Genomic DNA, 124,551 nt, shown 5'->3' on the forward strand with positions numbered 1-124,551 from the left:
AGTGACTTTGTGGGAGATGTTTTATGAAATGCTTAGAATCTCCACATCCCCTCTCCTGTGTTCTAGAAGCACATAGGTAATAAAGGCTTCCCGCATAGGCTAATTGGAACTTACTGGATAAAAAGGGACTTAATCTCTGCTCCAGGATGACCCTCTGAAGACAGGCTTTTTAAACAGCATCATTTAACCACAATCAGAAGTAGTTTCCTGACTTATACACCAGTGAAATTACTTCGGGAAACAATTTGCTTTATTGATGGAATGGGAAAAAATGCCAAATAGCAATCACAGAATCAGTGAGCAAACATTATTAAGCTTCTGATGGAAAGAACATTATTAAATCTGAATCCTTTCATTAGAATCCAGTATTTTGTTATAAACGGGTTACCATAGAATGTTTTCAAATTAACATGAGCCTCTTACTTGGATGTATCTAGAATTAGCTTTCAATAAATTGAAATCATGACTTTGACTCCTGTAGTTACAATTCTGCATTTCTTTAACAGGATCAGGCTAGTTTTAGTATTTATCTATGAAGCCTATTTGAAATGGACATGGAGTAGCTCATATGAACACAGTGACCACTTTGGCTTTAGAGAAAGTTAGAGAACCATTTGGAGACATTTGAAACCATGAGAATGATTAACTCCAACTTGGCACATAATAACTAGAATTTTAAAAATCTGGCCCAATCCACTCTCTTCCTATAGAAGGTGTATATAGGGGCACCTGGGTGGCTCAGTGGGTTGAGCCTCTGCCTTCAGCTCAGGTCATGATCTCAGGGTCCTGGGATCAAGCCCCACATCGGACTCTCTGCTCAGCAGGGAGCCTACTTCCTTCTCTCTCTCTGCCTGCCTTTCTGCCTGCCAGTGAACTCTGTCTGTCAAATAAATAAATTAATTAAAAAAAATAAAAGGTGTATATACAACTGAACACCAAAAGACCCCCAAACAATCCAATTAAACAGTGGGCAGAGAATGTGAATAGATATTTTTCCAAAGATGACATCCAGACAGCCAACAGACAAGAGAAGATGCTCAAAGATGACATCCAGACAGCCAACAGACAAGAAAAGATGCTCAACATCACCAATCATCAGAGAAATGCAAACCAAAACCACAATGAGATATCATCTCAACTGGTCAGAATAGCTAGCATAAGAAAGATAAGAAATAACAAATGTTGAAGAGGCTGTGGAGAAAAAGGAACCCTCATCCACTGTTGGTGGGAGTGCACACTGGTGCAACCACTGTGGAAAACAGTATGGAAGTTCCTCGAAAAATTAAAAATAGAAATGCCATATGGTCCAGTAATTTCACTACTGGGTATTTACCCAAAGAAAACAAAAACACTAATTTCAAAATATATACACACCTCTATGTTTACTGCAGCATTATTTACAATAGCCAAGATACAGAAGCAACCTAAGTGTCCATTGACAGATGAATGGATAAAGATATGGTGTATATATATATACACAATGGAGTGTTACTTAGCCCTAAATGAACGAATTCTTGCCATTTGTGACAACATGGATTGATCTACAGGGTATGATGCTAAGTGAAATAAGTCAGAGAAAGACAAATACCATATGATTTCACTTCTATGTGTAATCTAAAACAAATGAACAAACAAAAAAATCCCAAACAGACTTAAGTACAGAAAACAAACAGGTGGTTGCCAGATGGGAGCTGGGGTGATGGGTGAAGCAGTTGAAGGGGATTAGGAGGTACAAACTTCTAGTTACAAAATAAATGAGTTACAGGTATTAAAATACAGCATGAAGAATATAGTCAATAATACTGTAACAATGTTCTGTGGTGACAGATGGTGACTACATTTACCATGGTGAGCAATGAGTAATGCACAGAATTTTCAAATCAATAAGTCATATACCCAAAACTGATATTTTATTTTATTTTTTAAAAAGATTTTATTATTTGACAGAGAGAGACACAGCAAGAAAGGGAACACAAGCAGGGAGAGTAGGTGAAGGAGAAGCAGCCTTCCCGCCAAGCAGGGAGCCCAATGTGGGGCTCAATCCCAGGACCCTGGGATCATGACCTGAGCGGAAGGCAGACACTTAACCACTGAGCCACCCAGGCACTGCCCCAAACTAATATTTTTTAAAAAGCATATGTTCTCTCCTTCTTTGAAAAGCCTTCTCTTGCTGTTCTTTAATCTATACATGTCTTAATTCTTTCCAGAAATATTGATTTCTCAATTAGCATGGATTCAAAGTCAAATGCTCATAGTAGCCAGGAAATCATACACTGGGGAGAGGCGGTGAGCAAGTTAAAGCACTGTGGCAAATGACAGTAAGTGTTGGGGGCAATAGGGAGAAGAGACAATTGTAGTGAACGGAGATTCTCTAAAGCTGCCTTTGGCTCTGGGTCATTCCAAGCAGGAATGTGGGCTCAGGTGAATGTCCTGATTTTAATGTCAAATTTTTACCACACTTGTGCAAGTTGAACAAAACACTTCTGTGTTTTCCACAGAAAGATTATTTCTTGCCCTCAAGGATGTTACAATCATTGAATAAAGTGTGATAACAGAGGTAGACATGATTCTGTGGAACAAGATTCTTTATCTATTCTGAACAGGCTCAGAGGGCAGTGGGGGATGGGTGGAGGTAGCTGGTAAAAGAATGCTTCTGGAGGATGATCAGCCTTATCTTGAACGATGATTGGGGGTGGCCGGACGTGAAAGCAGGCATAGAGACACTCTAGGTAGAGGACAGAATAGAAGCCACGCAGTTGTGTGAACCAGAGCAGGGAAAAAGCTGCTGAGGCTCTTTATGCCTGGGGTAGGGGTGAGGTGGTGAGAGAAGGAAGCTGTGGGTGAAATTTATGGAATTTGAGCTGAGCTGAAAGATTTAAAATATTTCCATTCTAGGTCATTTATTTTTTATTTAAGGTCAAAACAATGATTCTTTAATTTTGGAATTTCATGGACCAGTAAATCAGGACATGTATTTAAAAAAATTAATACTGAAGTTAAACTTGATTTATCATAATTATGGTGTAACACATCTCTATAGTTTTATCAAGTTTTAAATTGACATAAACTTCACATTTGATTAAAATCATAAACATTATTAAGATCTGTGTAAAACTGTCACCTCAATAAAGATAATGAATATCTTCCACAGAAGTGTCCTCATGTGCCTTTGTAATTACTCCTTCTCACTCCGCACTACCCCACCCTTGTTCACAGGCAACCATTGATCCGTCTCCTATTAATATAGATTAGTTTGTGCTTAATAGAGTATTATATAAATGGAACCATATATGTACCCTTTATTGTCTGGCTTCTAGCATTATTTTGAGATTTGTCCATGATGTCGAAGCATCAAATAGTTCCCAAATCAAGAATATATGAAAGTTTCAGCCTTTAAAAATTTTATCAGTTCTCATGGATGTAGTGGCGTATTACTGTGGATTTACTTAGCCTTTGACTAATGACTAATGATGTTGAAGAGCTTTTCATGTGCTTATATGCCGTCCATATATCTTTGCTGGGATAGAACCATTTGCGGTCATAGACCCTTTCAAGCCAAAACCACTTTGTAAGAAAAGATTCTTTGGCCACAAACTGATTCTGAATCTAAAAACTATAAGCTTAAGATACAGTTAATGGACAAAACTTCACAGTGGAGCACTATGACTTTTTGGCACTGATATGTTTAAATTATGTGTTGTGATTGATTTCGCACATGCTGTTTTAAAAAAATTGTGTTATTTTTACATGGGTTGTTTCAGACCTTAATTGTCTGGTCTCCTTTTGTTATTGTTGGGTAACCCTTCCCTAAAACCTGGTCCTACCCTTGGAGGCCTGGCACTGCCAGTAGGAGGCAGGACGGTGCCACTTTCTGTCTAGAGAAAGGTGAGCCACTCACCACAATGGCAGGAGGCAACAGGACACATGGCCAGCTCATGCTGTCACTGCCCCTGCCGGGAACCTCTATTAGAATTCTGTCCTTCTCCTGGCCAGGTAAAAATAACCAGACCCTCTGAGAACCTATAGTTGTTGGGGAAATCTGCTTCCCTATTCTACCACTATTCTTTCCTCTCAATGCATGAAACAGGCTTAAGATCCATTTCTTCCTTTCTACCTATGGATTCTTCCCCTTCCTATAATTGAGCCTTGGGAGGCCAGAAGCCAAATGAAAGCTTGCCTATCATTTTATACATACTCTGTAAATTGTATCTCTGTATGGTCATTTGACACACCGTCTGGAGAAAATGAACATGCTGTATTTTAAAATTAGTCTTCCATCAAATCACTGGTCAGTCAACTAATAGCTTTAGTTTTTAAAAATTCTTCTATGAGGGCTTTATTCTAGGTAGTACCTTACTCCTCCCAGCTCTAAACTCTCCATATTTGTAAACATCAATTTACGGAAGCATTAAATGTGTCACTCTTCACAAGGCTTAGCTGTTAGTTCTTTCTTCCTCCTCTCCCTTCCTATGTAACGGAAACAACTGGCACAGAAGTTAAACAATATTAAGAGTGTTGATCGAATTTTTTTAATTTGTCAAGACATGATCTGTAATGTATGTTCTTAGATGTTTAATTTTCTCAGGAAATTTCAGTTGACACTGCCATATTACCACTGTTACATATAGATTGTTATATTACTCATATTTTGAATTACTCACATTTACTATTTCCTGTCTTGCCATGTAAAGAAAATTTGCTGTGAGGAGAGACAGAATACTTAGAAGTCAACTGGATGGCAATAACCATTAGAATTGGTGAACATGTTTTTCTTCTAAAATGGAAAGTAAGAATCACTGTAATTACTGGAAGAGAGCTATCATGTTGGCAGAGATCAACTGTACCATAAATATTCTAATATTTTAAAAACTATTTTTTTATCAAAGTTGTACATGTTTTAAACAATCAAATAGTTCTATAACACTTAACAAAAAAATGCACAGGCCACCACCATTTTCAACCCCACAAAGGCAATAATTTTCCACTTTTTATCTAATTATTTTTTTATCTAATTCTTTTATCTAATTAATAATTTTGTTATTTATCTCCATATCTCAACATAATATGCTTCTGGATTGTGCATGTCTTGATTTTTCATTTTTCATCCTTTATTGACTGTTGAAAATGGAAAACAAGGCACAAGCTCTTTTTCAGTTTTTCATAATACCACACACACTTCCTAAAACTTTAGTTTGTCATAATTCTACCATAATATCACTGTAAATGCTCTTGAAAGATGCATTTTAAAAGGATAAAGTGATTCGTTCTCCTTTTCTGTATATTTTATTTTCACTGGAATTAATAATTGTGCACATTTATTTGCTAACTCTTCTATGTGTTTATTACTTATTTAACTTCCAACTCTCCTTCAGTTATATACATCTCTCAGCATGTCCAAATGTTTTAGATATTCTAGCAATTTTGTCTTACTGAGCTTGTCTCTCTCAGAGCTTTCAGACTTGCTTCAGCCTGGAATGGTTTTATCTTAGACCTCTGGCTCAGGGTCATGGCAATCTCTCCTCTCACCATCCTCCTGGTGACTACTCTCCCCTCCCCTCCCCTCCTGTCATCAATCTCCTTTCCTGGATTCCACATCTTCTTTTTCTCTCTACTCCCTTGGTATGATGTGGCGCATTCTCTTTTAGCTTCTTTCAATTTTTAAAAAAACTTTTAAAGATTTTATTTATTTATTTATTTGACTGGGGCAGGGCGGGGGGGATCATAAGTAGGTAGAGAGGCAGCAGAGAGAGAGGGGGAAGCAAGTTCCCTGCCGAGCAGAGATCCCGATGTAGGGCTCGATCCCAGGACCCTGAGATCATGACCTGAGCCGAAGGCAGAGGCTTAACCCATGGAGTCACCCAGGCGCCCCTCTTTTAGCTTCTTTTAGAAAGCATGGGAGATAACGTGTTCAGCCTGCAATTTATTCTGCCTGAACACTTAATCAGGGTTTAAAATTTCAGTTTGGACATTAACTTTTTAAAAAAATTTGAAAACATGAATTATCTCCAGTCTTCCAGTGTGGCTGTTAAGTCTCTTCTCATTCTTTAAAATCTTCTTTCTTTTTTACTCTTTGAAAGCTGTTATTTTTTCTGCAGTTTTGCCCCACTTTTACATACTGTGCAGAGCACTTAGTGGGTCCTTCTATCAACAAACTCCAAACTCTCTGTTCTTAGAAATTTTCTTCAACTATTTCTGTAACTATTTTCCTCCCTGCCCCCCAACCCCAGTTCAATTTTCTCTTTTTCCTTTTTCTAGAAGTCCAAATATCTGAATGTGCTCTAGTCATCTTATTTTCTTGCTATTTTTCATGTTTCTCTGATGGCCTATTTCCTATAAGATTTTCTTCATCTTATTTTCTAAACTTTCCATTGAATTTTTAAATTTTCTGAAATGATCTATTACATGTTATCCCAGGAATTTTTCTCTCTGAATATTCATGCTTCATGGACATGGTATCTTTCCTTCTTTTATGATATTAATCTTACTTTTCTTCTTTTTAAAATCCTTTCTCCCCTCCATCTTATCTCTATGCCACACTTATTTGTTTCTATTTGTTCATTTTGGCTTCTAACGTTTTGTGACCGGAATATTTCATTTTGCATAATGTCTTCAAGGTTCATCCCTGTTATAGCATGTGTCAGGATTCTTCTGCTTTTTAAAGTAGAATAATATTTCATTGCATGCACATGCCACACTTTGTTTATGCATTCATCTGTCCACGGAACCTAGATTGCTTCCACCTTTCGGCTATTATGAATAATGCTGCTGTGAACGTGAACATGGGTGTACAATATAATCCTTAATGTTGCCTTTGTTCAGACCCTTTCTCAAAGATCTCCAAATTTCTTCCCTTTGGTGTTTCATCGAAATTTTCTTTCTTCTTTGTTCTCTTCTCACAGTTCTCTATAGCCCTTTACTGAACTTACAGGCTCATGGATAGTAAAGCCATGAAGGCTCAGTAGGCAGCAGGGTATAGCTAAGCCTCAGAGGGACTTGTCTTCAGAGTAACTAACCCAGGGTTCTGAGATTAAGGGATCTGGTCCATTTAGATAAATTAATATGGTTTTGGCTATTTTATGGTGATACAGTTTTACATGGCCTATCTTAGAAACTTAACCACAATTTGTATTTAATTTTTTGTATGAATGTACTGAATAAACATTTGGGATATAATTTGTATTGATCTGTATATTATGGCTACAACTTGTAACTAATTTGTAACTTAGTGGTTACTTATAGAAACAAAATATTTTAGAAATAATTTTAGCTATATAGTAACAAAACAATATGGGTGGGCATAGAATTGAATGCTACCTAAAAGACTACATGCAATTCAAATCTATAAACATTTTAAAATAAGTACATTTTAGGCACTGAATGTAATGAGAGTAGCTACCTATTAATACAGGCTTTAAATATTCTGCCATGTTATATTCAATTAAACTATAAGGTGAGCATGATCACGTGAAACCCCTTGCTGGAGAGATCTAGGCTTAAAGCAATTACATAGCCTACCAAATCTCACAGATGGTCTGTATGAGACTATCTCATACACAGATGTCTGTATGGTCCAACTCGCACGTTGGTGCTCTTAGTGCTATGGTACAGAAACAGAATGCACGAAAGAGGCAGGAAAACTCTAGGAGAAAAAGGGAGGGAAGTCTTGGCGTTATAAGATGGACAGGGAACACTCTCATAAAGTTTTTTATTTTAACCTTTGATTACATTAACTAATATTAAAAAAATAACATCTTTCAAAAAGAATCTTAAAATTCTCTATGTGTGTTAGACTCACCACAGTAGAAGTTAGTGGGGTGCATTTTCCAAGGACAACAGAACACCTTTCTGGTCTGTTTCATTTATAATACATCATCCCACAGCTAACAATCATGACAATATGGCTTCTACACAAGAGTAGCATAATATATATGAATATGAAAGACCAATGGAAATCACAAAATATTTAATTCAGGTTTTGCAAAGATCTTTAATCTTTAAAGCATACACCTATTTCTTTCATCATGATATTCTTAAATTCCATGTCCTAAAAACATAGTTTTAACTTCTGCCAAAAAAAAAACCCCTTTCATATTCAATACTCCCAAATAGAACCCATTGTGTGACTGCATGTCTAGATGAGGCATCTCTCTAAAATTCAATAGAATTGTAACTGAGAAAAACTTAAACTGAGATTTCTGTAAAGTTCACCTGAGATCAAGAAGGTCTTAGAAAAGAATCTTTCTAATGGGCTTAATTTCAGGAACTCATTTACCGATTCTCTTGTTACTGGTGCCACTCCCTGAAGAACACAGTGTGAAAATGATCTGAATCCAAGGAAGAAGGGAGAATGCTCTTGGAAAGCTAATGGGTTTTAAAAGCCTCATCATCTTCATCTCTGAGTACCCTGACGGGCAGCATTAAGCATCTGGAAGACGAAAAGTGCTCTATGAGAGCACAATTTTAACATTATTAAGCTTCTCACAGCAAATTGGGGTTTCTTATTCAGAAAAGTGCCAAAGAAAACCTCAACCTTGTTGAGTAGTAATAATGTAGGAATCTGGGACAGCAACCATAATTGCTGTCAGTAATAATTAGTTTCAGGTGTAAAATTTAGTGGTTATCAGTTCCATACAACCCCTGGTGCTCATCACAAGTGCCCTCCTGAATGCCCATCACCTATTTAACCCTTCCACTCCTCCCCCCTCCACCTCTCCTCCGGTAATCATCAATTTGTTCTCTATAGTTAAGAGTCTCTTTCTTAGATTCTTTCTTACTAAAACACTGATTGCCAGAATTCTCTGTGGGAAAGAAGTCATGATAATCAATCTCTATTATTAAAGCCTAAAAGCTTTATGGACTTAACCTTCTACAAAATAGTAAATTGTAAGTAAAATTATAAAGCCAAAAAGTACTTGAATCAGTTGAAATTTGTTATGATACAGGCTTTGGTATGAAATAGTTATTTCTAAGTTTAAATGGATGTGTAGCATAATAAGAAATATATATTTGAGTTTCTGTCCCTGGTCTCTAACATAGAGCTCCCCAAATTCTTATAAATTCCTGAGTGATAGGAATGATAAGAACATCTTTTATTCTAATATTTGGTCTTTGTCCTGATTCCTGACCTAGGCTCTGAAGTCCTCTGGAATTTCCTGGGAGATCAAAATATCTTTTGTTTCAATGGGGCGACTTTTATAGCCTCCTAAGGAGCTATAGGAGAGGAACTAATCACCAGGCAGACCGAGTATTTCAGTAGTACAAAAGTAGACAAAGTGAACAGAAGGACTAAATAAACATGCCAGAAATAAACCTACATGTATCTAGATACCTACACCATGACAAAATGACCTAGAAGTACAACAGACAAAAACAGCTTTTTAATAATGGTGTTGGATTAATAAGATATTCATATGAGAGACAAGTGTACTTTGACTCCCACCTCATACCACATATAAAAATCAATTCTATATAAATTGGAGATCAATTCTGTATAAGTTGTAGACCTCTATGTGACAGATCAAATATCAAAGCTTTGGGAAAGAAATTCAAGATATCATTTCATGACTTGGAGTAGGCAGATTGTTTAAAATAATACACAAAGAGGCAAAAGATTTGTATGAACTGATGAGAAACCAGAGTATTGCCATTTGCAATGACGTGGATGGAACTAGAGAGTATTATGCTAAGCAAAATAATCAGAGAAAGACAATTATAATATGATCTCCCTAATTTGAGGAATTTGAGAAACAAGGCAGAGGATCATAGGGGAAGGGAGAGAAAAATGAAACAAGACAAAACCAAAGAGGAAGACAAACCTTAAGAGACTCTTGGTCTAAGGAAACAAACTGAGGATTGCTGGAGGGGAGGGGGGTGTAAGGGATGGAGTGGTGGGGTAATGGACATTGGGGAGGGTATGTGCTATGATTAGCATCGTGAATTGTGTAAGACTGATGAATCACAGACCTGTACCCTTGAAGCAAACAATACATTATATGTTAATAAAAGAATAATTCACAAAAAAACACTAAGAGATAAAAGATAAAAAAGCACTAAAGATAAAAGGAAAAGTTGGGAAAGTTGACTATGTTAAAATCAAGACTTCTGTATACCAGAAGACACCACTAAAAGAGTCTAAGACCAGTTCACAGAGTGGGAGGAGATATCTTCTTACATACACCTTAAAAAGGACTTTTTTCTAGGACATATTAAGAACTCTTACCAATCAGTAGGAAAAACACGTATGTCCCAAAGATATTGAAAAAATACTTCAACATATACATCACAAAAGTGGATATTCAAATAGCTAGCAAACCTATAATAAAATGTTCAGTTTCATTATTATCAGGGAATGTACATTTAAACCACGTGATATCACAATACTCCTGCCAGAGATTAAAAAATGAAAAAGATGGAAAATATTTGGTGTTGGCAAAGATGTAGATAAGCTGGGTCACTTACCCAACACAAGTATGAGTAGAAATTGGTATAACTGCTTTGCAAAACAGGGGCATCTATGACAACCTAACAGACATACCCTATGACCCAATAATTCTACATATACACTCAATAAAAAAACCAGGAACATACATTTGCCAAAGGACATGAAAGAGAATTTTCACAGTGGCACTATTTTTAACAGCAAAATTCTGAACATTTTAAATGCCAAATAGAATGGATCAGTAAATAGTGATATATTCACACACTAGAATGTATGCAACAATGAAAATGAATGATTTACGGCCACATGAAACAATTTCAAAATATCTCAACCTAATATTGAGTGAGAAACCAAGCCATGAAAGAGTGTTTAATTTACATAAATTACATAATCAGACAAAGATAATGATGTGAGAAGCCAATATGGTGGTTAAAGTAGAATCACTACTAAAAGGGGCACAAGTGGGGTCGTCTGAGGTCCTGGTAATATTTTGCTTCTCTACCTGGGTGCCAGTTACACAACTTCAATCTGTGCAATATTCCCTGAACATTATGTATACACACACAAACCCACACACATTTAAACTCTATGTTTAAAATGTCCCTCTTTCAAAGAAAAAAAAATGCCCCTCTTTCGTATGGATCTCTATGCTAGAGTTTCCTAGTTTTCTTAATGTTTTTTTACATTCTATTTTTGGAATGATGCATATGAATATATTTGACACAACTGATTTTTAAAAATTAACATTTGAATGTAAAATTGTAAGAAGGTTCATAAGAATTCAAGTGGCAGAAAATGGAAATTTAGTTTTCTGTAGCAAATTATAGCTTTGTGGATTCAAGTGTCACAGTAATACACTGCCATGTTTATCACTGTGGTTTGGATATTTATACAAAGGAATTACAATGCTTCTTGAGTACAGGATGTTTAAAGCAATGATACACTTTTATGATGGTAGAAGGAATTTATATTATCATGACCTAATTTTACTCAACATATCTTGATGTTAGGAGCCTGAGTCACCACTGACTCAGCCCTTGAAATACAATGGTGCTTTCCTAGTAATTTTTTAATTAATTGAAAAATTAATTTTTCTATTAATAAACTTTTATGGTGAAAAAGCAGAGGAGTACACTGGCAAAGCTATCAATACTGATTTTTCCCTCACTGTAATTGGCTTTAGCAATAGAACATACAACAGCAATAGAACATGGAGAAAACTCCTGCCAGTTTATTTTGTTCCTTTTTTTTTTTTAAGATTTTATTTATTTCTTTGAGAGAGAGAACACGAGTGGGGAGGGAGCTCAGAGAGAGAGAGAAGCAGACTTCCCACTGAGCAGGGAGTCTCATGTGGGGCCTCCATCCCAGGATCCTGGGATACCAGGATCATGACCTGAGCCAAAGGCAGACCCTTAACCAACTGAGCCACCCAGGTGCCCCTAGTTTATTTTGTTCTTGAAAATATGGATAATGGGGCACCTGGGTGGCTCAGTTGGTTAAGCATCCGTTTTTGGCTTAGGTCATGATCCCAGAGTCCTGGAATCGAGCCCCGCATGGGGCTTTCTGCTCCGTGAGGAGCCTGCTTCTCTCCCTCTATCTTCCTCTCTGCCTACTTGTGCTGTCAAATAAATAAATAAAATCTTTAAAATAAAAAAAAGAAAATATGGGTAATAAGTCCTCCTTCCTACAATAAAAAAGCCAAAATTTGGGGGGGCTAATCTCTGCTTGGTTTTGATTGGTTTCTTCTTCTTTGAGCATCCAAGAGACATCTCCCAAATTTGTGCCATATTTAATAAAGGGAAAAGAGTAATGGTAAAGACTTTTTGTTGTTGCTGTTTTGTTCTCAGAAACAGCAATTTTTTCTAGTAATTTTTCCGTGTCACCATTGGCATTTCAATAAGAACTTTGTATAATTAAATGCATTTGAAGGAATGTTTTTAAATGCAAGTAAAAGAAAGTCTTTATTGTTTTATTAATAAAACATGCAAAGAAATGGGTTTCCAGGATTGGTTCTGTAGCTCCATGATTGTGCTGTAGATGTAGAATCTGTTCGTTTTTCCTGTGTCACCATTATCTGCCCTCTTTCACTCAGGTGGTTTGCCTCATGCCACAAAATGGCTGCTGCAGACCAAGGCATTAAATCCTCACATGACAATGTCCAAAGCTGAAGGGAGGTAAGTAGGAAGAAAAGGGCTTTTCATCCTATGGTTCTCTCCTTTAATCAAGGAGAAAAATTATTCTCAAAAGCCCACTGCTCCCTAGCCAACCTTCTTATGTCTCAAGTTCAAGAAGGATTACCGTAATCAGTTTAGACCTATTATGGCTCAGTCCCTGAAACTCACTGAGCAAAACTCAGTATTTTCAAAGAAAAAAGCACAATGGACATCAAGTAGGCAAGGAACAACATCCATTCTGGGCTGTTTGCCATACACCTTTGTGAACATAAGTCTTCACCTGAGTTTTCCAACATCTCATTCTCTTATGAGATGCCAAATGTAGGCTTTATATCCCAAATATAGGTCATTAGAAATCAGTATCAAAAGCAAGAAATAAAATAATTTATTTCTTAATATTTTTACTGCACAAACATAATAGCTATATATATTTTAACAATAGGCTCATAAGTCAGGTCACACTGGAAGGCAAACTTGCTCTAGCTAAATGAGTAAATTGGCATGAAGATAATATTTGAACAGATACTTCAATCCTACAATAACACCACCAAGAGCCAGTAGAAAGAAATGCTAGTAGATGAATGCAAGTTCATCCCCATCACGCAAAAATAATTACAAGCATAGGAACCTCTGATATTTCACCATTTTACACCATATCACCAAGTTATTTCCATGAAATCAAAATAAAAGAACACTGGGAAATGCACCCAAGAACCCCAAAAGATATCACAAAGCCCGCTGGAGGAAAAATCAACAAATGAAGATAGAGATTATATAGTGGTTACTATTCCAGAACAAACACACCTGAATTTATCTTCTCCCCAAATATTTATTTCACTTGTTAAGATAGTTTTCCTAATGTTTAAAATTTTTCATATGCCTAAACACCCTTGTGGATAGGCAACCGCACTGTAAAACTATGATGCGGCAACTTTACAGACAGTCAGGCAACGTTTGGCAATATAAACACATGATGTAAAAGAAGATGAACATCTGTGCAGAAGGAAAATCAGCTGTTCAAATGGCATCAAAGTCTGTGGTGTGCAGTGCACCCTTTGTATCTCTGGTTGGCCAACTGGGCCAGCATCTTGCGGGAACATGCTCTATGAGGAGAACAGATTTTCACTGTTTGAACAGATGGATGGAATTGCATCAGATTATTTCCCTGAATGGGACTAGAATCCTTATTAAAGGATGCTCACTCAAGAGAAAAAAAATATTACTCTGGAAGTGCAGAGTGCAGGAGAGAAAAGCGGAAGGAAGACAGCACTGGGAAGCAACAGGAGGATGATAAGAAAAGACAGAGGATGATCTCCTTCTTGTGGAGATGCTTGGATGGTTTTAGGGGCTCCTCCTGAGCCCAAGCTATGACTTTGTACCACATTCTTTCCTCTAACCCCGTGGCACCACTTACAGAGGCAATGCATCACACCCACATGGTGGGGTGCAGGTAGCATTCCCCAGCACATTAGTCTTGGCTCTCCTCTCTCTTTATTCTAGATACGGCCCCAGAAGTTTTTGGTTTCAGTTGCATAGTCTTTCTTCTTTCCCCACCTGTTTTTGTCCTGCTCAGTTGCCCTGGGAGGTGATTCTTGTCAGCTCCTTTAAGGCTTGGCAATGGGTGTGGACAAAAGACCCCAGCAGAACATTGAAGGACGGCAGGAGAGAGAAGTCAAGTTGTTCTTTCCTGCTTCCTCCCTCTTTCAATGCTATCTCTCTGACGGTGGCCTTGTTCCTGCTAGCAGGTCCTCCTCTAGCACTCTGGGTCCCACTGGGCTCTGGAAATCCTAGTTCTTCTTCTCCTGCTGCCTTAGCAGCCTATCATGCTTCCCAGAGCATTCTTGCCAACTACTGGAAGCCTCAACAGCCATTGTTGGTTCTCTCCATCCTAACCCACCTCTATAAGAAAGTCTTTTATTTCTCTACATTTGAATCATCTGGGGTAATTCTGCTTCCATTTAGGACCTTGAACACACAGCTGCTGTCTCCTAAAATTGGGAAATCGCCTCTTGAAAAATCAGACTTGACAATACCAAGCCGATATTTTCACATTAAACCAATGATTTAGACAGAAAAAACAAACAAACAAACAAAAACCAATTTGACCTTTTAAATCAGTGCTTCCCAGGCTTTAGTGTGCCTGAGTATCATTTGGGAATCTTGTGAAAATGAGTATCTGGGTGTAGTAGCTCTGGGTTGGGCCTGGGATTCTGCATTTCTAACAAGATTTCAGGTAATGTCAATGTTGACAGTCAGTCCATGAACCACATTTTTGAGTTGCAGGGCTTTAGACAGGATGTAGTTACCCACGTTTGCCACTCTGATTAATGTCACTTTCACAGTACTTTTATTTCCTCCACCAATCCTCACTCATTTATGATACTAGTCTGGCTTATCTATTCATTTTGGTTAATTTTCTTACACTGAGGATCTCAATTGTCCTCCAGTTCGGACGTCTCCCTTGATCTTCCAATGAGTGATTCCACTCACCACCCAGAAATGGAGTATCCCCAGGAAAAAAAAAAAAAATCCCCTTTCCTCTACCCACATTCAACTGCTTAGAATTTGTGCTGTCTCTTTCTCCCATAAATCTTATCCATCCACTAGGATCTCTATTTGAACTTTTACTGCCCCCCAACCAGACTCTTATTATTATCTGCCTCATAGGACCTCTTAGCTTGTCCCCCTGGTCTTTAGGTTTTGTGCCTTCAGACAGCATCAGACTGATTTTTCTTTTCTTTTCTTTTTTAAGATTTTATTTATTTATTTATTTGACAGACAGAGATCACAAGTAGGCAGAGAGGCAGGCAGGAGGGGTGGGGGGAGCTGGCTCCCCGCTGAGCAGAGAGCCCAATGTGGGGCTAGATCCCAGGACCCTGGGCTCATGACCTGAGCTGAAGGCAGAGGCTTAACCCACTGAGCCACGCAGGTGCCCCCAGACTGATTTTTCTAAAAAGCAAACTGAATGTTGTCTCACTTTTTTTTTTCCTTTGGTGTTTCATACAATCTATAGCATAAGAAAGCCCTTAGCAATCTTGTTTCCACCTTCTGATGCAGCCCCCCACCTATTAATTTTATGTTCTGAGAACATTGAAAAACTTACAGGAGACTTCTAGTCCCTCAAGCTTTGTCCATGCTGTTTCTTCTCCCTGAAATGCCTTTGCCACCACTTTTTGACTCTTGCAACACACCTATGGACTTTTGCTCCCAGGAGAAGGCCTTCAGGCCAGAAACCATGTCTCGTCTCCTTTTCCTTTCCCTTTCCTTCCTTCCTTTCTTTTTTTTTTTTTTTAAAGATTTTATTTATTTATTTGACAGGTAGAGATCACAAGTAGGCAGAGAGGCAGGCAGAGAGAGGAGGAGGAAGCAGGCTCCCTGCTGAGCAGAGAGCCCGATGCGGGACTCGATCCCAGGACCCTGAGACCGTGACCTGAGCCGAAGGCAGAGGCTTTAACCCACTGAGCCACCCAGGCGCCCTCCCTTTCCTTTCTTTCTTATGTCCAGCATCTAGTCCAGAGTGTCTTCAGTAAATGTTAATAAATGTATCATTTAAAATGGTAGATTCATGTTTGACAATGCATTATAATATTCTATTTCAATTTATACACTAAGATTTATTTTAAATGTTGTTAGATAAAAAACAAAATTGTTATTTCTCTTGATGTTCTCAACAGTAGGGAAGCAATTTTTAAAGAATGAGGCTCATAATCTTCACCCTGGCTCTCAGAGATTAGTTATCTTCCTTGGATCTGTGCTTGGAATCTCTTGATGATGGTGACAGATGATTGGTCCAATGTAGACCCTAATCTGTATTAATTTTGTATCTTACTCAGGAAGTAAGCAATGGTAACTTGTTTCTTTTTCTTTAACCACAACACAGGAAATTTATATCTGGAAGGATTTCCTCTTGGGCAGGCAATCTGCCTGGAAATACTTATTGAGCACAGTCAGGATAAATCAGACTATTAGGTCTCAGTGTTTACAGATAAAAATAACTTACATTTGTAGAGCAATAGAGGGAGTATTTGAGACTTGCTGATACATAGAGATCATTTAATGTTAGAAATGACAACCAAAGATGCTACAGAATCCCTATCCATGGCAGTTCTTAAAAGTTCCTTAAGTCAATACATTGACTTAGGAAAGTCACTGCACCATTCCATTCCATGCCCTACTTGCCTTATTTGTAAAATGGACAAAATAGAAGACCTAATTCATGAGTTGTCATGAGAATTCATTGAGGTAATAAATGTGAAGCACTTAAATGAGATAATAAGTATAAACCTGGCTCATGGTGTTCATTAATAAATGTTATTATCAATTTAGTAAACAGTGCCCAGTAATTACTGTAAGTATCTTGGTGACTTTGGAATAAAGAAGCAGAAAGCATTATTTCCCTTTTATTACAACGGTTCAATTAAAAACTTACTCTATAGTCATTGCCCCAAAGGCTCATCTTATTCCCAAGAACCTCAACAAAGCACCTTTGACTTTAGAAAAGTCCAAGATTAAATGTTTTTCCACCTGAAAGTTTCATAAATGCTGTGTCTTATATTGTGTTCCTAATGTATTCTCCTATCACTGATCATAAGCATAATAAATAAGCATTTTGTAATGGTGCTCATAAAACCCAGATGATTATGCTGCACTTTATAGTTTAATCAACATTTTCTCATGCACTGTCTAATTTGCTTGTAACAACCCCAGGGAGGCTTGTTGTACTATTTTCATTTTGTGCATTAAAGATGAGAAAATCAGAGAAATTAGAAGACCAACCTAAGGTCATGAAATTACCAGATGGCAAGTTGGGACTCAAACATTGGTCCTTTTACCTCAAATTCCATGTCATTGCACAAACTTGTGTCTCTTGGCCTGGAGAAGACCGGTTTAGCAGACCATTTGCGGAATCTTCTGTGAGTAGATGGTACTTTGGGCATGGGTTTGCTGATCTCCTACTGGGATGACAGACCAACATTTGTAGTGGTCCTCTATATTATTCCATAGCTGTTTTACATTCTACTATGGAATTATTGCATTTATTCATCCCTGGAGAGTGAGAAAAATAAAACTAAACATAACCAAATGTAAAAGGTAGTTTTTGTTTGTTTTTGTAAGAACTCATCATATTATAAGTTTAAAATAAATGCAGGTCATTCACCACTTAAGTTTTTGAGCTTCTCATAGAATATATAGAGGAAAAATTTGCTCCATTTCAGTCTTTAAGAGTATGCAATTATATAAACAAATGTATTTTATAGGCAATTTCCATGTCACTTTTATTTCTTTGAGATTTTGTTATTCCAGATAATGCAGTATTGCATTTTCTGTTTTTTTTTTTTAAAGATTTTATTTATTTATTTGACAGACAGAGATCACAATTAGGTAGAGAGGCAGGCAGAGAGAGAGAGGGGAAAGCAGGTTCTCTGCAGAGCAGAGAGCCCAATGTGGGGCTCGATCCCGGGACCCTAAGATCATGATCTGAGCCGAAGGCAGAGGCTTTACCCACTGAGCCACCCAGGTGCCCCTGCATTTTCAGTTTTGAGAGATTTTCCATTCTACCAATTCCAGTTTTGCTAATTTTTACATGCTATTTTTTATCCTTCAGAGATCTGGAATTACATTGAAATGTCTGTTATTAAAATGTTTATCTTTTATAATAATAACTAAAGCATATCATTGGGTATAAGGACTTGAAAAAAATAATTTTTGATTCTTCATACCTTAAAATTTTGTTGTCATAAATTCCAGAAGTCATCATTCTTGCTAATAGCATGATCTTATATCATTTTTATACTGAACTTTAAAAAACATTATTGTAAATTACAATACTCAGCATGATGTTTTAGTAATAATAATCATATGCATTATCCTCATCAAATTTCCCAACAATTTAGGCAGAGATGAAAGTCTTCCATATGGAGACATGCCAGCATTGGAACTCCAGTAATTCTGTATAGAAATCATCTTTTTTATATTCAAAACATAATCATTAATTTTAAAATTTGCCCAGTATCATTGTGATAAACATCATAGCCCCTTCCTATCTATAACTGAATCACTGAAACACTAAACTAAGCTGTACTATTATTTATCATAACAAATACGATATTATTTCCAATGCTGTTTAAGTGTTTAGTATTAACCAATAAATTTAAATGCTCAAACTGCTGTTAGCAAGGTCACCAGTGAGACTCTAGTTTCCACATTGAAAAACTACCTTTTGGTTCTCATTTTTTAACCAACTGAAGGTTTTACAATATTAAATATTTCTAACATTTTGAAATCTCTCATCTCATGGCCTTCTGGATGGCAGGATGTTTTTATTCCCTTTTCTCTGAACACATCTCACTTTTTCCTTCCTCTCCTCTCCATCTCAAGGAAACCAGAAACCCTGCAGCCATTCTACATTCAACTTTCACTCATCTCACCTTCAGATTGTCCTCCAATGTCTGGAACGTCTATGTCCTAGACATCTAATAAATCCTGCCCCTCTTTGTTTCCATTGTCATGATTCAGGACTGGACTTCTTCCTTCTCAACTTTATGGCCACTATGCCTTCCTTATTGATTTTAGTGACTCTACTCTTATCCTGCTTACTTCATTCCCACAATATTGTTAGAGAGACATACGAAAAACGAGTTTTATACCCTACAAAGTTGACAACCATATTACAAAACTGATCCATGTCCCTTCATGCTCTGTTTTCCTCCTATTCTTTCACAGGAACCCACGTTCTTTAAACGCCTTAATTTTACCATCTTCTCTCACTCCTATGATTTGCACATGGCTCCTCCTTCTACACGATGACCTTGCTCACATACCTCTTCCTTCACCACTCCAGTTTAGCTCCTACTCATCAAATCAGATGGGCTTTGCTTCCTTTGCAGAGCCATCTTTGAACAACCTCCCACACAAGCTGCAGTCCCAGAGCACGTGCAGAAGGGACTATCAAGAAACACACTCCCCCTCTTCCTCCTCGGCACCACCTTTCCCAGCCTCCTTTGCTGTTATTATGGTCATGTCACCACAAAGGACCTAGCCCAAAACGATGCCCCTGGAGCCGCTCCATGCTTTTTTGTCTTTTGTGGCTGGATACAAATAAACAAGGCAACGTGGGAAGCCCTGAGAGGAAGATGGCAGAGTCACTATATGGGCATATCCTTGGTTTCTGAACCATCACTTGAACAAAAGTTTCTGGCTGATTAGGAATACTTATTTTGGACTCTGTATGATTAAAGTACCAACTTTTATTACCACAATTAGTTTATGCTAATACACTCTGTACACTCTAGCGAAAACGTCTACTTTCTTGTCTAATCAAGCCAGCAGCTCTCTGGGAGATCCCAGTACACTACCTATTATAGTGACTACTCAATCAGTGTTTCTAAATAATAATTAAATGAGTGAATAAAAAATGTTTTAGGGAAAGAAAACAGAGAATACATCAGACGGGACACCTTTTATTTTTTTTTAGATTTTATTTATTTATTATTTGTCAGAAAGAGAGAGTGCGCAAGCACAAGCAGGGGGAATGGCAGGCAGAGGGAGAAACAGGTTACCCACCGAGCAAGGAGCCCGATGAGGGACTTGAGTCCAGGACACAGGGATCATGACTGGGGACAAAGACAGATGCTTAACTGACTGAGCCACCCAGGCATCCCCAGATCTTTAATCAAGTTGTCATAGTTGATGTGCAAGGTTAAGTTAATTTTTAAATATTACAGCTTTCATAAGGTAACTTGATAGTTAACCACTTTAGCAATACATTTTTCTTTAAATCATATCCATGATAGACACAGATATATGTTTATGGCATGAGGCATCTATCATATTTTATTTTAGATAATTCTCCTTGGGTAGGCCAGTTTTATCCCCAATATACTGATATGTAGCAGATTTTAACAAGTGATAATACTATGACCCTTTATTTACTTTTCTTAGTTATCTTTTATTCAGTAGGAAGATGGTAATTAGTTCTCCAAAAGAGCCAGATAATTCTCCTAAGCCTACCATTGTTAATTATTTTGATTTTTGGTACTGCATTATAAAGCGGTCATGGCAGGTGAGATAAACCTGCAAGCAATAATTATATTAGGTGATTTTTTTTCAGTTGCCAATAATCAAATTTTAAAGCTAGCATTATGCAATCTTAGTGTTTACCCATCTTTTATGTAAGGTAGTCTAATAAAAAGGCATAATATTGACTCTTAGAATGAACCACTCCTTGTATAATCATATGGAACTATAAAAGTAGATGTAACATATTGACTCTGTCAGGAAAAGAACAGTTCTCTACTTGGACATTTATACTTGTGTAACATCACAAATAGGATGTCAATTTTTATGAATGAAGGTAAGCGTAATTTTTATTACCTTGTAACTTTCATTTTTTTTTAAAGATTTTATTTATTTATTTGACAGAGATCACAAGTAGGCAGAGAGGCAGGCAGAGAGAGAGGGAGGGAGAAGCAGGCTTCCCGATGAGCAGAGAGCCCGATGTGGGGCTCGATCCTAGGACACTGAGATCATGACCTGAGCTGAAGGCAGAGGCTTAACCCACTGAGCCACCCAGGCACCCCAGTAACTTTCATATTTTTAAAGGATAATGCATAGATTTAGATGTTAGAAAAGTTTTCTCATATAAGAAATTAGTGTAATTTTAATACTAATTATATATCTGAAATGCCATTTTGGGTTTCAACTGAAAGGAATGCAGGCTCTCATTTCACATTTGATGTTATTTAGTTTTAGTCTGACCTCCTTACCATAATGCATTGGATAAAATAAAAACTTTATTTTACAACTAATTCAATTCAAATTGTTTAAGCTATTGTTGTCCAGAATTCACTACGAAGCTTAGGAACTGGGATCCTGAAAAGTTTTTCTCTTCACAGACTGAGATAAGTTAATATATCCTTGAAACAGTAAACAATATCTCTAAATACTAAAGACAGATTTTGAACTACAGATAGACATTATTAGTATGAACTACTTAGGACAAATTTGATAAAGTGTTTTCATATTTTAAATACTTTAAAATGTTTTAAAATTTAAATAATTTAAAATATCCTTGGACTAAAAGCGTTCCATATGTAATAGATTTGTTAAGGTAAATAACAGAGATGCTAAAGAGAAAAGAGCTTTCTTTTGTATTCTCACTGCCCCAGACTAAAATGATCTATGTATAAATTAGTTTAGTGCATATCAAGTAAAGTTGTACCCTACATGCCTTTTATAATCAGTAGGAAGTTTCAATTATACTTTTAAATCCTATAAAGGAATTCTACTATTATGAGAAATCTGCCATTATCTCTCATTCACTGGCAGATATCATGGCAACATTTAAAATTTTGTCTGTTGCTTCTGGTTAAATAGTTAGAGATAAAAATTTACAATGTCAAGATTAATCCCATCATAAAATTTTGCCTATCACTTTAGGTTAAACAGAATAAAAATTCACAACATAAAGACTAATTCTATCATCTGATTAAGTTATGTAATAAAAGTTTATAAGAATACAAATCAATTTATTATACCTAGTTTTATTCTAAACTTCAAAATATGATTTGCTATGACATAATTAACTTTTAGCAAGGTTTTCCTTGTCTAGAAAGAAGGCCAACTTAATTAGCTTTCTAAATATCTCACATTTTAAATAATCTTATCAGATTTACATTTTTATTAATTGTTCTAATAATTTCTCTAGACTGTGGATGCTAAGGGCCCTGGGAATGGTGCTGGTTTGGATAATCTATGTACAGCAATTAGTCTTCTGGGTAGTAAACAGAGTAGAATTTCCTTCAGGTTTCTTTGTAACAAAGTACACTGAGTTTCTCTGACTCCCTGGCAGAAAAGAGCATTTCGTAAGTGTCCACAGTAGCATGTGTGTATGTGTATGTGTAATTTATCTCACTATTTATCAAGATGAAGCAGAATTTTCCATGTGAGACTCAACGGTCACAAGACGAATGACACATCCTGTGAATAGGAGAATCTCATGAACATTAGTTTCCTCCCTTCCTCTCTGACCCAATCCTTTTCTCATGTAATTTAAATGTTCAAGACATGCTATATGACAAATTTCTCTTTTCCATACAATTTGGCATGAACAAGGTAGAATTTTTGAAAGTTACATAAAAAATAAGAAAAAGCAATTAAATTAAGATAGTTAATGTGATAGTTATGTGTCTGAGTACACATATATATTTTTCTTTCCATCTGAAAACCTATGAAATGTCGAAAAATTTTAATAAAGAGTAAATACAAACAAAGGTAGGAAAACAAAAAAAGCAAGCAATGCCACCTACCATCTAGAAATGTTAAAGAATTCTGGAAAGATGGAAGGTGAGCAGGATCACATCTATAGAGAGATAAATAAAGGAAAACACAAGCATAGGCAAAAGTATACTGTGATGGAAAAAATGACAGGGAGCCAGGAGCCAAAGGATAAAAGAGGTAGTCTTTAATCATTCCTCAGAACAGTTGTTAATGGATGAGAAATGGTCAGAGTAAGGCTAGTCAATACTTCTCTCTTCTCTAATTTGTAGTAAGCAGTAGACAGCAATGGTGTTTGCCCATAGCCTAAAGTGGAGTGTGGGCAATGGGGGCCTGGAAGCAGAGCATTGTTCCAGAGAGGACAGGAACTGCTGAACTCAGAAGGGAACCTGATGCACACTGCATGGTCTCCCAACAGCCTATCTGGCCTCTCCCACACAATCCCCAGAGACTGAGCTTGAACAGTAAAGGCAAGTGCATAGAGATACCAAACACAGAAATGAACTAACAGCAATTATTCAATATTTGATGGAAATGACCACTACTGTAAAGAGGAAAGGAAATCAGGACTTTAAAATAACCATGTGAGAATATACTACATTTACAGACACTCAAGCAGAGATTTTGAAATAAAAATTTTTTCATGAAATTTAAAAAAAAAATACTTGAATGATAAACATTACTGGAGAGCAAAACAGTGAATTGGAAGATCAAGTTGAAGAATTTTCCCATGACACAGTGTAAAAAGAAAAATAAGTTATACATATATGCATATGCATACACACACACACACACACACGTATGGGTATGCATTCTTATGTATAAATGAGTGACAAGAAGCTTAAGATGCAAGGAAAGATGGATCAGGAAATGTTAATATGTAACCAGAAAAATCAAACAGAGAGAAGGTATATAAACATCTACACAACCAGCTGGAAACAGACGCTTAGCATCAATTCCTCCTTCTTCTGCCAGTGTACTCCAAGTGATCTCAGGGTGATAGAAATGATCGTTCCCCCATTCTCAGTCCATGCAATTCAGGCAAAGTTGACATCAAGTCTGACATTGACAAAGGGCATGCAACTCAGATCTGAATAATCAGATCACTCTTTTTCTGGCTGTGGCGATTAAGATATTGAATTTATAACCCAATTAGAGCCAGTGGTACATCATGAAATGTTGTAGAGCTGGTAGAAAATTCAGTGGTCACACCCATAGATGTAAACTTGAATGATTTCAGCCAGGTGCTGCTGTAGGTGAAGCTTCAAAGAAGTGGAGAAGTTTCTTTCTTTCTTTCTTTTTTTTAGGATTTTATTTATTTTTTTGGACAGAGAGAGAGCACAAGTAGGGGGAGCAGCAAATGGAGGGAGAGGGAGAAGCAGGCTCCCTGCTGAGCAGGGAGCCCAATGTGGGGCTCAATCCCAGGATTCTGGGATCATGACCTGAGCTGAAGGCAGCCACTTAATGTACTGAGCCACCCAGGTGCCCCGAAGTGGAGAAATTTCTTGCTCTTGATGGAAAAAAACAGAAACCGTTTTTTGTTTGTTTGTTTTTTTAAGATTTTATTGATTTATTCGAGAGGGAGAGGGACAGAGGGAAAAGGAGAAGCAGAATTCCCACTAAAGAGGAAGCCTGACTTAGAGCTTGATCCCAGGACCCCAGGATCATGACCTGAGCCAAAGGCAGACATATAACTGACTAAGTCACACACGTGCCCCAACAAACAGCTTCGATGACATGGAGTCCTGGATCCATCTGGATCCTAAGCTAGTTCTGCCACAGACCTTTTTAGTTTTGGAGCCAATTATTAATTCTAGTTTGGGTTAAGCCAGTTCTGGTTGTGTTTTTCTATTATTTGCCATGAAAAGATGCCTAACTTATGTAGAAATAAATAACAACACTAAACAAAATAGAAGAAAATTTCCCAGAGCCCTAGAAAGATAATCACTAGATTAGAAGTGACCACAGAGTACAGAACAAGACAAACAACAGAAAATCCCCACTGAGTTACAGGATGGTGAAATTTCAGAACACCAAGAATATAATAAAAGTCCTAAAGTTTTCAGAGAAATAAATGAAATAAGAACCAAGAAATGAATGAGAAATAGCTTGACATCAGACACTTCAACTGCAAATATTGGATGGTAAAAGGGAACAAGAAAGTCTTATAATTTCTGAGGGAAAATGACTTTGAAAGAGTTTTGTACCTATTAAACCACTATCTACTAGGAAGGCAAAATAAGGAGAGTTTTGTACATGTAAGGACCGAGGCATCTTACCACCAACATACTTTTCTTGGCAGAATTATTTATATATAGAATCTAAAAAAATTAATATGAATTCAAGAAAAAGAATTATAAATATTGTGAGAAACAATGCAATTTACGATTGTCTAAATATTTTATAAAGTTTAATTTCTTAAAAATCAGAAATTAAAATACTGGATATATTAATATGGATGGAAGAGAAACTCAGGGAGGAGAGAAATGCAAGCATGGTAAGCTTATTATATTGTAAATGGGGAAGATACAGACAATCACTAACTTTTGAGGTCATACAGTCAATCATTAACTTTTGAGGTCAGCAAAAATCTTAACTCATTTAAGTAACAACAAAATGATATGATATTTTGATGACTTCTCATCAGAAACAATGGAAGACAGAATAACAGTTGAGTTGCTCAAAAAAACAAACAAAAAAAACTAACCTGTTAAGCAGAAGTTCTCCATCCAGCAGAAGTATGCCTTAACATATTTTTCAAGCAGAACTGCCTTACAAAAAATTCCAAAGAAAGTCCTCCAGATTGAAAAGAGAGGACACCAGAAAGTAACTCAAATCTATAGGAAGAAATGAGTAGCAGATATGGTAAATACAACACTGTATTTTAGAGTGCATAACGTTAAGAAAATAAAATTTTAAAAACTTACAAATAAATGAGAATTGTTTTCTAAAAAAATTGTTGGACACAAAAGAAAGCAGTAAAGAAAGAACAGATGGCAGAAAATGATATGAGACATAGAAAACAAATATCAAAATAGAAGTATCATAGCAACAATTACATTAAATGTCAATGACTAAACATTAATTAAAAAGCAGAGACTATCAAGCTGGATAAAAGAACAACATCTAACTGTATGCTATTTACAGGAAACACACTTTAAAAATACAAATAGGTTAAAAGGATGGGAAAAGATTTACCAATGAAACAATAAATATAGGATATCTGGAATAGCTATCTCAGACAAAATTGACTTTAACTGGAAATATTACTAAAGACAAAAAAATCTCATAATGATAAAGAAAAATGCAATAGAAAACCAACAATTACAAATATGCATACATCTAAGAACAGAGAATCCCCAAAATGAAGTAAATCTTGAACAGAATGAAGAGACTAGACAATTTAAACAGTTATAATTGAAATGTTAATACTCCTCGCTCAGTAGTTGATAGAAGAATAGACAGAAAGTCACTAAGAATACAGAAGGCTTGAACAGCACTATTAACCAACTGGACCTAATAACATATTAAGAAACTTTACCAAACCACAGGATAATACACTTTCTTTTCAAGTAACAATCTCCAGGATAGACCACATGCCAGCCATAAAAACATGTTTCAACAAGTCTACATTTGAATGTAGACAGACTAAAATCATACAAAATATGTTCCCTGACCACAACCAGACTGGATTAGAATTCAACAACTGAAAGAAATTTGGGGAAACCCCACATATATATAGAAATTAAACATTACACTTCTAAAAAACAACTTGTGAATAAAAAAAGAAGCCATAAATGAAAACAACAACAAATCAGAGTTTATGGGATGCCACTAACACAATGTTTAGAAAGTATCTTATAGCTTTAAATGCTTACACTAGAAGGATGAAAGATCTAAAATCAATAACCTAAGGTTACATATCAAGGAAGTAGAGAAAGAAGAACAAATCAAACCCAAAGTAATTAGAAAGAAAGAAAAATCAAAGAAGAAAAACAAACAAACAAACAAACAATGAAACCTAAAGTAGATTTTAGAGAAAAACCAATAACATTAAAAACTGGATCCTTGCAAAGATCAAGAAATTTGATAAGCAGTAGTTTATAATAACTAATAAGCTAAAAAAGTGAGATGATACAAATTATCAAAATCAGGAATGAAAGAGCAGGCGTACTGCAGATCCTATGAGAATTAAAAGGATTAAAGGGAATTTTATTAATAAACTTACACCAAAAATAGATGACTTAGATGAACAGATATATTTCTTGAAAGACACAAATTACCAAAATTTACTCAAGCAAATTATAAATTCAGAAAAGACCTATAAAAGAAAAGGAAATTGGTAATTAAAAATATTTCCAGAAAGAAAACAAAAAGCTCAGACAACCCAATTCACCAGGTTGCACTGGTGACTTGTATAAGAAATTTTAGAAAGAAATAATACCAATATTATATGTACTACTTCAGGAAAGAGAAGGGAACATTTCTCAGCTCTATCAGTGAGGCCACTATTACACTGACACCAAAGCCATACAGAGACATTACACAAAAGAAAAGCCACAGACCAATATTCTTCATAAATATAAACACCAAAATCCTTAATATTAGCAAATTGGGGGCACCTGGGTGGCTCAGTGGGTTAAAGTCTCTGCCTTCGACTCAGGTCATGATCTCAGGGTCCTGGGATCAAGCCCCACATTGGGCTCTCTGCTCGGCGGGGAGCCTGCTTCCCCCTCTCTCTGTCTGCCTTTCTGCCTACTTGTGACTCCTCTCTCTGTCGAATAAATAAATAAAATCTTTAAAAAAAAATTAGCAAATTGAATTCAGCAACATATAAAACTCAATATTAGAAAATCAATTAATGTAAAATAATAGAATAAATGAGAAGAAGCACACGATCACCTCAATAGTTGTAGAGAAAGCATCAGATAAAATTAATGCCTCCTCATGATTAAGAACTCTTAACAAAGTCATCATTGAAGTTATGTCCCTTAACATGATAATAGGTAATTATGAAAATTCTAATATGAACATCATACTCCAAAAGACTGAGAAAGAGGCAAGATGTCAGCTCTCTGGACGTTTGTTCAACAATGTCCTGGAGCTTCTAACCAGTGCATTATGGAGGGGAAAAAAAAAAGAAGTTAAAGATGTAGAGTTGGGAAAGAAAGAAGCAAACTGTCCTTATAGCGAAAGACACAATCTTATTAGTTTATAAGAAATCCAGGAAAAAAACTTTTAAAGTTAATGAGCAAAATTAACAAGGTTGTAGAACACACAAGAAATATAAAAATTCAATTTTTATTTTTATACCTTAACAACAGATAGTCAGAAAGTGAAATTAAGAAAATAATCCTGTTCAAAATATCTTAAAACTAATAAAATTCTTAGGAATACATTTAACAACAACAACAAAGTGTATGATCTGTCCATGGAAAATTGTAAAACGCTGCTTAGAAATCAAGAAGTATCTATATGATGGAGAAAATGCCACATTTCTGGATTAGGAGACTTGATATTGTTAAGATGGCACATCTGCCAAATTGATCTATAGACTAAATGCCAATTCATCAAATCCCAGCAAGCTTTTCCATGGAAATTGACAAACTGATTCTAAAATTTATAGTGCAAAGAACTTAGAAGAGCCAAACCAATTTGGAAAAAGGAGAACAAGTTTGGAGGATTTACACTTACTGTTTTCAAAATTTGCCGTCAAGTACAAAATCAAGAATGTGGTATTGACTTACTTAGGCACAGACTTATCAATCAATGGAATAGAGTATGAAGTCTAGGAACAAACCTATATATTTATGGTCATTTGATTTTTGACTATGGTCCCAAGGCAATTCTATGAAGAAAGCACAGCTCTACTTAACAAATGGTAACAACTGAATATCCATATGCAATAAAAATGAACTTATACCTCTACCTCATACCCTATACAAAAATTAACTCAAAATGAATGTAAAAGAATAATAAGTCTTTTTAATGTGAACATAAGCAAAAATTGCTATACACGACACTCAAAGCACAATCCATAAAAACTAATAAATTAGATATTTTTCAAAATTAAAATTTTACCTTTCAAAGGACACCATTAAGGGGCATAAGGGTGGCTCAGTCGTTAAGCATCTGCCTTGGGCTCGGGTCATGATCCCAGGGTCCTAGGATCGAGCCCCACATGGGGTTTCTTGCTCAGCAGGAAGCCTGTTTCTCCCTCTTCCACTCCTCCTGCTTGTGTTCTCTCTGTCAAATGAATAAATAAAATCTTAAAAAAAAAAAAAAAACGACAAAAGACACCATTAAGAAAATAAAAAGAGATGCCAGACTCTGCAAAAATATTTGTGAAACATTTATCTGATACAAGACTTGTATCCAGAATAAAGAACTCCTACAACCTAATATTAAGAAGACAACTCAACTTAAAAAAAGCAAAATAATTTAATAAGCATTTTGTTAAGACGTATGAATGACTAAGAAATGAAAAACGTGGACAATATCATTAGCCATTAGGGAAATGCCAATTAAAACCATAATGAGATACCACTATATACACAACAGAATGATTATAATCAAAACGATTGCTGACACCAAGTTTTGTGAGGATACGGAGAAACTGGAAGCCTCATACAGTGCTGGTGCGCATATAAAATGACCCAGAAACTTTGGAAAATGGTTCAGCAGTTTCAGCAAAGCCATGCACATACTTATCATATAACCAGACAGTTCACTGCTAGGTATGTAACCAAGAGAAATGAAAACAGGTGTCCATGGAAAGACTTGTATGAAAAATTTCATAGCAGCATTACTTTTAATAAACTAAAATTAGAAATAATCCAAATGCCCATCAACTGGTAAACAGGGATAACTTTAATATTATCCTTCTAGGGAATTCTAAGGAATTCCATTTCATGGGTAGAACAGATGACAACCTGCAAAATCTATTGATAGCTTTAGGGGGAGGGGAGCTTCCATAGTCCCCAAATACCATCATGCCACATTACCTGCCCTTACGTTCAGCCCAGCGTAGCCCCTAGGACAAGAAGCCCGCAAACCTCTATTTATATAGCACAGGATCTACGACAGGTCCTGGAGCCATGAGGGTCTTGTGACACATACTGGAGATTGCCATGTGATTAGGACAACCCAGGGCCTTGAAGGAGCGCACAGATTGTCCAAACAAGAAGCTAATAAAGTTTTGGCTTGTGCAAAGTATAGTCACTTTTTGAAAGAAGTTTTTTCCTTTCTAATCTTGTAGCCTAAACATAACTGCTACAGTTTCAAAGGCTCCACTGCATGAAAAGAGAGAAGCAGTCTGGTCAACGGAGAGGAAAACACCTTCTGCTCCACAATTTACACACATGCTGTCGATGAATAGATGCAAGGCAGGCCCGTGAAGATAAGCCTTTCACAAACAAAGTTGAGGGTAAACAAGCCGACAGCAGTCAATGTGATTTACCTTTACCCTAACAGTCATTTTTTTAAGCCATTCTGAAACCCCAGATCTTGAGATTAGTATTGCCATCCACAGGAAATGGGACCTGAGTTTCAAAGGGACCTGATCTAGTTACTCAAATCGGTGCTAGGGTTTAATCTCTCTCCCTATTCTTCTGGAAAGAGAAGTGTTCATAAAAATCTTATTTCCGACTCAAAGAGTCTAAAACGAAATGGGCACCCAAACTCAGAAGCGTTGGGGGAGGCGGGGGAGGGAATCCTAAAAGAGAAAAATCTTCCCAACGGACTCGGTTATCCTCTCATTCTCCACCACCATCCTCCGCCATCCTCCACCCCCACCCCCGCGCCCCGGTCCAGGGTGTGGGCGGTTCTTACTGTTTTTGTTATAAAAGATTTCAGGTTCCTTGGATCCACCCAGACCTGACACCTTGACTCTAAGTGTGCGCAGCCGGGACAGGCAAGTCGCGCGTGCTCCGGGCGCGAAGCGGCGAGCGGAGGGACAGTCTCGGCGCGGCCACGAGGTCTGTGTCCCTGCCTCCTCCCCGTGCCCCTCTTGTTTCCTGCGCTGCAAGCAGCCCGGGACGCGGAAGCCCTTCCAGAAGTTCTCTCCGCCTGGGGGAGAGCGAGGCGCCGGCAGCTCTCTGCGCTCCCTCGCCGCCGGTGCCCGCGCACGTGGGGAGCAGCTGGCGCAGGTGGCGCCGGGGTGCGGTCGATGAGGCGCAGCCTGAGGAAGATGCTGAGCCCCGGGAAGCAGGAGGAGCCCCAGGGCGCTGTCTACCAGGGTGTGGAGAACGACATGGACGACTCCAAGGACTCGCTTAAGGTACCCCGGGCGATGGGCGGTAGGGACGGGTCCGGAGCCGGGCGGGCGCGGCAGTGCTTAACTCTGCGCTCCAGCGTTCGGGGTTTCCCAGCCGGCAACCCCGCGACGGGAGGACCCTGAGCACTGGGGACCTTCTCAGAATGGGGGCGAGGGGCGAGGGGCCTCGTTTGCGAGGCTCCCCAGGAGCGTCTGCTGTGTCCAGTTTGCCTGCCGCTTTGCTCAACTTGCCCTTACCTCGGCGCGGGTACCTGCAGTCTGGGGAGACTTACCCCAAAGTTCGGGGACTGGCGGGCTCCTCCGGGGAGTGGGGGCGTCAGGATGTGGAAGAAGAGGCCCCTTGACGTGGGATGGGTGGTCTTCTCGAGGCGCTCAGGACTAGGATGGGCTGTGTCGCTTGCACTGTTCCCGGGACACCCTGGCGTCCGTCCCGAGAGGCAGCACAAGCTGCAGACGGCCGGGTCGGGGGACCGAGGCTGTTGAAGGCTCAGCAAATCCGCCCCTGGCTTTCCTCACGTTGTCAGCAGGAGGAAGGGTCTTTTTTTTTTTTTAACATTAAAATTACCAGTCTTTCTGACCCCACCCCCTACGTCAAATCCATTTCCTGAATTGGAACTGTATTAACAGTGCCTCCAATATTTTCCAGAGCGTGGGGGAGGAGGAGTTTGGACAAATACACACACGTGACTTACGGAATTATATTCTAGAGTACTTTAAAATTCACCTGGAGATGTACCTCACTCTTTTTGGCAGTTTTATAGTATTCCCTTATGTGAATGTATCATGATTTACTTCACTAGCTCAGCATGAGTGGACTCTCAGGTTGTGTTTGTTTTTGTTGTGTTTTGCTATCACACATGTGCTTATGTAGTGAGTGTGGATACAGCTGATTCTGTTAGTGTATTAGTGAATATGCATGCATGTCAAAGTCTTAGCAGAACCAAGAGGTATGTGCAGCTTTAATTTTGATAGAAATCACCAGATTGACCTCTAAATAGGTTGCACAGATTGTTACTGAGTCAAGCGTGTGTAGTAAATCACATAAACTGACAAACCAGCCTTCCCCTATTTGCACATCCAGATTAAACACTGACTTTTTTTTTCCCTTCCTCCTCCTTAATATAAACATATTAACTAGGGTCTTTTGGCTTAATCCAAAGGATTGAGGTCATGAGTTCCAGCGCTAGGATAGTGTTTTTGGAATTAATATTACGGACTGGAAGAAAATTGTACATTTCATAAATCTCAGAAATACTTCACTTACCAACGTGGTTTTGTTTTCAAGAGATATTTGCCAAAGGATTTCTGAAGCACAGAGTCTTAAACTTCATATTTTTGTTTGTCTTCATGTAGTTTTATTGCCTAAGTCAAGTAGAGCCATTTATGTGATTTAAGGCTTTTAGAAGCTACAATAGAGCTTGTAGTTTGAAGGGTTTATGTATTTTATTACCTAAAGTAATTACAGATCATTCTGTAGGAATGTCAGCGGTGAGACTAATTACAAATCGGTACCTATAATACTGTAGAGAGTTCTGACTCTAAAGATTTTCTGATTAAAAAGATGTGGTGTGTAGTATTTTCTCCAGTGTCTCCACACCATCTCAGGAATACTAACAAAATCAAAGGATGGAAGAAACCTTACAAGATGAGAAATGTGGACAAAGGACCATCTTATTGAGGCCTTTTTCCATGACACTCTAAGCATTTGACCCTTCATTTGTCAAAATCTTTCACCTGCTTCCCTCTTTTTTACCCCATTACTGCTTGTATTTCATTAAAGCAACCTAAAACAAATGTATTTGATACCTCTGTTTTAAAGTGCTTAGAATTAGCTTCTTTAAAAGTGAATATGTTCTGTATCTAGTCTTGTAGTTTGGAATCCAAAAGAATTTGAAGTAACCCTGTGACAAAAAACAAAACAATAAAACTATATTGAGTGAATATAAAATAATTTTGTCTAAATGACATTCCTGGATTACTTTCAGAACTTTAAGAAGTCTCTTCAAAACCCGACTTAACATATGATGTACTAAATCCAGATTGTTTAGCACATCTGATGAGCTTGTATAAAGTACTTAGATGCTCTTTTGTCATTTTGAATTCAGCAGTACCTTATGAGCATCTGAGCCTAGTACTTGTCCTCAAGAGTATGATTAGACCTGTAGACTGTTCTCTCTGGCCCTGCAGGGTGGGCAGTGTAATCCCTTTATAATCACTGGGAGAACATCAAATTCAAGTACTAAAATACTTCTAAATGTAATTAGACACTTTCTTTGGTAGAGTGAGACATTGAGAAACAGCTTATTTCTGAAAGAACCTCATTTTTAATTTTATTACTGAATCTGTTTAAGTTTGGAAGTGGTTGCATGCTCATTGTTCTATCATTCGTTCACCAAAATTATGGGTTGTAACAGAGTTTTGTAATTGGAAAGTGATACATGTGTATTTAAAAGACTGTCATAGAAAAATGATTTCTTTGATACTATTCTGTGATAACGGAGCAAAAACCAAAGTTCAAACTTTTAAGGGATTTTGTATTATTTCCTTCAACCTGGCATTTGTTGAATGAATCCTTTTAGTTGTTGAGTAAATCCTAATATGCTCCACGTTTATTAACTATATTAAAATACATTAAGTAGTTTAACAATTTTATCTCAATGTGTGTCAAACGTGACCAGTCACAGCCAAAGGTAGAATTAAAGCAAGTATCTGGATTATTTGTTTGGAGGGTGTTGTTGCATTTTCAGGAAGTAGTTATTTTATGGTGGTTTCTATGAAAAGCTACTGTCTTGTAAAATGTTTCATTTTCATTTCATTTGATGAAATATTTGGTAAGAAATACCTTCGGAAAAAAGTCAGATTATTATTTGGTCACATATTTGCAAAGCTGGGAGGAACATTGAGAAATAATTTTAGCCTATATATTAGTATAGCATTGGAATGAGGTTCCATTGATTTTTAAAAAGGTAGTCTGGGGAAATTCTGGGGTGTATATGGGTCCATATGACCCCACCTGCTGCTCTGTAAGAGCTCTGGATCTGCCTTATTTTTCTCCTTCCTTCACTCTCTCTTTCTGGAAAACCTATTTACATATATAAACTATTGTGCAAAATAAGTATCCAAATGTGTAGTGCACATTTGGCCCAAACTCTGCAATTTGGCTTTGGTTTTGGCAATCAAATATCAAAATACCTAATTCAGTGCCATTTCTGGTATCTTCTGACTGGTGTGTTATCAGTGATACCATCATATCTAAACACTATAAAAATGTTAGCAATAGAATAAGGCATGTTGTTCATATTTGTTAATACCTAAACACTTTCAAATATAAGGAATTCTAGAAGCAACTTAGACTAACACTTGTCAGTCAGTTGAAGTGTAATTAGTAAACATGATTATATTTAATTATTTTGAAAATTCTTTTTTTTTTCTTTTTAAAGATTTTATTCATTTGAGAAGGTGAGAGAGAGCACAAGAGTTGGGTGAGCAGGGAGTACAATGTGGGACTCGATCCCTGGACCCTGGAATCATGACCTGAGCCAAAGGCAGATGCTTAATTGACTGAGCCACCCAGGTGCCCCAAATTTGAAAATTCTTAATTTTTTGTATAAAACTGATAGTAAGAATTTTCAAGTAGAGAACTAGAATATGGAACTAGACTGTCAGTTGATATAGATATTATAAAAGGATACATTACTTAATTTTTGAAAAAACAACATACTTTTGATCTAAAGTATTCATGAAAATTTAAATAATGCAGGGTAAGATAATAGAAGCAAGTTCATCACATTAAGGTTTTTATAAAATTTTGTTTGCTATAATAACATTAATAACATCAAATGAAATTATTTTTAAAGATTTACTTAATTTTTAGTAAGTTTATTCTGTTTAGGTCATGAGATTTTCTAGAAAAAGTTATGCTTGGGAATTTTTCATATCTTGTGAGAATGAATCAAAAGCGGAATATCAACATTGTCTCCACAAAATTTCACAAGGAAGAGTTACAGTGTCATTTATGATAAATTATCCTCAGTCCAGTCATAAATAAAGAATATAAAAAGCAAGAGGAAGAAAAAAGAGTATTAGAGAAAAATAAGGCATTCAAAAAAAGCTCTCACTTTTCCCCTGACATCAGTGGAAATGAGCATGTGTTTGGAGTTACACTTTCACAGGCCAGTGACAACAGCCAACTGTGCCAAAAACTTACTGAACTTGCTCTCCAAGATCTTTTCTTATGGTTCAAAATATTTCAGTCTACCACACACCTCATTCTTTTTTCTTTTTTTATAACTATTAGCCAAATCTCTTTTTTAAATTAACATATAATGTATTATTTGTTTCAGGGGTACAGGTCTGTGAAACATCAGTCTTACATAATTCACAGCGCTCACCATAGCACAGACCCTCCCCGATGTCCATAACCCAGCCACCCCATCCCTCCCATCCCCCTCCCCTCCAGCAACCCTCAGTTTGTTTCCTGAGATTAAGAATCTCTTATGGTTTGTTTCCCTCTCTGGTTTCATCTTTTTTCGTTTTTCCCTCCCTTCCCCTATGATCCTCTGTCTTGTTTCTCAAATTCCTCATATCAGTGAGATCATATGATAGTTGTCTTTCTCTGATTGACTTATTTCGCTTAGCTTAATAACCTCAAGTTCCATCCACATGGCAAATGGCAAGATTTTGAGGTTTTTTTGGATGGAGATCTCTATCTATATCTATATATATATCTATATCTCACATCTTCTTTATCCATTCATCTGTTGATGGACATCTAGGTTCTTTCCATAGTTTGGCTATTGTGGACATTGCTTCTAAACATTGGCATGCACGTGTCCCTTTGGATCACTACATTTGTATCTTTAGGGTAAATACCCAGAAGTGCGATTGCTGGGTCATAGGGTAGCTCTATTTTCAACTTTTTGAGGAACCTCCATACTGTTTTCCAGAGAGGCTGTGCCAGCTTGCATTCCCACCAACAGTGTAGGAGGGTTCCCCTTTCTCTGCATCCTCGCCAGCATGTGTCATTTCCTGACTTGTTAACTTTAGCCATTCTGACCGGCGTGAGGTGGTATCTCACTGTGGTTTTGATTTGTATTTCCCTGATGCCGAGTGGTGTTGAGCACTTTTTCATGTGTCTTTTGGCTGTTTGGATGTCTTCTTTGCAGAAATGTCTGTTCATGTCTTCTGCCCATTTCTTGACTGGATTATTTGTTCTTTGGGTGTTGGGTTTGATAAGTTCTTTATAGATTTTGGATACTAGCCCTTTGCCTGATATGTCGTTTGCAAATATCTTCTCCCATTCTGTCAGTTGTCTTTTGGTTTTGTTGACTGTTTCCTTTGCTGTGCAAAAGCTTTTGATCTTGATGAAGTCCCAATAGTTCATTTTTGCCCTTGCTTCCCTTACCTTTGGCGATGTTCCTAGGAAGAAGTTGCTGTGGCTGTCGAAGAGGTTGCTGCCTGTGTTCTCCTCAAGGATTTTGATGGATTCCTTCTCACATTGAGGTCTTTCATCCATTTTGAGTCTATTTTCATGTGTGGTGTAAGGAAATGGTCTAGTTTCATTCTTCTGCATGTGGCTGTCCAATTTTCCCAACACCATTTGTTGAAGAGACTGTCTTTTTTCCATTGGACATTCTTTTCTGCTTTGTCAAAGATTAGTTGACCATAGAATTGAGACTCTATTTCTGGGCTTCCTATACTGTTCCATTGATCTGTGTGTCTGTTTTTGTGCCAGTACCATACTGCTTGATGATGACAGCTTTGTAATAGAGCTTGAAGTCTGGAATTGTGATGCCGCCAACTTTGGTTTTCTTTTTTATCATTCCTCTGGCTATTCGGGGTCTTTTCTGGTTCCGTATAAATTTTAGGACTATTTGTTCCATTTCTTTGAAAAAAAAAATGGATGGGATTTTGATAGGGATTGCATTAAATGTGTAGATTGTTCTAGGTAGCATAGACATTTTCACAGTATTTGCACTTCCAATCCAGGAGCATATAACATTTTTCCATTTCTTTGTGTCTTCCTCAGTTTCTTTCATGAGTACTTTATAGTTTTCTGAGTACAGATTCTTTGCATCTTTGGTTAGGTTTATTCCTAGGTATCTTATGGTTTTGGGTGCAATTGTAAATGGGATCGACTCCTTAATTTCTCTTTATTCTGTCTTGTTATTGGTGTATAGAAATGCAACTGATTTCTGAGCATTGATTTTATATCCTGACACTTTACTGAATTCCTGTATGAGTTCTAGCAAATTTGGAGTGGAGTCTTTTGGGTTTTCCACATAAGGTAACATATCATCTGCAAAGAGTGAGAGTTTGACTTCTTCTTTGCCAATTTGGATGTCTTTTATTTCTTTTTGTTGTCTGATTCCTGAGGCTAGGACTTCTAGTACTATGTTGAATAACAGTGGTGATAGTGGGCATCCCTGCCGTGTTCCTGATCTTAATGGAAAAGCTTTCAGTTTTTCCCCATTGAGAATGATATTGGCTGTCACACAGCTCATTCTATAATGATGGTTTTTACCTCAGTTTCAGTTTCTTTTGTATGTTGGTTTTTCCATCATTCACCAATCAGCCAAAATACATATTCCATGCATCTCCTGTTCAAGTTCTGACTTTGCCATTTACTGAGTCCCTTTGGGCAAATTGTGTAACCTCTCCGTGTCCTTGTGTGTAGCCCTCAGTAAGTCCACAATATAGCTAGAATTTCCAATGTGCAGAGAACAATGAGGTTGAGCTGACTTGGCTTGGTGCAGGATCCCACTGGTCAAAAGAGGAGGAATAATGTAATCCTAGGGCGTGAGTTGATAGCTATCTAGACTACTAACCGAGTTAAGTTACATAACACTGTTTTGGTATAATTCTAGCTCTGCTATGTAAGGAAACGTTGGATGGGAACTGTCAGCAGGAAGGTAAAAGATGGGACAATAATTTAGATTCCTGGACTTAATCCTTGTATCATGAAAATCTTTTTATTTAACCAAAATCCCACATGCTGTGATATAAGTGCATTTTCATCTGAAAAAATTTCTCTATGTTTTTGGGCACCTGGGTGGCTCAGTTGGCTAAACTCCTGCCTTTGGGTCAGGTCATGATCTCAGGGTCCTGGGATCAAGTGCCACATAGGCTCCCTGCTCAGTGGGGGGTTTGTTTCTCTCTCTCCCTCTGCCCCTCACCCCCTGCTCATTCTCTCTTTCTCAAAGAAATTCTTAAAAATTTTTCTCTATATTTTCACTATACTTGCTATTTTTTAGATCACATCCCTTATAATTACTTCAATAGAAGTTTTCTCAAGGCCTTTATTTCTACAGCATATACAAGTTTATGATCAGAAAAGCAGATCATTTATTTAATGCACTTATTAATGTTCAAGCATTTACTTGTAGCTTCTATATGTCTGTATTCATTTTGTGTTCTTCAGAAAATATTTACTTTATCATAAGCATGATGAGTAGTTTTGGGTGATAGTAACCTTTTAACAAACAGCTTGTAGTGAGGTGCCTGGGCAGCTCAGTTGTTTAAGCATCTGACTCTTGATTTTGGCTCAGGTCCTGATCTCAGGATTGCGAGACTGAGCCCTGCATGGGCTCCACCTTCAGCAGATTCTCTCCCTCCTTCTCCCCCTGTCCCTCCCCCCTCAAGAAATTAACTTGTATTAATAAGTTTTATGTATTCTTGTTGGCGGTAACAATTTTTTATATACTTCCAGGTGGTTTTTGAAGGAAGTACATGTAGACTTAAAAACCTTATGAAGAAACGAAAGAAATTAAGCAAATATGATGATATGAACGCATCCCCTTTGCACCATGCTGCAGCAGAAGGTCAAGTGGAGCTGATGGAGATGATCATCAATGACTCCTCTTTTGAAGGTCACAGGATGTTACAATGAATGCTGTATAAGTCCATCATCCCATTAGATTCATTGGGAAGAGTTGTGTGAAGTAATTCTGAAGGGCAGATGAGTTCCAGATTATAAAGGGCCTGAATATCTCACTCAGGAATGTGGTTTTTCCCTTCGAGCTAGTTTCCATTGAAATACTGCAAAGGGTGGTGCAGGGATCTGGGACATTGCACAACATGCAGAGATTTTCTTTATACACATTTGATGTTCTTTACTATTTTCATTGAGGTCATTCTGCACTTTAATCACATGTCCTTGAATAAAATCAAGGTTCTAAGAAGATGGAACATCCTCTCCTATCCAGCCTCCTGCACACACAGCCTTATTTGATAAACTCAACTGTAGTCACATAAGGAAGGGGGATGCCACAGATTTAAGCCATGAGATACTGTGGTAAGACCTTTATTATTTAAGATGATTCCATCAGTATTGTGGAAGATGGATTGGAGGAGGAAGCCCAAATGAAAAGCTATTTTAGTAGCAAAGAGAAGATGAGAGTCCATGAGGGTTTTGAGATTGCAATAGGGAGAAAGGGAGAGAATCAAGAGCTATTTTGCATGTAGAATGGACAAGGCTTGATAAAAGATTGAGTGTGAGGAGTAAGTGGCAAGCAGTTGAACCAACTTTGAGTTTCCTAATTTAGGAGATTAGGCTAATAGTAAAGCTATCCAGAAAAGAAGGCATATAAAAGGAACAGAAGAAAAGTGAGAGTGAGGTGTGAAGAGTAATGAATTTGGTTTGGTCATATTAACTCTGAAAGGTCCAGAGGACATCTACTTGGAAATATCCAGTAGACTAGAACTCTAGAAGGAAGGGAGCTGCCCCCACAGGGCCATTGTTCATAGAAAGTATCAGAGGCTATGGAAGTGCATGGAAATCCTTTAGGAGATTGTGAAATTGACAGCAAAGGTAGCTTAAGGGTAGAGCACCGACATTAAGGACCCGATGGCAGAGGAAAAATCAGCAAGAGGATCGTGAAAAGGGTGGTAGATAAGAGATGGATGGTACAGAAGCCCAGGGAAGAGTTCTCAGACAGATGTGTAATAAGAGTAACTGCACCCAAGAACTCAAGTAGGAAGAAGATCACAATAACCCTTGTGTAAAAGGGTCTCAATGAGCTTTATAAAAATGGTTTCTGAAAACTGATAGAGATAAAACTCAAATTCGTTCGTTAGTTAGTGAATGGGAATTTCTCATTGTAGGTCCCTGTTTAAGTTTGGTGCTGAATGAAAATCTTGAAAGGAGTGATTTGATCAGACAGATTGGTCCAAAGATGTGTATGAGTATGAGAGAGTGGAAGTATGTGTGTGTGTGTGGGTGTGTTGCTGAGATGGATGGTATTGGATGAATGAGAGGAGAGAGGAAAGATAAATTTTTAAAAGGAGAAACATGGGCATTGTGGCTGCAGCGTGGTTGCACATGGTCCCAAATCATTTTCATGATTGAATACTTTCCCACCTCCTCAGACATAATAATATCCTGCCACTAATTAAAAAGGCTGATAAAGCAGACAGACATGTCTATTTTAGAATAGATATAAGATACTGGTGTATAAAAGGTCATACTCTTATGCTGAGCTCACAGGGTAAGTAGTACAATATGTTGCATTGTAGAAATAAGCGGAAACCACATGTGGCGTTAGGGGCACAAGCTCTAGTTCTAGCTTTATGGTTTATTAGTGGTGTGTCTTTTTTCTCATTAACATTTTTTTGAACCATTGCTATGGGCCATTCTACTAAGATTTTTGAAGACATGATTTAATATTATTCCCCCTGAAACGTGAAGTATATATATATTTTAAACTTTGTCTTTCCTCCTTCTCCCCCACCCCTTCCTACCAAATTTGACTATAATAACACTGAGGTTCAAAGAGTAAGGCAGTTTACAGAACTCCATACTGGTTGTGTAACATTGGCAAGATTTTGAACCTCTGGCCTCATCTTTCTTTATCTTTCTGAAAAAAAATGGCCATGGTTCCTTGTGGGGTGTTAGAGGGTTGAATGCAGTAATGGTTGTATGGAACTTTGTTGTATGGAACTTTGTTTCTGACATATAATTACTACTTTTATATAAACTCAATATTTTATAACTATCCTCAAATTCATACTTAAGATAAAAACATATAGCAACAGGAGAATCTGTTTCTTGAGGATGCTATAGATGGACATCTAACTCATTTGACAATGCTGGTGCTGTACTTCAGCATATCCCTGCTAGGTGTCCATCAGATGTTTCCTGAGAACTGAAGCTATATTGTATTGTTTTTATAAAGAAGGTAAAGCCTGTGTCAGCAGCACTTGGCTTTGAAGTCAATATGCACGCAATAGGTGTTGAATATAGTCCAAGCAAAATCTAACTGTTATTTCGGTGTATTTTTCTAGTGCTGAACGTCGTGGATGATTATGGAAATACCCCTCTGCACTGGGCTGCAGAAAAAAACCAGGTTGAAAGTGTGAAGTTTCTTCTTAGCAAAGGAGCTAACCCAAACCTCCGGAACAGTAGCATGATGGCTCCCCTTCACATAGCTGTGCAGAGCTTGCACAACGAGGTGATGAAGGTAAGGCTGCTGCCCACACCCCATCATAGCATGAGCCAGGACCCCAGTCTGGCAGTCTCTGCCTGAGCCAGAGTGATCAACATAGCCAACCAGGATGAAGGAAATATGGTGATTATAACATTGGTTTTGCTTTTGACCAATTGATGATGATCTTGTCTTTATCGAAGGGTCCTTATGTATCAGCATTTAAAAAAAAAGTTTTATATGTTTCAACTTTTTAATCCTCATTCAAAGAAACAGAACTGTGTACCAAGACTATTATCATCCCTATATCAGAGCTGAGGGAACTGAGGCACAGAGAGAATGATATAATTTGCCTAATGTCATATAACAGGTTGAAAGCAAAAATTAGGAATTTGTTCTCATCTTTGTGAGTTAATGCTTTGCTATTTTTTACCTGACTGATTAAATGATAAAAAGGAAGACAGTGATGAATGCCTCAGGAAGACAGAAAACATAATTGCGACTTTTTGTTACAGCAGACAACATGCCTTAGTGGATGGCATGACTTGGCAGAAGACATAATGACACTTTTGGGGGGGATTTCTTACTTTTTCCAAGACCTCAGAGTGAGTGAGTTTTGTCAAATAAAGGAAATGCTGGGAAATGCCAAAAGGGTAAGGTTTAGTCCAAGGCTTTTAAACTGCATTGCAGAGTCTCACAGGCACACTAGAAGATACCCATGGTTACTGACTTAAAGAGCAATGAAATTTACAAAGAGATCATGTTTTGCATATTCATTTCTCAGAGAGGCAATTTGGAACTTATAATAAGTTTTTCTGAGGTAATTATATTGCAAATAATGACTTGGATATTAGGCTAAGCCACATATCTTAATTGGTTCTAGTTGCTGTAACAAAATACCATGGACTGTGGGCCTAAGCAGAAACATTTCTTTTTCACAGTTCTGGAGCCTGGGAATTCCAAGATCAAGGCACTAGCCAGTTTGTTGTCTGGTGGGGGCCTGCTTAAGGCTTGTCTTTCACAGATGGCTGTCCTCTCACTGTGTCCTTATAAAGCAGAAGGGGTGAGAGAGCTTACGGGGTTTCTTTTATAAGGGCCCAACTGTCATTCTTAATCACCTTTTGAAGGCCCCACCTCCCAATACTATCACATTGGGGATTAAGTTTCTACATAAATATCAGGTCCATCCCACCATCCCAAAACCTACTTTGTGTATAAATCACCCCCCAAATCCCAGGGGTGTTCTTAAGCTCCATGCTCCCTGTAGCCCAGACACCTTCCTCTCGGCCCACTGGGTCCTTGGTTCCTTGAAGCTGGGCATAGAGGGTGTGAGAGGAGCCTGCTCTCTGCTTTCCCACTGTAATGTGTGTATAGCTCTATCACAATACTTAGCACGTGGTATTGTAATCAAAGTTCATGTGCTCCAGGAAACAATTTGAGGGTTTTAGAAGGGAGGGGGTGGGATGGGGTAGCCAGCTGATGGGTATTAAGGAGGGCATGTGTTGGGGTGAGCACTGGGTGTTATCTGCAACTAATGAATCATTGAACACTACATCAAAAACTGATGTACTATATGCTGGATAACTGAACATAATAAAAAAATGAAAAATATTAAAATCAAAAGACTTATTTAAAAAGAAAAGTTCATGTGGTTTCTCTGGCTCTGGCTGGTTAACCTTGAAGAAGGGACTGTGTGAGGCTAATCTAAATATCTCCAGTCCTCATCAGGATGGCTCTTGAATAAATAAATGAATGAATGAGTAAATGGGCATTTTTGCCTGAAGGAGAAGGGATGAGTTTAAGTTTCAGCCCCTAGGAAGATGGTTCAGGACAGCCCTTTGATGAGGTTACTGAAAAGACCTTTGGCAGGGGACTATTTGTTTTTAAATGTCTGCATTGTTTGTGAGCCAAATGCTTTTTCTATGCCTTCTGCGTTGGACCTCCTAGTAACTGTGGGGCCCTCTCTCCACCTAAGGAGGCCACATATTTCCTCAAGGAACTCTTGTGTTTCCTCTGAAGACTCTTTTCAGAAACAAACGCCCATTGACTTAATTAACCTTGACTGTGAAAGTGTGATTTGGGAATTCAAAGTCAGGTAACAGTGGAAGGGCTATCTTTAATTAGGAATCAGAAACCTTAAGACTGGCAAATACAGAAAGATACCACATAGAAATAGAAAACAAAGTTTAGAAATAAGCCCTTAGCTGATTTATAAACTAGATGGGGGGGGGTGGGTATAACAAAGAATTTCCTGGTGACACAAGAACAAGAAAAAAAAAAAAAAGAAAAAAGCAGAACTGAAATTAATTGTCTCTCCTTTGCTTGATCTTACCAGCCATAACTTCATCTAAAAATATTTCCAAACCCCTCTACTTCACCGGAGATGATGTAAGTGGAAGGAGGAGGAATTTGGGGGTATTTCTCTGTGTGTTTGCAAGCTCCTTTAGGGCTGCCTCTCCCAGTTACACCCATGGGTCCAGCCTGTACCCCACCGGCCTTTGCTGAATGTGGAATTCTTCTCCATTGTCTGTTTGGCCAGCCTCCCCCAAACCTTCTACCCCTGCCTATATGCTTGTAAAGTGAAAAACTTCTATGTCCCCTCAAGTTCTTGTGCAGCTATCAGCTGTGTTTCCTGGGACACCGTGGCCTAGAGGTTAGTGGGTGGCCTTGTTTCTCAATGGCCTCTCAGCTTTAGTACTTAGGGCTCACCCCTTCCGCAGCCAGTGGTTTGACGCTCCCGTGAAGCTTCCTGGATTTCTACCAAAGGGACCTCTGGAGGCCACACTCACAAACTTCCAGACTTGCCTGCTTATGTGTGAATCTGAAGTGGGCACCGTTCAGTTGCTCTCTCTGGGATCTCTACCACATACAATTTTACACAGCTTTATGACAAATTGTGCTTATAGTAGTAAGCAGTAACACTCTCATAAGTGCTGTAAATCTGTGATCTCTGATTCTAAGAGAGCAAAGAAAAAAATCTCTTACAGACTCAGTCGGAATCCAGAGTTTGCTGAGAACAGAATGTGAAAGTGCCTGACGTTCAGAATGAACTTGTGCTCTCACTTTCTTTCATCCATCAATAATCTCCTATGTGTTCTTACATACTAAAATTTCCATTTAATTTTGTTTTATGACCAGAGCTAATTAGTAAGCCTAATTCATTTGCTGACCTATCTGGGCATTTTTTTTTCTTTCATTTCATTTTGTTTCTTTTCAGCGTTCCAGCATTCTTGTTTATGCACCACACCCAGTGTTCCATGCAATATGTTTCCTCCATAATACCCACCACCAGGCTCACCCAACCCCCCCACCCCCCTCCCCTCCAAAACCCTCAGTTTGTTTCTCAAGAGTCCACAGTCTCTCATGGTTTGTCTCCCCTATCAGGGCATATTCTATTAACAAGGGGCTCTGTGTAGTTTTTTTTTAAGTCAAAGTTTTCAGGAAACAGCTTTTTAAATAAATTCTTAAGGAATTTAATTGTAAGTACATATTATAGTTTTATCATAGTTTTGCTCTAAGAGAAAAGGCCTCTAGTAAGCCAATTCAAAGATTCTTTCTTGGGGGACACATTTATAGGAGCTAATTATTAGATTTGATATAAAATAAAGACTGGTTAGATTCTTTTTTTTAATGTAAAGATTTTATTTATTTATTTGACAGAGAGAGAGAGAGACAGCGAGAGAGGGAACACAAGCAGAGGGTGAGTGGGAGAGGGAGAAGCAGGCTTCCCGCTGAACAGGGAGCCTGATATGGGGCTTGATCCCAGGACTCTGGGACCATGACCTGAGCTAAAGGCAGACACTTAATGACTGAGCCACTCAGGTGCCCCAGATCTATAGATTCTTGGCCCATAATCAGCTGGAAGCCACCAGCTGAGAGGATGTCATGGGCATGCTATGAAGGCACATACAGGAGTTGTTTCTTTTCACAATGTCAGCTTTATTCAGTCATAAAGCCAAGTTAATCACAATTATAAAGCAGGTTCAGGATCCCAAACTCCATGACAGTTCGCCATGTGATTAAACTTGGTTTCGTACACGGCACACAGAGCAGGACAGAAGACAAGCCACACAACAAACAAGATAACAGAGGGCGCAGGACATGAAGGAACCAAACTCGAAGTCAGTCTGTGGGTGCCCAGCTGAGATAGGTCTGGTCAGGGTCCGCTCTCGGCCCTCACTACTTCAGATCAATCAGACAGAGCCTTCGGAGGAGGCAGCTGCTTGTTTTAATCGGTCAGACACAGAGGGGTCACATCTGAAGAGTCTGACAGTTTGCTGCCCAAATCTTCTCCTTTCTAAAAGGATTGAATCGGTCCTGGGTCCCTGCAGACCTCCGCTGGTTGCTTGTTATCAGTTTTGGGGTGTCAGCTAGCTGATGTTGGTCCTGGCGAGATCTCCTAACTGCAGTACCTTAACTGCTTGCGTCACTGCTTGACAGGAGAGACTGCATTGTGTTCTCTACAAGGGAACAGTTCTTCAGTTAAATTCCATCAGAAAAACTGCTTAACCATTTTATCAGGAACGGTAAGTTATTACATCCCAGAAAAAGTTTCTATTCCAGACTAAGTCTGAATTAATTGAGTTAAGCCAGACCAGGCTTACATGAACTCTCTTTTCCCTGCTGAAGAGAATGGAGTGTTTTTTTGTTTTGTTTTGTTTTGTTTTTTTAAAGATTGTATTTGTTTATTTGACAGAGAGACAGATCACAAGTAGGCAGAGAGGCAGGCAGAGAGAGAGGAGGAAGCAGGCTCCCCGCGGAGCAGAGAGACCGATGTGGGGCTCGATCCCAGGACCCTGAGATCATGACCTGAGCCAAAGGCAGAGGCTTTGACGCACTGAGCCACCCAGGCGCCCCGAGAATGGAGTTTTTAACTGATGTTTCCTAGCATACTTAGAATAGAGGTACAAGAAAAATGACTGGAGGGTAGAAAGCAGCCCTTCCCCATCCACCCCTTCTCCCTCTCTCCTTTCCCACCTTCCTTCTTTGTCTCTCCCTTCTTCCCCTCCCTTCTTCCTCCACACTCACGCATTCTGCATGGCTCCACAAATTTATTTTCTTGAAGCTGTTAATTTGTGAATTAACATAGTTCATTTAATACAAGTGAGAAGTATTAAGTGAGCTGTTGATTAGTATCTGTATTTCTTAATTCTTGTTTCATAACTCCATATTGCCTTAATTGATGTGATATAGAAACCTCCCCCTCTCCCTTCCCTTATTCCTTGAGAGAGAACATGCATGGGCACATGAAGGGTGGGGAAGGGCAGAGGGAGAGAGAGAATTTTTTTTTTTTTTTAAGATTTCACTTATTTATTTGACAGACAGAGAACACAAGTAGGCAGAGAGGCAGGCAGAGAGAGAGGAGGAAGCAGACTCCCTGCTGAGCAGAGAGCCCGATGTGGGGCTTGATCCCAGGACCCTGGGATCTTGACCTGAGCTGAAGGCAGAGGCTTTAACCCACTGAGCCACCCAGGCGCCCTGGAAGAGAGAGAATCTTAAGTAGGCTCCATGCCCACTGTGAAGCCTGACACAGTGCTTGATCTCATGACCCTGAGATCATGACCTGAACCAAAATCAAGAGTTGATCGCTTAACCAACTGAGCCACCCAGGTGCCCCCAAATCACCATTATTTAATCTTTTTGAGAAATGTATATAGTACATACTAAGTAGATGTTTATGCCTGATTCCATGGGAGAGGGATGAAAAAAGATGAGTAAAGACATGGTCCGTAACATCCAGGAGCTTATAATCTAATGGAAGTCAAATATTCTCTTTGGCAACTTGAAAGCTGACTGTTTGACCATTATCCCTCTCTTGTGTAGGTCTTGACTGAGCACAGCAGTACAGATATTAATTTGGAAGGAGAAAATGGAAACACAGCTGTGATAATTGCATGTTCCAAAGACAACAGTGAAGCACTGCAAATCTTGGTTTGTGTTTTAACCATTTTCCCCCATTTTCTTTCCTTTCTTTAGGGTAACATGAATTGTTGTTATTTATAGCAGATTCGTTGTTATTTATAGAAGATCTTCTCAGCAAAATATAAAATGTGGAAAATGTCAGGAAAAATAGTTCTGTGTGTTTCTGTATTTGTGCACACTCCTTAAATCAATCTGAGATTGTTTACAGAAGACTAACAAGAAAACATTGGAGAAAATGTGAGGAGAACCAAGTGACAAGAAAGTATAGACAGCAAAAATGGAGATGAAGCTGCTGGTCAGGCTAGACTGCAAGATACAAAGTGTAGTAGATTGGATGTTAGTAAACGTGGACCATAGTTTTGACTCTGAGCTTCTGAATAGTCTGAAGAGAGATAAGCGTAGTCAACTGCAAACTTCCTGTTGGGCTCATGAAATAAAAGCCAAGAGACACGGACCTTCACGTTCCTAGGATTAGAAGTTGCCGCCATGGATTCTCAGAAAGGGAGCCCTGTCTGACATAATGACTGAGGTCCTTGGCCACAGCCCTAAAAGTAGGGCCAGTCCTCTCTCTGGTGGGATTTCCTGGGGTGGTCCACTGAAACTCTGGAGATGCCCATCTGAAATGACTGACTCCTACCCTACCCTACCCTACATAGTGTCCCTTCTGAGTGTGGTATTAGAATTCCAGAAAAAACTTTCTTTCAACTATCGCTTAATGACTTGTATGCTATTCAGACGAGGGTATATATATTTGCCACTTGATTTTTTTTTTCCTCTTCACTATCCCAGAGAGTAAGAAAATAAAAATAATTTTAGAACATCTTCCTGAATATTTAAATTTACAAATAGGTTCTAACTCCTTAATTAGATGTTTTGGAGAAAAAATACATATTCCTATAAACTGTCATGATTGGACCAAAAAGAGGACAAAAAGTAAATGAATTAACACTTAAACCAAGAATTTAGAAAGAGAGCCTCAAATAAAACAAAAGAAAATTGTAATAAAGGAACAGCAAATTTGAAAACAAATATTAATGATTTTTGGAATTATTTGATAAGTTGATTTGTTTCTTTGAAAAAGATGATAAAATAGAGCTGGTATGGGGCAAGTCTAAATAAAAGAGAAAAAGATGAATTGCAAATCATGGAGGACTTTATCTGGATACGATAGGAAATTTTAAGATGACAAAAGTTCAGTATGAATAATCCTATTAGGAATAATCCTAAAAAATTGGAAATTTATTTTTAAATGTGTAAATAGTTAAAAGTAATTGAAATTTAGTAATTAACCAAAAGTTAATTCTAATTTATATAGGGAACTATAAAAAATATTAAAAATGCACTATTAAGCTCTGTAGTCAGCTAATTTTACAAGCTTTTATAGATTTTATAAGTTCTTTCAAACTTGTAAGGAAAAGGTTTTCATTTCAGGTAACTATTTTATAGCACAAGAAAAGAGTGAAAATATCCAGATTAATATTAAGAAGCAAATGTAACAATTCTAAAATTTGCCAGTTTTCCTCAAAAGAAAAATTTAGACCAATTTTACATATAAACATATAGATGCAAAAATCTTAAAAATACTAGCAAAATTGATTGAAATCATTAAAAGAGTAACATACAGTACCACATTGGCTTTATCCAGGGAATGTACAAGTAGTTTAGTATCTGATTATAACACATCAGTTGATGTGAATGGACTAAGCATATGATTATATCCATTTCTTTATCTTTAAATGGATAAAAATTTATCTTTAAGGTATTCTTACAAATCTGTAAGGAAAAGGCTACAGAAAGTTGGCCAGGAACACATGAAGTTTAATTAGTTTCTCTAATAAAGAGAAACCTATTGAAATAATGAGATTGATTTTTTTAATCTCTTAAATTGGATAAAACAAACTTGTTGATTTGATATTCAGGGTTAGAGAAATTTTGATGAATCAAAGAATTTCACTCACTGTGGGTGTGAATACTTTTTGATTCACTAATTTCAATTCTTGGAATACATTCCAAGGAGATAATTAAACCTATTACTGATATTAATGCTAGTGGTACATATATCAGAGGGAGAAAACTTGAAAAAAAGCAGAAGTTCAGTAATAGGGATTTATTGTATAAAGTTTTGTGTATCCAAAAATGCAATATGTACTTAAAAAATCATATTTTTAAAGAATGTAGAACTTTTTGAACAAATTGATCACACAGTGCACACAAAATTACTTTTGAAAAGAAATAAGACAAAAACAGTTGTTTCCTAAAATGTAAACCAACACTGTTCCTCAGAAGTGAGAGTGTAAGTAGTATTTGCTTCTTCACAGCTTCCTGCTTATATAAAAAATGATATTTGAAAATAATGGACTCAGAGATCAAGGTAATATTCTTTTAGTAGAGAATTTCTACTAATGAAAATACCTGATTTTCATTCTTTTAGTAGAGAATTTCCATTAATGAAATACCTGATTTTCATAGTTTAACAAGAGTGCTGGTCTTACCATTTATTAATTTTATATAAATGAGAGAAAAGGAATTTGGAAAATATCACTTTATTTATGTATTGAACATAGGTATAGGAGAAGTCATGGTAATATTTTAAAACACTTTATTAATTTCATTGAAAAATGTGTTGACTTTAGTTGGAGTATCAAGATTGATATTTTTATGTCTACATTGTTACTTCATCTTTGGAAAATACAAAGTGTCTCTAGTTCACAATCCTAGCCTCCTTCCACTGTTACCTTCTTCCCTAGATTTCCTATCCTATGAAGCTTTTCTATATAGTGTTACCTAGGCATAGAATAATGAAACCTAAGAGTGGCAGTTAATTCTTGTTTATCCTTGTGATTTGGGGTTTCACTTGGATCAGTTGACTTTTTTTTTCTCCTTTCTTTTCTTCCAGTTAAATAAAGGAGCTAAGCCATGTAAATCAAATAAATGGGGATGTTTCCCTATTCACCAGGCTGCATTCTCAGGTGCCAAAAAATGCATGGAAATAATATTAAAGTTTGGTGAGTAGAAGTTTTCATACATTATGTACTATAAAGAAGCCTGTTGTACTCGATGCTATTAATTTGAAAAATATTTAATAGAGTTTACATAGAGACTTTTATATGTCTAAATATCCTTTTTAAAAAAAATTCCTTGTATTTATAATGTTTGTTCTCTTGAATTCTATTTTCCTCTGAAGGTGAAGAACATGGATATAGTAGACAGTCTCACATTAACTTTGTGAATAATGGGAAATCCAGCCCCCTGCACATGGCTGTTCAAAGTGGTGACTTGGAGATGATTAAAATGTGCTTGGACAATGGTGCACAGTTGGAACTGATGGAAGTAATTGTTCATGTTCTACATGCTGCTTTTATTTAGGGTTGTCGTAAATTAGTCTCCAAAATGCTTTATTGCTCTTTTACAGTTAACTTAGGTTGCAGCAGGCATCCTTTTTTTGCTGTTCAGGTAGAAGCAGAACAAGAGGATATCACATTTCAACCTAGGCAAAAAATTCTGAGAGCTACCCATAACACTTTCAAACACAAATACGGGCGGATAATGATACTGATAATGATAGTAGATGTACTGTCAGAGCTGTCAAAAACCCTCAGATTTTAAGGAAGCAGAATTGTTCACTGTGAATCTTATATTAATGCTTGGTTTTGTTGATCTAGGAAGAAACAACTCACAGCTGAATTTAGGTTATATCCTTAAATTTGGACTTAAATATTGGTTCTGATATTAAAACTCTTTGCAGAATGGGAAGTGCACACCCCTTCATTTTGCTGCCACCCAGGGAGCCACTGAGATTGTTAAGCTGATGCTGTCCTCTTATTCCGGTAGCAGCGATATCGTCAACGCAGTTGATGGAAATCATGAGACACTCCTTCACAGGCAAGTTTCCTGCCTATCATTGGATGTACACATTTTTAGTCTGCATGTGTTAAAGTGTACCCTCCAAGAAAAAGTTAGCACTCATAGTAGCGGAAATTCTATCGTTTAAAAGAAAAGAATGGAGTTAGAGATCCTATGTTTCAAACAGAATCTCTATGTTCCTCTGGAATTAGAGTGTTAAATAGATTTTCTAAGAATGAAGTCTCCAGTGGCATGTTCTGGATCGTTTCTTAGGCCAGTGGGTATAGGCTCAAGATTAATCTTTTATATGCTCCGGAGATCAACATACATGCTTTTCTAAGCCTTTTCTTATTTGTTTCAATTCCTTATCTGTCTTTTCCTTATTTTTAGTGGAGATACTGGAGCAGATACATCTGGATGTTCCACTGTTCCCAACCCTTTCCACTCACCCTCATAATTATGAATATTTTCAAAACAGTTTTTAGGAGATGGTGGCCAAGCTCCAAATAAGATGAGAGTTTAACAGAAATACACATCAGAGAAAAAAAGCATCTGAAACTGTAGGCTTGCTTGATGCAAAGGCAGAAAGCAGGCAGTATGGACTCAGAAGGGAAAACAAGGAGTAAATACTTCCTGTGTGAGTGAAAGAAGTAGCTGAGATGAGCCTTCCCTCTCTCTGTTCCTGACTCTCTCTCTCTCTCTCTCTCTCACACACACAAATTGGCATTTGTGAATAAAAGGTTGGTGATATGAAAATGGCTATTAAATCAGAACAAAAACAGTTGACTAACCTCCAGACTGGAGATTCTCGAACACCCGTGTATTAGTATCAGGGCAGTAGTTTATAAACTCCCAGCTTCTTTGGGATGGTCTCAGGAACTTTTTAAAATGCTATAAACTATTTCCAGGTTTAAGCCAATTTAGAAACCCAGTGATCAGGATGTAAATAAAATGTGTCCATTTGGATCACAGCTTCAACGTACAAGTATGCATAAGAAGGAATTATTTTAGAAAAATAAATCATTCACCTGACGTGTAAGTGTCCTCAGCCTGGTGACTACTCTAGCTGGACATACTCAAGGTGGATTGGCTGTAGATTTCTTGCATCCATTCAGTCCAATTCTGATTAACCCAATACTGATCTATAATCCTGGAATGTCCTTTTAATAGCCAGCAACATTTGGAATTTATGTTGAGCTTCAAAGGGAAGTTTGCTTTTTGGGCTAGAATTCTTTTAGTTACCATAGTGCAAAGACCCCAGTTCATTGTTTTGACTGAAACAGTGAACTTTGGAGGAAGGGGAATAGGGTGCCAGCCCCACCTGGCTGCGTAATATTTGGCAGGTCATTAACCTCCCCCAGTCTCAATGTTAAGATCTACTGAGAATCTGCATTTTTAATGGACCTCTCCCAGGTGGTGCCAGCGCTGGTCTGCAGTCCACACTTTGAGTAGCAAAACTCTAGACTGGGGAGTTAGAAGAACTAGTCAAATGGGGCCTTAATGTTGTTACTCATTTCCTACAGTTGCTAAACATATTTAATGTAATTTAAATGTAATACAACCTCTTGTGAATTTGGGATAAAAATTGACAAGCCAGTTCTAAAATTTATATACAAAGGCTAAATAGCTGAGATAATCTTAAATAGGAACAAAGAAAGAAGATTTGCAGTAGGAAACAAAATTTTCAGTCATTAGTATCAATATTTATTACGGAGATGCTGTAATGTAGATTGAAAGTTTTTACTTGCTTTATTAATATTATCCTTATGACTGGTTGTGAGATAATACCAAAGTGACTTCAATGTTCCCCACAGTTTGTTTTTGGCTTCATAAAACCTTAGGAATGTAATGCTGCCTTTTAACTTTTGGCAAAGAGGGCATTTTGAACACTGCCAGTGAATTTTAGGTACACCTTGCATGCAACTGTTTTTATTCCCCATGATCATGGTGATAACAACCAGTTCCTCTGTCTTTTGTTTTCAGCTCTTAGGACAGCTGTTACTACTCACTTCACATCTTCATTTTACAAGGAGAAAATCATTTTACTAAATCATTTTACTAAAAAAAAATCATTTTACTAAATCATTTAGTAAAAAATCATTTTACTAAAAGATGAGGAGGGAAATCTTGTGATGTATTTGAACTTTCTCTGTTCTTTGACTTTGAAAATATTATCCTCATCACAGTCAGTTATACATTTTGGAAGGTTATTGATTGCCTAGAATTTCATTATGTTGTTGAATGATCATTTTAATTGGCTTTTTAAGTGCAGTTTAGTAGCTTTATTTTCTATATCAGTAGTCCCTTAATATGTGTGTCACTCTCTTTGCAGAGCCTCACTATTTGATCACCATGAACTGGCAGGCTACTTAATTTCAGTGGTAACTATTCCATGGACAGTTTTTTATTTTATTACTATTTCCAGTTGAACAATCATATAATTAAATAATACAAATGTTCAAATAAGCCAAATTTTAATTTGTTGCTTCTCAGCAAAAAAAGTTTACAAAAAGATGACTGACACATTTACAAATAGGCTATATTGTGTATGAATACATTCCTGGCCAGATATCATTGCCATGCAGTTGGTCAGAAGTACCAAAGTGTACTTTTGATACCTGGATCCATGTTTTTTTTTGTTTTTTTAATTTCTTTTCAGTGTAACAGTATTCATTGTTTTTGCACCACACCCAGTGCTCCATGCAATCCGTGCCCTCCCTAATACCCACCACCTGGTTCCCCCAACCTCCCCCCCGCCCCCGCCGCCCCTTCAAAACCCTCAGGTTGTTTTTCAGAGTCCATAGTCTCTCATGGTTCACCTCCCCTTCCAATTTCCCTCAACTCCCTTCTCCACTCCATCTCCCCATGTTTTTAGTGTTGGGGGTTGGTGAGTACATGACAAGGACAGTTCTGTGAACCAGTCCTAAAAGAGGGTTAGGCTTCGAAACTCTGATGACTCTCCCATGCACAAGCTCCCAGGGGAAGCAGGATAGGTAGCACGAGTCGCCTCCACCATTCACTGCAAACTTCTACCCCAGCTGCCTCGGTGCCATCTTTCAAACAAGGGAAAACTGAGAAATTAAAAATACTGTCCAAAGTCTGTTACAAGTGAAAGCACACAGTCTTTTTCATTCTAAGAAGGGTACTTACTCAGTTGGCTTTTGAGTTAAATTTTAACAATTCGTTTACACAAACGAATATATGATGTATTTATTTAAGCCCCACTGTATCAGCAAAAGTGTAATTCTATTCGTAGCATTTGTTGTGGGTTTGTTGTGAATAGCAACTATTGAAATTGTGATATTTACATAGAGGAATCCTGGAAAGATTCATTATATGCCATAGTTTTGTCATGCATGGTTTCCTACAAATGCAGCCATGTCACCTGGCAACCTCACTAACCAACATGAGATTTTCAAAGGGGCTGCTGGTGCTATCATTCGTCTGTACCTGCTGGGTCCCCCCCCAAACAGGGAACTGTCCACAGCTGGAGTTTAAGTTATTTTTATTATCCTGTCCAAAAGATAGAATTCTTTCCATGAACTTTTTAAAGCCCTGTTTCTGGTCATGTAAAGTATTATAATTAATACATCATGGTAAATACTGACTTAGTCATTTAAAATATCTGTGACTTTTAAATATAAATTTTCTCAAATATTTGGCTAAAATTTCACTGTCGGGTCTGAATTATTTCAGTTCAGTTGTTTCAGTTCGTCTACTTCAGATGAAATGGATTTTTTTAAAAAGTGAACGACTTCTTATGAATGTTTTAAAAATCACATATGCAATAAATTTGGAAGATTTTTGTATCATGGGTATTTAAAAGTATTTTCTTACATTGACAACTAAACTGTTGCTATAGGTCGGAGGATTTTAGGAGGATTTTATTTTTATGATTTAGTTACATTTTTACTAACATTAACATTGATGTTACATACAGTAACCTTGATCTGTTGCCAGATGTCAATCAAAAGGTTAACATGTGAGGATAATTTTCGTTGTTGAAACTGTAAAAGAATGTCTTGATTTCTGGTGTTACAACATAAGAATTAGAGGGAAATTCTAAGTAGTTCTGTAGTTAGTCATGTACTTGAGTGCTAGCCCTATAATGGTTACTCTATTTTAATGAATTAACATCACTTACTGATTGCAGTGTAAGCTAATTTGTTCATAAACTCTTTGTTGAATAACTTGTTTTATTTTAGGGAGCAGATATTAATAGTACCGATTCAGAAGGACGTTCTCCACTTATATTAGCAACTGCCTCTGCATCTTGGAATATTGTAAATTTGCTACTCTCTAAAGGTACTATGAGGGGCCAAGCCAAGCTTTTAGAACTACTACTCAATTTGATATTAAACATCTTTGGTCATTTATTGTGCACCATGCTTTGGGCCAGGTGCTGTGAATACAAAGATAAGTAGAATACTTTCCCTGTCTAGAAGAATTTTCAGTCCAGTAAAGGTGTGATATTTAAAAAGATAATTTCAAAATAACAATAGACAACATTTATAAAGTAAGAATTTTATCGCAGGCATACTGATGAACATTTTAACTACATTCTCTCAATTATTAATCCTGTGGTGTGGGTGCTATGACTGTCCCCATTGTAGGTACTAACCTGATGTGAAGATTACAGAGAGGAGAGCTACTGTCCTTTCTTTTTTCTTGATATCTAATCTCTCCATCTTTATATTTTATGCTTTAAAAGCTAAGCTATCATATATTAATTGACATAACAAATCATCTAGTCTCTATTGCCCTTACACACACACACTCACACGCACAAACACCATGGTAAACCAATTTTAAATACAGTTTTGTTGTCTAAATAAAGTTTCCTGAAAGTTAATGTTTGACAAAGTTTTAAGTAAAAAAAATCTTTTATTTTCTTAAATTGAAAATCTACCATAGGTCATGCTTTAAATAAATAAGTAGAAATTATATTTATATTGTGTTTTTTTAGGTGCCCGTGTAGACATAAAAGATCATCTTGGACGTAATTTTTTGCATTTGACGGTACAGCAGCCTCATGGATTAAAAAATCTGCGACCTGAGTTTATGCAGGTAATATATGTATAAGTGAATTTCCATAAACTGAGTTGGGTTCGATGGAGAATACAATAATTTTGCTTATTATGATTTTTATTATTATGAAGGCTGATTCTGGAATTTAAAAATTATTTTAAAATAAAGATGCCATATTTGAACACATGATGATTATGATAATACATTTCATTGGTATTGAATTTTCTAAGTTACAAATGGTTCCCATATATCCCCATTTATAATGAGTCAGCTTTCCATCATTCTTTTAACCATTATGAATTGCTTATCAGTGGAAAAGCCAGGTGTATGAGTCAATTAGCAGTATTTCATCATCAGTTAAGAAAAATTTATACATATTTGATTTGACAGATTGAAATGTTATCTCCATATTTATATTCACCAGCACATACTTACTGAGTGACTATGAGGTATACCTGAAGTTCATCATATTTTTGTAATAAGTAGATTTTCATATTGTCAAAGTCTTTAACAAAGAATAAAAATACTTTTATTTGAACATTTTAAACAAAAATAAAAATTTATTGATTGGATGAAGTGCTCATTCGGTATTCACTTTTTATTTCATAGTCATATAAAAATAAAGTAAATCTAGTTTCAGCATCTCATCCCTTTTGCCTAACAGAACACATTAGCATTAAGCTCTTAAGTGTTATTTGGGGGAAAAATGTAAAAGGAGGGCTGAAGGGGGTGGCCTTTAGCAAACACATTTAGAAAACACTCAGTTGAACAGTTAAGTACATTTCTTATTCTTAGGATTTTTCAGAGCCCTTAATACAGTAATATACATTTTAGGGAGGCAGAGCATATACCATTATCCATATTTATTTTACTCTAGTACCTTTAAGTTATTATATTTTTGTCCTCAAGGTACACATATTGATCCTTATTGGGAAATACTGTCCTACAGAATAATTTGAAAAATACTATATTAGCATGAAAACAAAACTATATTTAGAATATTTGTTTTTTTCCATAGATGCAGCATATTAAACAGCTGGTAATGGATGAAGATGATGACGGGTGTACCCCTCTACATTATGCGTGTAGACATGGGATTCCTGTCTCTGTAAATAACCTACTTGACTTTAATGTGTCCATTCATTCCAAAAGTAAAGATAAGAAATCACCCCTACATTTTGCAGCCAGGTAAGGGTCAGTTTATATAATATATGAGCATGTTTTCTCTCTGTTTAATATTTGCTTTCAAAACATGAAACCTAATTTTTTCAAGTTATGGGCGAATCAACACCTGTCAGAGGCTTCTGCAAGACATGAGTGACACGAGGCTTTTGAATGAAGGTGACCTTCATGGAATGACACCTCTCCACCTAGCTGCAAAAAATGGGCATGATAAAGTAGTTCAACTTCTTCTGAAAAAAGGTGCATTATTTCTCAGGTAAGGATATGTCATCAAAATATTTATATATTCTTTTTAATTGGCCATATTCTGGCTGTTTTTCTATGTTATTTTTAATTATGATAGCTAACTTTCTCACTAAGTACTTTTATCCATCTTACTTAATCCTCAAAACATATATGACTTCTCAAATATTGAAAGGCACATCAGTATTATTTCTGATTGACAGACAAAGATGTCTTAATTTATGAAGTAGAAGACTTCATTCGAGGTCACAGAATAAGTGGCTTTGTGGAAAGTAGTTCTCAGAAACTTTGAAATACAGTTCTTGATATTTGGCTTCATCGTGCTACCATCCCTTTATGCAGATACATGTGCACACACACCCCATACAGATTCAGACTTTTTCATTCAGTGTGATGGATGATGAACGTGAAAAGCTCCTTTTGCATTGCAACACCAGACACGAAGAATTCCTAAATTTCATTATACTTATAGGAAGTCTAACAAAAGGAGCAAAGACAAAATAATTAAGCATTAAAAAATGTAGTATAACTAAATGACATCTTTGTAAAAACAAAAGTTTTATAGAGGTTTGGTGAGCTATTTTCTAATTTTACCAGCAGGGAGGCAAAGAGCTTATTTAGGCTAAGTTCAAAAGCACGTTTATTATTATTATTTTTTAATCAGAGCACCAGTCATGCAAAGTAGGGTTGCAGCTGCAAAAGGAATGCTCCGCTCAGTTCCCTCCTACCTCCAAGGGGCCACCAGGCAGTGGACATGCAAAGGGGATACCAGATGGATCCAGGCCAGAGATTTGTTGCTTGATGACATCATAATAACTGAAATGGCAATGTGGACTTTGTACCTTAAAATAATTGCTCACCAGCTCTGAAATTAAATTATGTCAGGATCTCATTTTTTTTTCTATCCCTAATTTGGAAAAATGACAGGCCTTCATTGTATTTATATTTTGAACTTCTGCTAGAAACAACAAACATTTTCTAAAGGGATTAAGAAAGCATCTTTGAGAGGACAAGAGAAATGCTCTCTTCAGACCTGAACACTTAGAAGAATAAGGAGTATTAAGCTAAGCATCTTAAGGTGATATTATTATTATGATTATTAGCAATACCTAGTGGCCATGAAGACTAATACTACCATCATGGAATTTTTTTAAAGATTTTATTTTTAAGTAATCTCTACACCCACCATGGGGCTTGAATTCACAACCCCAAAATCAGGAGACATGTGCTCTACTGACTGAGCCAGCCAGGTACCAACCACCCCCATCGTGGAAAATTTTTGATGTGATATTTGATGAAAGAATAAAACAAGATTCAAAATAGTGTATATAAGTACATTACAGCCTTGAAAAAAATATGTACAGCACAGACATGCTAACTCTAGTTTTACCCACCTCCAGATGTTTATGTACTTTTATATGTTAATCTGCTAAATTAAAAAGTGTGTGTGAATCACATTCTAGAAAAGTTATTTAAGACCATTAAGCTTGAAATTAGCTCATTTGTTAGAAATATGTAATATTTAGATGCTAGAACTCAGACAGGCTTTTTTGTTGTTGTTGTTGTTATCTGACTCACCTTTCCAGTGGGTAGCATCCTTTCCCACGATTCACCTGTGAAGTGAAGGCACAGTCTTTTCTTAACTCTTTCACAGTGACCACAATGGCTGGACTGCTTTGCATCATGCTTCCTTAGGCGGGTACACTCAGACCATGAAGGTCATTCTTGACACTAACTTGAAGTGCACAGATCAGCTAGATGAAGAAGGGGTAGGTACTGTGCTCCTCATACCTGCCCAATGTCTTGGCGTAGGAGAAACTTCCAAAATTGCGAGAAAGCCGCCTTCTTAGCCACTCCCTTTATTTCCTTGCTGCATTCGTACTCTTTTTTGGGTTCTTACTCTGCAGGGGGATAAGAATAAGAATGCCAACGGGGTGGATGCGTGTTGAGAACACCTCTTAAGTCTCACGGAGACTCCACAGGCCCATGCAGTTCTATGAAAAAATTTTCACTACTCCCTGGTGAACCAAGAAAAATGAAGTCAGGGATAGGTCTTCATAAAACTAAGTGTATTGGATTTGAAGGACTATCTTTTATTCTGCTATGAAGTTCTCCTTCTTTTTATGGAGTGTATTAAAATAAGTGCACATTCTTTCATGAAATGATAGAGTTTTCACTGCTTTTTAAAATGTCTCTGTGGGGCAAAATTAAAGACTGGCAACCTTCTAGCTATCTCTCATTTTTTTTTTTAAATTTCACAAGCCTGTGAAAACCCCAAATCTGGAAATTATTGCTCTAAGATAATAAATCTCTTAGAAGTATACTGTGGTCACTCCAGTATCCTTACCCTGAAAATTTGTCGTTTATCCTTGTGGAATCATCCCACTGCAAAAAGGGAATATGGAATTCCATATATACACACACATAGCACCCCTTCCCTACCACACACACACACACACACACACACACAATGTTCAAACTATAAACTCATTATGCAAAGCCTGATTCTGAACACTGGCTTTAAATTTTATGTATTTTGGTATTAAATAGTTAATAATTTATTTTAAGCAGTTCAACAATGAAAGCAGAAAAATAGCCAAAGGATGACCAGCCATTGTTACTGGATTTTCTTTGTTCTATTTTTTCTTTTTTTAAGATTTTATTTATTTATTTGACAGAGAGAGCGAGAGAGGGATTATAAGCATGGGGAGTGGGAGAGGGAGAAGGAAGCCTGATGTAGGACTCAATCTCAGGACCCTGGGATCATGACCTGAACTGAAGGCAGAGGCTTAACAACTGAGCCACCCAGGCACCCCAACTGTGTTCTATTTTTTCTGAAAGAACACTGCGCTTCACTTTGCTGCAAGAGAAGGCCATGCCAAAGCCGTTGCACTTCTTCTGAGCTACGATGCTGACATCATCCTGAACAAGCAGCAGGCCTCCTTTTTGCATGTTGCAATTCACAATAAGAGGAAGGAGGTCGTTCTTACGGCCATCAAGAACAAAAGGTATGCTGTCTTCCTATCCCATTGTCATTTAGTGTCCTCTGGGCACATGGGATGATACACAACCTGAGAGGAAACAGGAAAAGAATAAGTTTCAGCTGTTAACATTCCTTAAACAGCAATTGTTTACATAAAATTTTTAATTAACTCTTTGGGTAGCAACACACATGTTACTTAACCTCTCTGGCTTTTGGTTTCCATCTGTAAATTCTGGGAGCATAGATCACCTTCATAACACCCATGTTAAGACGCATGGGGTTCAGGCATGTGTAGTCTTGTCTTTGTCTAGCACACTCTGCCCTGATCTCCATGAATCTGCCCAACACTCTTTTACCAACAGAAATGTCAAAACTGGATGTTGGTGAAAATAATCTCCAGGGCAATTATCATATGGTTTCACTTATTTGTGGAGCATAAGAAATAACACAGAGGACATGGGGAGATGGAGAGGAGAAGGGAGTTGGGGGAAATTGGTGGGAGAGATGAACCATGAGAGACTATGGACTCTGAAAAACAATCTGAGGGTTTTGGAGAGGATGGAGGTGAGAATTTGGGTGAGCCTGGTAGTGGGTATTATGGAGTGCACATTTTGCATGGAACACTGGGTGTGGTACATAAACAATGAATTCTGGAACACTGAAAAGAAATTAAAAATAAATAAATAAAAATGAAAATAATAATCTCCAGGGTATACCCATGCTATTACTAGGGCCATCTACTGGAATTTCCCTTAACACAGGATCTTTTGTGGTTGTGGATTTTTAAACCATACTCTACGGAGTTTTAATGATGAAGTTGGAGGGTCGTTTGTTCTACTTTTCATACATAAACTTTTTGTATAATCACAGGTATGCTCAAGGGCCCAGTATCACCCAGTTACGGACACAGAGATGAACCTTGTCCTATTCAAGACAGATCAAGCCCGTGTTTTGATCTCAAGATCCCCCTGCTGATCACTTCTTTGAAACACTAGTCAGTGCAAATGTGAAACTGGAAGTTTTCTACTGATTATGTAGATATTCTAGATGGATTTTACTGATAATGTTAACAGAAAATTTGGGTACTTTTTAAAAGTAGTCTCTTATGACCTAGATCAGATCTCAGAGGTAAATGTCTCTTCTTTACTTCCTGTTGGGGATTTATTTCCCCTTTGTGATCATAAGTATCTTCTTATTCTGTCCAACTGGATGGTGTTGGAGAAAGAAGCAGGCTATGCAATCTCCTGGCAGAATCCATGCTTATTAATGTACTTGACACATGTTTTGTAGTTTAAAGCAACAGATGATGTGTACATGGATTGAATGTTAACTATCATGCGTCTACTGTGTTGCTATTGTATTTACATGACTATGAATCTCTCTACCCAACATGATGAGGATGATTTCAGGATGAGAAGAAGATAAAAGCTTACCTTCTGTAGAAGGCATTTAGGGAACGAAAACAGTGATTATAACAGCCATTCTGGAATTTGTCCACATTTCTAATTTCCATTAATGAACAAAGATCCTATTAATGGATTGATCTTGATTCACATATTGGTTCCACTGGAACAAATTCAGGTTTCTTCTAAAGATATAATCTTGAATTTCAGCTGGTAGCTTTGCTGTATCAAACAGAAAGATTAAGACTTGTATTTGTGTTGTTATTATCACCACTGTTATTTTTTACAGATGGGAAGAATGCCTTAAGGTTTTTAGTCATTATTCTCCAAGCAATAAATGTCCAGTCTTGGAAATGGTAGAATACCTCCCTGAATGCATGAAAGTAAGCTCTCTAGACAGAACTGCTTCTGGGTAGATGCTTGGCATATAATATAATATAATATAACATAACATAACATAGTATAAGGATTTATTATTGTGATTATTGTTGTAATCACAATATAAATAATATTAATTTTCATTTTTAAAGTAGTTTCTTGTTTCCCATAGGCTATTAATCAGGGAAGTTAGCCAACAAGTATTTAATAAGGACCTACTTAGATTAAAGGATGCTATTAGTTGTTGTGTGGAATCTAGGAAAATATAGTCAGGAGATTTTTTTATTCAAAAAATCCAAACCTAGAACAAAGACTGCTCATGGTGGTTGCTGGCTGAATAAAGTCTCTCACTGGTTTTTCTGGGGGCATGCATGTTAGTGTCTCAAAGCTACAGTAGTTGGTAACATTTAAAAGCAGGCTACTTAAGGATGCAGATATCTGGCTTCCTGTAAAAATCAGAAGGTCTGGTGACTGGGCCTCCTCCACATGAGGAAGGAGCTGCTGGGCTAGTAGCAGCCGCTTCCTTTAGACGGGGCAAACACTGCTCCCACCGCCAACACTTCTCCTTTTGTATACTCTGTCTAATGCCTCCTATTTGTTGCCATGTGTTGTCATTTTGGTGCAATTGCTCTCCTAGTAGTAGAGAGATACTTCTCTGTATTTGCCTCTACCCAAACTGTGAAGACAGACGCCAGCTCAGGGAGAGCCAACATTTCAGAAACAGTGGGAAAGAGCTCTTAAGGCTGGCACAGTTTATTCATTTGCACTACCTGCCTGGCCTCTAAGGACCTCCAAATGTGTGCTTCTCTGCTGGATTAAACATATACCCAGCATGTGACTGGACTCCTACAACAAGGCAAACACTCATGAACTGTTGAGGATGTGAGTGTTTAAGGAACTAGATGGGAGACCTCCTTGGGAAGGTAGAGGTTTGAAGCCTGGGATAGATATAGAATAATCAAAAGAAGAGGAAGGATGTCGAGTGTCATTCATAGGGAAAAATATATTCAAATACTGGAGGAGGCAATGAGACATTGAGACACAGGGGACGTAGGGCCCGGTTCAGAGCCTGATCGTCCTGGGATTTAGTCCTGGCTCTGCCTCTTGCTGTGCTGCTTTAGGCAAGTCATTTCACCTCTCTGAACTTCATTTTTGCTTGCTTGCTTTCTTTTTTTAATTTTTAAAATATTTTATTTATTTATCTGAGAGACAGACAGAGTAGGAGCAGGCAGAGAGGCAAATGGAGAGGGAGAAGCCAACTCCCTATTGAGCAGAGAGCCCGATGATGCAATGACGCAGGAGCCAGGAGTCCTGGATCCTGACCTGAGCTGAAGGCAGTTGCTTAACTGACTGATCCACCCAGGCACCCCTGTTTTCTGCTTTCTTTACCTCTAAAAAAGTGTTGCTGATACTGATCTTGCAACGTGATTTTAAAAATTAGAGTTAAAACATATGAAGTATTCAGAATGGTGCTTGGCGTATATTCTACATCCTACTATTTTTATACTGCTTCTGTGGTGGTTAGTACTACAGCTACTCACACTTACTGTTTTTATTTATTCAGTAAGCATTTGGTATGTGGTAAGTGCTTCAGATGCATTTTTTTCTTTACAATACCTAATAAGAAACTGGAGCCGGTCCAGTCCATAAATTATCATTTCAGGTGCTTAAATTTCATCAAAGGGAAATAAACATTCAGAATTGAAAATAGTCTTGGAATTTCTTACTTAGTAATTCCAGTTGTTGTAATCTGTCCTAATGAATAATCATAGGTACAGACAGATTTATATACAGTAATGTTTTCTGCTACATTATTAATGTAAAAAAAAGAGAAATAGCTACATGTGGAAAACATAGAACTGAAGAAATATTAAAATGTTAAGAATTATCACAATTGTAGATTATGATTAGTTTTCTCTTTTTTACACTACTATATATTTTCTAGTTAGTTTTCTGTAATTTCCTTGTATTTTAGTATTGTGAATTTTTCCTTAAATAGGGAAACTTGAAGGTCTTTCAGTTTAGCCTCAGGTGACACATTTGAATAATTTACATAATCCCTCCCCCATTTATCCATCCCCCCGCCCCCACCTCAGTCTATCTTTATTTTGTCTGTGCTGATGGTTATAAAATTCTCAGTCTCAGATCTGCTTCTTTGGTTTTGCTTTATACAGCACTACTGACAAGCTTTGTCTTCATTATTTTTTTTATGATGCTTTTTATGACCCTTAGTATCACTGCTGGGTCACCAACAGAGATTGAACTTTTTTAAGTCCCTCTGGTGCTTGAGACCAGCCAGGACAGCAGTGCCCTCCCAGTGGGGCCTGGGTCCCTGTTTCTCCCCTGCAGTCACAATTGGGGTTGACCAGATGCCCCATGAGTTTGGGGGGACACACTGGTGGGGTCATCTGGGGCTTTGTGTCCAGACTCTATTCCAGGAGGGCAAACTGGGCAGTATTTTTTTTCCTCAGGATGATGAATTTGGGGCACCAGAAAGGTGCCAACACACAGATTGTGGGGTGACTGAAATTGTTTATGTTAATAGATACCCCATAAAAATATTTGTTCTGGGGCACCTGGGTGGCTCAGTGGGTTAAAGCCTCTGCCTTCAGCTCGGGTCATGATCCCAGGGTCCTGGGATCGAGCCCCGTATCAGGCTCTCTGCTCAGCAGGGAGCTTGCTTCCCCCTCTCTCTCTGCCTACTTGTGATCTCTATCTGATAAATAAATAAAATATTTAAAAAAAAATTTGTTCCTACACACCCTAGAGGTATGGCTCTAACAATCCCTTAAACATTCTCTCCTTTTCTTAAGCACCTAGAGGGCCTTCAGTATTGCTGTGTATAACATTTATTCCCCGCTGTGCTGTCACGCAGCTCTGGATGAATACTTTGTCAGTGTTGCTCAGCAAGTGAGGTACAGAAACCAACCCAGTACTCCATGCTTGAGCAATATGGAAGATGACACTGAGACCAAAGAAAGACCCTAGTGCTTTGTGAGATCACAATTAGAGACAATTGTGAGATCACAATTAGAGACAATAAACTATCACAGCAAGTGAGGTACAGAAACCAACCCAGTACTCCATGCTTGAGCAATATGGAAGATGACACTGAGACCAAAGAAAGACCCTAGTGCTTTGTGAGATCACAATTAGAGACAATTGTGAGATCACAATTAGAGACAATTGTGAGATCACAATTAGAGACAATAAACTATCACTATAAGATGCTGAGCAAAGGAATCCTTTATATATTCTCTAGAAGCCCAGGACATCAAATCTTAGGCGAAACTAATGAAATATTTTTTTACTCAAAATTTTAGTAAATGTAATTTCATTCTTAACCATGTGGTACATTTTCTGAATCATTTGTTGTTTCTGAACCTTGCAATGGTAGTTGAAACACTTTACATTTTAAACTTTGTTCCTTGATGACATGGATTATAGTTTATCTTTGAGGCACCAGAAATGAAGGGAGGGGAAAGGAGTATCTTCAGTATAATTTTAGAAGGGGAATCAAATCCTGTCTCTTATGTAAGTCTTCTGACTAATATCTTAGCCATTTTTTCTTTCTTAAAGGTCCTTTTAGATTGTTGCATAATACCCTCCACAGGAGACAAGTCTTGCAAAGACTACCATGTAAGTTTATTTTATCATGATAATTTAAAGTTTATTCTAATTCTTTAATGAATATTAAAAATGTTACTAGAGTTCCACAATCTCAGAAGTTGGTAATTATCTTCATTTGTCATATTATTGTATCATCTATCTGTGAGAGAATTTTTCCTCCATTTTCTCCCAATATTTTAATTGTTTCTAACAGCATTATTTAGGGTTGTTTCTAGTCTTTATATTTTCTTCAGTAGTACCGCCTGAAGAATGAAGTTCCAAAGATCTAAGTGATTTTTTGAGAATTCATCTTCCATGACTATGGGTTACAGAAGGTTAAGTAACAGGCTTCTAGGATTTTTTTTTTTTTAATGTGTAAAGGATTTTACTTATTTATTTGTGAGAGAGAGAGAGAGAGAACTTGAGAACATGAGTGGGGCAGGGAGGGGCAGAGGGTGAGGAAGTAGCGGACTTCCTGCTGAGCAGGGAGCCCCGCCTCAGGGCTTGATCCCAGGACTCTGAGACCATGACCTGAGTCCAAGGCAGAGGCTTAACCAACTGAACCACCCAGGTGCCCCTAAGATACTTATTTTTTGAATAACTTAATCTACATTTCTTCAGACAAAACGACTCAATTTTATTTGAGCTACTTAATTTTCAGCAGAATGATAGCCTTGCATATTTGATTTGTCAAGACCTATTTTGGAGGTATAAACTAGACTGTTAATTTTTTCAAAATTTTATCTTATACAGATCGAGTATAATTTCACGTATCTTCAGTGTCCATTAGAATTTACCAAGAAAGTAACACCTGCACAGGATGTTACTTATGAGCCTCTTACAACCCTCAATGTAAGTCCCGTGTCTTCATTATCCAGGTAGTTTCTGCATGGGTTCTATAATGTTTTGGTACAATAGTTTCAGGAAGGGGCCTGGAAAGAATTTAACATTAATAGTTTTAGATCTCTGTCCTTCATGTGTCCTAACCCCTTATTTTTTAGGAAAGAAAGTAGTCATTTTCTATAGTTGCTATAGTTTGATCTGCTTTAAAGTTCCACATTCTTGATCACTTTAATCCTAAAGGTCATATTATAAACCTGCCCCAACATACAATCCAATAAACCATGGACAATATAGGCTGACAGTTGGCACTTGCTCCCCGTCTCTGTCCACCTAAATATAAACATATATATTTAAGAGTTTCCTCCATGCAAAACCATGGGAAAATTCAAGGTTGATAACTTACAGTCATAGCTTCCAAGTCAGCTAATTACTGGAGTCCATGGTAAACTCTGACCTTTCAGAACCACTTAGATCATTCTGGAGGAGTGATCCCAATCTGAAAGCAGGCCCAGCATACACGTATAGACCCAAATTGCCCAAGAGACCTAAGACCAAACCAGCTCTTATTCCAAAGAGGACTTTAAAATTTCCAGCAGATGGGACAATAAAAACCATGCCAATATGATCCACTGCAGTCTAAATCAGGGGTCTCAAACTCAACTATAGAAGAAACAGTTTACTAGATGGTTTAAAAGGAGATCAGCTATTAGCATCAACGAATTAGTGCCATGTGGGAAGGGCAGCCCAGCTTATAAACACTGGCAACAAATTAACACTGTGTGTTAGCAAAAGAAAACCTATTTGAGGGTTAGATTTCCAAATGTGGTCTAGGGTCTAGATCTGTGCTGTCTAATAGGTAACCACTGACCACATGTGACTACTTAAAACTAATTAAAATTAAGTAAAGTTAAAAGTTCATTTCGTCATTTGCAGTGGCCACATTTCAAGTGCTCAGTAGACTGTGTGTCTTGGGGCTCTCTATTGAACAGCACAAATATAGGACATTTCCATCATTGCAGTAAGTTCTATGGGACAGCCCTGGTCTAGACCAATTGGGAATTTTCATTCACTTTAAATGAATTAATGTTTCTGCATGAAAGACTTTGGTACAGACCATGGTATCAACCATCACCTAAGTGGTATCTATAAGGCTTAGTGAGTACTTGGAGGAGGGAGGATTCAGAGTCACATGGACTTTATGCCCACAAGGCTGGCAGTGGAAACTGACTCTCATACTGGCTTTATGCAAAGAATTTTAGCTCTGCTGGAGTATGTTATGTTTTGCAGTTGTTACTATAGTTCAGACTCAATAGCCAAATGACCTAAAAGTTACTATACTTAACAGCTATACTTAGGAGAATTTTTGTGTATATATGTGGAGGTTTTAAAATTGTAATTTAAAGAATAGGCAATACCTCTATCAGAGTGTATTGTTTTCACCACCAGAATGAGAATAGGAGAAAATAAAATCTTTGATTTTATTCTAAAAGTTTCTAAAAAGTAATACACTTAGTAAGATATGGACTAGGAATAATTTGCTTGAATAAATACATTGCACTTAGTGGACAACTTTTGGCAAGATTGAATAGTGCATTAAAATCACGACAAACCTCTTCTTATTATACCTGAGCCTAGAGGGGTTCTTCTGGAAGGATAGCTGATCCGTCATAGGAAAGAACTGTGCACAGAAGTCTGAAAGTCTAGATGGACCTGTCAGTGCTTAGATTCAGGTGAACAGAAACCTGTCCCTTGGACAGTTCCCCACAAAGTTAGAACATTCCAGGCCTCTCTTTCCTCCTCAGGGAGAAGCTAGGAGTTGGGAATTTTCTCTTGATCTCACTGCTCTGTGCTGGGAGAAGGACTGTGGCAATAAATGCCATGAATTTCCTGCTGTCTTTGATTGTGATTCTTCTTGGCTACAGGCTCACTTAGGGTGCCCGAACCTCTTAACTGGTTTCTATACTTCTCACAAAGATAGTTTTCCAGGTATTGCTATTAAGTTGATGTCTCTTCTCTCCATGGGTGTAGGAGGGTCTGGGATTTCTGTTCCATCTTGCTGACATCACTTCCTCTATGTACTTCTTGAATAATTAAAAATTAATATGGAGACACCTGGGTGGTTCTGTTAGTTAAGTGTCTGACTCTTGATTTGGGCTCTGGTGATGATCTCAGGGTTGTAAGATCAGACCCTGCATCAGGCTTCACACTGGACGTGGAGCCCGCTTAAGATTCTTTCTTTCCCTCTTCTTCCCCCCAACCCCAACTAAGAAAAAAAAATTTGAAATAGATACTAGTAGTTCCCAATAATTCATGAAAACTTAATAATCTACAAGCTAATTTAATGACTGTGTACTCTATTTAAAATTCTTCTAGAAAGATAAGCCTGAGTTTCTTCAAGGAAAGAAAAAGGGTGTAGAGCTTCCTTCTTTTTCTTTAATATCCTTTTCAGTTGTAATTTTGTATAAGATTAAAATGCTTATTCTATCTCAACTAATGAGAAATTGAAAGAGGCAAACTGAATCAAATAACCGCATGTACAAAATGGTTCTCTCTAGCTTGTTTTTCAAAACATACATTCTTGCTGTAATTTTTGATTTTTCAGACTTTCATAAAAAAGTGTTACTTTTACAATATTAAAATAAAATTATAAAACAAGCAAAGAAAAAGCTTAACTTGTGCTTAATAGTTTAATAGGATTTATTTTGATTGATCTTTCCTTATTTCTCAGGTAATGGTACAACATAACCGCATAGAACTTCTCAACCATCCTGTGTGTAAAGAATACTTACTTATGAAATGGTGGGTAGTAAGTAGTATTTCTTTTTAATAATGACCCATTGTTTGTTTAAAATCTTCTTATTAATTGTTTAGATTTCATTAACTGAATGCTTTACACTTTGAAAAAGAAATGTGTTGAAGGCAAATTTTGGTCTTAAAAATGTTGTTTGGGGGAAGAGTCAAGATGGTGGAGAAGTAGCAGGCTGAGATGACATCAGGTAGCAGGAGATCAGCTAGATAGCTTATCAAACCATTCCGAACACCTATAAATCCAACAGGAGATCGAAGAGGAGAAGACCAACAATTCTAGAAATGGAAAATCGACCACTTTCTGAAAGGTAGGGCCAGCGGAGAAGTGAATCCAAAGTGATGGGAAGATACACCACGGGGGGAGGGGCCGGCTCCCGGCAAGTGGCAGAGCAACGGAGCACAAAATCAGGACTTTTAAAAGTCTGCTCTACTGAGGGACATCGCTCCAGAGGTCATCCTGGGGTGAAGCCCACACGGGGACAGCCTGGCCTCAGGTCCCGTGGGGTCACAGAAGGATTGGGGGTGTCTGAGTGTTGCAGAGCTCACAGGTATTAGAGCGGGGAAGCTGGCTTCAGAGATGGAGCCGAGAAGTGAGCTCTCAGCTCGGGGTTACCTTGAACTGTAACCCATGGCACAGGCCACTGCTCTGTGAGTGGGGATCCCACAAGATCCAGGGAGACCCCCCTGGAATAGCTCAGGGATCTGCAGGGTTTGGAAACTCCAGGCAGAGCTGTGTGCCAGAGACAGAGACGCTTGGTCACAGGCTGTGTGAGCTCGGAGCACAGCCAGAGGCCAGGGAGACGGGAGTGATTGAGCGCTTTTCTCTGAGGGCACACTGAGGAGTGGGGCCCTGAGCTCTCAGCTCCTCTGGGCCGGAGATTGGGAGGCCGCCATTTTCATTCCCATCCTCCGGAACTCTACGGAAAGCATTCAGGGAACTAAAGCTCCCAAAAGTGAACCCGAGCAGATACTTAGCCCGGTCCCTGGTAAGGGGAGTACAATTCTGCCTCAGACAAAGACACTTGAGAATCACTCCCCCAGAAGATCAACAAGAAATACAGTCAAGACCAAGTTCACTTACCACGGAGACCAGCAGAGTTCCAGAGGAGGAAAAAGAAAAGCATGGAATTCATGGCTTTCTCCCCATGATTCTTTAGTCTTGCAAAGTTAATTTTAATTTATTTTTTTCTTTTGCTAAACTTTTTTTAACTTTCACCCTTTCCTCTTTTAATGTTGTTTAACAAGTTTATCTTAACAATACATTTCATTAAAAAAAATCTTTTTTGCACTTTCACTATTATAGTCATATTTTATCCTTCATTGTATCTAACTTTATTTTTTATATACACATAGGGTTTTTTCTTCAAAAAAATTTGGGGTACAACTTCTTCTAATAGGTCAAAATACACCCTAAATCTAACACCGGGCTTGTTCTAGTCTCCAGCCTGAGCAAATTCTCTCCACTTTCTTATTCTTTATTCTCCCAACCAACTTATCAACTCCTTTTTTAGAAATTAAAAAAATTTTTTTTTCATCTTTATACTCATATTCCATCCCTTCATTGTGTTTACCCTTATATGTGTTTTTCATTCTTTAAAATTTGGGGAGGTAGTTTCTTCTAAGAGACCAAAATATTCCCAAAATTAAGTGGGTGACCCTGTTCTATTCACCAGTCTCTCTCTCTATATATATATTTTCTTTATTTGGTTTCTTTTTGTAATTTTTTTTCCTGAACTTCTTTTTACTCCCTTCCTCCCCCCCCCCACAATTTGGGGTCTCTTCTAATTAGGTTAAAGCACATTTTCTTGCGGTCTTTGCCACCGTTTTAGTATTTCATTCGCTCCTTCATATATTCTTATATGGATAAAATGACAAGGCGGAAAAACTAACCACAAAAAAAAAGAACAAGAGGCAGTACCAAAGACTATGGACCTAATCAATATGGACATTGGTAATATGTCAGATCTTAGAGTTCAGAATGACAATTCTCAAGGTGCTAGCTGGGCTCGAAAAAGGCATGGAAGACATTGGAGAAACCCTGTCCAGAGAAATAAAAGCCCTTTCTGGAGGAAAAAAAGAACTAAAATCTAATGAAGTTGAAATCAAAAAAGCCATTAATGAGGTGCAATCAAAAATGGAGGCTCTTACTGCTAGGATAAATGAGGCAGAAGAAAGAATTAGTGATATAGAAGACCAAATGACAGAGAATAAAGAAGCTGAGCAAAAGAGAGACAAACAACTACTGGAGCACAAGAGGAGAATTCAAGAGAGAAGTGATACCATAAGACGAAACAACATTAGAATAATTGGGATTCCAGATGAAGAAGAAAGAGAGAGGGGAGCAGAAGGTATATTGGAGACAATTATTGGAGAGAATTTCCCTAATATGGCAAAGGGAACAAGCATCAAAATCCAGGAGGTGCAGAGAACCCCCCTCAAAATCAATAAGAATAGATCCACACCCCATCATCTAATAGTAAAATTTACAAGTCTTAGAGACAAAGAGAATATTCTGAAAGCAGCCCAGGACAGGAAGTCTATAACATACAATAGTAAAAATATTAGATTGGCAGTGGACTTATCCACAGAGACCTGGCAGGCCAGAAAGAACTGGCATGAGATATTCAGAGCACAAAATGAGAAAAACATGCAGCCAAGAACACTATATCCAGCTAGGCTATCATTGAAAATAGAAGGAGAGATAAAAAGCTTCCAGGACAAACAAAAACTGAAAGAATACGCAAACACCAAACCAGCTCTACAGGAAATATTGAAAGTGGTCCTCTAAGCTAAGAGAGACCCTAAAAGTAGTAGATCAGAAAGAAACAGAGACAATATACAGTAACAGTCACCTTAAAGGCAATACAATGGCACTAAATTCGTATCTCTCAATAGTTACCCTGAATGTTAATGGGCTAAATGCCCCAATCAAAAGACACAGGGTATCAGAATGGATAAAAAAACAAAACCCATCAATATACTGTCTACAAGAAACTCATTTTAGACCTGAAGACACCTCCAGATTTAAAGTGAGGGGGTGGAAAACAATTTACCATGCTAATGGACATCAGAAGAAAGCTGGAGTGGCAATCCTTATATCAGATAAATTAGATTTTATGCCAAAGACTATAATAAGAGATGAGGAAGGACACTATATCATTCTTAAAGGGTCTGTCCAACAAGAAGATCTAACCATTTTAAATATCTATGCCCCTAATATGGGAGCAGCCAACTATATAAACCAATTAATAACAAAATCAAAGAAACACATCAACAATAATACAATAATAGCAGGGGACTTTAACACTCCCCTCACTGAAATGGACAGATCATCCAAGCAAAAGATCAACAAGGAAATCAAGGCCTTAAATGACACACTGGACCAGATGGACATCACAGATATCTTCAGAACATTCCATCCCAAAGCAACAGAATATACATTCTTCTCTAGTGCACTTGGAACATTCTCCAGAATAGACCACATCTTGGGTCATAAATCAGGTCTCAATCGGTACCAAAAGATTGAGATCATTCCCTGCATATTTTCAGACCACAATGCTCTGAAGCTAGAACTCAATCACAAGAGGAAATTTGGAAAGAACTCAAATACATGGAGACTAAAGAGCATCCTTCTAAAGTATGAATGGGTCAACCAGGAAATTAAAGAAGAATTGAAAAAATTCGTGGAAATAAATGGTAATGAAAACACAACGGTTCAAAATCTGTGGGACAAAGCAAAGGCAGTCCTGAGAGGAAAATATATAGCAATTCAAGCCTTTCTCAAGAAACAAGAAAGGTCTCAAATACACAACCTAACCGTACACCTAAAGGAGCTGGAGAAAGAACAACAAAGAAAGCCTAAACCCAGAAGGAGAAGAGAAATTGTAAAGATCAGAGCAGAAATCAATGAAATAGAAACAAACAAAAACCCAAAACAAACAAACAAACAAAAAAAACAATAGACTAAATCAACGAAACTAGGAGCTGGTTCTTTGAAAGAATTAATAAGATTGATAAACCCCTGGCCAGACTTATCAAAAAGAAAAGAGAAAGGAACCAAATCAATAAAATCATGAATGAAAGAGGAGAGATCAAAATCAACACCAAAGAAATACAAACAATTGTAAGAACATATTATGAGCAACTCTACACCAACAAATTTGACAATCTGGAAGAAATGGATGCATTCCTAGAGACATATAAACTACCACAACTGAACCAGGAAGAAACAGAAAACCTGAACAGACCCATAACCACTAAGGAGATTAAAGCAGTCATCAAAAAACTCCCAACAAAAAGAGCCCAGGGCCAGATGGCTTCCCAGGGGAATTCTACCAAACATTTAAAGAAGAATTAATTCCTATTCTCCTGAAACTGTTCCAAAAAATAGAAATGGAAGGAAAACTTCCAAACTCATTTTATGAGGCCAGCATTACCTTGATCCCAAAACCAGACAAGGATCCCATCAAAAAAGAATTATAGACCAATATCCTTGATGAACACAGATGCGAAAATTCTCACCAAAATATTAGCCAATAGGCTCCAACAGTACATTAAAAGGATTATTCAACACGACCAAGTGGGGTTTATTCCAGGGATGCAAGGTGGGTTCAACAACCGCAAATCAATCAATGTGATACAATACATTAATAAAAGAAAGAACAAGAACCATATGATACTTTCAGTAGATGCTGAAAAAGCATTTGACAAAGTACAGCATCGCTTCCTGGTCAAAACTCTTCAAAGTGTAGGGAGAGAGGGCACATACCACAATATTATCAAAGGCATCTATGAAAAATCTATCGCAAATATCATTCTCAATGGAGAAAAACAGAGAGCTTTTCCACTAAGGTCAGGAACACAGCAGGGATGTCCATTATCACCACTGCTGTTCAACATAGTACTAGAAGTCCTAGCCTCAGCAATCAGACAACAAAACGAAATTAAAGGCATCCAAATCAGCAAGGAAGAAGTCAAACTATCACTCTTTGCAGATGATATGATACTATATGTGGAAAACCCAAAAGACTCCACTCCAAATTTGCTAGAACTCATACAGGAATTCAGTAAAGTGTCAGGATATAAAATCAATGCACAGAAATCAGTTGCATTTCTTTACACCAACAACAAGATAGAAGAAAGAGAAATTAAGGAGTCAATCCCATTTACAATTGCACCCAAAACCATAAGATACCTAGGAATAAACCTAACCAAAAAGGCAAAGTATCTATACTCAGAAAACTATAAAGTGCTCATGAAAGAAATTGAGGAAGACACAAAGAAATGGAAAAATGTTCCATGCTCCTGGATTGGAAGAACAAATATTGTGAAAATGTCTCTGCTACCTAAAGCTATCTACACATTTAATGCAATCCCTATCAAAATCCCATCCATTTTTTTTCAAAGAAATGGAACAAATAATCCTAAAATTTATATGGAATCAGAAAAGACCTCGAATAGCCAAAGGAATATTGGAAAAGAAAGCCAAAGTTGGTGGCATCACAATTCCAGACTTCAAGCTCTATTACAAAGCTGTCATCATCAAGACAGTATGGTACTGGCACAAAAACAGACGCACAGAGCAATGGAACAGTATAGGGAGCCCAGAAATAGAGTCTCAATTCTGTGGTCAACTAATCTTTGACAAAGCAGGAAAGAATGTCCAATGGAAAAAAGACAGCCTCTTCAACAAATGGTGTTGGGAAAATTGGACAGCCACATGCAGAAGAATGAAACTAGACCATTTCCTTACACCACACATGAAAATAGACTCAAAATGGATGAAAGACCTCAATGTGAGAAAGGAATCCATCAAAATCCTTGAGGAGAACACAGGCAGCAACCTCTTCGACCTCAGCCGCAGCAACTTCTTCCTAGGAACATCGCCAAAGGCAAGGGAAGCAAGGGCAAAAATGAACTATTGGGACTTCATCAAGATCAAAAGCTTTTGCAGAGCAAAGGAAACAGTCAACAAAACCAAAAGACAACTGACAGAATGGGAGAAGATATTTGCAAACGACATATCAGGCAAAGGGCTAGTATCCAAAATCTATAAAGAGCCTAGCAAACTCAACATCCAAAGAACAAATAATCCAATCAAGAAATGGGCAGAGGACATGAACAGACATTTCTGCAAGGAAGACATCCAGATGACCAACAGACACATGAAAAAGTGCTCCACATCACTCGGCATCAGGGAAATACAAATCAAAACCACAATGAGATACCACCTCACACCAGTCAGAATGGCTAAAATTAAGTTAGGAAATGACAGATGCTGTTGAGGGTGCAGAGAAAGGGTTCCTCCTACATTGTTGGTGGGAATGCAAGCTGTTGCAGCCACTCTGGAGAACAGCATGGAGGTTCCTCAAAAAGTTGAAAATAGAGCTACCTTATGACCCAGCAATTGCACTACTGGTTATTTACACTAAAGATACAAACGTAGTGATCTGAAGGGGCACATGCACCCAAATGCTTATAGCAGCAATGTCCACAATAGCCAAACTATGGAAAGAACCTAGATGTCCATCAAGAGATGAATGGATAAAGAAGATAAGGTATATATATATATACAATGGAATACTATGCAGCCATCAAAAGAAATGAAATCTTGCCATTTGCAATGACATAGATGGAAGTAGAGGGTATTATGCTGAGTGAAATAAGTCAATCAGAGAAAGACAATTATCATATGATCTCCCCGATATGAGGAAGTTGAGATGCAATGTCGGGGGTTTGGGGGGAGGTAGGATAAGAATAAATGAAAGAAGATGGGATCGGGAGGGAGACAAACCATAAAACACTCTTAATCTCACAAAACAAACTGAGGGTTGCCGGGGGGAGGGGGGTAGGGAGAGGGTGGTGGGGTTATGGACACTGGGGTTGGTATGTATTATGGTGAGTGCTGTGAAGTCTGTAAACCTGGCGATTCACAGACCTGTACCCCTGGGGCTAATAATACATTATATGTTTATAAAAAATTAATTATAAAAAAAGTTTATCTTTGACATTAAATGAGACATTTCGGGGGGGAATCCTTATAGAAGACATAAGGAAGCACTCCTGGGCCTTGCCTTTTAATGGACAGTGAAGTGAGAGGGGTACCTGAGAAGAGCAATCAGTGTGGAAGTCAGAAAATATGAGCTAAAGTCTCTGTTTTTCCATTAATTCGTGGATTTTCTGGGAAGTTGAGATTGAGATTCCTTTTCTGAAAATGAAAAAAGCTGAATTTGAAGATCTTGTTTGTAAAGTTCAATGAATTTACCAAATAGATTTCTGAGAGAGATTATAACTACTTTTTCCACTGATTATCTTATATATTTTTGTTGAAATTATGATTTTTTTATTTTTGTAGGTTGGCTTATGGGTTTAGAGCCCATGTTATGAACTTAGGATCTTACTGTATTGGTCTCCTACCTATGACATTTCTTGTTACCAGTATAAAGCCAGGTATGGCTTTCAACTCAACTGGAATCATCAATGAAACTCGTGATCATTCAGAAATATTAGACACCAAGGTATTTTCGATTGTTCTTCATATTTCAACTTTTTAAAATAAAATGTTATCAAAAGTGTTGTTTTTTCTTAGAAATACTAATCCCATAGTAAATTCGAAATATCAGGACTTTATTAAAAGTAGACTATAGAATTCATAGATGAACAGTTTCTCCTAAAATCTTTTGTGGAATGAGAGGGACTATAAATAAATAGATCAATAAGTGAGTTTGTAAATTAAAAAGAATTGACATATATGAGATGCTAACTTTAATGCTGAAGTATAAAACTTTAAAATAGGTCTACAAGAAAGTAGATGTGTGGCTGTCAGGGATTTGGGGGAGAGGGAATGGTTCTTAGTGGATACAGTGTTTGTGTTTTGGGGGTGATGAAAAGTTATGGAGCTAAATGCTGATGGATGATGGTGGTGGTTGCCTTAATGTCACAGAATTATACATTTTGAAATATAAATGTACTTGCAAAATATAAAACTTTGAAAATGGTAAATTTTGTGTTTATGTGTATTTTATCATAGTAAAAAAAATTTTACATAGGTCTACAGATTCGTATTCTTTTAGAATTCGTTTGGTGGTTTTTGAATCTCTCTTAAAAAGACATTATGAAATGAGGATGAGTTATCTTTATATTCGTATCAGTAATTTTCTGTTTAAAGCAAATATGAACAATATGTATGAGTAAAGCAGAAAAAAAACAAAATAAATATTTAATAGTGGAAATTATGAAGATGTTTAAGTGTTGTTTTATTTGATATCCTTCATAACTTTTGTACTTTTCTGTTTCAGAATTCATATTTTATAAAAGTTTGTATGATTTTAGTTTTTTTGTCAAGTATATTTGGATATTGCAAAGAAGTGGTCCAAATTTTCCAACAGGTACACAATACGTTTTATGTCTCTAAAGTTGCAAATATTTTTAATTTACACAGAACATAAATTGCTAAACTATTATTTTTTAAACTATTGTTGAAGCAATATATGTCAGAATAAAATTGCATATCTTGAAAAATGTGTAGATTGGAAATACCAAGCATAAACTTTCCAAACTGTAGAAATCACATGATTTTAGGTAAGACTCCTGCATCAAATGGTGCCTATTTGATAAGATTGAAGTAAAGATGTTCTAGTTGTACTACTCAGTCCGTATGGGTCTGCTTGGCTACAAATGAACTTATGAATGCCTTTTTTGTATTTTCTCTCATATCAGTTAGATATTTTGCTGACATCATAGATTTTGAATTTGATACTTTTGAATGTAACAATTTATAAAGAACTAACTTGGTCCACGACTCCATTTCAACTGGGTTTTTATTTGTTTCCTTTTTATAAGGGGTACCTGGGTGGGTCAGTTGATTAGGCGACTGCCTTCTGCTCAGGTCTTGATCCCAGGGCCCTGGGATGAGCCCAGGGTCCTGCAATTGAGCCCCATGTTGGGCTCCTTGCTCAGCAGGGAGCCTGCTTCTCCCTCTCCCTCTGCTTGGTGCTCCGCCTGCTTGTGCTCTGTGTCAAATAAATAAATAAAATTAAAAAGAAAAAGAATGCTTTTCTTTACTGGATAAAATTTCAAGTTATAAAAAAATTTGGAGTTCTTTATAGCATAATTTTTACTTCATACCCTTTTTTTAAATGGGGTCATACCTTTTTTTAAAATGGGTGAACCAAATTCAGATCAGACTCAAGAATTATGTAAATTATCTACAGGTCCTTACTTTGGCTAATAAATGGCATCAATCTTTTATTTCTCAGTGTGGAGGTTTAAAGTCTTTCATTCATTTTGGGTTTTTTTGTGCATCTTTTTATAAGATATATCTCTTTTGTATAATACCTCATTTTATGTGAAAATTTACCTTGTTATATAAGCACACTGATATCTGCATTAAAGAATGTTAATGACAATTACAATGCTTCACATTTGTTTGATACATTATACATTGCAAGAACTTATATATGTGTGTATACGTGTGTGTATGTAGGTGTGTGTGTATATATCTATCTATAGTTACAGTAAATTGTCACAGTTAGGAGAATTAGACTATACTGTTTCATTGTATCTTTAATTATTGTGGGCATATTATTTAATCTTGTCATAATTTTCATTTTTTACAGATTGTAATCTAAAGTAAACTATAAAGTTACATGATTTCTCTAACAGGGTTGGTCTCCACATTTTTTAATTGATAGTAAAATCATTGCCTCTACAGGAAATTCGACGTCCAAAACATGAAATCTTTAAGAGTAGGAAACAACTTCAAATTGTTGTGGTCATTAAGTCTTAGGACAGGTCTCAAACCCCCTTAGAAGCAGCTTCAGTTTATTTGTATCCTGAGAAATCCACATGTATGTTCTTACACAGGGAGAAAAGAATTATCTAAACCAACTTGCAGCTCCTAAGAAATTTCCTTAAGAAGGAATGAACTCTACAGAGAAAGTCCAGAAACTTGTTGAATTTCCTTAGGTATCAGGTTTCCAAAGTGTGCCAGGTCGACAGAAGAGGCTGGGCCATCTCCAGTACTGGTCCCTACCTGGGCTCTGAGTTCAGTCAAGGGTGGCAGGAACTGGGTCCTTGGTCCTAAACCTCTCCCAACTGCAGTGTCACAAAAATGTTGCTGCTGGTCAGCGTGTGTGTGTGTGTGTGTGTGTGTGTGTGTGTGTGTGTGTAAGATGCCAGGTCTTGGTCTCTACATGTGGTAATTCTGAATTCTTTTCAACCCCAGAAAAGGAACTATATTTTGGATAACGCCAATGCAGTTGAATGGGTTATCTACACAACAAGCATCATTTTTGTGTCCCCCTTATTCATTGGTATACCAGCTTCTGTGCAGTGGCAATGTGGGGCGATTGCTATATACTTCTACTGGATGAACTTCTTATTGTATCTTCAGAGGTAAAGCCAGCTTGAATGATTTCTATATCCCTTAGGTATTTTTAATATTAAAGGAAAAACTATTTGAAGTACCATAGATTTATAATTGTCTTATTCCTTTTCCAATTGTTTTAGACTATGAAGATAACTTTATATACTATTAAGGAAAAAGTGAGGGAGGTTTGGAGCTCAGAGTGTAGACCAAGATTTCTTAACCTTGGCACTACTGAAATTTGTGGCTAGATAATTTTTTGATGTGGGGGGGGTTGCCCTGTGCACTGAAGAATGTTTAGCAGCATCTCTGGCCTCTACCCACTAGATAAGCAGTAGCAACACCCCTACCATGTGACAACAAAAAGGTATGCAGATATTGTCCAGTTCTTCTGAGTGGCAAAATTGCCTGGGGTCGGAAACACTGGTCTAGACAAATCTATGTTAAATGTGGGGAGTAAATGGAAATAAAAGTATTAGCTATTCTTGGCTTTACTTGATATTATTTGGTAAGAATTTGCTTTAGATTAAAACAATCAAAATGAAGTGATAGGTATGGGGAAAAATAGTGATATACAAGAAAAAATAAGTTAGAAAAAAACTAACTATGGGGGGGGGGGACTAAGCTCCTTTACCTCCAGATAGTGTTACTTCATATAATCTTTACAATAACAGAGGGTAAATGTTATTACTCACAGTATATAAAAAAAAGAAAATGAAGGTGTGAGTTAAGTGACTTTCCCAGGATCTCAGCCAGTAAATGGACATTTTACCTACATCTTTCTAACCCCAGGGACCATGCTTTTCCTACTATATCATCTGCATCACTGTTCACAAGCACAATGCTGTGGGGCTGAGCCCAGCCCCTTGGAAAGGACATGGTATGGTGGGAAGAACAGTGGTCTGAAAGTCAAGAGGCTTCAAGGCAAGTCTGGGTACTGCCACTCCCTTGGCTTTGCCATTATCAGTGACCTTAGCGAGTTCCTGGACAACTTTGGGAACTTAGTTTCTGAGGCCCTAAAGTCCCTTTCATCTTTAAAGTCTCATGACTCCCCCTTTAACAAGTTGTCTTTGCCAAAGGAAATGTCCAGATTGGTGGCGAGAGGACACATCCATCATCTTTCTAAACATTTCACAATTTTGGTTTGTAGGAGAGAGAAAGGAAACCTCAGGACGTCAGGAGGTCCTGTAAATCATGTGGGTGCGCCCTTCAGGTGTATGAACTCATTTAGAGTCCCCACTGGATGCATCTCCTAACTCAGCTCTAGGATCCCTTTATCAGGCTTTGCTAGCACTTTCTATGATCCTGAGGAGATTTTTCTCTCCTATTCTGTTTGAAGTGATACCTAGTGGTCAAGTAGTAAAACAAAGATAAACACGAACAAGAAGGAAAAATAAAACCCTTTGACAGTTTGAAGATGAGACAACTATGCCTGATTTCTCATGTCTCCTTTTTGAAAGTAACTGGTCTCCGTTACTCATCTGTGAAACGCAGTTCCTAATGCATGATAAATATTAACGCTGAGTGAAATACAATTTGACCAGAAAAGTGAATACATACTTTAATGTTTACATTTTCCTAGATTTGAAAACTGTGGAATTTTCATTGTTATGTTGGAGGTAATTGTGAAAACTTTGTTACGGTCTACGGTCGTGTTTGTTTTCCTTCTTCTGGCTTTTGGCCTCAGCTTTTACGTCCTCCTGAGCGTGCAGGTGAGGCAGCTGCGCTAGTTGATTTTGTTGATGTGAATGTTACGAATATATATTTATACTTAAATCTGAACGGCCTAGCAAATTAGTAGTAATGTAACAGTTTTTTTATCTGATAAAATTGCCTTCAAATGATTTTTATCACAGGAAAAAATGTCCTCTAACTCAATGACTTTTTTCCACTGTCAAAATGTTTATATAGGGGCGCCAGGGTGGCTCAGTGGGTTAAAGTCTCTGCCTTTGGCTCGGGTCATGGTCTCAGGGTCCTGGGATCGAGCCCCGCATCGGGCTCTCTGCTCGGCGGCGAGCCAGCTTCCCCATCTCTCTCTGCCTACTTGTGATCTCTCTCTCTCAAATAAATAAAAATTTATTTAAAGCATTTAAAAAATGTTTATATATAATGCATGATGATTTGTTATAAATGCAGAAAAGATCTTTTTGATGACTTTATTGTCAGCTTATTAGTTCTTATCACTTTCAGTAGCTATAGTCCTATGACTTAAAAACGTATTCTAAATATGATTTTTATCATTTTACTCTTCAGAAAGTGTTCTTCTCCTTATATGCATTTTGCATTTCACTTTTACCTTCTTTTCTCAGGATGCTTTCAGCTCTCCATTGCTTTCTATAATCCAGACCTTCAGCATGATGCTAGGAGATATTAATTACCGTGATGCCTTCCTAGAACCGTTTTTGAGAAACGAATTGGCATATCCAGTTCTGTCCTTTATACAGATTATTGCCTTTACCATGTTTGTTCCAATTGTGCTCATGAATTTACTTGTAAGTAATTGTTCCTTATGTTTCCTGTTTGTTGATCATGTGGGGCATTTAGCAATGATCATTATTCTTTGCCTCCTTCAACTCCCTTCATGAAAGGAAAAAGGGACTATTATAAAATCTGTTCATTCAACATTCATTTAGTGCCTGAGTGTGCCAGGCACTAAATGAGGCCCAGAGGATGCCAGCCAAGATGCATTCACTTGGCAGATACTTATGAAGAATCTAGACACTGATCCAGGTGCTGGGAAACAGTGGTGAATAGACCAACACCCAGACCTTGCATTATAAGCTAGTCATGAAGTTAAATAGTAAATAAATAAATATGTGATATAATGTCATGGGGATGAAAAAATGCTATGAGGAACTGCAAAGCAGAATAAGGAAATAAAGATGAATGGTGCTTGTGTTGCTCTGGGTTTGGGTGGGAGGTCAGAGCATCGGCAGAGATCTTGGTGGAATGAAGGATTAAAACCTCATCTCTGCCTTTAAATTTCTCATTGACCAGAGATTCAAGTGGGGAAGAGCCTCTAGGCACGAGGGCATCTGTGGCATTCAGGTGCCATCTCTGAACCAGTTACAGGCTGAACGTCTTCAGCAGACACAAATGTGCCCTTCACAGAGAACCTGCTCCAGCCATGAGTGTCTTAGCCAGTGCAGGCAGAAGTACATCCCAGGTCCATGAAATGCCTGAGCTGACATTACAGTGCATTTTTTTCCTTATCCATTTGTGCATACGTGCACACATTCAGTACACTCACTGAGTCTGACTATGCACCAGAGTGGGTGCTATACAGTGTTTCCCGAAAGAAAAGAAAATATCAACTACTTAATATTTTGATTCGCTTACTTGATGCAACTCCAGTGTTTTATGTCGATGACCTAGAAAAATAAAGGATAGCACTAAGAATAATAAAGAATGACATAAAGCCCACGTTCTTCCCTTAGAATCACTTACATTTTAGAAGATAATCATCTAGAAGAGGATTTGGCCTAGCAATAGTACACAGGGATGCCATCTCTACCTGCACATCCCAGAAGAAAATCAAACCCAACAGAGCCAAGACTGTCAATGTTTTCTTTCCTTCTAGCTCTTCTGCTCCTCTCAGTAGAACTTTCCTGGTTATCTGACTCAGATCATTGGAAGACACTCTAGATTCAGCTCTGCCCTTCCCTCACTTCTCCCAGTAAATACTTATGCCTACTTTCAGTTGGCTTACACCCTTATGGTTCCTCCTCCATAAAGTTGCAGTAGCCCAAAGAGGCTCTCTCTTGTCTCACTTCTCTAATCCTTCCTGCCAGTTGTCACCACAGAGATGTTCTAAGGAAAAGCTGAAATTGCTTTTTTCATCTTTTTCTTTTTTAATCCCTAGGACTCTTCATTTCAGTCTAAACCCATCAGCATGCCACACAAGGGTCCTCATGATCTGATTCTCACCCAGATCTCACCCAGCTCCCCGCTGTTGGCAGGATTCACCCAGACATGCACCGTGATTGTTCACTAAGTGTGCCAGACTTTTCTGTGTGCTTTCTGGGCTCTGTTCAAGCTGCTTTTTCCTGGAAGGCCCTCCCACTTTGGGTTAACTCTTTCTAAGCTCTCAACACTCAGCTCAAGCATCATCTCTCCTAGGTAGATTTTCTTAACCAACACCTCCCTGCCATCACCCTGGTCTGAATCAGATGCCCCTTCCTTGTGTTTTCAAAGTTTTGGGGAACCAAATCAGAAAAATATCATAAAACCTACTTTCTAGCTTATGCAGAGAAAATGAGCTAATACAAAACACTTGAAATGGGGGCGCCTGGGTGGCTCAGTGGGTTAAAGCCGCTGCCTTCGGCTCAGGTCATGATCCCAGGGTCCTGGGATCCAGCCCCACATTGGGCTCTCTGCTCGGCAGGGAGCCTGCTTCTTCCTCTCTCTCTGCCTGCCTCTCTACCTACTTGTGATCTCTGTCTGTCAAATAAATAAATAAAATCTTAAAAAAAACAAAACACTTGAAATGGTGCTTGGCACATGATAAGCATTAAATAAATGTTAGCTACAATTAAATAGTAATTTATGTACTCTCTGACTCACAAGATCAGATGTCTTCAGATCCTAGGCAAGTATCTTCAGTGTGTGAAGCTGCTGGTATGAGACAGCTGGTTTTTGATGGAGGCTGATATAAACTAGAGAGAATGCCCACTGAAAGGCTTCCAAATTAAAAATAAAAACCATTATCCTGCCAAATAAAGCCCACTTGCTGACTACACGTGGTTCTCAGTGCTAGTCTGCACGCTCTGGAGTATACTCTTGCTGCTCATTCACTCAGTAGCTGTCTTGTGTTCCTGCTCTGTCCCCGGTGTGGTCCTAAGCACTGGGCATACAGTGGTGACCTGGACAGACCGAGCCCTTCCCTTATGCAGTTTACTTGACTTTCTGAGAACATCAGCATCCAGGAGGCTGGTTCAGCATAGGCGGGTACTGATTGTTTAACAGATACATGTCAGCTCATGTAAGTAAGTGGATTTAGTTGGGATTGAATAGAACTAAGCTGACAGGTCCCCCTCACCTAATTCTATGAAGCCACGGATTTCTAGATGGAGTTCCTGTTTGTTTTTGTTTGTTACCAAAGCCACACCCACCCTTGAAGTGTACCTCTTCCTGCCAAACTTATGTAAGATATGTATATCTGCATCATCTCGGTTTGCTATTTAACTTTTCCATTTGTCAAGTCACTCTTGTTTACCTTAGAGAGGCCCAACTCCTGGAGTTTGCAACCATGTTGTGTGGTTACCCCAGTGGCATTTGATATTCTAGCACCCCTGTCCTCTCCAAAAATAACAAATTTTTATTTTAAATTAAAATGAATTTCAGATGGGTATCCTAGTGTTTTATGATAACACTTAAAATCACAACCCATGTAGCTACCATTGCGACCAAGTTGTAAAGGTGTATAGGCTTTATGGTTTGCTGCAACAGGTTTTTGCCCTGTGTGTTGGGGCCTCTACTAGGCAGTTACATGCTCACTCCCCCACTGCAGCCAGAGAGATCTTAGTGCATTTTTAGGTGTCACTAAACGGTGATGACTCAGTGCTGTGTTGTACTGTAGATTGGTTTGGCCGTTGGCGACATTGCGGAGGTCCAGAAGCATGCGTTGTTGAAGAGGATTGCTATGCAGGTAGGTACTACATTTATTTAAAACTTCTTGAAATTAACACCATCTTAATTATTCATGTATGAGCATAGCTGATTTCTGCAAACAGTTATTTAAAACAGGTATTTTGTTAGTGCTGAGAAGTACCACACCGTATAGTGCTTGTTGGGCCCGTCCTCTGTAGTACCTGCTGTAGTCAAAGACTCAGAAATGAGGAAAAAGTTTTCAGAAAAAATTCAGCAGAGAAACTGAGAATTTATCTGGGCCTCTTTTAATGTCAGCATGTGGCCAACCAGCTAGCCACTAAGTAAGGATGTGACAGGTGTGAGGTGTTCTGTCTTGTCACAGCCCCACTGGTCCAAGGATCCTGGTATTCTGGCCATAGTCTTGCAAGGTTCCCATATCACATGTTATATTGAAGTGTTCACTGCATCCATGAGATTTTGTTCTTTTGTCACATCCCTGACATCTTTCTAAATAATCCGATGTAAAATCCGCTCAAGTCAGAGGCTTCTGGATAGGTCCTTGGCTGCTGAATCCTGTGAGGTGGTCTCCTGTTACACAATGCAAAACTATTTCTGTGCTCTTATTTGCCTTGTCTTTAAATTTCAAATTTGAATGGGAATATTTGATGCTTCAAAAGTATCTGATGACCAGTTGAACATACACATTCAGAAACTTAGGCCAGTTCAAGAGAAAGACAAATTCATGGTAAGATTTAACTTTATTCTCTTCACTTTTCTTCATCACACTGCTTTCTTCTGTGTCACTCACTCAACTATCCATTAGCATATGTTTATTTCTGAACAATGTTCCAGTACATGACACATGCGGAGCACAGTACAATTTACCATGAGTGAACACAGAACCCCAGCACAGAGTCACCCAGTTATTTGCTAACTTTAATACGTAAAAGAAGTCTAATTAGAGAGTATACCAACAGAACATTCAGAGTGTAAAACGTCGAAGTCAACTTAGAACCGTCCTTAAAGTCTCTGTTCTGTGACTAAGCTGTACATTATACAGAGGGCTTGGCACATTTAAAGAACAAAAATATATAAATTAACTGATTAAAGTGTTAGGTCCAGAAAATGAATGCAAACAGTTATTAAGGAAAAAACACAGTTATTAAGGAAATGCTACATGGAAGAGTTGGCATGTGAGCCAGACCTTGAAAGACAGGATTCAGAAGAGCAGTGAGGCCGGCCCAGAAGGGCGGGATCCGGCAGGAGCAAAGGGCTGAAGGCAGAAGGAGAAGTGGCTAAGGAGGGGTGAAGGGCTGCCAGGCCTAGAAGGATGGCTCCTTAGAGGGCACTAAGGCCGCTCAAGATTATAGAGGGCTTTATTAAAAAATAGCAAAAGAAAACCTCAGCTTTGTTTTTTTTTAAGATTTTATTTTTGAGTAATATCTCACCGCCCACCTGGGGTTTTAACTCACAATCCTGAGATGTAGAGTCTTGCTCTACTGACCGAGCCAGCCAGGCACCTCAGAAAACCTTAGCTTTGAAAGAAAGGGCAATAAATGATGGAAGTGCTTCAAGTTATTTCGTTAGTGCGTGGGACACTATTAGCTCTTCCAAAGAATGAGAACACAAGGAAAGTGGCGTTTAAGATGATCAGTTATTATCTCGATTTAGTGGAGAAAGATTAAAGGAAGGGCTAACTGACCAGTTCCTACTGTAACAAAGATGGAGTGTGGGACCTGAGGGAGGTAGGGAAGAAGAGGAAAAGAGATGCAGAAACCTTTTCGCAGGCGCGCCAGCAGTACCTCATAACCGACAACTCTTGAAAAGGTCAAGGAAAGTAAATAAAAAGAACAATACAAGCAACAGCAGTACATAAGATGTCTGCGGGAAGCCCACTAAACTACACGGTTAATACGCTTAACCAGTTCAGACGGTTAATAGGAAAAGCACAATTCTATATCAGGTTTGACCTCTTCCCTGAAACACAGCAACAAAAGGGCTTGTAAAGGAAAAGGGCACAGCAAGTGCGCCTCTGTTACCTGCCTTGTTTTGGACCACGAAGAGTGTTGGCTAGAAGACCAGGAAACCATTCTCTTATTTCCCCTCAGTTGTTTTTTTAAGCAAATTTCTATAATCCATGTACAACTCTGTCAGGTACAACCTGAGTGTGAGGCCACATCAGAACCAGAGCGTAAGGGGACGGCAGCAGCCCTCTCACAGAGGGACACTTAGTCTTTTCACAGAGTCCTCTCAGACCTAAGTGGGGACAGAGAGGTCCCTGGGGCAGTGCCTGCTGGGAGAGGAACAGTTATTCAGACAGGAGTCGTATTGTGAGGAGCTTGGAGCTCTGTAGTTTTCCACATTAGTATCCTGTTTCCAGTTCAGGCTGGCAGCTGTCAACACTGCACACGGACAGGCACATCACAGAGGGAGAGCCATGGAACTTACTGACCTCCCGCGTGGGGAAGCCACCAGGCAGAGGAGGTGCAGATCAGTCCTGAGCCCATAAGAGCCATGCTCGGTGGGTGCCACCAGACCCACCAAGGTTGGACTTGAAGCTCTGCTCACCATCCTCCCTAGGACCATATTTAAGGAAGGAAATCTGGCAGGTCCTATGTAGAAAATGAACAGGGTTAAGACACATCATGTGCTTTGTCTGTTGGCAGACACTAGACTTGAATAAATCTTTTTCAATCAAGTAAGTGAATGATAACATGTGACCTCTGAAAAAATGTATATTGTAAGCAGAAAGGAATATTGCTCTTAAGACCCAAGGGAAAAAGGAACCTTGGAAACTATATTATAGAAACCCAAAGAAAATTTTTAATTGGTGTTGTGAATAAAATACAAGAAAACATAGCTGTTCTTGAAACTAGAACCAACATAGAGCATGTTAAGTGGTGGTAAATGCTATAAAAGTAGGGAAGCAAGATAGAGTGTGTTATGTGGGAGAGGGGCCAGTGTTTTAAACAGGTGGTCAGGGAAGTTCTTAGCATCTCACCATTTGTGGATGTGAGCCACTGAAATGCCCATATATAAAAAAGCCAGTGGTCTTAGCTTAGAGAGCAAACTCTCACCTACATGGTAATTACAATAAACATATCTAAACAGACACAAAGGACTACAAAAAATGAGTATAAGATAAATTTGGCAAACAAAAAGTAAAATGTCAACTCAAGGTAAACCCATTAAATGACACCAATGATTGTATCTCTGAAAATAGACTCAAGACGGGTCACGGATAAACCATTTTGCACCCGATAGAGCAGCATGAAAAGTCAGTGAAGTACTAGTCTTCGATGCACCAGCCGTATTTCTTCCTCTGGCTCCCGTTGTGGTCCTCCGTCTAAGCACGAGTTCCTCCCCTGTCACAGGTGTGCATCTTGTACGACGCCCCAGAGGACGGGCCAAGTTGTCTTCTTCTGTGCCTGGTGTCAGTCACCGTCCCTGAAGAGTGAACATCTGCTCACTTCCATTGAATTCCTTCTTTAAGCAGTTTGCCTCAGCTGCAGACTGTGGCCCCCATCTTGTCAGTGGATGAGCGGAGAGGCGGCGAACCTGGCCAGCCCGGCTGCTTGTGCGTTAAGCAGGGCACCAGAGTCAGTTTTCAGTTTGCTGTACTAATGGTTGCTTTCCTGTGGTGTAAAAATTCCAGATGCTTATTAATGATTCCTCTCAATCAATCCAAACTGCACTTTAGGTGGAACTTCATACCAGCTTAGAGAAGAAGCTGCCCCTCTGGTTCCTACGCAGAGTTGACCAGAAATCCATTGTTGTGTATCCCAACAGACCCAGATGTTCAGGGTTATTGGTAAGTACATGTGAAAAATGTCAGCATAAATAACGTGATACTGTTTGACATTCATTCATGGTGTTATCCTTAAGGGTACCCTTAGGAAAAGAAGTAATTGTGATTAAAAACAAAAAAATTAAGTGCCTGATTAACGCACAGTGAGAAAGTGAAGGGCAGTGGGAGGGAGGCATTTGTCCTACTGGCTCATTCACAACATCTGTGTTAAATGTGTACCACATCCCTGTGAGGGCAGATGCTTGGGTGGGTGATTGGCCGTGCCCTGTATCTTTCTTACAGTGTACGCTTCGTTTTTCCTAGTCACATGCCGCTTACATAATACGCACAAAGAATAGGTCTATGTGCAAATATAGAGCTCATATGTACCTATGCTCAGATACACACACACACACACATGCATGGGGAATGTACATTACAGACAATATACTTAGTGTCCAAGACTAAGCAAGCCACTGCATTATAATGGAAAAGGACTGTATTAAGAATCAGAAGTACTAGATGCTAATCCTGGCCATGCCCGGGCTTCCTCCTCTATGCATATTTTTTTCTCAGTTCTTTGCTTATTACTTTTCCATTGTGTAGTCATGAAACGATAAAGTCAATTTGAGTATTGGCCTAGGCTTCATTCTATCTACACTATTTCCCTGTTTAATTGCATTCATATCCATGGTTGTGACTACTCCTAAAACACAGAAGGCTCTCAGCAATTGATTCCCTAGCCTAAAACTCTCCTTGAGTTCCAGGCTCCTATGTCCAGCTGTCTACCATGACTCTTTACTGGTATGTCTCAAGATACCTCAATTCTGCATATTCAGAACAAACTCATGCAAAAGAAACTCACAATTTTCACTTCTCCCATGTTTATTCTCCCTGCAGGGAAAGAATGAAAAAGCCTCTTTTCTCTCCAAAGTTTCTTTCAATTCATGTCAACAGCATTCACTTGCTTGTGCAAGATATCATCCTTGATGTTTCTTTTCCCCCTGCGGACCCCTCACACCCATTGACTCCCATGTTTGGTTTATTAGGCTTCCTGGATGACCTGTGTGCACTGCTCTCTTGTCTTGCCTGGACTCCTAGAATTGCCTCATTTCTGGTCATTTCATTTCTGCCCTTGACCCATTCCAGTCTATCAATGGTTTAAAAGACACTAAATTTGGGGTGCCTGGGTGGCTCAGTGGGTTAAGCCTCTGCCTTCGGCTCAGGTCATGATCTCAGGGTCCTGGGATCAAGCCCCGCATCGGGCTCTCTGCTCAGCAGGGAGCCTGCTTCCCCCTCTCTCTCTGCCTGCCTCTCTGCCTACTTGTGATCTCTCTCTGTGTCAAATAAAAAATAAAATCTTAAAAAAAAAAGACACTAAATTTTAAAAATGTATATTAAAATAGCATTGCAGAAATATCCTTATGGGAAATTCAGTTGTGTTGGATAATGGTGTGGTTTTAGAGAACAATTAATCTTGTATGGAATACCACCACTTATGATGAGCATTTTTCATAACAAAATATAAGATGATTTGGTTATACTTTTTCATAAGCAGTCTTCCACTCTAATTTTCTCCTTCTATCTTACCTATACAGCTTGTACTTTATTATAATATGCATGATTTGTTTTATAGCTTTTTATATGCCTATTTCTCTTTTTTTATTTTTTAAATTTCTTTTCAGTGTACCAGAATTGTTTATGCACCACACCCAGTGCTCCATGCAATACGTGCCCTCCATAATACCCACCACCAGGCTTACCCAGCCTCCCACCTCTGCCCCTCCCAAACTCTCAGATTGTTTTTCAGAGTCCATAGTCTCTCATGGTTTGTCTCCCCTTCCAATTTCCCCCAACTCCCTTCTCCCCCCCATCTCCCTATGTCCTCCGTGTTATTTCTTATGCTCCACAAATAAGTGAAACCATATGATAATTGACTCTCTCTGATTGACTTATTTCACTCAGCATAATCTCTCCCAGTTTCTCTTAACAAACACTGAGCTCCTTAGGGGCCATAGCCATGTCTTAGCTATTTGTCGTGCTAGCATACCTGATGCAGTAGCTGAATCATGGCACATGTTCAAGAAATAGTTCCTGAATTGAGTTCAACCTGAGTAACTATTCATCGTTTATCCCACAGCGTATATTTCATTTTCTTTTTCACACCAAAGAAACAAGACAGGAAATTCCAAATGTTGACACATCTCTAGAAATAGAAATATTGAAGCAGAAGTACCGGTATGTGTTTTTCTTTATATCTGTATTTGAGAAACTTGAAACTTTTAAATAATGATGTATAGTGTAAGGTTATATTGTATATTTGTGTTTATCTCATATATTAAGTCATACTTTAGTTGACTCATGTCATAGTATTTTGAGAATCATGAGAAATTTTGAGACCCAACAATTTATTTGCTGCGGTTCAACAATCAGTTTTCCAGTCAGTATCTTAAACTGCATTCCCATGAGCCATCTGAATTCATACATCAAAGTTTTGAAAGATTTTGAGGATTCCTAGAGAAGCTATATAGTGTACAGGGTTAAGCATTAGGGCATTAGAGTTTATTCACCTGAGTTTAAAGCCCTATTCAACTGCTTACTAACTATGACCTTGGGTAAGCTGCTTATTCTTTCTGTGCAACAGCATTTTAATCTTTAAAATGAGAACAAAAGTAAACTGGCCAAGAACTAACAGCACAACCTTAAGAAGAACACCTAACCTTAAAAAAATGTGTATTGCTTAGAAGGGTTAGGACTACCACAAAGCTATGACCTGACACAGCCCATTGGATATAGAACACCTCTCGTAACCTAGGCCTCTCTGCACTCAAGGACTGAAAAGATCATTGACAGTAAATTCATGAGACATGTATATCCTTTTAGGCTGAAGGATCTCACTTCTCTCCTGGAAAAACAGCATGAGCTCATCAAACTCATCATTCAGAAGATGGAAATCATCTCTGAGACAGAGGATGAAGATAACCATAGTTCTTTTCAAGATAGGTTTAAAAAAGAACGGTTAGAACAAAGGAATAGCAAGTGGAATTCTGTGTTGAAAGCCGTAAAGATAAAGACCCACAGCCCTTTGCCTTAGGCTGCAGTGGGGCTTCCTGTCGGGGGAAGTTTGCATGACCCTGTTGGGTCCAATTTCCAGGTTAGCAAAAGTGAGGAAAAAGCAGAACTAGGACTCTGATTTCACTACATATGAAAGGATGGTTCCTGTATTCTTTGTAAAATAAACCTTCTCTCTATTCATATTTTATGCCAGTTAGTATGTATAGAGGAGATCCTTGCTACTGAGTTCAAGTTGTACTTCGCTTCTCATTGTTTGGGTAGAAAACTGACTTGTTAGAACACACATTTTAATGATAAGGACTAGTAAATGTAACTCTTAAGCTAGAATACAAATGTCAATACTGGATTCCTGCTTGATAATTATGTAATATGTAATGTATTAGACAATAAAGTATTATATTAGGTTATACCATTGGGTATGCTTCTTTGTGTGTGTGTTGTAAGAAGCTGTGGGTGGAACACTGTGTACTCTGTTCCACCTATAATAAATTACCACACCCTTCTTGCTGTTCCTAACACACCTGATGTCTCTTTGAGTTGAGATCCAAATTAATAGACATTATATGCATGAATTTTACTATAGATATAGATAGTATGTGCTGTTTCTATATTTTTGGTTTGCTAATAATCATAATAAATGTAAAATCTATATAGTCAGCCCACTGATTATTGTGTGAGCTTTTTACTACACTTAGTTTTTTGAGATTTGTAAAAATGCTTCCATCACACATGGAACTAGAGAAAGACACTACAAAAAAGAGAACTACAAGCCAGTATTTCTAATGACCTAGGTCCTCAGCAAAATATTAGCAAACTGAATCCAATAATACATTTTAAAAAATCATACACCACAGTCAAGTGGAATCCATTGCCAGGATGCAAGGGTGGTCCAATATTTGTCAAACAATCAGCATGATAAGTCACATCAGTAAGAGAAAGAATAAAAGCCGTATGATCATTTCAATAGGTGCCAAGAAAGCATTTCACAAAGTACAACATCCATTCGTAATAAAACCCCTCTGCAACGTCGCTGTAGCTCTAGAGGGAACATACCTCAGCATAATAAAGGCCTTATAGGAAAAATCCACAGCCAACATCAGAGTCCATGGTAAAAAAAAGAGCTTTTCCCCCGAGGATCAGGAAGAAAACAAAGATATCCACTCTTACCACTTGTATTCAATGGTACTGGAAGTCCTAGCCACAGCAATTAGACTACATAGAGAAATAAAAGGCATCCAAATTGGTAAGGAAGAAATATAACTTTATTTGCAGATTATATGATGCTATATATAGAAAACCCTAAGGACCCACAAAAAAATTACTAGAACTGATAAACGAATTCAGTGAAGTCGCACGGTACATAATCAGTGTACTGAAATCTGTTGCATTCCTATACATTAATAATGAAGCAACAGAAAATGAAATTAAGAAAACAATCTCATTTACAATTGCACCTAAAACAAATTTTCTAGGAATAAATTTAACGAAAGAGGTGAAAGATCTATACTCTGAAGACTATAAAACATTGATGAAAGAAATTCAAGATGATGCAAAAAAAAAAAAAAAAAAAACCCAGACATCTCAATGCTCATGGGCTGGAAGAACAAATATTGTTAAAATGTCCATTGTATCCAAAGCAATTTACAGATTTAATACAATCCCTATCAAAATACCAAGAGCATTTTTCATAGAACTAGAACATAAAATTCTAAAATTTGTAAGGAACTGCAAAAGACCGAAGATAGTCAAAGCAATCTTGAAAAAGAAAAACAAAATGAAGTATCATAATTCCAGATTTCAAGTTATATTTCAAAGCAGTATTAATTACAAGAGTACGTTATGGATAGATCAGTGGGCTAGAATAGAAAACCCAGAAACAAACCCACAACCATATAGTCAATCTTCAACACAAGAGAAATGAGTATACAGTGGTGTTGGGAAAACTTGACAGGAACATGCAAAAGAATGAAACTGGACCACTTTCTTCCATCATACACAAAAATAAACTCAAAATGGATTAAAGATTTAAATGTGAGACCTGAAGCCATAAACATCCTAGATGAGAGCACAGGCAGTAATTTCTCTTACATCGGATATAGCAACATTTTCTAAGCTCCATCTCCTAAGTCAAGCAAAATAAAGCAAAAATAAACTGTTGGGATTTCATCAAAATAAAGACGTTTCTGCACAATGAAGGAAACAAGAAAACTAAAAGGCAACCTACAGTATGGGAGAAGATATTTGCAAACGACATATCCAATAAATTGTTAGTGTCCAAAATATATAAAGAACTGATACAACTCAACACCCAAAAAGGAAATAATTCAGTTTAAAAATAGGCTGAAGATATGAACAGATATTTCTTAGACATTCAAATGGCCAACAGACACATGCAAAGATGCTTAACATCACAAATCATCAGGGAAATGCAAATAAAAACCACAATGAGATATTATACCTTACACCTGTCAGAATGACTAAAATAAAAAACAAAATAAACAACAAGTGTTGGCAAGGATTTGGAGAAAGCAGAACCCTTATGCACTACTGGTGGGAATGTAAATCAGTGCAAACACTGTGAAAAGCAGTATGGAGATTCCTCCAAAGATTAAAAATAGAAATACCATATGATCCCGTAATTTCACAACTGGGTATTTACCCAAAGAATACAAAAACACTCATTCAAAAAGATATATGCACCATATGTTTATTGCAGGATTATTTATAATAGCCAAACTGTAGAGGAAGCCCAGGTGTCCATCAATAGAATGGATAAAGAAGATGTGTGTACACACACACACACACACACACTCTCACACATGTACATACCTGCAATGGGCTATTATTCAGCCATAAAAAAAGAAAGAAATTTTGCCATTTGCAACAACATGGACAGTGCTAAGTATAATGCTAAGCAAAATAAGACAGAGAAAGACAAATATATGATCTCACTCACGTGTGGAAACAAATGAGTAAAGGAAAAAGACAAACCAAGAAGCAGACTCTTAACTATAAAGAACAAACCAGTGGGGAGGTGGATGGGAGGATGGGTGAAATAGGGGGTGGGGAATAAAGAGTACACTTATATTGATGAAAAAAAAATGCTTCCATCACATATGCCCTTTTTTCTTTTGATGTCTACCACAAAGTATGCATCGGTCACATACATCATTGTTGTTTTTTTTTTAATTTTTTTATTTTAATAAACATATAATGTATTTTTATCCCCAGGGGTACAGGTCTGTGAATCGTCAGGTTTACACATTTCACAGCACTCATCATAGCCCATACCCTCCCCAATGTCCATTTCCCCACCACCCTCTCCTGTCCCCCCTCCCCCCCGCAACCCTCAGTCTGTTTCTTGAGATTGAGTCTTTTATGGTTTGTCTCCCTCCCAATCCCATCTTTTCATTTTTTCTTTTCCTACCTCCCCCCAATCCCCCCCTTGCATCTCCACTGCCTCATATCAAAGAGATCAATGATAGTTGTCTTTCTCCGATTGCACATACATCATCGTTGATCTTTTCAAGGTCCTTGTTTTTATTTTCCTCTTCACCCTAATTCTCATGTTTATTCCCTCACTTGCCCAGGACATGCCTGCTCTAATGAATGTCTTTGGCTATATGTGTACCCTTGTATTACACTGACCAGTGTTGGTTCATGTGTGTTTTTATTTACATAGGTGCTATGATGCCAAGGTTCTTGTTCTCCTTACTTCTTTCCATTTAATGTATTGATGAGATAGAACTATGGAACCCTCTGTCCACCTAGCACAAGGGTTCTGACAGATGTTACTGTAATTTTGTGGACCCCATTGCATGGACTCCTCTCTTTTCCACGGATGGACATCTTGGTGGCCTCCATCTCCTGCTGTCATACGCATTCTCAGCCACACACTCACACAAACAGGCAGAGTGCTAAGTGACAATATATAATACGAAGAAACCAGACCTGTTTTCATTTATGGTCCAACAGAATGCATGCCCTAGAGACAATATTGTATGTTTCTTAGTCTTTGATTCAGACAAGATCTTTGTCCTTTATTTTCCTTAAAACATAAAGGCTGAAATTCACAGTATAGGATCATCAAGATGTCCTAATCATGAAAACAAATGGTCTTCTCAGTCTTCCCACTCCTCAAACTTTGCAGAGCATTGACACCATTCATTTAATATTAGTTGAACACCAAGAATGTAAGAATATGTGCCATATTGTACTACACCTGTTATGGGGTGGGGGATATGGAAATAGGCTATCCAACCTGCTCTCGAGGAGATGGCAGTTGAATAAATCACTTAGCTTTCTGAAATTCTCCCTTCCTTTTACCCCCAAACACTGAATTCTGTTTTTTCCACTATTTTTCTTACTGCTCCTCCTCTACTTCCCACTGACTTCTCTCTATGGCCTACTAGCTAATATTTACACCCCTGAGATCTGTCCTTGACCCTTTTCTCTTGCAAACTCATCTCTTTGCCGGTGTCTTGCCATATCACAACTTCGCTTAGGTTTGTAACCAACTACTTGATATAATCTCTCCTGCCCCACCCCCCTACAAATTCTAGCTCTGCATTTCCATAGTTCTTCCAGTTGGATACCCATGAGTATGAATAGGGGAATGCATACCAGTTCCTCTAGGTTTCCTATTTCCTATCAATGGTATCATTCTTTCATGGTCCTAGACTTGAAACCAACCTACTGCATTGCTTAATCTTTCTGAAGTAGAGCTCTTGGCCTTCACACCCATGCTATAAAGCTTTAAAGACTTTGCTTTTCTTTCATAAGCAAACTTATCTTCCTAACTTGACTCGTCAGTCTAATTTAGCCTTATCTGCATTTCATCCAAACCAGAACACTATTTCATCCAAACACGCCATGGCCTCCCACTTCCTGCCTCTCACTAGGCTCTCTTCCACCCCAGATGTCCTTCCTCCAGCTCTTCTCAAGCTCAGTATAAGTGGAACCTGCATCTTGAAGTCTTCCCTAACGGCCCAACTGATGATGCTCCCTGTATCCTCAGAACTGGTGACACTGCATTTCTCCTCTGCCACTTGTGCCTGCTGGGTTGACCATGACTTTCATTCCACTACGGTCCATCTAGTGGGAAAGAGAGTCCATCTCAGGTTCATCTTTGAGATTATCATCATCAGTCCCAAGTGATCCAAAGACTTCCACCTTATTTCTTTACGTTTCCTTTTTTCATCCTTTGTAGCTCCTGGCCCAGGCCCTTGCACGTAACAGACATCAATGAATACACACATATAAAGTAAATAATAAAAATCAGTGAAAACAACAAATATCACAGGCCTAAAAGATACTGCATGAAAACTGGTTCAATCTGCCTCAGAAAAGAAGTTTAGTGTCCCAAGTTCTGTTGACCATTTGCCCTACAAAAGTTGAATAACACACCTCTAACTGGTAGAAGAGACATTCGAATGCCACTTTTCTGTCTTTTCTACTGCTTCTGTCTTCTATGGTTGTTGAGTATGGTTTTTGACTATGGTTAGTGTGGGTGACGTCTGTACTTTGCAATAACACAACTGAACCTTAATACTGACCATAATTCCTATTGACTGAGTGACTCTGGATATGTTTCCACATTTCTAAAATGGCGATCTGAGTATAAATTGCTATGGTGTTGGCAGGATTGGAAAATATCATGCATGCAAAGTGCCTACCTCAATAAATGCTATTGCCTTGTATTTGGGAGAACTGACTTAGCTGAGGTAAAGGGGATTATATCCTAGTGATTATACAGGGAATTTCCTCAGATATAAGCTGGCACTCCCAGGTACTTCTGGATCTCATCAGCCAAACAAATCTTGGGGTGTGTACCACCAAAAAAACCTCACATTTAGAGAAAACGAATTAAAATATGTATTACAGCACTTTTTCTTATTTTTGTTTTTGCCCCAGATTCAAATCACCAAACTTCAACAGAGCACCAACTCTCTGCTGGTCAGGATAAGCCATCACCACTGTGTATTTCTAAACCATTTTCAACATTTTGATGTGAGCACATTAAAAGACAGTAACAAGGGTCACCTGAGTGGCTCAGTCGGTTAAGCCTCTGCCTTTGCCTCAGGTCATGATCCCAGAGTCCTGGGATCAAGCCCCGCATCCTGCTCCCTGGTCAGCAGGAAGCCTGCTTCTCCCTCACCCACCCCCTCTGCTTGTGTTTCCTTTCTGTCTGTGTCTCTCTCTGTCAAATAAACAAAATCTTAAGAAAAATAAATAAATAAAAGACAGTAACAAGAAGGTGGCTTATGAAATATTTACTATGTTTCAGGTATTGCTCCAAGCACTGTTAACTCACTTGATTCTCAAAACAACCACATGAGGTAGGTCCTATTATTCATCATCCTTGCTTTATGAAAGAAACCATGACACTTTTAGGTAGAGTAGCTTGTCCAAAGTCACAGTGCTGAGATGTGACCTCAGAGGTCTACTTGTGCATGCTGTGGCCTTACATTGAAGCCTTCCTACATCTTGAATAAAAATCAGGAAAAAGGTGATTTTTTTTCCCCCTGGGGACACTATACCTGAAAGGTCACTGAGCGGATATTGGCAATGTCACATTCACAGGTACGGGGATTTGAAGGTTAGGAGACATGGGGCATGGCAGACTGAGTGAAACTGGGTGTGCAGCCTCTAAAGTCAGGCTGCCTGAGTCTCTCCAAGTCAAATAACTTTCTAGCTGTGTGACCTTGAACAACATACTTAACCTCCCAGTTAGGGGGGCTAATAAGAGTACATACCTCACAGAGTTGTGCTGACGATTCAGCGAGTTCATGCAAGTAAAATGCTTGGAGTAGTGAACTGGCACTATTCTAAGTATTAGCACTCAAAAAATACTAGCCACTACAGAAGAGTGAATCATTTGTAAAGTTCTGGAAGAACAACTATTTATTTAAAGCTTTTTTTTTCCTTTTCATCCAAGCTGAAAAATATAAGAACTGTACAAGGATAATGTTATAAATTCAGCTGTCATATCCTCGTACAGAATTCCCCCCCCTCAGTTTGATCCCCAAATCTCTCAAATTTAATTTCATCCATGAGCTTGATATGTCAGACCTCACTATCTTCCCAGATTACGAGTGATATTTTGTAAGTTGTAAAAATTCAAATGGGCATATTGTGTTTTTTTTTTTTGTTTTTTTGTTTTTTTTACTATGACTAACATAGAGGGACACAAGGCACCTAGACAGCCCTTTTGTGGGTCTAATATCTGTTTCAAATAATGGTGATTTATAAGAAGATGGTGAAAATAAAACATATTATTTGAAGATTAGATATGAATGTGAGTGCATATAGGAATTGTCCAGGTTCTCTGTCTGCCAAATGTGTTTAGTCCACAGAGTAATTTTAAAGGCTGATTTTTAGGGCAATGAGATTTAAAAAGGCAGCCTGGAAATGGCCTGAATCCTTCCAAAAGAAATAATCATTGGCCAGAGTAGAGAGTGATTTTTTACAAACCTATCAAGTATATCTAAGAAATGTTTAACTTTAGACATTCCTTAGTGTGTAGTCTTAGTCTGTAGACGTCTGTATAGTCTGACAGAGGGGCCAGTAACCTTTAATCCAGGGATCCCAGGTGCCAAGACCACCACAGAAACTTCCAGAGCAGCACCTGCTTGGCTGCACCATCCCAAGTACAGTTGCCGGGAAATTGCAGGAACCAGGAGCTAGAACATCTCCTGACAGCATTATGGAAATGGTGTCAAGAAAGCAGTCAAAGCCCAATGACAGAAGACCTGTCTCTGATTCTAGGGATGGTAACAGTTCTGTTCACTGTGTAGCTTCATGCTGGTTAAAGTTCACTGTGTTACAACTGAGCCTTCTACTGTAGAGTCTCTGGCACCAACGTCTTTGTCACTAACATGCTTTCAAGGAAGAGCAGTTTCAGTGGGAGACAAGACAGGAAGCTGCAGGCCACTCCTTGCAATTTCCAACCAGAAAGCACCCCCAACCCCTCGAAAGGCATTCAGAAATTTCCACAGGTTCTCAGGAAGCAAAAGGAGACTTAAGACAACCCAGCCGCCATTTCAGTAATGTCGACAGTAAAACGAGCGCCCCCTTGAGGTGTGAGTGATACTGAGCCCAAATGGAAGAGCTCATTGACAGAGACCTCAGATTTGTGCAGAAGGGTTTTGATCTCAGGAACCTCTACAGTGACAATTACATATGGTTTTGCCCATTCTTCTGCTAAAATGTACTGGGCACCTGCGAGGGCAAAGGTGGATGGTGGTGCTGATTCACAGAGGCTTTGACTGTTGTAGCCTGCATTACTGAGGCCACCAAGAAGCAGTACACAGAATAACCAGGTGTAGAAAATGGTACTTCTTTGTGAATCAGAAGTATTTAGTGGCTTAAAGGAGATCTAGTCCCTGTCTAGAACCAAATCTGAAAAAAGGGAGGACTGGTCTCAGAAGAGAAAGTTACCAGTGGTAACCTCAATGGTTTGGTTGTTTTAAAAATTGATGGAGAAAAAAGAAGGAAGAGGTTGGGGGAGAAGGAGGGTTATTATGGTGCATGGACAGAAAGGGTCTCAGTAATACCAGCAAAACCTGAAAGACAGTTTCACTTACACCTTCCAAGCCAGCTTCCAAAAATCTAATTTTGAAGCAATACCGAAGCTCGGGAATCTGTTAGAGTAACAACCAACTTCCACAGCTGGCCGCAGAGACAGTTGCTCTCAAAACATGAATTTCTCAGGGGCACCTGGGTGGCTCAGAGGGTTAAGCCTCTGCTTTTGGCTCAGGTCATGGTCCCAGGGTCCTGGGATCGAGCCGCACATCGGACTCCCTGCTCAGCGGGGAGCCTGCTTCTCCCTCTCTCTCTGCCTGGCTTTCTGCCTACTTGTGATCTCTCTCTGTCAAATAAATAAATAAATAAATAAATAAATAAATAAATAAATAAATAAAATCTTAAAAAAAACAACAACATGAATTTCTCATCAATACCTGCTGCAGGTATGGTTTCAAGCAAAGCAGGACCCTCGGTTTAAGTCCGCGCTTAAGGACTTCCACAAAGAGGGATGTGTGCGTGGTGGGGGGTGGGGGGGAGCTGGATATCAAGTGGCTTAACAAAGGTAATTGTTTTCCTGTCTCCAAAGTGACTCAATAAAGGCAAAAACACTACAGGCTGATTGAGAACCGCATACTGTAAAGAGCCCTGGTTCTGAAGAAGCCGAAGGATCTGGGGATGAGGAGGATGGACATCTCTATTTTCCAGACACCTCTGGCAGACACAAAATCTTTCACAACCAGATACACCTCCCAAGTTTACAGTGATGCTGGGAGGTGTCCCCAGCCCTGGAGACACAGGATAGGTCCCGTGAAGGAATGGAACCAATAAGCCACACTGTAGTCTTCAAAAAGGGACTGAGAGCCATCTCGCCAACACCATGGTGACTCAAGACAGTTTTGCCTTTCAAGTCCAGGGTGCTCTACAGGAACCAGAAAAGTACCAGAGAACTGCAATATTGGACTTCCTATAAAAATGTATGCAATTACCACCATTCAGTGTCACTTTGAAACCTTCCCCATTACAAACTTGCTAAAAAATGCGTTCACCCAAATTTAAATGGCCTGGGCAGTGTGAAGCCCCATTGTCCTCCTTAGTCAAGCAGAGCCCGGCAGCCTTTGGGCCTTTGGAGCACTGCCATCTAGTGGTCAGCTCTGCTATTCCCTCTCCACTTGCCAGACAAGCAAGCGGCTTTTCCTCATCTCAATCTCCGCAGACCTACCGTTCTCCGAGAGCCAAGCAGCCACTGCCTGACTTGAAATGGATTCCACCCAAGCTGGTCACAGAGACACGGCCAGCAAACGACCAGCCTGAAGATCAGGGATTTTCCAAGTTTCTATAAATTGATGAATGACAGTCCACAGAATTGATATAACCTTTGAAATGTGGAATATATTAATTTCATAATGTGAAGTGTGCCACCTGTGTGGCAGATCAAATTTTTCAAAATGTTAAGTTTTTAAAGTAGGTTTGTGTGTGTGTGTGTGTGTGTGTGTGTGTGTGTGTGTGTGTTTTAGCTATAAAAAAGCCAGTGAGAGAAAAAGCTAAATGCTATGGAATACCTCAAAATGAGGTGTTTGATACTGCCATTTTAAGTCCTAGAATTTCTAATAAGAATCAACAAAATACAGCGATTTCCTTGTTATTCAGGTAATACCATGCTGAGAGCGCCTGGCCGGCTCAGTTGGTAGAACATGGGCCTCTTGGTCTTGGAGTTGTGAGTTCAAGCCCCATCCTGGGTGTAGGGATTACTTAAGAAAAATAAAATCTTAAAAACAAAACAAAACACAATACCATGTTAGCTTTACTGATGTTCTTTGCTCGTGGAGATTCAGCAAACTGCTGCATTTAGTTTTCCCCAAGATTGGTATGCAATTACCATAACCCACTTTGAAAGCATAATAAAATAGAGCCAAAAAAGTGCTGAGCTGCTTAAAGTAGTCATTCTGTTCTATTTTTAGTTTTTAAGGTTGTTTACCTTGAGAAGGTACTGGAGCAGAAATGTGGGGTACGTCTTTCAATCCGGGCACAATTTTGCTGGTTGGGTAAAATGTTTCTTAAGATTTAGGTCCTTTGGGCACCTGGGTGGCTCAGTGGGTTAAAGCCGCTGCCTTCGGCTCAGGTCATGATCCCAGCTTCCTGGGATGGAGATTGGGCTCTCTGCTGAGCAGAGAGCCTGCTTCCTCCCTTCTCTCTCTGCCTGCCTCTCTGCCTACTTGTGATCTGTCTGTCAAATAAATAAATAAAATCTTAAAAAAAAAAAAAAAGATTTAGGTCCTTACCTGCTTGGAAAGGATGAGAAAGAAAAAGTCAGGACGAGTGTTTTGATTAAACTATTTAGGATGGCAATTGCAGGGGCGCCTGGGTGGCTCAGTGGGTTATACCTCTGCCTTCGGCTTAGGTCCCGATTGGGCTCTCTGCTCAGAGGGGAGTCTGCTTCTCCCTCTCTCTCTGCCTGCTTCTCTGCCTACTTGTGATCTCGCTCTGCCAAATAAAAAAATAAAATCTTAAAAAAAAAAAGAGTGGCAGTTGCAAGAGTAAGTATAATTTTAAATATTTCCATTTATTGTTAATATTTGCTTTTAAAGAAATGTTCTAAGAAATCATTATCATAGAAAACTATTACATATATACACAAAATCTCAGAAAACTGTAATTAGCTGAAATTTTAAGTTCCCAAGGATATACACATCTATCTTCATGTTCTGAAAAATGACATCCTAAAGACGATTTACAAGTGAATATATTGAGATTTACCACTGAAGATAACTTTTAAAACGTAAACTTTGATTTCCACAATATATTTCAAATGACACAAATCACAGGAGTAAATAGAAAATTAGGACTATACATCTGGGCTATTGTATTAATATACAGAGTATTGTGTGTAGGACTTAAAAATTTGTATTAAGGTAAGAAGGATCAGATGCTTTTGAATTATACAAAAGAATGCATCACTGATAAAACATAATCACTCTATCATTAAGTGGCTTCATAACCTTCAAAGGAGAAGATGTGAGGCAGCACAAACAACCTTGCCATGTGAATATTCTAGAGTCCGCTCTAGACAGGGGCTTCAACTCTGGGCTGCTAATGACACTTGTGACCCACAGCAATCCCAGATGGATTTAGCCTGTCTGCACTGCACTTGTAAAACAAGTTAGAAAAAGGCAAACTCTCTGTTCTTCTGGTGCCATGTGTATACATTTTGGCTATTTCAGGATATAAGGTAATGGGGGAAAAGCGCCTTTTGTTTCATTTTTCACCATAATGAGGAACACCATTTGACATGTGCTCCAATTCACTAGATAAGAGAAGAGCAATAAAACACAGGGCTGAAACACGAAAAAAAGAATGTTTCCTAAGGTCCTCTCGGGCACTGGATCATTGTTTTATGATATTTTGAAGCTTAGTTTTAACTGACCATGCCTGAGTCCAAACTTTGGAACAGAAATACCTAGGAATTCTCACTAATCAACAAATGTTCCAGGAGATCAGGCACACCAGAGCATGGATGCCTATGGCACAGGGCACAGATGTTTATGGGGAAGTGGCTAACCCATTTGTAAATTTCCACTGTATACATTTCAAAGACCGCCAATGCTATGTAACTGTAGATTATGCCTTCAGTATTGATCAATGACAGTTCTGACAACTATTAAAAAAATCATACTGCATTTCACAATTATGGGTGGTGAACAAGGGATGGTAAATGTGCTTAATCATTTTTCTTAGCAAGGAGTCAGTTCTATTCAAATCAAGTAAAGGTACTGCTTCATACCTGATCCTTGCAACTTAAGAAATAGAGGTTTGACAATTTCTTTTAAAAATTAAGGAACTACAAACATACTTTAAACAATAAATACCTATGAATGCACTAAAAGTAGAAGAAAATAAAAGAAGCAGTATCAGAAAAGCTTTCTTTAAAAGACAGAAAACATCAAAACACACAAAAATCCTAAAACATAAACAAGACTACCCAAATAAAATAACACCCATCAACTCTGACAAATAAATACAAACATCAGCAAAAAGCAAATATTCTCCATTTGAGCCCAGAAATGTAATTACTAAAGAATGATATAAACTAGCGTTACAGAAAGATAAAAAGAGAAATCTTAAAATGTAAACAACATTAGTGATCAAATGAATTTAACACAAAGAACTGAAGGGAGGAATTATGAAATTAAGCAAAAATAGTGCTTTACACTGATAAAGGTTTTGATCCATCAGGAAGTCATGAGTTATTAACCTTTTTGTTTCAAATAAGTTACCAAAATATGTCAAGCCGTAACTGGTAGAAATGAATCACTGGTAGAAATATTATGGGAGAACCTTATCACACCTCCATTAGACTAATCCCTAGCTCTACATTTATGAACTGTGTGACCCACCAAGGTTATTAAAACACAGTTGTCAAGGGACCAGGAGAGAAGAGGCTGCCGGCCAAGGCCGCCGGCAGAGACTAGCAGTTGCTAGAGTAACACAGGTGCCAAAACCAGGTTCCCAGACAAGACCAGGGCCTCAGCGGAAAGGTGGGTCTTTGGAAATAAGAGGGTCTCTGAACCCCTTAGCCATCTGGCTCATTTTGTAGTGTTACCTCCTCACTTTTCATCTCAGTCCATTTTCTCCCTCCAATTTCTGCCATTAATACTCCATTTTGAATAATGAATTCGTTTTTAAAAATTCACAACCCACAGAACTTGAGTTTATAGATAAAGAAAATGATAATGAACCCATACTGGGTCTGACTTTCTTCCCTCCTTACTTGGGTTTTAATGGCAAAATTAACCTGTATTAGTCCATATGCCCTTTAAGGGGCTATTTAGCCATCCTTAGGCCCCTTCCCCCAATTAATTCACCTCCCAGACATTAGCTGAATGAAACCTGCCCACTTAAGCTACCTAAATTTAGTATTGCTTGCTGCTTCCTCCAGAATTGCTCTGCATATGGGTTTATCCCCTCTTCCCTCATCCCTGCTCGACGGCATTCTTGTTTAAACAGTTGGTCCCTATGGTGAGTAGGGTATGCTTCAGTGGTATTATTAGCTATTTCTCCGCAATACCAAATATTTTTTCTTGACTCTTCATATGTTCTAGCACCTTCCTCCTCCAAGTGTGGCCTGTGGGCCAGCAGCAGGAGCATCTCCTGGGAGCTCATTAGAAACACAGACTCTCAGACCCTACCTTAAACCCACACAATCAGAATCTGCATTTTAATAAGATTACCTGGTGATTCACGTGCATGTGACAGTCTGAAAAGCACTGCTTTACTGATTCTTTCCCACAAATACTGCCGGATATGTCCAATAACGTGTTGAACCATCCTCACTCCAGGTTCTCAATGTCCATTGGCTTAATAAAGTCTCTGCTAAAACTGTATTGAATAAACCAATTTTTTTTAACTTTAGTATTTTTGCAGCAACTTACTCTTCCATGGATTCCCCTGTCCCATGATACCTATTATCATCCTCCAGAATTCACAATCTATGGAACACATTTTGAGAAATGCTGGACTAATGGACATAATACGATGAATGAAAATAAATCACTAATTAGGCACATCTCTGGGTTTCAGTTTCCTCAACTACTCAATAGGGATCAAACAGACCTACTAATGTCAAAGGGTAGTTTGGAGAAAAAGATGAAATATATCTCAAAGCCCTCTGAAAATATGAGTGGTGAGAAAAATTTCATTCATTTATTTGTCCACTGAGCAAGTATTTATGAGTGTCTACTCTGTCCTAGGTCTGTGCTGGGTATGGGGGTTACAGCAATGAGAAAAGCAGAAATGTTTCCTATTTTCATGGAGCCAAAAATCAGTTCAAGTGAATTAAGGATTAAGATCTATAGATAATCCCATCAGTGTTATTTCAACTCAGAATTTATTTAATTAGCAGAATGGCTTCTCAAAAACCACAAAGGAGTTGGAGTACCTACTGAGTGACAATTGTAATGATTTAACATTTATAGAGGATTTATGGCATACAGCCAAGCCAAGCCAGAACTTGATGTGTAATGTTTGACAATTTCCATGGTATATACCCTCTCACAGGACCAATTCATTTCAAGCTGCTGATAAGAGGTTACTGGATTGAGGGATGGGAGGATTTGGAGAATCAGGAAAGTTATACACACTATCAGTCCTCGTGAGCCACCGCAAACCAGCTTCGGCCCATCGTTATACAGATCATGCATAAAATAAATCATAACTACCTGATAAGAAAGTAACTATTATATTCCCCATTTTACAGATGAGGAAATGGCGGCATAGAAAAGATTACAGAATTTCCAAGATCATGCAACTAGTAAATGGTAAGTTGGTATTTGAATGTAGAGACATGTGATTGCAGAGGCCCTACCTCTAGCCCAGTACTTTGTGGGAAGCTCTGATGTAATTCCTTAGGTTATTGTCAGCCAAATCCCCCTCATTCATTCATTTACTCAGTAACACTCCAGGAGTAGCCAGTGATGGGGATACACTATGGCTGAGATGCAGCTGCTTCACTGGAGTGAAAATATTCTACATGGGGACTAAAATAAGTCAATATTTAGATGTGGCTGGTATATTCTTGTGTGACAGAAACACACTATCATAGGACAGCCAGATTTCCTTGCTTGGGCTTTCCAGATGAACCAAGATATGGCCCAAACAGCTGATCAGGGATTGGGGTGAAAAATTTTGACTGAAGTTCAGGTAGGCACGTGGATATGTGTGTAGTTCCTGTTAACTGAATGGTAAGAATATTGCTCTGGATTAAGCTAAATTTAATCCAGACGTTAGGATAGCCGGACTTTAATTGGCTAGGATGTAACCAGAAGAATTTACCTCAGAATCGAGAAGTTGCCTCAAAATCCAGACACAGGCCGCTGGAGCCAGAGCAGCCTTACAAACACATCGGAAGAATGAAGACTAGCTTCAGGCATTCAGGTGTGGAGGCAGCCATAAAAGAGGGTTTGGATGAAAAATCTCCATCTTCAGGAAAGCATAAACCTGCTTTATCAGGAAACTGAAATAGGAAGGAAAAGAATGAACGAACTGAGTGAACAGAATAGAGATTTTCCTCTCTGACACACCTGTTAGCATAGTGAAAGGACTCTGCCATAAACACTGAACTTGTTCCCATACCCCTATATCCTGAGAGCAGAGGCTAATTAAAGCTTCAGATAAGCTTACTTCTGAAGATCTAGGAAGAACAGCAATAATTTTTCTCTCTCATAAAATGTGATTTTTAATTTTCTATATTTTGGCTTCACTGCTGTAAAGGATTGTGCAAATGGCTTCAAATGAATCTTGATATGGTTCTAATTCTTAAAGATAGTGTTTCAAAAATATAGATGATTTAAATTCGAATATATGAATAAGTTATATTCTTTTTATTCCAATTCTAAATAGTTTAAGTTTAGTATTTTGTTTTTTAACAAGTTCACAAAAATAGGACAGGAATTTTATATCAGCAATTGGAGACGTGTGCGACAAACTGAAGACACTTGCGTGAAGTAATTAGGGACATTTGAAACAAAGGCCATGTCTGTACATGCCCAGGGATGTAATTACTATACAACTTAATGTTTACCTGAATAACGTAGCTGGTTTTTAGAAACTATTTCAGAGCCTTTGGAACTCAAGTGTTTAATATAAAGTTCAGAGGCTTCTCTTGGAGTTTTATTCAAGTGAACGTTGAAGCTCACTTACAAAAGTGGAGAAATCCTTTTCTTAATTATCTCCCTGATTCACTGATGAGTTACAGACTTTCTCTTTCTGTTACAAACTTTCTCTCCCAGCAACGAATGCATCTAGTCCTATGAGGTTATGAAACCTGAAGGAAAAGTCCACCTAAGGAGGGCTGGTACCAGTGACGGAGGTCTGGGGAGGAGAAACAGAGTAAGCGGAGACCGAGCCATAGGGTACGCCTGGGGAGACAGGAAACACAGTTTTTCAGGACCCAGACAGCACAGCACAAGACTAGATGTTCGGAAGAGATGGTCTGCAAGCTCTGCTTTAATCTGAACACAGAGGGCTGGCTGGGAAAAGAATTTAGGGAGACAACATGAAAAAATTTCATTTATCTGGTTAACACTAGATGGCAGTGAATGATAGTATTTATTAGGAAATAGGAATTGGTTGTCATTAATAATGACATCATGGGCATATTTGGATTATCTTAGGGCTTGACATAGAACAACAACAACACAATAAAAATCACCTGATCACTCTTGCCTTGGTTCACTGTTTTGCTATAATCCAAGTGAAATATTCAATGCATTAGTTTTTCCCTTCCCTAAAGGTAACTATAGTTTTGTCTCAATGTTCAGTGTTACGTTCAGTTTCTCTATTCTTTGTTTCAGTGCAGTGATCTTTCACATTTACGTGCCTTAATGTGAATTTTTTTTTAAGTTTTATTTATTTGAGACAGAGAGTAAGCGAGCACAAGTGGGGTGGGGAGAGGCAGAGAGAGAGGGAAAAACGGACTCCCCACTGAGCGTGAGGCGGAGCTCCATCCCAGGACCCTGAGATCATGACCTGAGCCCAAAGCAGACGCTTAACTGACTGAGCCACCAAGGCGCCTCATAGTTTTTTTTTTTTTTTTAAACATATATAGACTCTTTAGAGACAGTAAGCATACTTCAATTTTAAAGGAAGAAGTTATGTAGAATTTTTGCATCGTGGACCATCAGAGCTAAAAGGGACCTTAACAATCATGTGGTCCAAGGTTTCAAATGAAATAACTAAGGTTCAGAGAAGTTTCGTAGCTTGCCTGAGGTCACACAGCCCATCAGTGATGAAGTTAAAAATAGAACCAAGGTATCTTGGCCTGCATAGTTTTTTCATTACTTTTGAAGCTCCCAGGCCAAAGGCTGTGAATGGAAGAAGTAGGTTCTCTCCAAGCTGAGGTACCGGGTTGGGGTGATGTCCCACCTGCAGTCATTTCCTTTCAGCTAGCTTCTATGACCTTGAAGCCCAGCCAGGCAGGCCAGAAGTCCCATGCATGCTCTGTAACATCAGTTAGGGGCAGGACAGTCAAACAGGTGGGATACGAAGGACAGGCTCCCTTTAAGACACTGAAGCAATCCCCCTGCCTTCAGGAGGAAAGGAGTGTCACCAATCCTACATTTAAAGGAGAATGGCAGCCAGGGCTCTGTCTGTGAAGCTGTGTTGTCTGGGACAACCAGTGGCCACGCAGCTGACCCGGAACACCGTACGGGGAACCTTGGCCGGTGCCCCGCTGGCCACAGTGCCTCCACTGTCACCACCTCCTGGTCCCTGCATGACGCCCACACAGCAGTCCTTTCCAAGCCAGATGCTGGCCTCACCTCCTCCAGCCTCTACCGCAGGGTGGGTGGGACAGGCATGAATGCTCCCCAGGGGTCAGTGGGGCAGGGCGGCCAGTACTGGCTCTCCTGACTCTTCTGATTCCCAGAGGTTAACTTGTAAGGCTGCAGGGTCCACAGGCCACTGGCAGGAGGGGCGGCAGGCCTGGGGTTGCTCTCTGGGGTGGTGGGGCAGGTGGCGGGAGGCAGGAGCACTTGAAGCAGCCCAGCTCTCCTTCCTTCCAGCTCCAGTTCCTCTCGGGCTTACATAAATATACACTTGCTCTTTGAAATTGTGGAGCCATGCTGGTCTGCTGCTCAAAGAAAAAGAATACAAACAAAATAAAACAAAACAAAAAGCCCTCAAACTTGACTGAGCTTAGGAAAACTGCACAATTGAAGAGACTGGACCCATGTGGAAACTCCTTATAACTTCAGATCGTCTGCCAGTAAGTATTAGCCAATAAGTACTTGTGGGACATCTGCTAAGTGTCAAGACTGTGCTAGGCATAGGAGTTCCCATGGCAAATGAGACAGATGTCATTTCTTCTCTCCTGGAGTGTGAAGTTTAGAGGAAAAGACTGGCATGGAGGAAATAAGTAGTTACATGATCACATGCTTACACTGGGGATCACTGACACCTGTGTGTTGAACCACAGCGGTACTGGCTCCCCAGACACAACTGTTCAATATTCAGGGATGTTGTCAGTCAGTTGTTAAACACGGCCATGAATGGAATGAGCTGAGGTGGGAGAACTGAGACCACTGAAATCAGTAAATGTCACAAACTGATCCTTCTCCCAGAGCCCCTGCTGTTAGCCGCTGACCTGCCCAGCATTGGAGGAAGTTCATGTCTCTTGTGAGGGCTCCTCCTTGCTACTAACCAGGATCCAGTGAGAATTTCCAACTACTGGCCCCTGCGGGGGGAACTGGGCAGGGGGCCAAGGCATCTGACTTGAGGGTAGTATTGTTTCCTTCTCTCCATTAGTACACTGAGGAGGAAGGATTACTTCCTAGGCCACCTGTGCCAATCAAGTGACCAAGTAGTGTAGATGGGGCACCTAAAGATAGCCTCCTTCGTGGGCAGAAACATTTGGATTATGGAGGTTTGATGAAGTCAAGTAAATGCCCCCCAAGCCCTCTCCCAGAGTTTAGACACAAGCCTTCCCCCATCAAGATTTTGCATGATCTGGGGACGCCTGGGTGGCTCAGTGGGTTAAGCATCTGTCTTTGGCTCAGGTCGTGATCTCAGGGTCCAGGATTGATCCCCACCCTGGAGGTTGCAGCCCCGTGTCAGTCCCATGTCAGGTTTCCCGCTCAGCAGGGAGCCTGCTTCTTTTTCTCCCTCTCCCTCTGTTTGCTCTCTCAAATAAACAATCTTTAAAAAAGATTTTGTCTGAGCTGTACGCTTCCTCTCCTATCAATAACTTCACATTTTCTTTAAATTGGCTTGCTTTATTCCCCAAAATACATATCTTAAAGGACAATTAATAAATTGATATTGTAATAAAGTAATCATTAAATAAAGAGCAATGAAAAGAAAACAGTGGTAGTCAGTTCCAGCTCTGAGCTTGAGGTTGACTCAGAGATTAAACTGCAAACTGTGTACAAGACACATGGGTGCCAGCTGGCCACCTTCTTCTGTGGGTCATCAGAATAATCGAAAACAAAAGTGAAATAGCTTCATCAATGTGTGATTTGACATTATCATGTGTCTTACCTGAACATTACTTAAAATTACCTTGTTACCACAAGGGTGATGAGGATGATGATGTCATCATATCATACTGACATTTACTGAGCGCCTGATGTGCACCAGGCACCCTTGGAAGTGACTCCACTCTTCTATGGGGGTTGGATATTAGTGGAAGGCTCCTTTATTCAGTCTCCGCCAGTTCTGTCGTGATTCTGCTTTGGTTTTTTTCTACCTATAACGCTTCAGCTGATTTTATTTCTCCAGTACCTAAAGGCAAACACAATTCACTACTGTGATAGTTATCGTCTAATGAGCACAACATTAATCCTTCTAATTAACTGATGGACATTACTTTAAAACAGGCTTTCATGCTGTCATGGTTATAAATGCAGAAAAAATTAATTTCCTAGAATGAAAAATAAAATTAAGCTTTAAAAAAAAAAAGATTTTATTTATTTATTTGAGAGAGAGAGTGAGAGAGAGCATGAGAGGGAGAAGCAGACTCCCCATGGAACTGGGAGCCCAATTTGGGACTCAATCCAGGGACTCTAGGATCATGACTTGAGCCAAAGGCAGTTGCTTAACCAACTGAGTCACGTAGGCACCCAAATGAAACTTTCTTGATTGATTGATTCATTCATTCAACAGATAGTTATTGAGTTCCTCTTACAAGGAATGGCAGGGGGACACAGAAGATGAGCTTCCCTGGCTGATGGTACAGAGTCCTGGAAGTCACCATCTCTTCCAGGATGTGGACACAAGAATGATCATGTTGATGTCATCAGTTATTGGAAAGAGTTTACTTAAGAGCAGAAGGAGAGCCAGGGGCTGAAGTGTGTAATTGAGAGATGAGACTTCCAAAAGGGAATGATAAATTAAAAAACAAAAGTGTGGCATGGTGATTATAGTTAATACTCATGTATCATATACTTGACTACTGCTAAGAGAGTAGATCTGAAATGTTCTCACCACAAAAAAGAAATCATAACTATGTGAAGAGATGGGAGAAGGTAGCTAATATTATAGCAGTAACCATTTTTGCAATTTATAATTGTATCAAATCAACACCTTAAACTTAAGTACACTTAAGCCTTAACTACAGAAAGATAGTCCATATTTTAACTTCAGACCTGCTAGCCCTTGCCCTAGCTAGCCTGGCTGATAAGTGCAGAATTTTTCCTTTATAACTCAATAAATTGGAAGACTGTTAGTGTATATTCTATTATTTCATTCTTTCCCTTCTCTCTCTATACAAGCTCATTTCTCCCAGAATTTTTAACGAAATATTCTATCTAGAGCTCTCCACCCCTTTGTTGTCTTCCTATGATTACAGTCCCACTTATTAATGTGTCCTTTAAAAGGCTTGGGTGCAGCCAGATCTTTGAGGCAAGTCCCCCACCACATCTAGAGGAGAGTGGGCAGCAAAGTGTCTCATCGCTATGGGATACAGGATACAGACATTAAAAGAAACGTAAGAAGCAAGAACGTAATACCCAGGAAAGTCGACCATTTACAAGAGGGGAAGCCAAAACAGGGTGGAGTTGGGATGACCTTCAGGCCACCTGTGAACAGAAGCCAGTATTTTTCTTCTTGAGTGCATTTTATTTTCCTCTTGAACATCTGGTCCATTTCCTAGTGGAAATGGAAATGCTAAATGGGTGTTCTTTTCATTCAGTTTGAAGAATGCGGCACAGGGTCATTTTGGTTGTCACAATTGGGGTGCAGGAAATGCTGCTTGTGTCTAATGTGTAGGATGCTAAATGTTCTACAGTGTACAGGCCACTTCCCAGAGCAAACACTTACTCCCCTAATGTCCGTAGCCCGAGGTTGCCAAACACAGCATTAGAGGAGCAATATTCGGGATGCTGTAACATGAAGTGTGTAATACCCTACGAGAGTTCAAACAATCAGAACAGAAACTGAGAAGAGCCATCACTTAATCGGTTGTTCTCTAGAGTTTCCAAAAGACTTGGTCTATTTATCTCCTGTCACTGTGCCTGGATTCATTCACAGATGGAGTTATAAAATTTTAAGATATTCTCAAAATGGGTTCTTGCTCCCCACATGGATGTCCCTTGATGCTAGCTCAATTTCTCATTAAGAGACTTTTGCTAATTCTTAAACCAGCTCCTTACTTTGCATTTCTGTAACTCCACTCTGCATCGTCTCTGAAAATGGTCAGATTAGTCAGCACTGCATCTGAAAATAGGAAGATTAGTCAAAACCCCCCCAGAAGTACATTTTCTTGGTGTTTGCTTCAAAGGCAAAGGCCTCAACCACCAATCACAGCTGCATGCCGAAGGACATTGCAGCACAAAGTAGGGCACGAATGCACTCGCAGGTAGTGGCCCTCACCACGCTGGTGATGGTGACCGCGCCAAGGGTGTGCAAGGCTCGGCCTCACTGGTCAGGTTGCTCACACTTCGGCTGGCAAGACTGACACTTCTTTCAGTTTAACTAAACAGGTATGGTGGAATGAATAGCATTTCGTAAGGTTGGGGCTTCAGAGAACTGTCCTCTTTCTTGAATTGTTGTCAACTTCACATTTTTTTCCCCAGGGTTATTCGGTAATGAATAGACAAGCAAACGGCAGAAGAGAATGGGTTTGGCAGGGTTGTCAGGTAGCAGCTGGAGCATGTAATACAGGAGGGAAATTTATATTAGAGTGATAATTATATATTATATATAATTATATATTGTATATTTATAGCATATTTCAATATTATTTGTGTAATTATTTTTTTTAAAGATTTTATTTATTTATGACAGAGATCACAAGTAGGCAGAGAGGTAGGCAGAGAGAGGAGGAAGCCGACTCCCTGCTGAGCAGAGAGCCTGATGCGGGGCTCGATCCCAGGACCCTGAGATTGTGACCTGAGCTGAAGGCAGAGGCTTTAACCCACTGAGCCACCCAGGCACCCCTATTCGTGTAATTATTTTCTACAATTCTTTACGATATATGTTTCCATTATAGGGGAAGGAAATCACAACTGTGCAACTGCCATGATAGGGTTTTGGAAGAAATATGTAAATAGAGCAATGGGACATAAACATGAGGAGGAAATGGGCAGGGCTAAGCCCCGTGGAGAGTAAACACGGCTTGTTTAAAAAACAGAAATGGTCCTTGTAAATTCAGCTCCGGTGGGTGCAAACAGGGTCCGTCTGATTCCACTCTGTGGTAGCAAGATGCTCTGTTACCTCGGGTAAACAGGAAATTATAACTAGAGACTGCCCCGTAATCGGAGTAACCCGCTCTGAATCACCCTGCACACTAAGCTTTGCAGTGCTCCTGGATTGATATAGAAATGTTTCAGAGCTTGAAATAGTAAAAGGCTAGATCTGTTTGCGTCCGCACTGTATACTTGGGGATTAAGAAAAAATTAAGGAAATAATTTACTGTTACTGTTAAAAGCCCTGAGTGCAATATTTAGGACACAAAATTCCCTCCCTTAAAAAATGCGGGAAACTCTGTTGCAGGAACTTTTTAAAATAACATACAGAACAGAATGCTCATTTTGCTGATGAAAAGCTAAGTGCACCCTGTCCTTCCCCAACACCAATACCAAGCAAATTGGTATGAACTGATGATGAGACCCTTCTCTCAGTCAGGCTCTCCACGCCTGGATTTTATCAGAGATTTGTTTTTCATCTCTCATGAAGGATTTACCACATCAAATGACTGCCTGCACATCTGTTCTGAATCTTTGTTCAGGGAAGCAGTAGCCCTCCTCAGGACAGAATGCTTGGGTATGGTCCTTCACGGTCCCTCACTGAAACGCCAGAGACAAGAGCGAGCTAGAAGAGCTCCCAAAGACATGGGAAGGTTCGCTCAGAGCTGAGCAGATAGGAAGTGACTGGGACAGCCTGGGCTTCTGATTCTGGGTGTAGGGTTAGGTCTGCTTCTGAAATGCTGGTGGCCCCAGACATCCTTACATCCATTCATAGACCCACACCAGCCTGGAAGTTTCTCTCCAGGCAATCTAATAATCGAAACCCATTTGCATGAATAAACCAAACCTAAGGATACTTGATCTATTTTAGTATATGTGCTGCCGAAGCGAGCACAGGATACTTGATCTAAAGAATGAAAGTCCAGGGGTGCCTGGGTGGCTCAGTTCATTAAGCAACTGCCTTCAGCTCAGGTCATGATCCCGGAGTCCTGGGATTGAGTCCCATGCCAGGCTTGCCACTCGGCTGGGAATCTGTTTCTCCCTCTGACCCTCTCATACTCTCGCTCACTCTTTCTCTCAAATAGATAAATAAAATCTTAAAAAAGAACAAAAAAGAAAGTCTGTATGTACTCATTTTTCTAGAAACTTCAGAGAGGTGGCCCAAGTGCCTCAAATGTACCCTTCAGGGCAGCCCAGTATCACTTTAGCTTTAAGCAGTGGAGTACTTTGTAGAAAGAAAATACATTGTTTTTTTATAGAAACACAAACAGTCCTAAAACCACCTGCATTTCAATTTCACTATCTACCTACTTGCTACCAGTGTAAATTTCTGGCTATTAAACGTTATGAGACTCTGTTAACTCTTTGGTGAAAGGGAGAAAGATACCACCTTCCTTGCTGGAAATGCAGATTCCTGAGTTCCGCTCTTAAAGATTCGGCAGTTGGGGGGCCCGGGAACCATCATTTTTGGGAAGGTCCTCCTGCCATTCTGATGTACAGCCAGACACAGGAACCCTTGACTGATTACAATAATTCCAAGACAATAAAACTATTATTTCGGGAAAAACAAAAGGAATATTTATATTTCATGTTCACCCAAACCAGACATGAACCTGGGAGGATAGTATCCTACATCAAGAAAGGCTTAGGGGCACCTGGGTGGCTCAGTGGGTTAAAGCCTCTGCCTTTGGCTCAGGTCATGATCCCAGGGTCCTGGGATTGAGCCCCACATTGGGCTCTCTGCTCAGCAGGGAGCCTGCTTCCCCCTTTCTCTCCATCTGCCTCTCTGCCTACTTGTGATCTGTCTGTCAAATAAATAAATTAAAAAAAAAAAGAAAGGCTTAAATTTAGCATGTGTAATTTTATAGGCTGAGATTAAGAGGGAAAAAAAGCAGGAAGCCATTGATTGTTGGCAGGATTTCCTCAGCTCATCTGTATGAAGGGCTTAACCAGTACTGGGTATATGGTAAATGCTCAATAAATGTTAACAATTATTTTTAGTATTACATAGAAACTGTGTTGGTTCACTTAGGAAAACTGTAAGTGATCATTAAAGCAGGGAATGATCAGCTCTTTATGTGAGCAAAATGCCTTTTAGAAATTATATATAAATACCAAAACACATTAAAACCACTGACATGTTAACTTCTTACATTTTCCCACCAAGCAATATTGGAGAGACCTTGTCTTACTCTCGCCTTACTTCTTCCTCTTTACAACTGATATCAATCCTTTTCTTTCTGAAAAACAAATACTAAAATTTACATAGAAAAGGGATATGTTCTCCTTCCAAGAAATTGGAGCTGGACACGCCCCTTAGGTCCTCTCGTTGATCCTTGGGACCAACACTCAAAGGGTATATTGTGACACACACTAATTAAACACACATCTATGAGAAAATTCCACAAACTTCTCCTAACTTGTACTTTATTATCATACAAATTTTTTCTGAAACAGCCGTGATGGTTTGAAGGTATAAAATGTTTGGTTTTAGTTGCTGCATTTCCCCAGTTGAGTTTCGGACGAGTTCTTGGTCTTCTTCATAAGCTTCTGCCCCTTGCTGGCAGCAGCCCACTTCCTGCCTTGCTGGGGCTGGGTGATACTTCTTAGCAGGTACAAAATGACTAAGTAACTTTTGGTAATGTCAGTCCCTTGCTGGGTTCTTAATATGAGAACACTCTGGGACCCTGCTCAATTATTTTAACCTTTTCTTCTCCCCAAGGTGTCCCTTAACCAAAGCACTAGCCACTATTAAAACAGGATTATAAATCAGGTTATTTACCCACTGACCTTACTTACAACACCAAAAAAAAAGCTGTGAGCTCTGAGGGCTCAGGCCTGACTTTGACAGTGTCTTTGCTGTTGATGAATCTTTATGGAAGTCTTATCTTATATTTTTAACAGCAAAGCTTGGGCTCTATTTTACTGAAGCTGTTTATAGATCTAATCAGAGTAGATCAGGAAATGTGGCTGACAGCGTAGGGCTGCCTGAGAAACATAATATTTGCCGGCCAGCTTTAAGGCCACCTCTCAGCTGAGAGCCATGATCAATGAAGTGTGCCTGAGGCCCTGTTTAGATTAAGGGAAATAAGCACATCGGTGGCCACATTCATCCCAAGCAAATCGTTTTCCCTCACGCAAGCCGCAGCGAAAAGCTTTCCAATAAACTGCTGACAGGATTAAAGACAAGCAGCTCCTCATGCACCCCTCATGTAGCTGTAGGCCACAGCGGGGGAGGGACACCGGCTCTCTAGGTGGACTAGAAGGAGGATGGCCTTGCAGAAAAGGGCAGCCCACCCTCTACCCTGCCGCTAACCACCTGCATGGCCTATGGTCAATTAATTTCTAACTCTTGTTTCATCATTTGCAAAAGAGATGCGTTAGGGTTCTCCAGAGTTAAAATACACACACACACACACACACACACACACACACACAATGAGAAAGACAGAGCTGTATTTTAAGGAATTGAGACATAGGATTGTGAGCGCAGACAAGGAAAATCTGCAGCTGGATGCCCAGGCAAGAGCCCATGTGGCTTGGGTCCACAAGCATTCGTGAGGCAGACTTCCCTCCTCCTCAGGGGAATTCAGCCTTTGTTCTTACGGCCTTTAATGGACTGGATTATAGATGGTACATACCCGTTACAGATGGTGATCTGCTTTACTCAGAGGCTCCTGATTTATTTTTAAAGATTTTATTTATTTATTTTTGAGAGCAAGCAAGTGCATGAGCAGGGGAAGGCGCAGAGGGAGAAGGAGAAGCAGACTCCCTGCGGAGCAGGGAACTGACAGAGGACTCCATCCCAGGAACCTAGGATCATGACCTGAGCTGAATGCAGACGCTTAAGCAACTGCACCACCCAGGCATCCCAAAGGCTACTGATTTAAACGTTAATTTCATCTGAAATTCAGCTACATCTATAAATTGGTGTTTGACCAAAAACTGGGAACCTTGGGTACCATGACCTAACCAAGTTGACACATAAAATTAACCATCATCATAGGGCATCATGGTAATACTTCCCTCAGGTAGGTTTGAGGAAAATTAAGTGCCAATGCCAACAAACACTTGGTGTGGGCCTCAACTGACCACTTGTGCCCCAAGATTTAAGGCAGATTGACTAATAATTGAAGGTTAAATTTTGAAACAGTAGAAAACCTGAGTTAGCACTAGGTATAATTCAGCATTACCCTCTGATGGTACCTGCTTCAGCCACACGGAGGAGTCCCTGGTGGTCAGCTTCAGTTGTTGTCCTTGGAGGCTGAAGGATGACACCTGAGCAAAGGCATGTTTATAGGCTCCTAGACTTTTTTTTAAAGACTTACCTTCTAGACTTGAAACACAGAGAAACTTTGTGGGTACAGTCAACTTCCCATGGATGATTTCCTACCATTGGCCCCAGCAATTTAGAACACAGAGGAGTAAGTTAAGGGCTCATTAACAGTCTCAGAAAGCATGTACCCCATAGTTGGAAAGGGGTGCTTAGGAATGTGGCTTCCAATGTACATCTGTGTGGTATGAAATCCGGCAGCAAAGAAAACTGCATTGCTTCCATTTCAATGTCCTCTCCTGAGGGGGGAAACTGGGCAGTAACTGGCGGAATGCTACCTTTCTAAGATTTATTAGGAGTCGTAGAGGGCTCTGCAAACTCGGAAGGTAACTTTGTATCCTACAGCACTCAAGCCTGATTTAATTTCATGTCAGTCCTAGAACTGCAACCACAATATGAACTGCAACTTTATAAATTGCTCCTTGGAGCAGCTGCCCTTGCAGGTGGGGAAGTCAGAGGGGTGGAAGTGTGGAGGGAGCTGGACCATTGAGAATCCGCACCCCAAGTGAGCAGATACATTTCACCAAACTCCGCTGTTCTCAGCTGTCCCCCATTTCACCCCCACAGCCCCTTCTTCTTTCACTTGTGTTTGTCTCCTGCCCCCAATACTCATTCCCCCCCCCCCCCCAGAAGGATGTCAGATGAGATGTGAGGGAGAAACTGAATTATGCTATCATACTGCATAAGGCTTTTGGATTTCCAAAGATTATTCACCAAAACTCTGCTTGTGAGAAACTCAGAATGAACAGAATAAAGTCTAATTTATGTCTCCTCTCGCAATAGAGTCCCTGATGAGAATGTTGAAACAAACTGATGTCACTAAGAAAACAAAGCTCATACTCAGAAGCATGGAATTCTTACAGGAGTTAGAGAATGTTGTTTGGGTTCATAGCATCGATTAAGCCATGCCTTAAAACCAGCACGCAGCAGCCAGTGTCACGGGAAGGAAACCACGTACAGCAGATCGGGGCGAATCTCCTAACAGTCTGTCCATTCTGTTACAGTGGAACGTTGTCTTATGCAGGCAGTGGCAGCCTGTTCTCAAAATCTCATCACTTGAAATTATTCTGGACCAAGCATTTGTGGATAATGTGAGGACAGGCTTACCTTGGTGATGGGATGGTCTAAGTAGCTTGAGAGGTATTTCCATGATTTAGAAAGAATATGTGTGGTTAATTCTAAAAATAAAATAAAATAATTTAGGAGAAATGTAGGTAATGCTCTCATATGATTCACTGTAGACATTATATAAATTCATCATATAAATATATATACATATAAATTCATCAGCTAACAGATCCACAGTCACATGATCTCAATGCTTTATAGAGAAATATGTTCTTGGTGCCAATCACATTTCAGATACTTAGACATATTTCAAGAATGAAGTTTAAAGATTATTTATTTATTTATTTGACAGACAGAGATGACAAGTAGGCAGAGAAGCAGGCAGAGAGAGAGAGGGGGAAGCAGGCTCCCTGCTGAGCAGAGAGCCCGATGCGGGACTCAATCCCAGGACCCTGGGATCATGATCTGAGCCGAAGGCAGAGGCTTTAACTCACTGAGCCACCCAGGCACCCTTCAAGAATGAAGTTAAATGCTTATACTCGCTCTGGCCAAAACTGGCCTCTACATGGCACTGCATGGGGTCTTTTAACAGTGAGAAAATGAAAGTAAGACTCACAACTACACATTTACAAATCTCAAGATTTACCAACATCTACCACCCTTATGAAGAGAGTAAGTGATATAGGTGTACACACACACACACACACCCTTCCCAGGAGCCCAGGAGAAGCTCCATCTCGTACCATCTTCTACTACTCTCATGTTGTGCGCTCACTGTTCTTCTCTTTAATCGGGGAATTTCCTTGTTACCTCTGATCTGCAATCGGACATAGAAGAGCCACGAGAAGCATATTTCTTGTCCCAAACTCCAAAGCAGAAATGTGGGCTTGAGTCTGGGTCCAGCGTCATCCACCCGATCTGCATTTCCAGCTCCTCGCTCAGCATCACGCAGTTACACCAGAATTGTAAGAAGTGGGATTCGCATCTCTCAGGCGTTTGGACACGTTTCTCATACTTAAACTGGACATTACCTTCAAGGTTGGGAGGGAGGAGAGCTGCAGAGTGTATCCATGTGCTGAAGGGATATTGTGTGCAGCAGTGGTAGGAGAGAAGGATGGAAAATATGTATTTATCTGGTTCCAAACCATTTCCATCACTGCTGGCGGCACACTATCGGGAAGTTACTAAATGCCACGGTTTTTCACTTTAAAGTGGTTATTTTCATGCTATGTTAATTTAACCTCAATACATTATTTTTTCAAAATTATCCACAAAGCAATCACCTAAATGATCTAAGGGTTTAACAATATCGGACTCCACCTTCAGCTCTCCCCTCCTCTTTCTTTGGGCTGTATTTAAAGCCTCCAAGTCTGGCCACATTGACCAGACCTGTCCCTGGCCCACGGTGAGGTAGGTGAAGTGTGGCTGGTGGCCTCCTGGGTCCCTGCTGATCTCTCATCTGCTCCATCACTGTCCCCAAGGCCCTGTGTCCTCTTACTACTCAGTACCTCCAAACCCAGAGAAATGCACCTAATGAGCCCATCTGGAGGTGGTAGGTTGATGTTTTACTCTCCAGTGTTGGAGTTTTGTTCAGCCAGTTACTCATCAAAAATATTTTAAGGACTATGGACTGGTAAGTAGTTTTTTCCTCAGCCAAGCAGAAGAAAAGCACAGCGGGGAAGAGAAAGTCATGGAGTTGTGAAAAGGCCAGAAATGTTCCAGGAAAGTCGAGACTTCAGTGCGCCTGAGCAAAGATGTGTGATCAGTAGTTGAGGAGCTCTGGGAGAAAGCGAGCCTGGGAACAGGCTCCTAATGGTCGGGGAGTGAAGACAGGATGCTCAGAGGCTCCAGGAAATGGCTGTGAGAGCAGAGAAGAACAGAATCCAGGAGGCATTTATGATCAATTGAGTGCGGGGGCTGTTAGTGAGAAAGAGGGGTAAGGAGACCCAAGTTACTAGCTAGACAGGCCACACAGTGAGTCACACTGTTGAACAAAGTCTGCTTAAAGTAATGGGAAAGATCTGGAAAGGCAGATACCAAATGCAGTGGCAACTTGAATCAGAGGTAGATTGGGGGCAGAAAGTCTCCCCTGAGACATTTTCAAAGTCTCCTTTCAAATTAATGACTGCGCCGATTCAAGAAGCCAGTCCATCAATATGGAAAAGGAGAATTTGTGTCAAATTCCACAAGCCGAGTTAATCTTAAAGAGAATTTTAATAATAGTCATACACTATTCTCCACATTCAGTTATATAATTGCATTTCAATCCCAATATAAGCTTCAATCTTTGACACAATGTAAGTGCATCTTCAATTACACTTTAAAATATGCAATTTCATTTCAGTCTGATGGAGAATTATTTTATTTGATAAGGACCTAAGAAAAACAGCCTAGTCAAAGTCAAAATAGTACAAAACATTCATCTAAGAAATTCTTTATACGAGGTGCTACAATTTTTCCTGGAATATTTTCATGAGATTGAAAGGGTCAAATATGCAATAAATTACTTCTTTCAATATGAAATTCCATCCAGATCAAGTTACAATCATTGTGCGCATGGGTCTACCTGTGAAAACCCCCAGTAACTTTCACAGCCAACACCTGATACATCGCCAGCATCATAAACCTACAAGTTGCTAATATTATAAGGCAGGAGGCAAATTACATGTAATTTTTTTAATATCTTAATATCCTTTTTTGTTATATCTTAATAACCTTTCTATTGTAAGCATCTCATTTTAAAAGTGGGGAGAAGTGGGGTTAGTAGTATTACATAAAACCATAAATGAACCAAAACTAAAGGAGTGTTGATGTAAACTAATTTAAATGCATTTACTTGTGTATGCTATGCTACAAATAATCCCATTCGAGGGTAAAATAATATTGGGGAAAAATTCTAGTAGTGAAAATAACCAAATAAGAACATTTGCATTCTTCGACATTTAAAAAATCAACTTGAATAATATAAAAGTTAGAAAATTCCTTAAAATAATGAGCTAAATCTTTCTTACTGTGAAAGAAATGGTAAATTTAAAACATTAAATCATACTGTTTGTAGTCATTAATAAAGTAAATGTTGTTAAGTTGGTTCCTAAATATCGACATTTAATTATAAACTAAGTTAAAGTCAGAATATGTGGACGTTTGTAAATGGATTTGAAATTTTGTCCCCAATTTCCAGTTATGTACTGTTTTTACCTACACATAACATAGTGAAAGGAAAAGAATAACTAGCAAAATTCCAAGCTAACACAATGAGGATGGTTGGAAACTAAGCTTCAATTTTTAGGATGCCAATACATCTAAATAAACATTCAATTTCATTACTACAAGCGTTACAGAGTTCACCCTGTAAATGACAAGGAAGAATAGTTGAGTGTAGAATGCAAATAAAATGAAAGCTTTTCAAATACCCCTAAGAAATCTTGAAATTTCACTCATAAAGTTTATGCAAAAAGTAGACAGAATAAAAGCAAATCATTGGAGAAAAATATATTTGGAAAGGATTTAAAGACTTTTAGAGAAAGAGCTTTCATGTTTGTTTGTTTTTTCTTTTTCTAACAGTTTAGACTAATACTTTAACATGTTTCCAGGATTTACTGAACAATTTACAATAATATACTTTTATAAAAGTGATATTAAAGATTTTAATTTTAGGGGCGCCTAGGTGGCTCAGTGGGTTAAGCCTCTGCCTTTGGCGCAGGTCGTGATCCCTGGGTCCTGGGTTCCAGCCCCAGATCAGGCTCTCTGCTCGGCGGGGAGCCTGCTTCCTCCTCTCTCTGCCTGCCTCTCCGCCTACTTGTGATCT

General features: G+C 38.8%; 1 protein-coding gene across 1 annotated transcript; it reads left to right on the plus strand.

The window, feature by feature from the left end:
* Window positions 1-31,054: 31,054 nt before the first annotated feature.
* Window positions 31,055-92,661, plus strand: TRPA1 (transient receptor potential cation channel subfamily A member 1; the record flags this gene model as incomplete). The annotated part of the gene is made up of 27 exons (XM_080802176.1): window positions 31,055-31,165; window positions 38,871-39,030; window positions 41,444-41,619; window positions 47,407-47,514; window positions 50,402-50,510; window positions 50,690-50,835; window positions 51,251-51,387; window positions 53,681-53,729; window positions 55,554-55,653; window positions 56,315-56,415; window positions 57,395-57,564; window positions 57,650-57,814; window positions 59,456-59,570; window positions 60,643-60,809; window positions 62,477-62,570; window positions 66,145-66,204; window positions 66,928-67,026; window positions 69,746-69,816; window positions 77,180-77,342; window positions 78,123-78,212; window positions 80,051-80,220; window positions 81,774-81,903; window positions 82,501-82,683; window positions 85,770-85,838; window positions 89,481-89,591; window positions 91,708-91,805; window positions 92,451-92,661. The coding sequence occupies 27 exons, from the start codon at window positions 31,055-31,057 to the stop codon at window positions 92,659-92,661; spliced, it is 3,363 nt and encodes a 1,120-aa protein (XP_080658302.1).
* Between the last annotated feature and the right edge of the window lie 31,890 nt (window positions 92,662-124,551).

The sequence above is a fragment of the Martes martes genome, assembly GCF_963455335.1.
Source record: "Martes martes genome assembly, chromosome: 4".
Lineage (NCBI taxonomy): Eukaryota > Metazoa > Chordata > Mammalia > Carnivora > Mustelidae > Martes > Martes martes.